Source organism: Leucoraja erinacea, chromosome 2 (assembly GCF_028641065.1).
Source record: "Leucoraja erinacea ecotype New England chromosome 2, Leri_hhj_1, whole genome shotgun sequence".
NCBI lineage: Eukaryota > Metazoa > Chordata > Chondrichthyes > Rajiformes > Rajidae > Leucoraja > Leucoraja erinaceus.
Window position 1 is genome coordinate 37,422,688 of NC_073378.1, and position 118,252 is coordinate 37,540,939.

Below are 118,252 nucleotides of genomic sequence, written 5' to 3' on the forward strand. Positions count from 1 at the left end.
AGTGTACAGTTCGTCGATGGGGGGGAAGGTTGCAGCCAATAACCTTCTCGGGTGATCGAACGATGCGCTGCAGCCTCCGGATGTCGTGCTTGGTGGCTGAGCCAAGCCAGACCATGATGGAGAAGGTGAGGACAGACTCTATGATGGCAGTATAAAACTGATTGTGTTTTCTCAGCTGCCGCAGGAAGTACATCCTCTGTTATGCCTTTTTGACAATGTAGTCAAAGGTGGCCCCCCATTTAAACTCCCTAGAGATGATGGTTCCAAGGAACATAAATGACTCCACACATGTGACTGTGTTGTTGTTGATGGTGAGTGAGGAGAGGGGGAGCTCTTCTAACGTCTACAATCAATTCCATCGTCTTAAGAGTGTTGAGCTCCAGGTTGTTGCGATGGCACGAGGATACCACCTGTGTCACTTCCTGTCTGTAGGCAGATTCCTCCCCATCCTGGATTAGTCCAATCAGGGTTGTGTCACCCACAAACTTGAGAAGCTTGACAGAGGAGTCTGTGGAGGTGCAGTCGTAGGTGTAGTGCACCATTTCTCAACCGGGGTTCCGAGAGAAATAGTGATAAATAGGCTAATCTTATGCAAATGCATTTGTGTCATTTTTTGTGTTTAATTTCACATTCGTAATTTTATTATTCACCTACGGCATACTTAGCGATGTCTATTTAGCATATTTAGCGACATCATATTTAGCGACGTCTATACGGCACCAGTGTGAAACTGCCTTTAGTGGTCAGTGGACAGGAGCTGTAAGTGACGGATTTGTGTATCAACAAATGACTCACAAACGCATGCACGGTCTCCATCGGTCCTGTCTGTGCTTCCTGACGTGCAGGTACAGTTCCTCATTCACCCACGTTATTTAGTAATTTTTACCCATCATTTGGGGATGTTATATGAATTTTTTAAATTTAAGTATGTTTATGTTTATTTTTGTTAGTTTATCAAAAGTTTGTTTTTCTCTCTCTGTCTCCCCCCCCCCCCCCCCCGCAAGGTTAGTTCTGTTTGCCTTTATTTGCTTCCGTTTTGAACAAGCAGTTTGATTTGTTTTTTTTGCGTTGTCAATAAACTTGAGAAAAACAATTTTTTTTTTTTTTGCTTAAACCAGTTATCAGAAAAATATATTATTTTTGCCTTATGAAAGAGAAAGAAAGAGATTAACAAAGATATATAATAATTTTTATGTAGGTGGCTCCATGAGACATGAACATTATTTCAAAGGTTCCGCAAGGGTAAAAAAGGTTGAGAGACGCTGGTTTAGAGAGAGTAAAGGAGAGAGGAGAGTAAACAGCCTTGTTTACCTCAGGCAGTCTTGTGGTGCTCGTGTTTTGTTTCACTGTACAGAAGCCATTAATAATTTTGAACAAATATAGACACAAAATGCTGGAATAACTTAGCGGGACCGGCAGTATCTCTGGAGAGAAGGAATGGGTGGCATTTCGGATCGAGACCCTTCTTCTGACGTCTCGACCCGAAACGTCCCTATTCCTTCTCTCCATCTGTCTGCGCTGTATATTGATTTTAGATAAAACGCTAACATATACTGCTATGATTTTTGGCCATCTTACTCACAGTCCTCCACTGAGCAGGATTTTTCCCATCGATGAAAAATAAAAAGTTCTGAGTGTTTAAAAAAACCTTGAGTCCTCTCGCCTGTCAATCACCGATGAAGGTAATGCCCCTTCCGGGGGGGGGAGGGGGGAGGCAGGACTATAAAACCCCGGACGCCTGAACATAACTCAGTCACTCTGCAAGGTCGTGAGGGAGAGGCCACAACTCTCATTCTAGGCTGTGAATCAACTGAACTGTGAGTCTGCAATGTACTTGCAATAAATGATTGGTTAGCCCTTAATGAAAATGAAATGTTGTTTGGCCTGCCCTGTGCTTGAAAATGCAATGAGCTGTTTGGCTTGGTCTGCCCTTTGCTTGAAACTGCAATGGTAATGGAAATGAAATGAAAATGCAATCAGCTGTTTGGCTTGGCCTTCCCTGTGCTTGAAATTGCAATGGCAATGGAAATGAAAATGCAATGAGCTGTTTGGCTTGGCCTGCCCTGTGCTTGAAACGGCAATGCAAATGAAATGAAAATGTAATGAGCTTTTTGGCCTGCCCTGTGCTTGAAACTGCAATGGAAATGTAATGAAAATGCAATGAGCTGTTTGGCCTGCTCTGTGCTCGAAATTGAAATTAAATTAAATGAGTTGTTTGGCCTGCATGAAACCACTAATTTCAGCCCACAAGGCCCCTATTCGCCGAGAAACCAGTCCCTTTTGCCCAAAATGCCCGTATTAGCCCAGGAGTAGCATCCTGGCCTGTGCCCGTCCCGGAAAAGTTAAAAAAAAGTGCTTTCAGTGAATTTCACTATTTTTTAAGAGCCCTTTCAGCCCATCGGGCCTGGACTACCCCAGGAGGAGTCCCTTCGGCCCATCAGTAAGTATTCCCCCTGCAAGTATTAAACCTCACCCCAGTATTTTTCTCTCTCCCATCATTGGCTCCCTGTGAGATCCAGGCCAGGATAGACTTTCCTCCTTCATTGCTGTGATCTGCAGAAAAATATGAAAAATGTCTAAAATTGATTCTCCACCGTCTCCCCCTTCCCTCTCACAAAGTCCCTCACCTGTTTTGGGCAGAATTTCTGGCAGTTTCTGAGCTGCCAGCCCACCAGGCCTGAGTGACTGAGCTACCAGCCCACCAGGCCTGAGTAATTGAGCTGCCAGCCCACCAGGCCTGGGTGACTGAGCTGCCAGCCCACCAGGCCTGAGTGACTGAGCTGCCAGCCTACCAGGCCTGAGTGACTGAGCTGCCAGCCCACCAGGCCTGAGTGACTGAGCTGCCAGCCCAAGAATCCATTTGGCCCACAATGTCCATACTAGCCCTCTGGAAACTAGTCCCTTTGGCCCATAACACCCATATTAGCACTCCAGAAAGCCTCCACTGTCCACCAATATTGGAATTGGTGGAGAGGTGGAATATTGCGTTGGGGGACCAGCCCTCCCGTGTGAACATGGGACCCAACGGGTCCCACTTACTCTAGTATGACAATAAAACACTCTTGACTCTTGAACCAACGCTGTGTTCCCTCAATCGCATTGGCAGAGGTACAGTATCAGCGATCAGGCACAGATACAGAAATAGCTTTAAAGATATATTGTGGCGGTACCTGGTGGCTAGCCAGGGGTAGCGAACCCTCGGCTCAGGAGGGAGGAGTTGAGCATCTCAGAGTGGGAGGCGTTGGGTCATGGGGCCCGACCTGGGTATTTAAAGTCAGGTCACGGGGTTGGAGTTGGAGGCAGCACAGTGCAGTAATAAACACCATTATGTTCACACAACTCGTTTTCGACTCATTCTTGGCTGGTCTCCTGGAGTCCCCGCTACACTGATGACCCCGACGACCAGGAGTGTAATCCTGGACAAAGTTCGCGCAAAAATGTACAGCGCTCACCCCTCCACGAGGTCGAGCTCAACGCAGTAGTTCTGAAGCTGCCTACCTTTGGACCTCGTAGCTGGGGGTTTGGTTTCGTCAGGTGGAATCCCAGTTCCATGTCCACGGCGTAACGGTCAACGAGACTCGGTACCATTACGTGTTAGGGGCTCTCGACCTAGAAAAAGCCAGTCGGGTCATGCCGTACCTCGATAAACAGCCGGCGGGGGGTAGGTATGCAGGCCTCAAGGAGCTGCTGCTCCGGTTCTATGGGCCCGGAGTGGATGGATGAGCTACCATGGGTGCTGTTGGAGATTCGGACTGCCCCTCGGCATGGCATTGCCCCTTTCCATGTGCCACCGGCTCTGGCGGACTGCCCTTACATTTTTTTGTGCCGCGGCGCCCACCGGTTGCCCTTGCAATGACAATTAAATTGACTCTTGACTCTTGACTCTCTTGCAACGGCCCTATGAAGGTCCCTTTCGGGTGCTGCGGCACAAGACAGCAACATTTATACTGGACACGGTGGGGCCGGCAAGAGACTGTGTCCGTGGCGCACTTTAAGCCAGCTTGATAAATCCGTGGTGCAGCTTAAGCCATGTGGATAAATGTGAGGTTATCCACTTTGGTGGCAAAAACAGGAAAGCAGACTATTATCTAAATGGTGGCCGACTAGGAAAAGGGGAGATGCAGCGAGACCTGGGTGTCATGGTACACCAGTCATTGAAAGTAGGCATGCAGGTGCAGCAGGCAGTGAAGAAAGCGAATGGTATGTTAGCTTTCATAGCAAAAGGATTTGAGTATAGGAGCAGGGAGGTTCTACTGCAGTTGTACAGGGTATTGGTGAGACCACACCTGGAGTATTGCGTACAGTTTTGGTCTCCAAATCTGAGGAAGGACATTATTGCCATAGAGGGAGTGCAGAGAAGGTTCACCAGACTGATTCCTGGGATGTCAGGATTGTCTTATGAAGAAAGACTGGATATACTTGGTTTATACTCTCTAGAATTTAGGAGATTGAGAGGGGATCTTATAGAAACGTACAAAATTCTTAAGGGGTTGGACAGGCTAGATGCAGGAAGATTGCTCCCGATGTTGGGGAAGTGCAGGACAAGGGGTCAAAGCTTAAGGATAAGGGGGAAATCCTTTAAAACCGAGATGAGAAGAACTTTTTTCACACAGAGAGTGGTGAATCTCTGGAACTCTCTGCCACAGAGGGTAGTCGAGGCCAGTTCATTGGCTATATTTAAGAGGGAGTTAGATGTGGCCCTTGTGGCTAAGGGGATCAGGGGGTATGGAGAGAAGGCAGGTACGGGATACTGAGTTGGATGATCAGCCATGATCATATTGAATGGCGGTGCAGGCTCGAAGGGCCGAATGGCCTGCTCCTGCACCTAATTTCTATGTTTCTATGTTTTGAGCGAGCCGGTTCTGGTCGCCCAGCATCATCGTCGCGGACGCCCGCCGTCGCGGGTTCCTGTATGTTTTTCCGGGCGGGTCGAGGACTCTGTTCGGGCGGACGTGTTTACGCGGTCAGGCCGCCTTATTCGGCGTCCCGTCCGTTTCAGTGCCTCCGGTTTTGGGGGTGGGGGGGGGGTCATGTGGCGGTACCTGGTGACTAGCCACAGGTAACAAACCCTCAGTTCAGGAGGGAGGAGTTGGGTCATGGGGTCTGACCTGGGTATTTAAGGTCGGGTCACACCCGGTCACGGGGTAGGAGCTGGAAGCAGTGCAGTAATATACACCATTACGTTCACACAACTCGTTTTCGCCTCATTCTTGGCTGGTTTCCTGGAGTCCCCGCTCCAATATAATACTTACTTACTTTTTATTACAGACTCAAGGTCCAGATAAAAGAGAAGACATTACATAGAATAAATTGAATACAAAAGCACTGTAAATTGTTTTTGTTTTAGTTTATTTTTATTTGTTCCGAACAAGTAAAGACATAAATAGGAATAAATAACAACAACAAAATCGAAGTAGTCAAACAATTGGACATTCCAGGCAATATTTGCAAAGCAATGAAAAGCATAAAGCAAAATTTAAATGTCCAACACTTTTTCTTTACAAGCTCGAAAAGGAGTGAGAAGAAGAATAACTTATTTAATCTCACCCCTTCTCCCTAAACCCTTCTTCCATATTTAATAATTAATTAATAATAATAATACCCTAGACAATTTTTAGAGATGCATACGGACATATATATACATACAACTGATATACACATACAAGTAATATGTATGAAGTAACAAAAAAACATAAATAAATAATAAATAAAATAATAAATAAACATTAACCCCTGTTTGTCAACCATCCCCTTCATCCCTGTACCTTGTGAAAACAAGGTTTTTGTAAGTCATTTTGAACTGGTTCATATTTGGACATTGCTTTAACTCCACATTCAAACTGTTCCACAATCCTACTCCACAGACCGAAATACAAAAGGATTTTCTGGTCGTGCGGACTCTTTGTACCTTAAAATTAAATATTCTTCTTAAATTATAACCCCCCACTCGCTCATTGAATATTTGTTGTATATTTCCAGGTAAGTTTTTAAATTACTTACTATAATGTAAAGTTTATGATTAGCAAGTTTGCAGATGACACTAAAGTGGGTGGGTGGTGTTTGTAGGAAGCGATGACGGTTGTTGCAGGATCTTGTTGTCACCACCAAAGATACTCCTCTATAATCTTTGGTCACCACCCTCTGGTCCCGACTCCGCCTCGGCCTCGGCATCTGCTGCTGTCGCCCAGCTGAGGGAAGATGCTGCGGCGCGGTTGCCCGACTCTGCGAGCGGCTGCCCGGCTCCAGCCCGCGGCCCCGGCCCCGGCCTACTCGAGCCTGGCCGTGGCGGGGTCGCCGTTGCTGCGCTCCCGGGCCTATGTGGGCGGCCGCTGGGTGGAGGCGGAGGGCGCAGCGCGGTTCGCGGTGCAGGAACCGGCCAGCGGGCAGATGCTCGCCCGGGTGGCCGACTGCGGCCCCGAGGATGCCAGGGCGGCCGTGAGGGCGGCGCATCAGGGCCTTCCCGCCTGGAGGGCGGCCACCGGCAAGGTTAGAGAATCCCCCCTCTCCCCCGGGGGCAATGTGGGGGGTAGGGTGGGGATAGGGCGAGAAGGGTAGGGGCAGGGCAGCCACCAGCAAGGAATGAGGGGTCTGGTGAGGGTAGATGGGCCGAACTGCAGCCGGGCCCTGGGGGTAGGGTGTATGGGGGGTGGAGGGAAGTAGGGGTGAGGGTGGAAGGGGAAGGGGGGGTGAGGTCATAGGGATGGGTGGGCGGGGTATGGGGGGGATCAGGCAAGAGGTGTGGGGCAGGTGGTGGTTGGGGTAGAATAGGGTGGGGGGGGCCAGGGGATAGGAAAGGGTAGGGAGGCGGGAAGGGTAAGGGGCAAGGGGCAAGGAGCTAGGGAAGAGTGCGGGTGGGATGGAGGGTAGGGCAGGCTAGGGGCATAGGGGTTGGGGGCGAGGGGTTAAAGGGGCTGCGGGGGGGAGATTGGGGGGGACGCACGGCGGGCTGAGTCCGAGGAAGTGGACACGGCAGAGGTCTAGGCTAGGGACGGGGATGAGAAGGAGCTGCGAGGAGGCGTTTGGGCAGGAGGAGGACTAGGGGTCGGAGGGGTTTGAGTGCCTTGGGATCAGGTGATCCTGGGGGGAGTGGGCTTTCAGGATGTCTAGGGATGGTGGTTCAGGGTATCTGGAGGGAGGAGGAGCGGGGTCTGGTGGAGGGTGCTCTAGGGTTGTGGGTCTCATGTGGTGTCTCGGTGCCAAGAAGAGCTCTTGGTATTCCAGGGGAAGAGAAGGATCTCTGGGTCAGATGGAGGAGGGTTTAGGAGCTGTCGTCTCAGGTAACAACTCGGTTTGGGGTGCGGAGTGTCTCAGTGCCAAGGGGTGATCATTCTGGGTATCTTGGTGTCAGGGTCTAGAGGTCTTGGGATCAGATGGAAGGCGTTCTCAGGATCAGGGAGTACTGGTTGAGTCAGGGTTGTGGGGAGTGCTGGTTTTGTCAGGATGGCGGGGTTGCTTGTTATGTTAGGGGGAGGTGCTGGTGCGTGGGGTTGGGGAAGTGCTGGATGGTTTGGGATTTGGGTTCAGGATCAGTTTCAGTTTATTTTATTGTCACGTGTCCAGAGTGAAAAGCTTTTGTTGTGCGCTGTCTGCTTGGGGTCGGTGAGTTCTGTGTGTCCTGAGGGTTCTGGATGTGATCGACGGGTTTCTGGATGTCTCAGGGTCAGGAAGTTTAGTTTAGTTTAGAGATACAGTGCGGAAACAGGCCCTTCGGCCTACTCACACTAAGGACAATTCACACCTACACCAAGCTAATTAACCTACAAACCTGTACGTCTTTGGAGTGTGGGAGGTAACGGCATATCTCAGAGAACCCCCATGCGGTCACAGTGAGATCGTACAAACTCCATATAGACATAACCGTAATCGGGATCGTACCGGGGTCTCTGGCGCTGCAAGCGCTGTAAGGCAGCAACTCTACCGCTGCACCACTGTGTCACGCACAAACCCGGGACCATCTATCAGGCTCTGTATTTATTATCTTATCATTTTATTGAGTTGTATCCATCGTAAATTCCATTTCAAACTAATCACAAACCATTTGTGTTATAAGGTAAAGTGAAATTTCAAGGCCGAAGATAGACACAAAATGCTGGAGTAACGCAGCAGGTCAGGCAGCATCTCTGGAGTAAAAGCTGAACCCTTCTTCAAAAGGGGTATGAAGAAGGGTTCCGACCCGAAACATTACTTATTCTCTCCAGAGATGCTGCCTGACCCGCTGAGTTACTCCAGCATTTTGTGTCCATCTCTGGTATCATGCGGAGAGAAGGGACGTGAATTATGAGGCCAGAGGATCAGGTAGAAGGAGGAAGTGGAAAGGGGGCAGGTTTGTGGGAGAAATGGGTGTACATCCAGGTGGGGCACAAGGAAAGGAAATCTGTTTCCCCTTCCACTTACATTTAAACCTACACCTCCAGATTCTGGGAATGGTTCTACCCAGCTGTTATCAGGCAACTGAATCATCCTAACAACTAGAGAGCAGTCCTGAACTACGATCTACCTGATTGGTGACCCTTAGACCACCTTTGATCGGACATTACTGGCTTTACCTTGCACTAAAGGTTATTGCCGTATCATGTATCAATACACTGTAAATGGCAAAATTTTAATCATGCATTGTCCTTCTGCTGACTCGTTAGCACACAACAAAAGCTTTTAACTATACCTCGGTATACTTGACAATAATCTAAACTGAAACTGTAGGAAGGAGCTGCAGTTGCTGGTTTACACCAAAGATAGACACAAATTGCTGGAGTAACTTAGCGGGTCAGACAGCATCTATGGATGGAAGGAATGGGTGATGTTTCAGGTCGAGACCCTTCTTCCGTCCTACATTTTCATTACGCGTCCATCTCCCATGAAAATAAAGAAGAACTAGAATCTCTATGGCGACATGGTTTGCATTTGCAATTCCTTGTGTCTGCAGTAGACTGTAATTTAAACTAGCCACAGGCATATAGATAGACTACAATCCTTTCCAGACAAAGGAAGGGCTTGTAATGTTAGTCCAACGAAAGGCAAACTGGTCTTTTGCCGAATTTTGAACATCGCCCGGTCTAGCGTATAAAATCATGAGAGGCGTAGATGCCCAGAGTGGGTGAATCGAGGACCAGAGGACGGGTTTAAGGTAAAGAGGAAAAGATTTAATAGGAATCTGAGGGGTAACTTTTTCACACAAAGGGTGGTGGGTGAATGGAACAAGCTGCCAGAGAGGGTAGTTGAGGCAGGGACTATCCCAACATTTAAGAAACAGACAGGTACATGGACAAGGTTTGGAGGGATGTGGACCAAATGCGGGCATGGGACTAGTGTAGCTGGCATGGGCAAGTTGGGCTGAAAACCTGTTTCCACACTGTATCACTCTATAACTCTACTGACTTCAAGCAGTTGCGAAGTCGCTCATCCAACTGCCCTGACTAACTCTGTGCACTCCTCACCACTGGAGTTGCACTCTTCAGTCACTGCCTGTGTTGGCCAGTTGTCCGCCTTAGCAGACCATCAACTCTTTGGTTGTTCCAAAATGATTACATTTCATAGATAGAATTGACCACAGGATTATACCATGTTTATTTTCCCTAAAGTCAAGTCTGTACTCATTTCAGTTAATTTGTTTTTTTAAATCTTTGTTTTCAGGAGCGAAGCAATCTATTAAGAAAATGGTACGACTTAATGATAAAAAACAAAGACGAGCTTGCAAAATTAATTACTGCAGAAAATGTGAGTAACCAAAAATGAATTATATTATAATACGCTCCTCGGAGTTTGATTCCTTAGGAGTTATATTAAAAAGTAGTGAATATTAAATACTTCTGTGACTAAAATAAAAGCATTCAAATGCTAAAACAAAAGCACCCCAGGTCTTTTATACAGCAAGTCATATTTGAATAATGGTACGGTATCAGAGGAAGAAAATGTCCAGGATTGGCCACTTGTGCTATACTGTTTTGAATAGTTCCATTATTCAAAGTTTATTGTGATAGAGCGAAGACATTTTACGTCATCAATAATCCTGGGTTTTTAAACTATTTTATCTGAAAATGGTTTTAGAGTTGTATGGCACAGAAACAGGCTCTTGGGTTCACTGAGCCTGTGCCAAACCTCATGCCTATCAATAGACAAGTTTATCAATACTAATTCCACTTGCCCACGTTAATTCCATATCACTACACCCTTGGTCAAAAATGTGCCAAGATGCCTGCAAGATGTTGTTATTGCTCCTTCCTGCTCTGGCAGTACATTCCAGGTACCTATTCCAAGTGTACTCCACATTTTCCAAACCCTTTCATTTTTCTTAATCTTTTGTAGGGAACTTTTATCTAATTTCTCACAGATCTCATTTTAGATACATTCTGTAGAAACGTCCTAATCCAACTTGCTAGAGACAGCAGAAACAAATTCAATGCAATAGACCACGAAAAACTCAGCACAAATCTATTTGAAAAATATTATAGTTGCTGTTTGTGAGTCATTTTAACTTTCAAGCACGCTGCCTTTCTATGTTATTATTTCCCTACTGTGTGTACAAATATCTGTTGCTGTTCAGTGTTCAATTTATTGTATTGGTATAGACAACAGGTGCAGGAGTAGGCCATTCGGCCCTTCAAGCCAGCATCGCCATTCACTGTGATCATGGCTGATCATCCGCAATCAGTACCCCATTCCTGCCTTCTCCCCATACCCCTTGACTCCACTATCTTTAAGAGCTCTATCTAACTCTCTCTTGAAAGCATCCAAAGAATCGGCCTCCACTGCCTTCTGAGGCAGATAAATCCACAGATTCACAACTCTCTGGGTGAAAAAGTTTTTCCTCATCTCTATTCTAAATGGCCTACCCCTTAGTCTTAAACTGTGGCCCCTGGTTCTGGACTCCCCCAACATCGGGAACATGTTTCCTGCCTCCAGTGTGTCCAATCCCTTAATAATCTTATATGTTTTAATAAGATACCCTCTCATCCTTCTAAATTCCAGTGTATACAAGCCCAGTCGCTCCATTCTTTCAACATATGACAGTCCCGCCATCCCGGCAATTAACCTCATGAACCTACGCTGCACACCGTCAAAAGCAAGAATGTCCTTCCTCAAATTTGGAGACCAAAACTGCACACAATACTCCAGGTGTGGTCTCACCAGGGCCCTGTACAACTGCAGAAGAACCCCTTTGCTCCTATACTCTACTCCTCTTGTTATGAAGGCTTTCTTCACTGCCTGCTGTATCTGCATGCTTACTTTCAGTGACTGATGTACAAGGACACCCAGATCTCGTTGTACATCCCCTTTTCCTGACATAATCTAATTGGAATTGAATTTAGGATTTATTCTTTTGTAAAATGGTGCAGTTGAATACGACCATTGTTTAAAAATGTGAATAAGGAAGAGTGGATTGACTTTGTGTGTTTTTAAAAGGAATGGATATATTAGCATTGTATTTGGATAAGAAATAAAACAATTTAACCAAAAAATAACACATTTTGTTCTTGATTGTGTGGTGACCTCGGTTTCTGTCCATAGATAACATGCGTTACATCTGTGCGTTATCTCCATGATGAATGAGTGATTGTCATTATGCCCGAGTCCACGCCGACCAGCAATCACGCACACTTATCCATCCTACACACACTAGGGACAATATTACAATTATACCAAGCCAATAAACCTACAAACCTGTACATCTTTGGAGTGTGGGAGGAGGCCGGAGATCCCGGGGAAAACCCACACATGTCACGGGGAGAACGTAGAAACTCCGTACAGGCTGCACTTGTAGTTAGGATCGAGCCTGGGTCTCTGGCACGGTAGGCAGCAACTCTACCCCTGTGCTGCCGTGCCGCCCCTACTAGACATAAGTCTTTAAGATATACAGCGTTTAGCATAATGTACAGAGCTTTACATATATCAAAACTTAAAGGTAGATCGTTAAATTCAGTAGTGATTAATAAAATTGAAATAAGCAAAGACAATTTGCCTTCCTCTTTCAACGTGCATTATGTGTTAGGAAGGTGAATATTTGCACTCCTATCACTAAACAGGCTGGGTTAATTCAGTGTTTTGGGATTGATTTTGAATTGAACATGGAGTTTTGAAGAATATTCTGAAATTATAATAAGATTAGAAACATTTTGTTTCATATATTTTTGAAAATTACTAAAACATAAATAAAACTGCATTAGCACCAGATGCATTTGAGAAAAATGTCAAATCTTTGTTCATAGAAACATGGAAAATAGATGCAGGAGTAGGCCATTTGGCCCTTCAAGCCAGTACTGCCATTCAATATAATCATGGCTGATCATCCAAAATCAGTACCCCGCTCCTGCTTTCTCCCCATATCCCTTAATCCTGTGAGCTTGAAGAGCTATATCTAACTCCCTCTTGAAAACAACCAGTGAATTGGCATCCACTGCCTTCAGTGGCAGAGAATTCCACAGATTCACAACTCTCTGGGTGAAAGGGTTTTTCCTCATCTCAGTCCTAAATGGCCTACTACTTATTCTTAAACTATGACCCTTGGTTCTGGACTCCCCCAACATCGGGAAAATTTTTCCTGCATCTAGCCTTTCCAATCGCTTAAGAATTGTATTTGTTTCTATCAGATTCCCTCTCATCCTTCTAAATTCCAGTGTATATAAGCCTAGTCAATCCATTCTTTCATCATATGTCAATCCCGCCATCCCGGGAATTAACCTGGTGAACCTGCAGTATATAATTCTATGACTGTGTGCTAGATTAAGTTTGCAAGATGTAAATGCTCAGCATTTGTCATGCTCAGATGAGGTCACACTTGGATTGACGTTTTAAAGTTTAATTATTATTAACTGAACCCATGCTCAGTTAATGTTTTATTTGATCATGGAGCGGTGCAGATTTGAATTGGTGAGGATCAATTTGTAGCCTAAAAATACAGAAAAAGGCATAGCTCTTTGATGTTGATTAAAGAGATGCTTGTACCTTCAGTCCACAAAGTGTAGCATTTACAAGTCAAATGTACATTTGGTTAGACCTCCATAATTGGATTCACCTTCTCTACCAGAATTCTACAGCAGCAATTGGTCCATCCTGGGTATACATTGGGAAATACATATGTTTCAGAAACTAGAAAACTGTAAATCTCAAAAGAGATTCTGAACTAATACAACTACCAAAAGAACTTCATTAATGATGTCTGCCTTGAGACGTGCCAGCCTGGTTCAAAGAGGGAGGGAAGGGTGGAAAGAAGGGAGGGCAGGTAAAGTTAGTAATGTCAAAATGCCAGCAGACTAATTGGCATCCACTTCATGGAGTGTCTGCTCCAGACTGCAGGAATACGTGCTGAGGGACGCACTGACACTTGGTGCAGCCATAACCAAGGCTCTGTGGGGGATGACCACTGTCTAGGGTCATCCCGCTGCTGGAGACTGGGGGGCCAGGGTGTGGTGGAAAACTAAGGAAGAGATATCACCCCAGGGGACCACATGAGTGGCAAGGGTGCCGGATATAATAATAGTTTTTGGGAACACTACCAAATATAATGCAAACAAATGTAGCTATAGCCGTGGAGAATGTCAGAGGAACTTTGCACAGTTCTTTTTGTGCATAGTTTTTTTTATCCTGAATAAAGTTTTATTTTGGTTTTTTTAATGTAGTGTCAGCAGGAAACAGTGTGAAATTAATCCCTCCTGGCAGTCAACTCTTTTTCCCTCATGGAATTAAAGTCTACATTTCAAGTCCAAATAATTTAGAATGCAAAACCCAAATTACTTACCGTCAATAAAATTATGTTGTATTTGCACAAAGATATTGATTTACATCATTTGTAGAATATATTGTCTTAAGTTTTATGTATATATATGTCTGTATGCATCTCTAAAAATTGTCTAGGGTATTATTATTATTAATAATTAATTAATTATTAAATATGGAAGAAGGGTTTAGGGAGAAGGGGTGAGATTAAATAAGTTATTCTTCTTCTCACTCCTTTTCGAGCTTGTAAAGAAAAAGTGTTGGACATTTAAATTTTGCTTTATGCTTTTCATTGCTTTGCAAATATTGCCTGGAATGTCCAATTGTTTGACTACTTCGATTTTGTTGTTGTCATTTATTCCTATTTATGTCTTTACTTGTTCGGAACAAATAAATAAATAAATAAATAAATATTGACGTGTCATTCTTAATATTATACATTTAGAGTAGTGTATCTTCAATTTCATTCTTATTGATTTGATGTTAACATAAGAGCCCTGGAACAGCTTATAATGGTGCTTGGCAACTGAACTCATAACCTGACAATGTTTCAAACCAATCTAATCACCACACTGCCTCAGCATACGTGGCATTCGGACCTGCAAATGTCCTGAAATATGAACGCCAATGCTTTTATTTTATTTACATCTCTTCAGTAGTAACACTAACTCTTAGTAAATAATCCAATTCAGGGGAAACCACTCAAGGAAGCCTTGGGCGAAACACTATATGCTGCGTCGTTCTTGGAATGGTTTTCAGAAGAAGCTCGTAGGGTTTATGGTGACGTTGTTCCTACATCTTCGCCAAACCGTAGGATCCTGATCCTGAAACAACCCATCGGAGTAGCGTCTATTATAACTCCCGTAAGTAGCATTTTAGGAGTGATGTAGGAGGACTTTACGTGCTTGCATTTCATAATCTGCAGATTTAGAATAAGCATGTTGTAAGAGGTCGCAGTGAGTATTCTGTAAACGTGTTAATCCCCAATCCATTTATGATTCTGAAATGTGCAACGATCAAGAGGCAAGATGACTTGTTCCAAACCACTGGTCCGGTGATCAGTCAATAGACAAACATTAACAAATAACTTGTATGATAGGAAGTTTAGCACAAAATTATGTGATTTCCCCAAGTGCTTATTTGATACACGGGTAAATATCTCCCTACTGACTGAAAAGGTCTCGTACAAAGGTAACTTTAAAACTTTTTCCCGTAAATAGTAGTGGTTAAGGCTGTCTTTATTTTTGTCTTTAGCATGATGGGGTGTAACAAGTCACATCCTTTTATGCTAACATCTGTTGTGAAATTACAGATACTTCAGCTCACTTCAATGGTCCAATAGATATTTATTGTTGCATATGCAATTAAACATTACACAGTGATTGATGCCAGCCATGTTTAGCGCCATTTTATCGAGTTCAAAGTCCGGATTCCCGCGTGATCATTCCACCGGAGGGGCTCCCGATCCCCTCCTTTGCTCAAGACCGGCTCAGACCACAAACTGTCATCTCTCTCTCTCTCTCTCTCTCTTCTCCTCACCTGCCATCTTTGCTTCCCGGGAGGCAACCTCCTGCAGCCTACCTTAACCCACCAACTGGCCCTTTCTCTCCAAGCCTGACATCCCAAGCCACTCCATGCATTCCACTTCCAACGAGTCTCCAAACGAGTTTGGCCGCCCGGCAAAGCCTCTTTGCTGGTTTCGGCTGACGGACAAAATTCCTCCAGCTGCCTTCGGCCTTTTGACGAAGCCTCCGGCAGTTCTGCGACAAATGAATTCCGGGTAGGTTTGGCTGTCCGCCGAGCCTTCGAGGCCTTATATATAAACCGGCTTAGGACAATTTGAAGAGTCCAGTGTTCATTCTTGGAGCTATCATCACATGTCATCACATGTTATGTAAGTAACAAACCTACAAACATAGGAGCAAGCCCTTTGGCCCACAGAGTCTATGCTGATCACGATACCGAAATAAATTAACTTCATCTGCCTATACATAATCCATCCCCTCCATTCCCAGCACATCCAAGTGCCTATCTTAAAAGACTTAAACACACTAGTGTGTCAGACTTAACCACCTCTGACAGTGCATTACAGGCACCCACCACCTGTGTGTAAAAACAAAAATATTGTCCCACACATCTTTAAACTTTGTCCTTCTCACCTTAAATTCATGCCCCCTAGTTTTTGACAATTCCACCCTGGGTAAGGCTCTGACGGTCTACCCACTCATAATTGTATGTACTTCTATCAGGTCACCCGTCAGCCTCCAGTGTTCCAGAGAAAGAGATCCAAGTTTGCCCAACCTCTTCTTTTAGTTAATACCTGATAATCCTGGCAGCATTCAAGAAATGTCACAAATGAATCGAAGATTATGCTGTGTTAGCACAGTGCTTGTAATTTGTATGTCCAACAGTCTAAGGTACATCTCTGTGCGAATGTAATCTTTAACCTGTAATCTCTCCAAAGCTGTTCTACCATGTTGTTTTCTTCACAGTGGAATTTTCCCAGTGCCATGCTGACCAGAAAGGCTGGGGCTGCCTTAGCTGTAGGCTGCACGGTGGTGGTGAAACCTGCTGAAGATACTCCCCTATCTGCATTGGCACTGGCAGAGGTGAGCTGTAGAAATGAAAGAAAGCTCCGAGAAACAAAATTACACTCGTACATAGGCTTGTTTGTATGTCGTGGAAGATAAGTAACAATACACCTTTCAGCTAATCTCCCTTCCACAAAATATCTTCCAATTGCTTGTCTTCTGGGAAAAAATTCTGGGAAACACAAAACAGCTACGACCAATTGAATAGTTCTCTATTTTTTTTATCAAAAAATGTATTCAGTTATTAAAAATAATATTTACAATACAATAAAACAAAACAGAACACACCACCATAATACAAAACAAATAAATATACTAAATAAACTACTATACAACTATGTTACAATGCTTGTCATGGATGCATTCGACCCCCCTCGGTGCCCGCGGTCCAGAATAGTTCTCTCTTGGGTGGGGACAGGGGTGGGGGTTAGGTTTGGTTTAGGAAACAGGCCCTTCAGCCCAGCGAGTCCATACCGACCAGCGATCCCTGTTAAACTAGCCCACACTATACACTAGGGACAATTTACAACTTTTACCAAAGCCAATTAACCTACAAACCTGTACATCTTTGGAATGTGAGAGGAAGCCAGAGCACCCGGACAAAACCCACGTGGTCAAGGGGAGTCCATACAAACTGTACGGACAGCACCCGTAGTCAGGATCGAACCCGGGTCTCTGACGCTGTATGGCAGCAATTCTACCACTACACCACCCTGCCACCCTCTACAATTTGCCGACTTAGTTAAAATATCTAGGCTCCATCACTATGTTGTAGAATAATGGACTCATGCTTTCTATATCAGTTTGTTTACTATGTTCAGCTGGCATCTACCACGTGCCCTGTTGGAAAATTGTGAAGGGTACACTGTCCCTTACTCTCAATTTCTCTGCCACATCTGCTCCCAAGATGATGCTTTCCATTCTAGGACAGCTGAGATGTCCTCTTTCTTTAGTAAAAGTGGTTTCCCTTCTGCTGTCATAGACGCATCCTTAGCCCGTGTCCTCTGTGTTCCGTAGTTCTGATCTCGCTCCCCTTTCCCCAGACTGAACAAGGGTAGAGTTCCCCTGGTCCTTACAAATCCAATACATTATTCTCTGGCATTTCAACGTGATCTCACCACCAGTCAGATCTTCCCATCCCCACCACTTCCCACCCAAGACGCCCCCTCCCCAGGTACTTTCCCCTGTAACCGCAGGAAATATAACGTATAGCAGGGTGACCAAAACTGAACACAATAATGCAAACGCAGCCTCACCTACATCTTGTACACTGGATGTGGGAGGAAACCAAAGCACGCAGAGGAAACTCACGCAGGGAAACTCGCAGGGAGAACATGCATACTCCACACAGGCAGTGCCTGAGGTCAGGATCGAATCAGGATCTCTGGTCCTGTGGGGCAACAGCTCTACCAGTTACGCCACTGTACTGCCTTCTCTGGAATCTTACTGAAGCTTTGTAGAAAACAGTTATTGTTGTGTATATATATACACTCTTGTATAAATGAGGGTGCATATCCTCACTTGGTAACGCTATACTGTTCAATAAAACTGTCATTGATCATAAATAAGCTTCCTCATGCTGGCTCTTTGGGCTTCCTCCTCCTTACTATTTTGTAGTTAAATGCAAGTATATTTGCATTTGTATTTATACAAAAAAAATCAAAGTGTGCACTTAATAAAATTGTGAATAAAATTTACATCCAAATCTTTGTTCGGAGGAGAAAATAAAACTTAGATGTGTCACCTAGTGTAAATGAGTGACTTATGAGATATTCAAGCAACATAGCTTTTGTTTTATTTTGTACGAAGTATTAACAACTTTTTTGTTAAATGTTAATGCAGTGTGTTAAAGATAACTGTCTTGCAGCTTGCAGATCAGGCTGGGATTCCTGCAGGGGTTTTCAATGTAATTCCCTCCTCCAAGTCCAACACACCTGCTGTAGGAGAAGTGCTTTGTACCGATCCTCTTGTTGCTGCCATCTCTTTTACTGGGTCTACAACAACTGGAAAGGTGAGTGCTTTGGTGCCTTATGGTCGAGGGACTTCTTCTGATGTATCTTCTTATGTTGACGGATCAATAAAATGTTATACAGCCTGGGAGTTTTTTGAGGAAAGTTGGAAATGGTCAGTTGTATTCCCATGTGAACCGTACCACGGTTTTTGTAAGAGCGTTGGAACTTGTTTCAAAAATACCCAATTAAAACACTGCAGTTTTTCAATATTTAAGAAGGAACTGCAGATGGTGGAACAATCGAAGGTAGACAAAAATGCTGTAGAAACTCAGCGGGTGAGGCAGCATCTATGGAGCGAAGGAATGGGTGACGAGAACGGTCTCGACCCGAAACGTCACCCATTCCTTTGCTCCATAGATGCTGCCTCACCCACTGAGCTTCTCCAGCATTTTTGTCTACCTGCAGTTTTTCAATAAGCTTTTGAACAACATATAAACACACATAATGGATGAATGACATTTCCAGAGGACATTGGTTTAAGGTGAAGGAGGAAAGATTTAATAGGAACCTGAGGAGTAGCTTTTTCACACAAATGGTGTTAGGTGTATGGAACGAGCTGCCAGAGGAAGTCATTGAGGCAGGTACAATCGCAACTTTTAAGACACATTTAGACTGGTGCATGGATAGGACAGGTTTAGAGTGATGCGGACCAATTGTTGGCAGGTGGGACTAGTGTAGATGGGACATGTTGGCCGCTGTGCGCGACATTGGGCCAAAGGACCTGTTTCCAATCTGTAAGACTCTGACTGAACACTGCACTTGTTTTACACCAGTGAAATTAGAGTAGGAAACAGGACATTTGTAGCAATTCATTGGCCTGATCAATATAATGCACCAATCATATGTTACTGTTTTAAAGTAACATAGCTTTATTGGTGATTGTAGTATTGGATATTGATGAGGCGGGTTATGTTCAGCAGATGGGTGGACAAAGGGCTGGGAGATAAGGTTAGAAGATGCGGAAAATGTGAAGCCAGATGAAGGGAAATAGGTTCAAGGAGGTAGGGGAGGAGAAAGAGTTGGATAGTGGAATAAATTGATGCACATCCAGGTGGGGCACACAAAAAACGGGAGGAGAAAAGGGGGAGGGTTGTTGGTAGGTTACCTAAAACTGGAAAAATTCAGTGTTCATACCATTGGGCTGTAACCTAAAATTGGAGAGTTCCAAATGAAATTTTCAGCTTGCGTAGCTTACAACACAATGAATTCAAACATTGGATTCTCCAATTTTAGGGTTTGCAGTTGGGTAGCTTATGAGGTCATAAGGTCATAAGTGATAGGAGTAGAACAAGGCTGCCATTCAATCATGGCTGATCTTTCTCTCCTAACCCTATTATAACCATATAACAACCATATAACAATTACAGCACGGAAACAGGCCATCTCGGCCCTACAAGTCCGTGCCGAACAAATTTTTTTTTCCCTCCCACCTGCCTGCACTCATACCATAACCCTCCATTCCCTTCTCATCCATATGCCTATCCAATTTATTTTTAAATGATACCAATGAACCTGCCTCCACCACTTCCACTGGAAGCTCATTCCACACCGCTACCACTCTCTGAGTAAAGAAGTTCCCCCTCATATTACCCCTAAACCCCTAAACGCCCTAATACGCCCTATTCTCCTGCCTTCTCCCCATAACCTCTGACACCCATACTAATCAAGAATCTATCTATCTCTGACTTTAAAATATCCACTGACGGCTTCCACAGCCTTTTGTAGCAAATAATTCCACAGATTCACCACCCTCTGACTAAAGAAATTTCTCCTCGTCTCCTTCCTAAAAGACCATCCTTTGATTCTGAGGCTATGACTATGAACCAAGCCTTTCACTATTCTGGATGTTTCAATGCGGTTCCCCCCTCATTCTTCTAAACTCCAGTGAGTAGAGGCCCATTGCCGACAAACGCTCATCATAGGTTAACCTACTCATTCCTGGGATCATTCTTGTTAACCTCTGGACCCTCCCAAGGGCAGCGCCCAGAATTGCTCACAATATTCCAAATGCGGCCTTACCAGCACCTTAAAGAGCCTCAGCATTACATCCCTGTTTTTAGATTACACCCCCCTCAACAGTATCTACCTATCATTTGCATGGTTTTGTGTGTCCCCCCCTCCCCCACTGCAAAAATAAAATCAGTGTGATGAAGGGTCACAACCCATAACTTCACCTATCCTTATTCTCCACAGTTGCTGTCTGATCTGCCGAGTTACTTCAGCACTTTGTGTCTTTTTCTGGGGGTGAAAAGGTTCTGAGTTGACCCACCTATGTCTCTCTTAATTTTATACACTTCTTTATCGGGTCTCTCCTCGGCAGCTGATGGTCCGGAAGAAACAATTTAAGTTTGTCCTCTCCTTATCATTAATACGCCCTAATCCTGGCATAGTTTGGGTAAATTTATGTGGCATCCTCTCCAAAGCCTCCACATTCTCCCTGTAATGGGGCTACCAGAACAGTGCACTGTCCTCCAAATGCAAACTAACCAAAGTCCTACAAACCTGCACTGTGATGTCCTAACTCTTGCACTCGGCCTACTCAACCTCTCCCTATAGCTCAAATCTTCTAGTCCTGGCAACATCATTCCTTGCAGCGTAGGAGGATGAGGAGTAATCTTACAGGGGTGCATAAGATTTTGAGAGGAATAGATCGCGTAGATGCACAGTGTCTTGCCCAGAGTAGGTGAATCAAGGACCAGAGGACATAGGTTTACGGTGAAGCGGAAAAGAATAAGGATCTGAGGGGTATCTTTTTCACACAAAGGGTGGTGTGTGTGTGTGTGTGTGTGTGTGTGTGGGGAACAAGCTGCCAGAAGAGGTAGTTGAGGCTGGGACTATCCCAACATTTAAGAAACAGTTAAACAGATATATGGATAGGACAGGTTTGGAGGGATACGGACCAAATGTGGGCAGGTGGGACTAAGCCAGTGTGGGCAAGTAGGGCCGAAAGGCCTGTTTCCACACTGTATCATTCTATGATTCAAAAGTGGTAGAAAACTCAGAACCAGTATTTTGGAAAGATTATGCTTGAGCAATTTTGCATCCAGTTCTGGAAGATAATTTCTTCCTACAGGTGACAGAATAGATCCAAAATCAAATAAAAAATTGAATATGTGAATTTTGGTTAATAATGACCAACTCGGGCTCTGTGACAGATCTTTGACACGTTATCATTGAACCTTTCAGATCCTGCTCCGCCATGCCTGTGACACTGTGAAGAAAGCTTCTATGGAGCTGGGAGGGCTGGCTCCCTTCATTGTTTTTGACAGTGCTGACTTGGATCAAGCTGTAGTTGGTGCCATGGCTTCCAAGTTCCGAAACTCTGGACAGGTGAGCAACGGGATGTAAAGCACAGAAACCTGGCATTAACGCTGGAAGGAGTGAACCAGCCACAAACCACTCTGCAGCCTGCATTGTCCAGCATCTCCTACCCCATTTGTTAATGTCTGCCGTTCCCACGTTGAGCCTCAGTTACCTCAGAAACCATGGAGGGTGGATTTAATGGCGACAGCTGCAACGGGCCTTCAGCTGGGACTTTGAAATGGTGCAAAACCTGGCGACTCGTGCATATGGACTCAGTGAGCTGTTTCTATGCATTCATAACTTAATCGGGGATTTAACTTATGTATCTCAATAACCTCAATAATAAGGACGGCACATTGGCGCAACGGTAGAGATGCTTCCTTACTGCACAAGAGACCCGGGTTCGATCCTGACAAATTGTGGTGTCTGTACGGAATTTGTACATTCCCCCCGTGACCTGCCCGGGTTTTGTCTGGGACGTACAGGTTTGTAGGTTAATTGGCTTGGTAAAATTGTAAATTATCCCCAGTGTGTGGAATAGTGTTCGTATGGTCGCTGCGGACTCAGTGGGCCAAAGGGCCTATTTCCGCGCTTTATCTCTAAACTAAACTAAATCTTACTGATCTGTGTGCAAAAAATAATAATTTCACTGTACCTTGGTATAAGCGATAATAAAGAACCATTAAACCATTGGAAGTAAAGCATTTTTTAAATCTAAGATGCATTTTAAGGTAAAGCTATATAAACAAATGCAAGAAATAGGACTGAGGACTAATAAATTTCAATGAAGTGGGGAAAAAACAGCCTTTATGGAAAATAGACTGATGCATCTGTGTTGTAAATGTGATAAGATTTAGACTGTCTGGCAGTCACCCCTTGTTTTTAATTGCCAGAACATAATATCAGAATCAAATACACAGGACAAGATGTTAAGTCCCTTGTGCCAATAGGTGGGGAGCATTTCACGACATTCGTTGATTGTTGAGAGTGGTAGACGCTCAACATCGGTGGGGGGCGGGGGGGTGATACGTATATCTTGGCCTGTGTAACCTTCAGGATAGTTGGGCACAGGACACATCATCAGTAGTGTACCCTTGCATCACTGGGTGTTTCGGCCTTTTAACACTATACACCCTCCACAAGGGCGGCCCGCTGCAGGATGATCAGCCCTCAGCGCGTGTCCCGTGTCAAACCATCCCAAAGATTCACCCTGACGTACTTGGGGCCCAGCATGGGTCTTTCCGCTTGAGCCAAATCCACCGGCTGCTTATTTCAGCCGCCTCTGAGAGTGATCTTAATAAATAATGAGCACTGAAAATGTAGAAACTGAACTGCAGCTGCTGGTTTATATTAAAACATGACCCAAAATATTGGAGAAGTCTGAGGCAGGGTCCCGACCCCAAACATCACCTATCTATGTCCTCCAAGGATGCTGCCTGAACAGATGAGTTATTCCAGCACTTTGTGCCATTTTTTTGTAAGCCAGCATCTGCAGTTCCTTTTTTCTACACAACTTCCATGGCCTTGCCCTCGCCAACGGCTATTTGTAATGAGCATTGAACCACTTCAGTTGGAGCCACGCAGGTCATGGGGAGAATGTACAAATTCTGTACAGACACCATGCGTAGTCAGGATCGAACGCAGGTCTCTGATGCAGTAAGGAAGCAACTCTACCACTGCGCCAATGTGCAGCCCTTATTATTAAGATTATTGCCATACATCAGTACAATCCCAGATTAAGTTATGAATCCGTAAAAAAAGTTCACTAAGTCCATATGCAGGAGTCCCCAGGTTTTTCACCATTTTCAAAGTCTCAGCTAACTGAGGTTTTGTTTATTTTTTTTTTTCAATAACTTGTCTAGTCTACTTTAGCATCATTCATTGCTGTCTGACATCTGATATGCGCAATGTGTTCATCAAGTATTTATGTTTTGCTGTTTTCAAATCCCGAATGTAGACTTGTGTGTGTGCAAATCGGTTCCTAGTGCAGGAGGGAATCCACGATGCTTTTGTGGAGAAGTTGGTGAAGGCAATGCACAGTGAGTTGCGTGTTGGAAGCGGATTTGATGAACAGACCACACAGGGACCTCTAATCAATGAAAGAGCAGTGGAAAAGGTAACTCATAACATGCTTTCAAATAAGGCGTCATTCATAACATGCTTTCAAATGGAAAAAAAATGTAAAGCTTCTCAATCTCTGAAAAATTGGCAAAATACTTATGATTTATTATTTTAACGGAAACTCCGATCAAAAATGAGCAACTAAGGTACCATTCCTAAATTAAGCAACAACAAATTGTGTATTAAATTGCATTTAATATAATAAAATGCCTGCTGATAGTTCAGGAGAACATGTTAAAATGTGGTTTGGTCTAGAGTCAGAGAAGCAGGAGGAACACAGATAGCCAAATGTTTGGTTAAATGCATTGCTTGAAAGAAGTATCAGAAAATAGGAGTTTACAATCGGGAAAGGTAAAGCATTTTAGTGACCAAGGAAGGGGTGTAAAGGGAATCCAGCATTAATCTCTAAGGAACTTCTTATCGAGTCTACACCACTAGATTAGAAATTGTTCAGTCAGAGCAGGGGAAACTGAACGCTCTTTCCCTGACTCCTCTAAGGAACTGAAACCCATCATCTACCTCTTTACACCCATCCCCAACCCCACAATGTTGAGCAGGAAATAAACAAAACTATAGTTGTGAAATACAAATCTAAGAGTCATAGAGCTGTGAGAAGTGACAATAGCAAAAAAAAACAAGACCATGGCGAAAGTTAAATGATTCAACATTTTAAATTTGCTTAATGGGCCTGTCCCACTGTAAGAACTAATTCAAGAGGTCTCCAAAGTTTCCCCTGATCCCAACTCGGAGAATTACGGTAATAGCCGCTCGTAGGTACTCGGGGCTCTCGTGGACATTTTTCAACATGTTGAAAAATCTTCATGGGTCTTCACGAGCTTACCATAAACCATTTTTCACACAGAGAGTGGTGAATCTCTGGAACTCTCGGCCACAGAAGGCAGTTGAGGCCAGTTCATTAGCCATATTTAAAAGGGAGTTAGATGTGGCCCTTGTGGCTAAAGGGATCAGGGGGTATGGAGAGAAGGCAGGTACAGGATACTGAGTTGGATGAACAGCCATGATCATATTGAATGGCGGTGCAGGCTCGAAGGGCCGAATGGCCTACTCCTGCACCTATTTTCTATGTTTCTATGTTACTGCGTTTCCTGAGTACCTGCCGTTAGTGTTACGAGCCGCTAAGAGACGTCCCGAACTCCGACGTACCCGCTACGTACATTTTACGTGCTTACCACAAGTTTTTTTTTTAAACTCGGGAGAGCTCTTGAATTACCCCGTACAGTGGGACAGGCCCTTAAGCCTCTATCTTACTACTCTTGTTTCAGGTGGAGCATCAGATAAGTGATGCAGTGTCTCGTGGTGCCTGCATCGTGACAGGGGGAAAGAGACATCATCTTGGAGCGTCTTTCTTTGAACCAACTCTCCTTTCTAAAGTCACCACAGACATGCTTTGCACACAGGAGGAAACATTTGGACCATTAGCACCTGTTCTCAAGTAAGAAAATATTAATATTTCTATTAAATATTACTATTACTATTCAGATATTTTTCCTTCAAATCTAATGAAAATTGAAACCTTTCAAAATATTCATTACATGACCTTTTAGGTCAAGACCTTCTGAAGAAGTGTCCCGACCCATACTGCTGCCTATCTGTCTTCCCGACATGCTACCTAACCCTGCTGAGTTACTCCAGCACTTTGTAACTGTAGATAGACACAAAATGTTGGAGTAACTCAGCTGGTCAGGCAGCATTTGATGAGACAAGGAGTAGGTGACATTTCAGGTCAAGACCCCAAAATGTCACCGGGGACAGTTGGGTCGGAGAGCCACGTCTGGCCCCGCCTCACCCGTCCCGACATAGTACAGCCTATGGAATGCAGCAGCAGCTGTCCGACCTTCGGACCTTCGCTTACCGCCGACATCACCACCACCCCTCCTTCTCATGGCTGACCATCGGTTCATGAGTTGGATGGGGTGCCGGACTTTGCACACGACGTCGCGCTCAATGTCTGGCACCCGGGTCAAAAATCCTCAGCTGGCCCGCTGGCCGGGCTTTGTGTGCAGTCCACACCCGGGCCAGCTCATCACTCGCCCAGCCACGGTGGAGTCGGTCAACGAATTACTGTCGGGAATTTTTCCCTTATTTTGACCTTTAGAACCCTTATTTGCGAGTTTGGCAACCCTAAACAGACCATACCCTAGAAACAAATGGGAAGATTAGCCTAAGACTCAATCATCTTGAATTATAGACTGGTGGTTTTTTCTTGGCTTGCCTTAGCCTCCATTTTTTTTAATTCTCCTCAGTGTGTGACTGAGCTTCAGCAAGATGCCATTAGGTGGCACTCGCGTCTTAAAATATGACAACAGTGCTACATAAAGTGAAGTTGGAGTTGCCTGGAAATTCATTCTCAATTCAATTCTATACCAAATGAAGACTCTAGAAACTCAGCCCGTCTCGTTTACAGATTCTAAATTAATTTAGCAAGTTTCAAAATTGGGATTGAAATAAATTAATGTGATTGGAGCAGAATTAGGCCGTTCGTCCCATCAAAATAACACTGCCATTCAAAAATGTTTGATCTATCTTTCCTGCTTAACCTCAGACGCCTGCCTTCTCCCCATAACCCCTGACACCCGTACTAATGAAATGTGCTTACAAAAATAAAATAATTTGACGATTATGAGGGGAGAAAGGAGGAAAATAGGACTATTGTCAGTAAATGTTTCATAGAGTCACCACAGGTAGGTTAAAAGGCCACTTTCTGAGTTGTGGAAATTATTAAAGTTGTAAATCTAAACTCTAACATGTTCACTTTATACATCTTTCTGATGCCTTTTGAATTAAGGCAATACGTCTGAAGAAAGGTCTCGACCGGAAATGTCACCCATTCCTTCTCTCCAGAGTTGCTCCCCATCCCGCTTAGTTACTCCAGCTTTTTGTGTCTATGCATGGTATCTTCATGGGATTAAACTACTTGAAGTAATATTGTAAAAATAAATTCATTACTGGTACAAAATATCTGTACACTTGGAAATTTAGAATATCTTTTTTTTCAACTACACAATACAAAATTAGTAACTCAATAAATCAAGTTAACAGTAACCAGGTGAATTCTGTGCAGTTCTGGTTTCCCTGCTATGTGCATGATGTCATTAAACTGAAAAGGATGCAGCAAAGATTTGCCAGGACTTGAATGATAAGGAGAGGCTGGATATACTGAGATGTTTTTTTTTTCCCTGGAGCAGAGGACACTGCCAGGTGCCCTTATAGAGTTATGCAAAATTGTGCTATACATATATAAATGACTTGGACATAAATGCAGATGAGTTGGTTAATACATTTGCAGACGACACTAAGATTGCTATAATTGCAGACTGAGAAAGGCCGTAAAAGTGTACATTTTGTGTGATGTATTTACAATGATGTATTTACAATGTGTTTGTTTAAGCAGTAAAGAACAGTGTCTATAATGTAGTTGAAATCACTTTAACGATTAGTGATTTTTTTTAAATTCCTGGGATTGCTCCATTATCTACGCGTTTTCCTCCTTGTCTGAAGAAGGGTCTCGACTCGAAACGTCCCCCATTCCTCCTATCCAGAGATGCTGCCTGTCCCGCTGAGTTACTCCAGCTTTTCGTGTCTATCTTCGGTTTAAACCAGTATCTGTAGTTCCTTCCTACTCATAAGTGAACCAACTTGGTATCAAAATCATAATCAGACACATTCTCCCTGAAAATGTGAGAGAAACAGATTACAAGATTATAAATAAAGAGTGGGCAAGTGTAACTAGTTTCTTAACTCTCAAAACACCACAGGACAAATAGCTCCCTATTAAGACCCTGTAAATTTTCAACTGCAGGTTTCGAACTGAGGAAGAAGCCATTGCCATCGCGAATGCTGCTAATGTTGGTCTGGCTGGTGAGTACATTCACTAAGGTCTGATATTCACTTTAATTAAAAACCATGCAAAAAAACAATGAAAACTAATAAAATTTAAAACCAAGAGAAAAAGCTGCATACTTACAATTCCAACAATAAAATGTTTGCCAATTGTGAGGAGTAGATCGGGTAGACACACAGAATCTCTTGCCCAGAGTCGGGAAATCGAGAAGGTGAGAGGAGCGAAAGATGTAATAGGAACCTGAGGGGTGGCTTTTTCCACAAAGGGTGGTGGGTGTATGGAACGAGCTGCCAGAGGAGGTAATTGAGGCAGGTACTATCGCAACATTTAAGCAACATTTAGACAGGTACATGGAAAGGACAGGTTTGGAGGGTTATGGGCCAAATGCAGGCAGGAGGGACTATCATAATCATGATCAGACACATTCTCCCTGAAAATGTGAGTAGAGCAGATTCTTTTACAGGATTATAGGGAAAGAGTGGGCAAGTATAACTAGTTGAGTCTGAAGAAGAGTTTCGACCCGAAACGTTGCCTATTTCCTTCGCTCCATAGATGCTGCTGCACCCGCTGAATTTCTCCAGCATTTTTGTGTACCTTTGATTTTCCAGCATCTGCAGTTCCTTCTTAAACACAAGTGCAACTAGTTTCTTTGTTCTCAAAACACCACATGACAAATGGCTAGTATAGATGGGACATGTTGACAAATTGGGCTGAAGGGTCTATTTCCATGCTGTGAGACTCTATGATTCTAATTACCAGCATGTTTAGTAGATCTGATGGGTTAACTGGTTTTGATTTGTATGACTGAAATCCTGAGCTAAAAGCAGTGACAGTGTAGGATTTAATAGAAATTAGTTTCTCAAACATTTTTTTTCTCGCTGCTTTTCAAAGATTTTCATTGTTCTGCTTGTCTTCCAGGTTATTTTTACTCTGGGGACATTGCTCAGATTTGGAGAGTGGCTGAACAGCTGGAAGTTGGCATAGTCGGTATTAATGAAGGGCTGTTGTCCACCCCTGAGGCACCATTTGGTGGAGTTAAACAATCTGGACTTGGGAGAGAAGGCTCCAAATATGGGGTTGATGATTTCTTGGAAATCAAGTATGTGTGTTTTGGTGGTTTATAAAGTTAAGCATTTGGAGAAATGTGGACGCCGTGTCAATCAGTTAATTTACTGAAACCTTACTACAGAAAATCCATCCATTGTCCATAACACACTAGATTTATCAAACATGGCACTTTAGATTTTTAGATCATGTGGATGATTTGTGGGGAACACTTTTGCATCTTAAATGTTTGTAATGTTTGAGTCGTTTAGTAACACTACTGTAATTTATAATAATTGGTTAAATTAGCCATTAACTATTTGTATTGTTTAAGACCCAGTTCTGACATCTGTTCACTTTTACAAAAAAATGTGCAATGTGCTATAATGCTTCTTATTTGTTCATTGAATTCAAAATTCTTAGCTGCCAAATAGCTAAATGTTTTAAAAGAATGGTCATTGTTACTTTATTTTTAAGTTGAATTAACTGCAAATTAACTTCCTTATGAAAGCTCTAGTCACTGACCTTATTAAATTATGGTTGTATTTAAAACATTGAAGGGATTTTTGTCATTTGGCTGTACTGTTTTAATATTTAATGTAAATAGCGTACTTTGTGCAAACATAAATCTGATTTTAGAACAGTAACTTTCTAGGGACATGATGAACGCTGGAATGCAGATCTCACGGTCTAAAAAGGTGGCCTACTACTGGATTAAACAGGAGAGTAAAGGATAAAGAAACACCACTTTCTTGGCTGTGTTTGTTTCAGCAACTCGATGTATTGTGTATGGCCATGATTTGGCAATAGGTGCTTTGTATTGATTTTGAGTTATTCCACAAATTGATGACTTTGCAATGGAAAAACTCTTAAGAGCTAGATTCACAGTTCAACTCTTCTGTGATATCAATCTTTCCTTAAAGTGGCAAACGTTAAAGGGTCTGAAGAAGGGTCTCGACCGAAAACGTCACCTCTTCCTTTTCTCCAGAAATGACCCGTTGCGTTACTCCAGCATGTTGTGTCCATTGGAATAGTTATGTATGTAGTCCTTCCAAAGTAGCAGAAAAATATTACCATGACACACGAGTTAAGTCTGAAGAACTTGTCAATTTATTCGCAGCTGTTTGTGCAGAAGCAAAAACAGGTCAGGTTTGAGACCAACATGTTAATATTCACTGTAAATGACATTATTTTCTTCATCACATTACATTGAGGGTGGACATTTTTGTTCTGGAATCCTTTAATTGATGCTTACTACCATTGATCCAGGCTATCTGCTGGAAATGAAGGACATTTTAAGCATGTTGTGCTAAATTTACCAATGCTATGTTTGGGATGGAACAGCACAGCACAGGAGGAACAGGCCTTTCAGCCCACAATGTCTGTGTCAAACATGATGCCAACGTTCAACTAATCTCCTCTGCCTCCATGTGATGTATACTTCTCCATTCTCTGTATATCACTATGCCTATCCAAAAGCCTCAAGTACCACTATCATTTCTGCCTCTGCTCCAGGCATCCATCCTACATTACAAAAAATGTGCCCAACACATCTCCTTCAAACTTTGCCCCTCTCACCTTAGAGCTATACAAACTAATCTTTGACCTATCCATCCTGGGGAAAAAAGCTCTGACTTTCTACTGGAAGATAGAGTGATCAATAATGGCAATTATATTCACCTTGTCTGCAAATTCATTTTGTACTTGCTTATTATTCTACCCAAATCATCAAGGTAACTAATTTCAGTAAATCATTTGGCCTGCCTTCTTTACACTTGCAATTCCAGGCATTGGAGAAAATTTAGACCAAGCAAACAAATATAATTAATGCAAAGCCCATCCATATTCTTTCATGTAGTAAATGCCAGCAGAAAATAAAATTATACAATAATACATAGAATACTAACAAGGAAATAAAGGCTTCAGCGAAAGTATTGTAATGGTCATAGAGACAAGGGGAAACGCCCAAATCTGCTAAGAGTATATGTGCCTTCCCAAATGTCTCTCTCAAGTGCAATTAGTAAGTTTCTGTTTCATATATCTGCCTGCTGAGAGTTGCAAGCAGAAACACAAAATGGAAAATGCAGAAAATTGGAGGCAGGCATTTGTCAGCAATCATATAAACCAGTCAATATGCTTCAAAATTTATTATTGTACACTTTTTCTACATTTTATTTAATGATCCAATGACACTCTTTGAAGAGCGGAGAGTTCCGGTGTCTTCTCCAATATTTGCATCCCATCTCATTTTGAAAAGATATTAAATCTCATTGTTCTACCCAGATGACAACCCAGTCCCTCTAGTTTATAAGATGCATAAAGTATTAAAATTGCCCAGTTGTTAAATATGACAGGAAAGCAGTGTGGTTCTTCCTGGAAGGGCACACTGTGCCTAAACCTTTCATTGCATTTGGAATAGTAACTCATTGGGGAAAATTGTTTTAAACTTGGGGGAATTTGAGTTTGGGGCTGAGGGGGAAAAATAGATCAAAATGACAGAGCAGACTCGATTGACTGAATGGCCTAATTAGTTTATATAGATACAGCGAGGAACCAGGCCCATCAGCTCACCAAGTCTGCACAGAGTTCGCACCAACCAGCAATCCCCGCACATTAATACCATCCTACACACACTGGGGGCAATTTTACATTATACCAATCTACAAGACAGCACCCGTAGTCTGGATCGAACCCGGGTCTGGAACTGTGAGCACTATAAGGCAACAACTCTACCCTTGCCCCACCATGCCGCCCTTCAGTTCCTAATTCAGCTCCTATTTCTAAAGGAATTAAAAGCACCTCCAGCCTCAAATTTAACAATTAATTAAAGGATGTTTCCATTTGCACCACTAATTCTTCGTGAAAATTTGACTTTTCGCTTCTGATCTGTATTGGGTCAAGTCTGTCCAAAACTGCGTTTGGCCTGTTCTTTATCAAATGGAATTTTCGCTTTTAGGTTTTGGAACACAGCTTATTGTGCACGAGAGCCAACACTTCCTGTACATTTTACCAAAAGCGCCAATGGCACTCTTTAGCAGCAAAGAATTAGGTGATTCTCCTGCATCCCATCTCATTTTGAAAAGATAAAATGTAAATTAACCCAGTGCCACTCTATAAGATCATCATATTAAAATACCTTGCAAATATTTCTGTTCAAACTCACTTTATATATTGCTAAAATGTGTCCATTATCAAATTGGATTTCTGTGTAAATCGTACAAGCATTTTTTTGCTGAAGATAGACACAAAATGCTGGAGTAACTCAGCGGGTCAGGCAGCATCTCTGGATAGACGGAATGGGTGACATTTTGGCTTGAGACCCTCGATCCGAAACATCACCAATTCTTTCTCTCCACAGATGCTCCCACTGACCCGCTGAGTTACTCCAGCATTTTGTGTCTATCTTTGGTTTAAACCAGCATCTGTAGTTCCTTCCTATTGCATCCTTTTTTTTGCAGCTGTTTCTTACTTCGCATGTGCACACACTGCATTAACAAAAGATAGACACAATATGCCAGGGAAACTCAGCCGGTCAGGAAGCATCTCTGGAGAAAAGGAATAGCTGATGTTTCGCGTCGAGACCTGGTCCCCTTTCCTGCCTCTTAGTCCGATGAAGGGTCTCAACCCGAAACGTCAGCTATTCCTTTTCTCCAGTGATGCTGCCTGTCCCGCAGAGTTACTCCAGCATTTGGTGTCTATCTTCGATGTAAACCAGCATCTGCAGTTCATTCTCACACAGAATAAATAGAAGCTGCTTGGATCAAATCAACAGGAAGCTAAAATAATAGACCTGTCATGGGGCTTTAGCTGGCAAGCCCTTCTCTGCAAGGATGGCTTCAGCAAGGAAGCACAATCTTTCCTTCAGACCTTTTCTTAGCCTCCAGGAGTACACCACGATTCTGCAATTTGAACAATGCTTGGTTTAAATGTCTTTGGAATCCTTCACGAGATTTTTTTTTTTGCAAAGCTCTTTTTTGCTTCGCATGCATAAAACTTTCACAAAAGATAGAGTCCTCTGCCAGAGAACAAAGTCATCTGTTTTTGGGCATCTCTAATTGAAAAGGACTAGCTTTTTTCAGTGAGACATGGTCATACCTTTCCTGCTTTTAGTCCGTTCTCCTTCCGAAACGATGGTCTCTCTTTTCTCCAGTGTGTCCTGATCACTTACTCAAACTCTTTGATTCATCTTCCATTAGACTCGAATCTGTGTTCTGTGCTTCTGTGCTTTCACAAATAGAGCAGAAAGCTAAAATAAGACCTGTCAATAGGCATTAGCTGGCAGCTCATTTTTACGAGGATGGTGCAAACAGGACCAAACACATCTATCTCTCCTTTTCTTATACATAACTCCTTTCCCACGCGGGGCAATGCGAACAACAGGAAACTGTCAAGACCTCATGAGACACATTTTAAACACATGAAAGCTCAGCTCATAAAACTTTGAAATCCAGGACAAGGGGTCACAAAGTTAAGGATAAGGGGGAAATCCTTGAAAACTCCATTTTTCAGTGAGCCATTCATACCAGCTTTGTAGTTCTCCTTCTCGAGTGGTGAATCTCTGGAACTCTCTGCCACAGAGGGTAGTTGAGGCCAGATCATTGGCTCGAATTTAAGAGGGAGTTCTGTGTGTGGCCCTTGTGGCCAAAGGGAGCAAAGTCAGGCATTGTAGCTCATAGAGAGGTGCGGCAGGTACTGGATACTGAGTTGGATGATCAGACATGATCATAATAAATGGCGGTGCAGGCTCGAAGGGCCGAATGACCTCTCCTGCACCTAATTTCTATGTTTCTATGAAATGTTGTCGTAGGGAGGTCACCGTTGTATTGCAGTAGCTAATTTGCATTGTTCTGCAGAAAATGTGACAGCCAGCAATATAATAATCGGTTGCGCAGCAGTAGAGTTGCCGCCTTACAGCGCCGGAGACCGGGGTTTGATCTTGATGACGGGCCCTGACAGTATGGAATTTGTATGTTCTCCCCGTGACCACTTGTCTTTTCCCTGGGCATTCCGTTTCCTTACACACTCCAAAGATATACAGGTTTGTAGGTTAATTGGCTTTAGTAAAAATTGTAAATTGTCCCTAGCGTGTAGGATAATGCTAGTGTATGGGGACCGCTGGTCGGTGTGGACTCGGTGGGCCAAAGGGCCTGTTTCTACACTCTCTCTAAACTAAACCAAAACTAATAATAATTTTACGGTTTTTAGTAATATTAGTTGTAATAATATAGGCTGACGTAGGCCTGGGTTTAATTTTTTATCCAACAGACAATTTCGCAGCCAGTGCATCTATCATAGCATTGAAGCGTCATTCTAAATGACATGCTCCAGTCTCTTGAATGAGGCTTCGAGTTACATTGAACCACTGCTGATACTTCAAGGCTGCCATATAGCAAGTGGCAAACAAACTGAACGTCAATGGTCAGAGCATTTTATCAGGATGCATCACAGCTTGGGTTGGGAACAGTTCCATCCAAGACAGCAAGAAAGTACAGCGAACTGTGGATGCAACCCAGACCATCACACAAACCAACCTCCCTCCTATTGAAGATAGAAACGAAAAGCTGGAGTAACTCAGAGGGACAGGCAGCATTTCTGGAGAGAAGGAATGGGTGACGTTTCGGGTCGAGACCTTTCTTCAGACTGGTTAGGGATAAGGGAAATGAGAGATATAGATGGTGATGTGGGGAGATCAAGAACAATGAATGAAAGATATGCAAAACAGTAACGATGATAAAGGAAACAGGCCATTGTTAGCTGTTTGTACGGTGAAAATGAGAAGCTTGTGCGACTTGGGTGGGGAGGGCTAGAGAGAGGAAATGCCTGAAGTGAGAGAAATCAATATTCATACCACTGGGCTTCTGTTGACTCCATTTATACTTCACGTTGCCTCGACAAAGCCAGCAGCATAATCAAGGATGAGTTGCACCCTGGCCACTCCCTATTCTCCCCTCTCCCATCAGGCAAAAGATATAGAAGTGTGAAAACGTACACCTCCAGATTCAGGGACTGTTTCTTCCCAGTTATCAGGAAACTGAATCAACTTACCATGACCAGAGAGCAGTGCTGAGCTACTATCTCCCCGATTGGTGACCCTCAGACTATCATTGATCGGACTTTGCTGGCTTTACCATGCACTAAACGTTATTCCCTTATCATGTATCTATACATTGTAAATAGCTCGATTGTAATCATGTATTGTCTTTCCGGCTGACTGTATAGCACACAACAAAACCATTTCATTGTACCTCGGTACACATGACAATAAACTAAACTGTAACTGTTTATTGTCATGTGTACCAGGTGCAGTAAAATACGTTTTTGCACACAGATCAGCAAGACTATCCCAGTACATAAGCACAGGATCCCGGTCAGCACAAAATGTACAGAAAAGCCCACCGAGTCCATATGCATGAGGCACCATTTGAACATCCTCGTGAGTACATGCATGTGTCCATGTGCAGGAAGAGACTGCAGATGCTGGTTTAAACCGAAGATAAGACACAAAAAGCTGGAGTGACTGCGGGACAGGCAGCATCTCTGGAAAGAAGGAATGGGTGACGTTTCTGGTCGAGACCCTTCTTCAGACTGATTAGCGACAAGGGAAACGAGTGATATAAATGATGATGTAGAGTAGAGAGAAAAAGAACAATGAATGAAAGATATGCAAAAATGTAACGATGATAAAGGAAACAGGCCATTGTTATCCTTCTCTCCTCCACCCAAGTCACACCAGCCTCTCATTTTCACCCAACAAACAGCTAACAATGGTCTGTTTCCTTTATCATTGGTACTATTTTGCATATCTCTCATTCATTGTTCTTTATCTCTCTACATCATCGTCTATATTTCTCGGTTCCCTTTCCCCCAACTAGTCTGAAGAAGGGTCTCGACCCAAAACGTTACCCATTCCTTCTCTCCAGAGATGCTGCCTGTCACGCTGAGTTACTCCAGTATTTTGTGTCCTCCACCAACAAAGCATAAATTGTGTTATAGTTACTGGATCCCACTTCCACATTGTTCTTATTAATTAATTTTTAAAAGATAACTACCAATAATCACTCATATCATCTGTAAACCTCTTTGCATCTGTACATTAAACCACTAACCATATTTAGGCCTCAATGCCACTCTTTCTTGATCATCCATATCGTCCAAGATGGTGTATTTGGTTTTCTTCCTTACTTTCGTCCTCTTTCTGTTTAAAAACAACAATTCAAGTTCAGTTTATGTCCAGGAGGACTTGGACGCTACAAAAACGCGTTAGTGGCTTCTGTACGATTTCTACCAAAAGATATGCAAATTATTTAGACGCAAGGAATTGCAGATGCTGGTTTACAACAACAACAACAAAAACGCAGAGTGCTGGAGTAACTCAGCAGGTCAGGCAACAGGAGAACATGGATGGGTGACTTTTGGGGTCAGGATCCCTTAGACTGATTGTGGTGGGGGGGGGGGGGGGGGGGTAGTTGGCAAGAAAGCTGGAAGAGAAGAGCGGCAGGACAAAGCTTGGTAAATGATAGGTGGATGCAGAGGGTTTTGATAGTAGTTGGACAAAGGTCAGAAATGAAAAGACTAAAGGTGTGAGATAAGGATAGAAGAGGTACAAGTAGGTCAAAGGGGAGAAATGGGTTCGAGTCCAAGTGGGACTCGAGGGGGGGGTGTCGCTTGTAGATTAGTTACCTGAAATGGAGTTAAAATGATTGGAAACTGGGAGATTCCGCAGGCCTTGGCAGACCAAGCGCGTGTTCAACTAAACAGTTGCCTAGTTTACACTTATTCTCGCCAATCTATAGGAGGCCACATCGTGAACACCAAATGCAGTCGAGGAGGTGCACATGAACCTCCGTCTCACCTGGAAGGACTGTTGGGAGTCCCTGGGTGGATGGGTGGAAGGCAATAGGGGAAAGTACCAGAGGAGGGGTTGGTTTGGGTGGGAAGAGACGAGTTAAGCAAGGAGTTGCAGATAAAGCGGTCTCCGTGGAAGGCAGAAATGGGTGGGGATGGGAAGATGTGATTGGATGTGGCAGAACAATACAATACGGTTTTATTCGTCACATTGCACATATAGTGCAAGTGAAATGAATTTGTCGGCAGAGGTACAATGAAAAAGAACACACAAACACAATAAAAATTTAACACAAACATCCACCACAGCATTCATCACTATGGTGGAAGGCACAAAATTTGGCCAGTCCTCCTCCATTTTCCCCCGTTGTCGGGACCTCAACCCTCCGCAGCCATCGCTGCGGGCGTCCAGATGGTAAAAGGACAAGGTAAAAGTCAAGGTAAGTCCAGAATCGGCTCTTCCCCACCGGAGACCGCGGCTTCAGGCTGGTGCAGGCCGGCGGTCGAAGATTTAAAGTTTGCGCCGCAGCCAGAAGCACCGCAGACTGTAGGCCCGACAGATGTTGGAGAATGGGATGTTGGATACGGAGGCTGGTGGGGTGAGAGCCAAGGGACAGGGGAACTCTATTCTTGTTCCATCTGGGGGGGGGAACGGAGAACAGAACTAGGGGACTCAGAGGAGACGCAGGTAAGGGATCTACTTATGACACAGGTGGTATGTACGTTTACTAAAGAAACAATAGATATCGGATGTTTTAGACTGGAAACCCTCATCTGGGAGCAGATACGCCAGAGACAGAAGAATTGAGAGTAGGTGCTAGCGTCTTAGCAAGAGGCAGGGTAGGAGGTGTAGTCCAGGTGGGACTCAGATCAAGAAAGGGGTGTGGAGATGTGTATTTACTCATACCTCTTGCAACAACAATTACAGATCCAGCAAATTCCTCCAATTATGACGATTGCTAGAAACACTGACAGAATCACGTATAAAATGTTCCACTCTGTGAACAAAATAACAAGGTTTACAACAGCATTTGAATTATACATGTGACAATAAGCTAAACTAAACATATTCAGACGACACCACTCCTAACAATGCAGCCCCATTATTACTGCACTAGTGTGTTAGCTGAGATTCATCCTCAAATCTCTGGCTGCACGGTGGCACAGCACTAGAGTTGCTGCTTTACAGCGCTTGCAGCGCCAGAGACCCGGTTCAATCCAGACAACGGGTGTTGTCTGTACGGAGATTGTACGTGACCTGCGGGGGTTTTCTCCGAGATCTTCAGTTTCCTCCACACTCCAAAGATGTACACGTTTGTAGGTTAATTGGCTTGGTATAAATGTAAATTGTCTCTAGTGTGTGTAGGATAGTGTTAATGTGCATGGATCGCTGGTCGGTGCTGGCCTGATGGGCTGAAGGGCCTGTTTCCGCACTGTATTTCTACACTAAACTAAACTCTGGTGCTGCACGTGAACCTACATCTTACTGTTCAGAGACCACCTCGTCTCGAGAATAAATGATGCTCCTCCAATTCTGTAGTGACTGATGAATGAGCATAGTGTGGAGTTCACAGATGGGACACATGCTTGAGAAGACAAAGGTGGCTAGTATTTACGGAGGTGGACTTCTTTACATTGGTTTTATATGTCTCTTGGTGAATGGATTCAAGATTCACTCCAATTTAAATCAAGGGGGCTGAAGCTATTTACAGCAATGTTACCTCCAGCTGTAACTTGACAGTGCATTTACCCGATCATTTCCAATCTAGCCTTAGCTCAGCTTAATTTTAGGCTGCAGAGAATGACGCTAAAAAAGGAAAGTGTTTATGCTAGCCGCATGAGCTCACAGGGAAGATGTTTAGTTTTATTACTGTTGCTAGAACAAGATGTGTGAACCAGCCCATCAGAACAATGGCCAGCCAGTGAGGATGAAAATCTACAACCCGTGTTCAGAAGCCAAAATCGAATACGTTATCTCGCTGGCTCATCATAGAAACACAGAGACATAGGTGCAGGAGTAGCCTTCGAGCCAGCACCGCCATTCAATATGATCATGGCTATCATCCAGAATCAGTACCCCGTTCCTGCTTTCTCCCCATACACCTTGATTCCGTTAGCCCTAAGAGCTGTATCTAACTCTCTTGAATAAATCACACTGACATTATTCCATGCAACACGTTCCGAGCACAAAATTACTCACCGCAGTTGCTTTCTCCCTCATACAAGTAATGCCATAACGGATTCTCCGTCCAGAACGGGTAGCAGGCACAGCGTTTGGTGAATGGATCACAGTGCCCATGGCCTGAGCACTGCAGGAAGCAGACTGTAAAGACAGCACATAGCAAATTTATTGTCCCGTGGTACAGTGAGAAGCTTTAGACGTGGTGGACAATAACACTGGGCCAACTATCATCAAGTGTGATTTCAGAAATTTATGCTGAAAAATTCACCAGGGTACCCAACACAAGCAGCTTAGCAATGTGCCACAACTGCCTTGGGCCCCAGGAGGGAGCGAGTGCAAGATAACCAGGGATATAGAGAATCAACTTGGAAATGGGCTTCCTGGCCCAACTTGTCCACGCTGACCAACATGCCCCATCTACACAAGTCCCACCTGCCCACATCTGGCCAGTAACCCTCTAAACCTATCTATCCATGTACCTGTCCAAATGTCTCTTAAACGTTATGATAGTACCTGCCTGCCTTGTACATATGGTTGCATTGTACAGACTGGCCAAGTGCCTCCTGATCTCTATCTCCAGGACAAGGGGTCACAGCTTAAGGATAAGGGGGAAATCCTTTAAAACCGAGATGAGAAGATCTTTTTTCACACAGAGAGTGGTGAATCTCTGGAACTCTCTGCCACAGAGGGTAGTTGAGGCCAGTTCATTGGCTATATTTAAGAGGGCGTTAGATGTGGCCCTTGTGGCTAAGGGGATCAGAGGGTATGGAGAGAAGGCAGGTACGGGATACTGAGTTGGATGATCAGCCATGATCATATTGAATGGCGGTGCAGGCTCGAAGGGCCGAATGGCCTACTCCTGCACCTAATTTCTATGTTTCTATCAGCAAAGCCTTGTAAAAGTGCCATCAGGCCAGGTCTCTGAACAACACTAGTTATTGTGCTATCTGATTTCAATTTTTATTTCTTGCTATATCACAATTTATAACTATAAACCAACCTGTGGATACGCACCATCCATTTTGGAAATGTATGTAATACAGAACAAATGCATTTGTACAGGCCACAAAATATTTAAAGTATGCAGGTATAATGAATACTTTAAAAAGGAGACTGAGTTATAGCATTATTTTAATATAATGATTGGAATTCATAAGTCTTTGCGATGGAAATTTGGTACAATCTCAGCCAAGAGCACCGGTTCAATGCCTTCATTGGCAGGAGGGCAGGGTTATAATAATTTACACATTTTTTACAAAGCAGCATTTCAACAATGAGTTTAACCATCGGAATGCACCATTAAAAAATCTTAACCCAAACTTATGTACGGACACAAAATGCTGGAGCAACTCAGCGGGTCAGGCAGCATCTCCGGAGAATGGGTGACGTTTCAGCTCAGAACCCTACTTCAGTCTGAAAGTAGAGGGGACAGGGGGCATGTCCTATGTATGGGCATATGCAGGCTCACATGCATTCAGACATTCCAATACTTATACTTAAAAACCCCACAAGATCATCAGGAAAATCCTCATCAAGGGCATATCTTGGTACAATCTGCGTTTATTAAAGCAAACTGCCAAGAACATGGCAATGACATTCCTCAGGAATTGTGCAAACTCTCCCTATCACTACATTCTCTGCCACAGAAGGCAGTGGAGACTAATTGATTGGATGTTTCCAAGAGCAGAGTTAGATTTAGCTCTTAGGGCTAACGGAATCAAGGGAATCCAGGACAAGGGGTCATAGCTTAAGGATAGAGGGGAAATCCTTCAGAACCGAGATGAGAAGAACATTTTTCACGCAGAGAGTGGTGAATCTCTGGAACTCTCTGCCACAGAGGGTAGTTGAAGCCAGTTCATTGGTTATATTTAAGAGGGAGTTATATGTGGCCCTTGTGGCTAGAGGGATCAGGGGGTATGGAGAGAAGGCAGGTACAGGATACTGAGTTGGATGATCAGCCATGATCATATTGAATGGCGGTGCAGGCTCGAAGGGCCGAATGGCCTACGCCTGCACCTATTTTCTATGTTTCTATATGGGCGGGGGGGGAAAGCAGGAATGGGGTACTGATTCTGGATGATCAGCCATGATGAAATTGAATGGCGGTGCTGGTTCGAAGGGCCGAATGGCCTACTCTTGCACCCATTTTCCATGTTTCTAATATAAATTTGTTGGTGATTTGTACAAGACTTTGGACAAATCAACACCCAAGCAAAACAACTTATTGACATTGTAACTCACCAACTGTATCTATTCTCAATGCCTTAAAAAGCAGGAAGTCCACCTTCTCCCTCATGAGTCGTTTCTGCAAACTCCCGACAACATCCGCCCCTTTATGTACACTGTCTGGCCACCTGCCCTGCACGTAGAAAGTTAACACTGTGCTGCAGGACAGAAGATACAAAAACCATCATTAAACAGTGGATAGACACAAAAAGCTTGAGTAACAGTGCAACAGGCAGCATCTCTGGAGAAGGAATGGGTGACGTTTCGGGTTGAGAAAGTCATGGGAAAGGGAAACAAGAGATATAGGCGATGTTGCGCATCCCTCCCCCAACCAAGTCATATCAGCTTCTCTTTCTCACCCAACAAACAGCTAACAATAGCCTGTTTCCATTATCATCGTGGACTGAAAGGCCTGTTCCTGTGCTGCCCTGTTCTATGCAGACTCAATGGGCCGAATGGCTTAATGTTGCTCCAATGTCTTATGTTGCGCCGTGTCAATGTCTAAGTCACCTGTGGCAATTTTCTCTGCAGAGCAGGATCAATGGATGATCTATCCAACCCATTAATGGGTTGTCATTGGGAAAGAGACGGACCTCTCATACCACAATGACATAATCATAGAGCAATATAGCGTAGAAACAGGCCCTTCAGCCCAACTTGCCCGCATCGGCCAACATCTCAACTACACTAGTCCCACCTACCCGCATTTGATCCATATCCCTCCAAACCTGTCTAATCCATGAGTTCCTCTGTACTCTTACCACTGGGGCCCTCCATCATTTGTGAAAAGTGTTTCACTTTGGCATTGTCTGCATTTTGGCTGACAGCTGCATTAATCATAAATCAACCTGGGATTAGACTTCCATCCATAAACTGCTGGTATCTCCAATACAGAAAATCAGGTGCAAATATAAAAAGGCAAGACTGGCCCAACTGCGGTGCCAAATACAAAGCTTATGGGTTATAGAGAATAAAACACTATCATTGCTTGCAGCAAATCATAATCTCTCTGCTTCATTTTGAAACAAAAATGCATTCAATAATCCAAAAAAAAAGACCAGCTGACAACCCACACTGCCTCAGAAAGGGAATGCCCACACTCTGGAACTGAAGAATGAAAATTCCACCAAGTAATCATAGAAACATAGAAAATAGGTGCAGGAGTAGGCCATTCGGCCCTTCGAGCCTGCACTGCCATTCAATATGATCATGGCTGATCATCCAACTCAGTATCCTGTACCAGCCTTCTCTCCATACCCCCTCCCTGATCCCTTTAGCCACAACGGCCACATCTAACTCCCTCTTAAACATAGCCAATTAACTGGCCTCAACTACCTTCTGTGGCAGAGAATTCCAGAGATTCGCCACTCTATGTGTGAAAAATGATTTCCTCATCTCAGTCCTAAAAGATTTCCCCCTTATCCTTAAACTGTGACCCCTTGTTCTGTAATCGCTCGAGATGTTTTCAGAAACTTTCAGTCAACTGTGGCAGGTGGGACTAAGGGAAAAAAGTTGTTCGGCACGGACTTGTAGGGCCGAGATGGCCTGTTTCCGTGCTGTAATTGTTATATAGTTATATGGTTAACTCCCAAAGGCTTGGTTCACCGACCTGGAATCAGAATGCGCCTGAATCTTCTGGACTTTGATATCTTCATCTCGGACGCCCAGTATCACGGCCAGTTGCTGCACAAGGGTTTCCTTCTGTTGCTCAGTCAGTCTGCTCACCTCGACATGGAGAACCAACTCCACCAAGTCATCCTTCCTAGAATCTACAAATCAGACACCAGGTTTAGCTTCCATACAAAAGAACTAGAGGTCAAAATGTAGAGACACAAGGAACTGCATATGCTGAAACCTTGAGCAAAACACAAATCACTGGAGGTGCTCAGCGGGTCAGGCAGCATCTGGGGAGGGAATGGACAGGCGATGGTTTGTTTCGGGGCGGGACCCTTCTGACTGACCCGCTGAATTCCTCCAGCACTTTGTGTTTTGTTCAACAGGTCAAAATGTGTTGTTCACCACAAAACATTACAGTTTATTTAGACTTTAGAGATACAGCATGGAAACAGGCCCTTCGGCCCTGCCAATCAGTGATCACCCCCGTACACTAACACTCGTCCTACACACTAAGGACAATTTACAATTTTAACAAAGCTAATTAATGTACAATCCTGTACGCCTTTGGAGTGTTGGAGGAAACCGGAACACCCGGATTTAGAATTAATTCAAATTAACAGAATTAAGTATTCTTTAAACTTATCTATAGAATATATTCACTCTTCAACCCTACTTTTCTCAGCAACATTTCAGAAATTTGTTCAAATCAAATTCAACCTCATATTATTCAGTATTTTTGACGAATTACCAATATTTCCCACTTGCCAAAGACCGTTCTCAGGATATGAACACATTCGTAAACTAACACCGCCTCAGTCGGCCCACCCAAAGAGCGATACGATAGAACTTTATTTATCCCAGGAGGGAAATTGATCTGCCAACAGTCATTCAGATTCACTGCTCATGAGTCCATTTGCAGACAATCTTTGGCTCGACTTGACAAGGAATTAAGGTGAATTTGCAAATTCCTTTCTGCATTGAATCTTTTAAATTTGGAAGTATGACCTATACATTTAATAAATAGGTGGGAATACAATGGCAAATTTACAAATTTAACATGAACATTCATCACAGCGTCCTCCACATCCCTCACTGTAATGGAAGGCAATAAAGTCTTATCTTCTTTTCTCCTTTTTCTCCCACGGTCGGGGCAGTCGAACCATCCGCAGTCGGGGCGATTGAAGCTCCCGTCGCCGATGATCGAAGCTCCCATGATCGGGGCGGTTGAAGCTCCTGCGGCTTGGAGCTCCCGAAGCCAGTCCCTAGCCAGGGGCAGCGAGCTCCATGATGTTAAAGTCCGCAGGCTCTCGCGGTTGGAGCTTCCGAGGTCGATCCCTTGCAAAGGGACCGCCAGCTCGGAGATGTTAAATCCGCAGGCGCCCGTGGTTGGAGCGCCCAAGGTCAATCCCCAGCAAGAGGCCGCCAGCTCCACGATACATAGATACATAGACAAGGTCTCACATAAGAGATTAGTATACAAACTTAAAGCACACGGTATTGGGGGTTCAGTATTAATGTGGATAGATAACTGGCTGGCAAACAGGAAGCAAAGAGTAGGAGTAAACGGGTCCTTTTCACAATGGCAGGCAGTGACTAGTGGGGTACCACAAGGCTCAGTGCTGGGACCCCAGCTATTTACAATATATATTAATGATCTGGATGAGGGAATTGAAGGCAACATCTCCAAGTTTGCGGATGACACTAAGCTGGGGGGCAGTGTTAGCTGTGAGGAGGATGCTAGGAGACTGCAAGGTGACTTCGATATGCTGGGTGAGTGGGCAAATGTTTGGCAGATGCAGTATAATGTGGATAAATGTGAGGTTATCCACTTTGGTGGCAAAAACAGGAAAGCAGACTATTATCTAAATGGTGGCCGATTAGGAAAAGGGGAGATGCAACGAAACCTGGGTGTCATGGTACAACAGTCATTGAAAGTAGGCATGCAGGTGCAGCAGGCAGTGAAGAAAGCGAATGGTAGGTTAGCTTTCATAGCAAAAGGATTTGAGTATAGGAGCAGGGAGGTTCTACTGCAGTTGGAAAATGGCGGCGCACCTGAATGCAGCGGCTTTGCTCTCCCCCGTGTGGGTGTTGTTGTTTTTGTCTGTTTTGTCCGTCTGTCTGTGGACCTGCGATTCGACATACAACCGGCAGGACCTTCTAAGGATTGGGACATTGTGTAGCAAACTAGAGTCCGTAAGAAGCTCCCACAACATCTATATCCCGCCAGAAATCACCCGCCCAACGTAGTCCGAGTGGATCACCATACCGAACGGACGGTGCGGGAGGCGGCGCAGACGGAGGCGGCAGAAGCGCGGTTGTCGAGCCGGCATTCACGCTAGGCTAAAGGAAGCTCCTTACAGACCGGCGCTACCCAACATTTTTTTGACAAACGCCCGATCACTCAGCAACAAGATGGACGAGCTGGAGCTGATCAATGAAGAAAATACAACTGTGCAAACCTGCTCGATCATGGTGGTAACCGAGACCTGGCTTCACGCTGGGATCCCGGACAAGGACATCAGTCTGGTAGGTCGCACAGCACACCAGACCGACAGGAGCAGTGACTCCGGTAAGAGCAGAGGAGGGGGGCTATGTATTTACTCCTATGACAAATGGTGCACAAATGTAAACGTTGTCGAGAGACATTGTTCACCAGACATGGAGTTTATCACATTGAAATGTCGACCCTTCCATCTGCCGCGGGAGTTCACAGCTGTCGTTATTCTGGCTGTTTATATTCCACCAAACGCTAACGTCAAGCTAGCACTGAACACCCTGCTAGCATCAATCAACAAACTACAGACTGCGCACCCTGATGGGATTTTCATCGTGGCTGGAGACTTCAATCAGGCTAATCTAAAAACTGTCCTCCCTAAATTCCACCAGCATGTCACGTGTCCGACGAGTGGTCAAAATACACTGGATCACGTGTACAGCAACATTAGGGATGGATACAAAGCCTCCTCTCTCCCTCACCTCGGCCAGTCTGACCATGTATCACTCTTTCTCACCCCGGCATACAGACCTCTCATTATGAGAACCAAGCCCAGTGTGAGAAACAAAAAGACTTGGCCCCAGGGCGCTACCGCCCAACTTCAGGACTGTTTTGAACGCACCCAGTGGGACCTGTTTGCAAACCAGGACATACAAGAATACACATCCACAGTCATGTTCTATATACAGAACTGTATCAACAACGTCACTGTCGACAGGGAGGTCAGGTGCTATCCAAACAACAAACCATGGATGACCAGTGATGTCAGGAAGCTGCTGAGGGAATGCAACTCAGCCTTTAGATCTGGCAATGATGAACTGTACAGCACCGCCAGATCTAAACTAAAGAGAGCCATTAAAGAGGCAAAGACAGCCTATGGAAGAAGGTTAGAGGGGTATTTTAACGAGAGGGACCCTCGACGTGTCTGGCAGGGCATTCAGCAACTTACCAACTACAAGGGCAAGGGGGGGGCCGACCATCAGCAGTAGTAACAACTCGCTAGCTGAGGAGCTGAACCACTTTTTCGCCCGTTTTGAGCTGAATGAGGCGGAGCCTGCACCTGCAGCCGCACCCAGCACTGACGACGTGGCACTCACTGTGAGTACGGAGGACGTCAGAAGAGCACTCCGCAGGGTCAACCCCAGGAAGGCTGCTGGCCCAGATGGCATCCCAGGGAGAGTATTGCGGGACTGTGCAGACCAGTTAGTGGAGGTTTTTAGCGACATCTTTAACCTCTCTCTGTCAACGTGCATTGTTCCTAAATGCTTCAAGACTGCTACCATCGTGCCTGTATCCAAAAAAAACATCTATTACCAGCTTGAATGACTATAGACGGGTTACTCACACTTCAACGGTGATGAAGTGTTTTGAACGGCTGGTCCTGGCCCACATTAAGTCCTCACTCCCATCCACCCTGGATCAGCATCAGTTTGCATAAAGAGCTGTGTTCAAGAAGGAACTGCAGATGCTGGAAGATAGAAGGCACACAAAAATGCTGGAGAAACTCAGTGGGTGCAGCAACATCTATGGAGCGAAGGAAATAGGCGACGTTTCTGGCCGAAACACTTCTTCAGCATTTTTGTGTACCTTGTATATAGAGCTAATAGGTCAACGGAGGATGCCATCAACATAGCTCTACATTCTGCACTGACACATCTGGAGCGCCATGGCTCATATGTGAGGATGTTATTTGTAGATTTTAGTTCTGCATTTAATACCATCATCCCCAGCAGAATGGTGGACAAACTGTCTGATCTGGGTGTTAATGCGAACACATGCAGAAGGATTAAGGGCTTCCTAACAGACCGCCCACAGACTGTCAGGATGGGGTCCAATTACTCCCCAGTCCTGACGCTCAGCACAGGAGCGCCACAAGGTTGTGTGCTGAGTCCCATCTTGTATACAATATACACTTGTGACTGTACACCAACACACAGTACAAACAGGGTCATCAAGTTTGCAGACGACACGACTGTGGTGGGACTGATAAACAACAACGACGAGTCTGCTTACAGAGATGAAGTCCAAAAACTGACTGTCTGGTGTACCAAAAACAACCTGGTACTCAACCCATCAAAGACAAAAGAACTGGTCGTTGACTTCAGGAGGAAGAGGAGAGAGGGACCTGCTCCTTTATACATCAAAGGAGACATGGTGGAGAGAGTCACTGGCTTTAAGTTCTTGGGCATAAACATCTCCCAGGACCTCAAATGGCAAATGAACACCGTCACTCTCGTGAAGAAGTCACAGCAGCGGCTGTATTTCCTGAGGTCTCTGCGGAGAGCAAACGTCTCACAGCCGCTGCTGCTGTCCTTCTACCGATGCGCCGTGGAAAGTATCCTCTCCTATGGCATCCGGGTGTGGTTTGCTAACTGCACTCTGGCTGAGAGGAGGGTGCTGCAGAAAGTTATAAAAACTGCACAGAGCATTACAAACGCTCAACTCCTTGGATGATATATATAGGGACCGATGCTTGCGCCGGGCCACAAACATCAAGCAGGACACATCCCACCCTGCCAACCACCTTTTTACTCTGCTAGCCTCTGGGAGGCGATTCAGGTCTCTGAAGGCTCGCACCAGTAGACTAAAAAATAGTTTCTACCCATGTGCGATAAAATAACTTAATTCCAACAGAGAACTGGGGAAGCAAAATGTAATTCCAAGAAATGCAACATTCTTTTAAAATTCTTTTTAAATACTTATTTATTATTTTTACTAATAAGTGTACATATGTGTCAATGGTTGTCGTGTTTGGATTTTTTAACCGGAGGAGATGTAATGGAATTTCGTTGCACAGTATTGTGCAATGACAATAAACGTATACATTCATTCATTGTACAGGGTCTTGGTGAGACCACACCTGGAGTATTGCGTACAGTTTTGGTCTCCAAATCTGAGGAAGGACATTATTGCCATAGAGGGAGTGCAGAGAAGGTTCACCAGACTGATTCCTGGGATGTCAGGACATTCATATGAAGAAAGACTGGATAGACTCGGCTTGTACTCGCTAGAATTTAGGAGATTGAGGGGGGATCTTGTAGAAACTTACAAAATTCTTAAGGGGTTGGACAGGCTAGATGCAGGAAGATTGTTCCCGATGTTGGGGAAGTCCAGGACAAGGGGTCACACCTTAAGGATAAGGGGGAAATACCTTTAAGACCGAGATGAGAAAAACATTTTTCACACAGAGAGTGGTGAATCTCTGGAACTCTCTGCCACAGAAGGTAGTTGAGGCCAGTTCATTGGCTATATTTAAGAGGGAGTTAGATGTGGCCCTTGTGGCTAAAGGGATCAGGGAGTATGGAGAGAAGGCAGGTACAGGATACTGAGTTGGATGATCAGACATGATCATATTGAATGGCGGTGCAGGCTCAAAGGGCTGAATGGCCTACTCCTGCACCTATTTTCTATGTGTCCATGTAAAAGAGAAAGGGACGAGACAGACTGTTGGTGAGGCGGCCATTGTACGGCGCCACCCACATGGAAATAGATCACCTTAGTAGGAGAACACTCAGAGATTTACTATAATTTTTAAATGTATATTTTCTAATGGCAGCAGGTCTACAAAGTTTATTATAAATGTCCCGGTTTTCATGTTACAGACAAATTTATGTCATTTTTTTGTCTAAAACCCCATAACTTTGGCCAGCACGGTGGTGTGGTAATAGAGTTGCTGCTTACAGCGCCAGAGTCCTGGGTTCGATCCTGACTACAGGTGCTGTCTGTATGGAGTTTGTACGTTCTCCCCGTGACCACATGTGATTTCCCTGAGTGCTCCGATTTCCTCCCACACTTCAAAGACATACAGGGTTGTAGGTTAATTGGGTTCGGTAAAGATTATAAATTGGCTCTAGTGGAGGATAGTGCTAGTGTGCAGATTTTGCTGGTCAGCGCAGAATTGGTGGGCTGAAGGGCCTGTTTCCGCAATGTATTTCTAATCTAAACTAAACTTAATTTCCTTGCAAAGCATTTAATAGGCGTCACTGGATAGTGGCATGAGAGAAGACAGATTAACTACTGTGGTTTAGGGCTTAGATGCCATGTACAAGTTACTATCTAGAGGATATATTTTTTGTTTAGATTAGAGATACAGCACGGAAACAGGCCCTTTGACCCACCGAATCTGCGCCGCCCCGCACATTAACACTATCCTACGCACACTTGGGACAAATTACAATTATACCAAGCCAATTAACCTACAAACATGTATTTCTTTGTAGTGTGGGAGGAAACCGGACCACTGGAGAAACCCACGCAGGTCACGGGGAGAACTTACAAACTCTGTACAGTCGAGTACCCTTGGTCAGGATTGAACCCGGGTCTCTGACGCTGTAAGGCAGCAACTCTACCGCTGTGTTTCACGCTGTGTTCCACAATGTTTAGGTGGAATTTGAGAAATAGCCCACAGAAACTCGGCCGCATCTTACCAGGCCTCACTTTAACGAGGATGCTGTCTGTATCCGACTTGCCCTTTGCATCAGTGACTGTCAGGTGAAAAATGTACTTCCCTTCCACGAGATTAGCCAACTGCAGCATTGCATCATGGTCTGAACCATGCAATACTTCCTGCAACAGAGGGACATTGTCATTTGTCACCGTTAACTTTTTAAAGCAACGCAAAAATATCTGCCGAGAAGCCTTACCCAGATAAGACAAATCAAAACTACAACTTCACTTCAACAAGGGTGCTCTCTGTATCCGACTTGCCCTTGTGATGTGTGGAAAAGGTACACATCCAGCTTCAGGGACAGTTTCTTCCCAACTACTATCAGCAACATTAGAAACAATCCCATTATCTATTCCTTTCTCATGTGACCAGGTTGACTGACGATACAAAACAATGAACTGGTCCAGAAACTTTACATTTTTCAGGCTCCTGTACCTTATTCTTGATGGCAATGGTGAAATGAGTGTGTGGCCAGGATGGTGTGGGTCTTCGATGATGTTGGCTGCCTTTTGAGGCAGCGACTACGATAGATCCCTTCGACAGTGGGGAGGTCAAAGCCGGTGACGGACTGGGCAGTGGTCACAACGTTTTGTAGTCTTTTCCGCTCCTGGACGTTCAAGTTGCCGAACCAGGCCATGATGCAACCAGTCAGAATGTTCTCTACCGTGCACCTGTAGAAGTTTGGGAGAATCCTATTCGACATGCCAAATCGCCGTAATCTTCTCAGGAAGTAGAGTTGCTGATATACCTTCTTTATAATTGCATCGGTGTGCTGGGTCCAGGAAGGATCTTCGGAAATATGCATGCCCAGGAATTTGAAGTTTGAATTTGAGCAGCAGGACAGGCATCGTCTCTGGATAGAAGGAATGGGTGACGTTTTGGGTCAAGACTTTTCTTCAAACTCAGAACTTCAGACTTCATATTCCTTTTGCAGACTTCAGTCTGAAGAAAGGTCTCGACCCAAAACGTCACCCATCTCTTCTATGCAGAGGTTCTGCCTGTCAATAGACAATATAGACAATAGACAATAGGTGCAGGAGTAGGCCATTCGGTCCTTCGAGCCAGCACTGCCATTCAATGTGATCATAGCTGATCATCCCCAATCAGTACCCCGTTCCTGCCATCACCCCATATCCCCTGTCCCATTGAGTTACTCCAGCATTTTGTGTCTATAAACTATGTAAAGAATAAATTAGTTATACAGCAGCTGAAGTAGTGTAGGTTTTGTACTCACACCTGCAGCCGGGCTCTGGCCATCTCTGGTCCAAAGGTAGGATACAATGGCTTGGTCGTCAGTAGATCTGGAGCCATCAAGAGAGATGGAATTGTTGGGCAATGACAGAACATGGTTACCTCCGGCATTGGCCACGGGACAACCGTTGACTTCTTAAAAACAAAGTCAACATTCAGTTTATTATTGAGTGGGATATTATTTGACAGCAGAGTCAATCATTTCTAGTTTTAATAATCCGGAGCCTTTGATAAGAAAGCCGATTTAAGATGTCTCTTTACAAATACCATAATACACAGTTGTTCTACGTCTATTCTTTTTTGATTCAAAATACTATTCCAAAGACGATTCCATTAGATCAATTTCCCTCCTGGGATAAATACATTTAGAAACATAGAAACATAGAACATAGGTGCAGGAGTAGGCCATTCGGCCCTTCGAGCCTGCTCCGCCATTCAATATGATCATGGCTGATCATCCAACTCCGTATCCTGAACCTGCCTTCTCTCCATACCCCCTGATCCCTTTAGCCACAAGGGCCATATCTAACTCCCTCTTAAATATAGCCAATGAACTGGCCTCAACTATCTTCTGTGGCAGAGAGTTCCAGAGATTCACCACTCTCTGTGTGAAAAATGTTTTCCTCATCTCGGTTCTAAAAGATTTCCCTCTTATCCTTAAACTGTGACCCCTTGTTATGGACTTCCCCAACATCGGGAACAATCTTCCTGCATCTAGCCTGTCTAACCCCTTAAGAATTTTGTAAGTTTCTATAAGATCCCCCCTCAATCTTCTAATTTCTAGCGAGTACAAGCCGAGTCTATCCAGTCTTTCTTCATATGAAAGTCCTGACATCCCAGGAATCAGTCTGGTGAACCTTCTCTGTACTCCCTCTATGGCAAGAATGTCTTTCCTCAGATTAGGAGACCAAAACTGTACACAATGCTCCAGGTGTGGTCTCACCAAGACCCTGTACAACTGCAGTAGAACCTCCCTCCTCTTATACTCAAATTCTATTGCTATTTCTATCTTATCGTATTCCAAAGATGTACAGGTTTGTAGGCTAATTGGGTTTGGTAAAATTATAAATTATCCCTAGTGTGTAGAATAAAGCTAATGCATGGAGATCGCTGGTCAGCGTGGATTTAGTGGGCCAAAGAGCCTGTTTCCACGCTACATCTCTAAATTAGTCCCAGGAATCCTGATCCCAGGAATTAGTAAGTTAACCTAAGATGAGCGTTTGTCGTCACTGGGCCTGTACTCACTGGAGTTTAGATAAATTAGAGGGGACCTCATTGAAACATAGAGTAGTGAAAGGCTTGGATAGAGCAGACGTGGAGAGGATATTTCCACTCGTGGGAGAGTCTAGGACTAGAGGTCATGGCCTCAGAATTAAAGGACGTTCTTTTAGGAAAGAGATGAGGAGAAATTTCTTTGGTCAGAGGATGGTGAATCTGTGGCCACAGATGACTGTGGAGGCCAAGTCAATGGATATTTTTAAGGCAGAGATGGATGGATTCTTGATTAGTACAGGTGTCAGAGGTTATGGGGAGAAGGCAGGAGAATGGGATAAGGAGAGAGAGATAGATCAGCCATGATTAAATGGTGGTGTAGACTTGATGGGCCGAATTTCTTAATTCTACTCCTATCACTTATGACTAAACTATTGACTAAACCTTATGACTAAACTATTAATCGCTGTAAATTCGCCCGTTACAAGCCGAAGAATCAAACAATAAAAAGGGTACGTTAGCTTAGCGCAATAAATGAATGAAAGCTTGCCAAGTTACAAAATAATGTGGGCACTGACCTTCTTTGACAGTGATTGCCAGCATCTTTGAGCTGTTCAGACCCTGTTGGTCAGTGACTGTCAGTCTCAGCTGATAGACTCCAATCTGAAGTCCCAAAACTGTGGCAACAGCCTTGTCCTTGCCTTCAATTTTCACATTGGAACCACTGGGAAAAAGAGAGCTTGCATTGATAAGGCACCTATCACAGCCTCAAAGTAATGCAATGACCACTTATACTGACATGAAGACACAAATGCAAATTTTGATATTTTTGTGATGAGGAAACCCAATATATGCACAGTGAAAAAGATCAAAAAACAAAACTGCAGATGCAAGAAATCCAGAAAAAAAAAGCTGATTTCTTTTGAGGTTTATTTTTAAGCTAATTATTGTCAAGTGTACCTAGATACAGTTAAACGCTTTGTTTTGCATGTTATTCAATGAAATCAGATAATACTGTACATAAATACAATCAAGACAAACTCAAGCACAATTTGAAGAGCGAATGGAAAGATACAGAATGCAGAATATAGTTCTCAGCATTGTGGCGCATCAGTTCAGTTTAGTTTATTGTCACGTGTACCGAGGTACAGTGAAGCTTTTTGTTGCTTGCTAACCAGTCAGCAGAAAAACAATACATGATTACAATCAATCCATTCATGGTATAGGTTCATGATAAGGGACTAACGTTTAGAGCAAGATAAAGCCAGCAAAGTCCAGTTAAGGATAGTCCGAGGGACATCAAAGAGTTAGTTTAGTAGTTCAGCGCTGCTCTCTGGTTGTGGTATGATGACTCAGTTGCCTGAATCTGGTGGTCCAGAGACAAAGCCCAACGTCCACAATGAGGTTGAAGAGAATCAGACAGTACCCTGGCTCATGGAAGGATCATTGCGAAGCCTGATAATAGAGTGGTAGAAGCTGACGGTGCATTAAGTTGGAAACATTCAGCAGGACAGGCAAAGAGAAACAAAGTTCACACATGAAAGGATGCCAGAACTAAAAGTTTAACCACTCATCTTTCTATGGATGAGGCCTGACCAGCTGAGTGTTTACAGCATTTTAAATATAAAACAAAGACAATTACAGTACAGCCACAGACCCTTCAGCCCACAATATCTGTGCTGAACATAATGCCAAGCTATGCTAAATCTCCTCGGCCTGCACGTAGAAACATAGAAACATAGGTGCAGGAGTAGGCCATTCAGCCCTTCGAGCCTGCACCGCCATTCAATATGATCATGGCTGATCATCCAACTCAGTATCTTGTACCTGCCTTCTCTCCATACCCCCTGACCCCTTTAGCCACAAGGGCCACATCTAACTCCCTCTTAAATATAGCCAATGAACTGGCCTCAACTACCTTCTGTGCCAGAGAATTCCAGAGATTCACCACCCTCTGTGTGTAATTTTTTTTCTCATCTCGGTCCTAAAAGATTTCCCCCTTATCCTTAAACTGTGACCCCTTGTTCTGGACTTCCCCAACATCGGGAACAATCTTCCTGCATCTAGCCTGTCCAACCCCTTAACACGTGATCCATGTGCCTCTCTAAATCTTTCTTAAGTGCCACTACTTTATCTGTCTCCGCCACAACCCAGCACGTTCTAGGCATCCGCCATTCTCTCTGTAAAAAAAAAAATTGTCTCCCTTATCTCCTTTAAACTTTGCCTTTTTCATCTCTAACTAACCCCCCCCCCCAGATTTCCTGCCCTGCATCTGCAGTTATGGTCTTTTGATCTTTTCACTTGCTGTGCATGTAATGACTTTCCCCATCACAAAAATAACTACATTTGCATTGCCTTTATTTTATATGTACAGACGGCACCTACAAACAGCAATGAGGTAATGCCTCCTTTCAATGTCTTGGGCTGACAGTTAAATACTGGCCATGGAGGCGTGAGACCACACACCACTTCCATTTACAAAAGACAATTTACTTTCCAAAAGGAGGGCTGAACTGATCACTTGGATTTTCAGATTCAGATTCAGATTCAGATTCAATTTTAATTGTCATTGTCAGTGTACAGTACAGAGACAACGAAATGCATTTAGCATCTCCCTGGAAGGGCGACATAGCAAATGATTTGAATAAATAATAATAAGTGTCCGGGGGGGTGTGGTGATTGACAGTCACCAAGGTACGTTGTTGAGTAGAGTGACAGCCGCTGGGAAGAAGCTGTTCCTCGACCTGCTGGTTCGGCAACGGAGAGACCTGTAGCGCCTCCCGGATGGTAGGAGGGTAAACAGTCCATGGTTGGGGTGAGAGCAGTCCTTGGCGATGCTGAGCGCCCTCCGCAGACAGCGCTTGCTTTGGACAGACTCAATGGAGGGGAGCGAGGAACCGGTGATGCGTTGGGCAATTTTCACCACCCTCTGCAATGCCTTCCGGTCGGAGACAGAGCAGTTGCCATACCATACTGTGATGCAGTTGGTAAGGATGCTCTCGATGGTGCAGCGGTAGAAGTTCACCAGGATCTGAGGAGACAGATGGACCTTCTTCAGTCTCCTCAGGAAGAAGAGACGCTGATGAGCCTTCTTGATCAGAGTAGAGGTATTGTGGGCGGCGCGACTCACGTCACAGCGGCCTCTGTAGTCCGTCTGTCTTTTTGTTATTTTTTGTCCCGTTTTAATGTTATTTTTTTGATGGGGTATGTGTGTGTGTGTGTGTGTGTGTGTGTGTGTGTGTGTGTGTGTGTGTTCGTGTGTGGGGGGGCGGGGGTGAAACTTTTAAATTTTTTCCCCTGCACGGAGAACCCGACCTTTCCCTGTCGGGTCTCCGTTGTCGTTGGGGCTGCACCGTGGAGCGGCCTCCAGCAGGAACGTCCTGGGGCTCCAGTCATGGAGCTGCGGACCTACTCACCATCACGGAGCTGGCCGAGTCCAGAGCGGGAGGAGCGGTGGTGGCGCGCTGCTGCGACCCGACCCTCGGAGATTCGGAGGCTCCAACGGCAGGTCTGGTGGACAGTGACACCAGGAGCCCGCGGGTCCCTGCTGGGAGACCGCTTTTCGGGGCTTCCGCAACGGCGACTTCTCCCGCCCGAGTAGCGGGGTCGAGGATGACCTGGCGCGGGGCCTTACATCATCGCCCAGCGTGGCTTCAACGGCTGCGGGACTTTGCCAGCGCCCGCCCGGGGCTCCAACAACAAGACCCGGAGCGCGGCCTTGCATCACCCGGCGCGGCGTAAATGGCCGCGGGACAATTGTTACTTTGACTCTGACATCGGGGGGAGAGGGAAGTTCAGGGGAGAGATACTTTTTTTTGCCTTCCATCACAGCGAGGTGGAGATGCGCTGTGATGGATGTCTGTGTAAATTGTGTTGTGTCTTGGGTCTTTTTTTCTTGTATGTATGACTGCAGAAACAACATTTCACTTGAGCCTCTATGAGGTTCAAGTGACAAATAAATTGTATTGTATTGTATTGTATTGTATTGTGGGTCCAAGAGAGGTCATCGGAGATGTTGACTCCCAGGAACCTGAAGCTAGAAACACGTTCCACCTCCGTCCCGTTAATGTGGATGGGGGTGTGCGTGCCGCCTCTGGAGTTCCTGAAGTCTACAATGAGCTCCTTGGTCTTCTTGGAGTTAAGGGCCAGGTTGTTGTCAGCGCACCATGCTGCTAAGTGCTGGACCTCCTCCCTGTAGGCCAGCTCATCGTTGTTGCTGATGAGGCCAATCACCGTTGTATCATCTGCATACTTGATGATGGTGTTAGTACCATGTACAGGTGTGCAGTCATAGGTGAAGAGGGAGTAGAGGAGGGGGCTCAGCACACAGCCCTGTGGAACGCCGGTGTTCAGGGTGAGGGTTGAAGAGGTGTGCTTGTCTAACCTCACAGACTGGGGTCTGTTGGTTGGAAAGTCCAGTATCCAGTTGCAGAGGGAGGGGTTCGATGCCCAGGTTACCGAGTTTGGTGATCAGTTGTGATGGTATAATGGTGTTGAATGCTGAGCTTCAGCATTCATTTCGTTGTCTCAAAGTGAGGCAACGACAATAAAATTTGAATACAAGAATACAAGAATACAAGCTGTAATCGATTTTGTACCCAATGTAGCAAATGTGACTTAGCCAGGAATTTGTAGGATAGAGGCAAGAATTTATTTTAATTTAAAAATATGTTGATTGTATGTACAAATTAAAATTGCAGCCATGGCATGCATGCACGGCCAAAGCAATAATGAGTGTTAAATGATGTCCTTAGCAGTGGTTAGATTGCGTCACACTTAGGGAAACTAGGAGCAAATAAAATGCACAATTTAAAGACACAAAGTGCTGAAGAAGGGCCCTGACCCGAAACGTTTTCCTAAAGATGATGCCTGACCCGCTGAGTTACGACAGCTCTTTGCAAATCAGCATCTGCAGTTCCGTGTTTCTCCAAAATGCACAACTTGTTAGTTCCAGACAACAGTTACCTTATCAGTTCCCAATGATACGATGCAATACCCTGGTCATCAGTACTCCCCTCTCCATTCAGAGTGGTGCTTTCAACCGGACTTATTAATTCCTTGTCCGGACCCACAATTGCCACAGGGGGACGGTTGGCCTCTGTGGAACAAAATACAGCAAAGCAATAATACTGCATTTACGACCAGACCATTGTCGAAATGGAAGCAAAGATCTTAAATAGAAACATAGAAGGATAGAAGAAATGTAGAAACAAGGAACTGCAAATGCTGGTTTCTACCAAAGATAAGACAAAAAATGCTGGAGTAACTCAGTGGGTCAGGCAGCATCTCTGAAGACAAAGGCTAGAAAAAGGTGAAGGGTTGCGACCCAAAACTTTACCCAGTGTTTTTCTCCTGAGATGTTGCCTGACCCGCTGAGTTACTCCAGCACTATGTGTCCATCTTAAATATTGAAAGCAGCTTCCACAACACATGCAGGTATTCAGTATGTAGAAATTTTGTTGGGGATTCCTAAATGGTAGATGAACATCAGCAGATCTGTGACAATTTCTACAAGGCTACGTAAAAGAAAAAGTTTACAATTTTGTCCAAGGGCAACACTGTCACGGTGCCGCAGCAGTAGAGTTGCTGCCTTACAGCACTTGCAGCACTAGATACCCAGGTTCGATCCAGACTACGGGTGCTGTCTGTGCGGAGATTGTACGTTCTTCCCGTAACCGCGTGGGTTTTCTCCGAGATCTTTGGTTTCCTCCCACACTCCAAAGACGTCCAGGTTTGTAGGCTAATTGGCTTGGTGTATGCATAAATTGTCCCTAGTGTGTGTAGGAGAGTGTTAATATGCAGGAATCACTGGTCGGTGCGGACTCGGTTGGCCGAAGAGCTTGTTTCTGCGCTGTGTCTTTAAACTAAACTAAATAGTGACAAACTTCACAAGGAGGTCAGAAATCATTCTCTTCAGCATCTAAATCAGCAGCTGCACCAGCAACCAACTTGAACATAATGTCTGACAATATGGCATCTTTGCAGATTACATTTGTGTTAAAGGTGCACCCATTTCTGTTTATGAACATCACCTGCAAGGTGAATTGTATTGTATTGTATTGTATTCAAATTTATTGTCATTGTCTCAATTTGAGACAACAAAATTAATTTCCCTAACAGGCAGTATCATAAAAAAAAAAAGATAATAATAATAAATAAATAATAAAACATATTAAAAATAAAATTGAAATTGAATTTTTTTTAAAAAAGCACAAACACAGAAAGTCCACGACACAACATAACATAAATGGCACCAAGGTGAGGATGGCACCATAGTCCAGCCAGCCTCCCCTCCGTGTTCATCCGCGGTCGGGGCCTTCCGAGCACCCGCAGTAGCCGCCCTGGGTGGCCCGATGTTCAGGCCCTCACGCCGGACTGGTGGAACGCCGACGCCGAACCCAGACGGTGAGCATCCTCCTCCTCAGCGGCCCATGAATGAGACATCCAATAAGCTTACCACACACAAAATGCACCAAGAAGCACTGTCAGCAGCACAACAGGGGCACAGCAGGTAGAGTTGCTACCTTACAGCGGCAGAGACCCGGGTTCGATCCTGGCTATGGGTGATGTCTGTATGGAGTTTGCACATTCTCCCCGTGACCACGTGGGTTTTCTCCGGGTGCTCCGGTTTCCTCCCACACATGAAGGTTTGTATGCTTCACTAAAATTGTAAATTGTCTCAAGTGTCTACGACAGTGCTGGTGTACAGGGTGATCGCTGGTCGGCGCAGACTCGGTGGGCCGAAGGACCTGTTACCGCGCTGTATCTCTAAAGTCTAAAGTAAACAGGATGAGAATCCAGCGTCCATGAATTAAAGTGTTCAGAGGTCTTGGAGTGAAGAAAATGTTTGGTTATCACCACTAATCCTTCAGCAGTTTCCTGCAGCAAATATTACCAGGGTTAGGTGAAGAATGGCCATGGCTCTGTTCTGAACATGCTGAACCTAGTGGGAGAGTCTAGGACCAAAGGACATAACCTCAGAATTAAAGGATGTTCCTTTAAGAAGGCGATGAGAAAGAATTTATTCAGTCAGCGGGTGGTAAATCTGTGGAATTCATTGCCACAGAAGGTTGTGGAGGCCATCAATGGATATTTGTAAGGCAGAAATAGGTAGATTCTTGATTAATGCGTATGTTAGGGGTTATGCAGGAGAATGGGGTTAGGAAGGAGAGATAGGTCAGCCATGATTGAATGGCAGAGTAGACTTGATGGGCCGATTGGCCTAATCTACTCCTATTCCTGATGACTTAACCGCACAAAGTGCTGGAGGAACTCAGCAAGTCAGGCAGCATCTGTGGAGGGATTGGATATGCAATGCTTTGGGTCAGAACCCTTCTCTAGACTTATTACAGGTTGTTTTCTCAACCAATTACTCTCCTGATCTCTGGGGCTTAGTTGAGTTTAGTTTAGAGATACGCACCGACCAGTACACTAACACTATCCTACACACACACGGGATCATTTACACTTATATCAAGGCCTGTACATCTCTGGAGTGTGGGAGGAAACTGAAACTCTCGGTCACAGGGAGAACGTATAAAACACTGTACAGACAGTACCCGTGGTTAGGATCGATCATGGGTCTCTGGCGCTGTGAGGCAGTCGTTCTATCGCTGCGCCACCGTGCCGCCCTTTAGCCGTGCCGGCCTTCAGCGGGCCTTCATTTCCTAGCGTGGGACATGCTTTCACTGGGAACTCACCAGGCTGCACTAGGACAGTGACCTCAGCTGAGGACCGCTGCCCAGAAGAGTCGGTGACAGTCAGCTGAAATGTGTAATCGCCCTCCTGCATCGCAGACAACTGTAGGCAAGGACTCTGCATGCCCTGGGAAAAATAGAATTGCGATACATAAATAACAAGCTAATCCAGCTCCATTGAATGTGATGTTAAAATTAAAAGCAATGGATGCAAGAATTTAAAACTAATGATACACATAAACACAACTTTAGTTAATGCTGCCTTAAACATTATAGAAAGGACACTATAAAACCATGACAAGTTTAGTTTAGTTTAGAGATAAAGCGTGGAAACAGGCCATTCGGCCCACCAAATCCGCACCAACCAGCGATCCCTGCACATTAACACTCCTACACACACTAGAGCATATGAAGAAAGACTGGATAGACTGGTCTTGTACTCGCTAGAATTTAGAAGATTGAGGGGGGGATCTTATAGAAACTTATATAAGGGGTTGGACAGGCTAGATGCAGGAAGATTGTTCCCGATGTTGGGGAAGTCCAGAACAAGGGGTCACAGTTTAAGGATAAGGGGGAAGTCTTTTAGGACCGAGATGAGAAAATCATTTTTTACACAGAGAGTGGTGAATCTGTGCAATTCTCTGCCACAGAAGGCAGTTGAGGCCAGTTCATTGGCTATATTTAAGAGGGAGTTAGATGTGGCCCTTGTGGCTAAAGGGTCAGGGGGTATGGAGAGGGCAGGTACAGGATACTGAGTTGGATGATCAGCCATGATCATATTGAATGGCAGTGCAGGCTCGAAGGGCCGAATGGCCTACTCCTGCACCTATTTTCTATGTTTCTATGTTTAGAGACAAAAAAAATTATGCACACACCAAGCCAATTAACCTACAGTGCCCTCCATAATGTTTGGGACAAAGACCCATAGTTTATTTTATTTGCTTCTATACTCCACAATTTGAGATTTGTAATAGAAAATATCACATGTGGTTAAAGTGCACATTATCAGATTTTCATAAAGGCCATTTTTAAACATTTTGGTTAAACCATGTAGAAATTACCGCAATGTTTATACATAGTCCACCCATTTCAGGACACCATAATGTTTGGGACACAGAAATGTCATGTAAATGAAAGTAGTCATGTTTAGTATTTTGTTGCATATCATTGCATGCAATGACAGCGTGGACATCACCAGTTGCAGGGTGTCTTCTCTGGTGATGCTCTGCCAAGCCTGTATTGCAGCCGTCTTTAGCTTATTCTTGATTTGGGGGCTAGTCCCCTTCAGTTTTCTTTTCAGCATATAAAGGGCATGCTCAGTTGGGTTCAGTTCGGGTGATTGAATTCGCCACTCAATTACTGACCATTTTTTAGCTTTGAAAAACTCCTTTGTTGCTTCAGCAGTATGTTTGGTATCATTGTCTTGCTGTAGAATGAACCGCAGGCCAATGAGTTTTGAGTCATTTCTTTGAATTTGAGCAGATAGGATGTGTCTATACAGTTCAGAATTCATTATGCTACTACCATCAGCAGTTGTATCATCAATTACGATAAGTGAGCCAGTACCTTCAGCAGCCTTACTTGCCCAGGCCATAACATCCCCACCACCCAGCAAATTTGCAGATGACACATAGCTGGGTGGCAGTGTGAACTGTGAGGAGGATGCTATGAGAATGCAGCGTGACTTGTTGGGTGAGTGGGCAGATGCATGGCAGATGCAATTTAATGTGGATAAATGTGAGGTTATCCACTTTGGTAGCAAAAACAGGAAGACAGATTACTATCTAAATGGTGTCAAGTTGGGAAAAGGGGAAGTACAACGGGATCTGGGGGTCCTTGTTCATCAGTCAATTAAAGTAAGCATGCAGGTACAGCAATCAGTGAAGAAAGCGAATGGCATGTTGGCCTTTATAACAAGAGGAGTTGAGTATAGGAGCAAAGAGGTCCTTCTGCAGTTGTATAGGGCCCTAGTGAGACCACACCTGGAGTATTGTGTGCAGTTTTGGTCCCCTAATTTGAGGAAGGACATTCTTGCTATTGAGGGAGTGCAGCGTAGATTTACAAGATTAATCCCAGGATGGCGGGACTGTCAAATGCTGAGAGAATGGAGCAGTTGGGCTTGTACACTCTGGGGTTTAGAAGGATGAGAGGAGATCTCATTGAAACATATAAGATTATCAAGGGTTTGGACACGCTAGAGGCAGGAAAAGATGTTGGGGGAGTCCAGAACCAGGGGCCATTTAGAATGGAGACGAGGAAACACTTTTTCTCAGTGAGTTGTGAGTCTATGGAATTCTCAGCCTCAGGTAGAGGCCAGTTCTCTGGATACTTTCAAGAGAGAGCTAGATAGGGCTCTTAAAGATAGGGGATATGGGGAGAAGGCAGGAACGAGGTACTGATTGGGGATGATCAGCCATGATCACATTGAATGGTGGTGCTGGCTCAAAGGGCCGAATGGCCTACTCCTGCACCTATTGTCTATTGTCACCATGTTTCACAGATGAGGTGCTATGCTTTGGATCTTGGGCAGTTCCATCTCTCCTCCTTACTTTGCTCTTTCACTCTGATATAAGTTAATCTTCATCTCATCTGTCCACAAGACCTTTTTCCAGAACTGTGGTTGCTCCTTTAAGTACTTATTGGCAAACTGTAACCTGGTCATCCTATTTTTGCAGCTAACTTGTGGTTTGCATCTTGCAGTGTAGCCTCTGTATTTATGTTCACAAAGTCTTCTGCGGACAGTGGTCATTGACAAATCCACACCTGACTCCTGAAGAGTGTTTCTGATCTGTTTGGGAATGTTTCTTTATTATAGAGAGAATTCTTCTGTCATCAGCTGTGGAGATCTTCCTTGGTCTACCAGTCCCTTCGCGATTTGTAAGCTCACCAGTGTTCTCTTTCTTCTTAATGATGTTCCAAACAGTTGATTTTGGTAAGCCTAAGGTTTGGCTGATGTCTCTAACAGTTTTATTATTGTTTCTCCTGCTTATTGGCTGATGAATAAGGACCCCCCAGATCCCGTTATACTCCTTTTCCCAACTTGACACCATTTAGATAATAATCTGCCTTCCTGTTTTTGCGACCAAAGTGGATAACCTCACATTTATGAATGAATGAATAAGTTTATTGGCCAAGTAATCACATACAAGGAACTTGCCTTGGTGTTCTGCCCGCAAATGACAACGACATTCAGTGCCATCCACATTAAACTGCATCTGCCCACTCACCCAACCTGTCCAAGTCACCCTGCATTCTCATGGCATCCTCCTCACAGTTCACACTGCCACCCAGCTTTGTGTCATCTGCAAATTTACTAATGTAATCCCTTCATCAGAACCATTAATATATATTGTAAATTGCTGCAGTCCCAGCACCTAGCCTTGCGGTACCCCACTAGTCACTGCCTGCCATTCTAAAAGAGACCCATTAATCCCTACTCTTCGTTTCCTGTCTGCAAACCAATTTTCTACCCATGTCAGCACTCTACCCCCAATACCATGTGCCCTCATTTTGCCCACTAATCTCAATGTGGGACCTTATCAAATGCTTTCTGAAAGTCCAGGTACACTACATCCACTGGCTCTCCCTTGTCCATTTTCCTAGTTACATCCTCATAAGATTCCAGAAGATTAGTCAAGCATGATTTCCCCTTCGTAAATCCATGCGGACTCGGACCGATCCTGTTACTGCTATCCAAATGTGCCGCTATTTCATTTTTTATGATTGACTCCAGCATCTTTCATCTTTTGTGATTGACTCCGGCATCTCCAGTTTCAGTTGCGTGGGAGAAACAGCTGGGAAGAAACTATCCATGAATCTGGAGGTGTGAGTTTTCACACCTATACCATTTGCCCATTGGGTTTGGGAGCAAGGCTGGTGGGTTTGATTGAGCAGGTCCCATCCACTTAAATGGCATTTCCCCAGCACAGATCAGGCTACACTACATAAAGATCAGTTGGACTGACCTGCATCACCACGACCTTGCTCTTGCTGTCCGCACTGAGTGACCACTCATAGTTTACAATCATGTGGTCGTCTCTGCTCTGGTTTCCGTTCAGCGTGATGTTATTACGTGGCAGGGTTACCACTTGATTCGGCCCTGCATCGGCAACGGGCGGATCATCGACCCGTTTGGTGACAATGACTCTGGCAGTGGTCGAGTTCTCTACCCCATCCGAGTCGAGCACTGTGAGCCTGGAAAACAAGGTTTAGTTTTAATTTAGTTTGGAGATACAGCACAGAAACGGGCCCTTCGGCCCACCGAGCCCCTGTCGACTAGCGATCACCTGCACTACCCTGCGCACAAGTAGCAATTTACAATCTTTATCCAAAGCCAATTAACCTACAAAGCTGTGCATCTTTGTAGTGTGGGAGGAAACCCATGCGGTCATGGAGGGGGAAGGCATAAACTCCATACAGACAGCACCTGCAGTCAGCATTGAAGTGGATCTCTGGTGCTGTAAGGCAGCAACACTACCGCAGTGTCACTGTGCTGTTAGCTGACATTGCAACTCCATCTGGATGTTAGATTTGTTGTTTGCCTTCAAGAGATATTGAGCCATTCTCTTGAAATGTGATTGAAGAGATATTTCTGGAGGAATTCTGCAGGGCACACCAATAGATCACATCCTTTTGTATTGCATGTCAATGCTTTGACCTTAAATGTTTGGAACACAATTATGGATACTACAGATTTGGGGCAGCACAGAGGCACAGCGGTAGAGTTGCTGCATCAAGGGCCTGTCCCATTTTGTGATTTTATCAGAGACTGTGAACGTCAACGACTGACGCCCTAAAAACCGTCGTTGTACGACACTCCGCGTCACCGCCATGTCAAGCTACGTCACTCTGCGTCACCTGCCTTCACAACACAAGAAGGTTACACAGAAGTATAATAGTCACATTGGAAATGAACTTATTTACAATAAATCTAAGGACCAATAACTTTTTAATGGATAAGTTGCCGTTTTATATACCCACGTCACCGGCCGTCACCCGCAGGACAAAATACGTCAGCGTGTGACAGGATGCACGACATGATAAGACACCCAGATTCACCACCATCTGACAAAATAAATTCCTCCTCATCTCCTTCCTAAAGGAATGTCCTTTAATTCTGAGGCTATGACCTCTGGTCCTAGACACTCCCACAAGTGGAAACACCTTCTCCACATCCACTCTATCCAAATCTTTCACTGTTTCAATGAGGTATCCCCTCATTCTTCTACACTCCAGTGAGTACAGGCCCAGTGCTGACAAATACTCATCATGTGTTAACTTGCACATTCCTGGGATAATTCTTGTAAACCACCTCTGGACCCTCACCAGAGCCAGCACATCTTTCCTCAGATATTGTTCCCAACATTGCTTACAATACTCCAAATGCAGCTTGACCATTGCATTATAGAGCCTCGGGTTTAAGGTGTTAATGTGTTAGTTATGGGTGACTATCGGCAAGATGCCACGTGACCGCCATACTGTGCTATTCCTTGCCGCCTTCACTTTTTCCACACATCCCACACATGTTCTGTGTGGAAAGGAACTGCAGATACTGGTATATACTGAAGATTGACACAAAGTGTTGGAGCAACTGAGTGGGTCAGGCAGCATCTCTGGAGAAAAAAACATGGGTGACTTTTCTGGTCAGAACCCTTCTTCACAATCACAATCACAAGAATTAGCCAAGTATGTTTTGCAACATACGAGGAATTTCATTTGCCAAGTCTCTTACAGAGCCAGAGACCTGACCACGGGTGCTATCTGTATGGAGTTTGTACGTCCCCCACGTGGCTGCGTGGGTTTTCTCCGGGTGCTCCAATTGCCTCGCACACTCCAAAGACGTGCAGGTTTGTAGGTGAATTGGCTTCGGTAAAAGTGTAAATTTGTCCCGAGTGCGTTGGACTGTGTAGTGTACGGGGTAATCGCTGGTTGGCGCGGACGCAGTGGGCCAAAGGGCCCGTTTCCACGCCGTATCTCTAAAAACTAATCTCACCCATCACTGTTGTGTGATGTCCATTTCAACTGATTTGATAATAAAACAACAGAGGCAAACAGGCAAAACTAAACCAATTAGCTGGAGTCTGTCCATTTACCTAAAGGTGTAGTTACCAGGAACTAGGTTAGACAAGTATAGGACCGCCGTGTTTCCTGACGCCTTCTGTTTTCTCAGGGGACCATCAATCTCCTCCCAGCGGTAGCTCACAATCTTGTCATCATCTGTACTTCCTAAAGAAAAAGAGAGCAACTTCAATGGGCCATTCCATGAAACATAGAAAATAGGTGCAGGAATGGGCCATTTGGCCCTTCAAGCCAGTACCTCCATTCAATCTGATCATACAAAATCAGTACCCCGTTCCTGCTTTCTCCCCATATCCCTTAATTCCGTTAGCCCTAAGAGCTATATCGAACTCTCTCTTGAATACATCATGAAGGCAGTGGGAAAGACTTGACAATCTCCAAGAATGGTTTAGAAGGTTTACAAGTGGCAACGGGCTGGAGTTGCTTGCCGAGTTGAGTTTAATTCGTTGTATCGTGTACCAAGATACAGTGAAAAGGACTTTATTCCATGGAGCGTGGGAGAATGAGTGGTTATTTGCCCTATTACGCATTTATGGATATGCATACATTTAATTTCAACATGGGATAGTCACAAAAAGCTGGGGTCGAGACCACAAAACGTCACACATTCCTTCTCTCCAGAGATGCTGCCTATCCTGCTGAGTTTCTCCAACTTTTTGTGATTATCACCGGTTTCAACCGGCATCTGCAGTTTTTGTGTCTATCTGCAGTTCTTTCCTGAAACACTAGTTTCAACAAGGTACTTTTCAACAGTTTTGGACTATATCAGTGAACATCCTCCACTGTCGGACGGGCCTTAGCATTTCAAATTCTTGCAGGACCTTTGAGTTTCAGTTGAGTTTGAGCTTCTGTTGCGTGCTATCCAGTCACAGTGCTGCCAGCATTGGGTGAGAGTTGGGAGTGAGAAATTGCAAGAGACCAAGCCCGAGGGAGCATCACGACCGGGGAGGAGGGGGAGAAATTTCCCCTGAGCGTGAGAAATTTCTGATCAGCGTGAGGGCGTGAGAGTTTGCTTGAGGGCGTGAGTCTCACGCTCAAAGCGTGAGAGTTGGCAGCCCTGCAGTCAGCAGAAAGACAATAAATGATTACAATCGAGCCAATCACAGTGTACAGATACAAGTGTGGCACCAATGGCCATTTGAGTCCATGACCTCCAGTCACTAACTCCAGATGTCCCATCTCAGTGATAGAGATTAGTTTAGTTTAGAGATACAGCACGGAAACAGACCTTTTGGCCCACCGAGTCCGCGCCAACCAGAAATCACCCCATACACTGGCATTATCCTACACGCACAACTTACAATTTTATCGTCGCCAATTAACCTACAAACCTGTCCGTCTTTGGAGTGTGGGAGCAAACCGGAGCTCCTGGAGAAAACTCACGCAGATCACGGAGAGAATGTACAAACTCCATACAGACAGCACCCATAGTCAGGATCGAACCCAGGTCTCTGGCTCTGTAAGGCAGCAACTCTACCGCTGCGCCACCGTGCCACCCCTGTGTCAGCAAACCAAGTATAGGACTATCTAGCCAGTTATCTTGTCGTTCAGGACTGTTCAGTTTAGAGATACAGAGTGGAAACAGGCCCTTTGGCTCACCGCCTCCACACCGACCATCGATCACCCGTACACTAGTTCTACATTATCCCACGTTCCCACTAGGGGCAATTTACAGAAACCAAGTCACCAAGTCACCGGCAAACTTGCACATCTTTGGAATGTTGGAGGAAACCGGAGCAACCGGGGAAAACCCACACCATCACAGGGAGATCGTGCAAACTCCATACAGACAGCACTTGTAGGCAGGTTCCAACTGTGGGTCTCTAGTACTGTGAGGAAGTGGCTCTACCTGTGCCACAGTGCCGCCCACATTGACTGGCTTCTGCACGGCACACAACAGCGGCTGCACTTCAACACTGACTATATATGTGCATATTTTACCTATTTCTATAGGTAGCATTACTTACGGCTTCCATCGATGAATGCTGAAATTGGATGCATGTTGATTTCCTGCACTTCAGGTAAGGCGATGGCTATAGGAGACTGATTTACACGCAAGGCTGTGAGGAAAGCAACAGCAACATATCAGGGCAAATCTCACGTAGGCTGAATTGTCCACATTACCAGAAATTAAATAAAAGGATAGCGACAGAGAAGGAATGGGTGACGTTTCGGGTCCATCCGCCTGAGTTACTCCAGCATTTTCTGTTTATCTTCGGTGTAAACCAGCATCTGCAATTCCTTCCTACACATTTCATGAAATTGAACTGGAAAAGATGTACAAAAGATTTGCGAAAATGTTACCAGGTCTGGCGAGTTTGAATTACAAGAAGAGGCTGGATGGGCTGAGTCCTTGTTTTCTCTGAAGAGCAGGAGGCTGAGGGGAGACCCTGAGGTTCATCATGAGGGGGCGTATAACCATATAACAATTACAGCACGGAAACAGGCCATCTCGGCCCTTCTAGTCCGTGCTGAACACTTATTCTCCCCTAGTCCCATCTACCTGCACTCAGACCATAACCCTCCATTCCTTTCCCATCCATATACCTATCCAATTTATTTTTAAATGATAAAATCGAACCTGCCTCCACCACCTTCACTGGAAGCTCATTCCACACAGCTACCACTCTCTGAGTAAAGACGTTCCCCCTCATGTTACCCCTAAACTTCTGTCCCTTAATTCTCAAGTCATGTCCTCTTGTTTGAATCTTCCCTATTCTCAGTGGGAAAAGCTTATCCACGTCAACTCTGTCTATCCCTCTCATTATTTTAAAGACCTCTATCAAGTCCCCCCTTAACCTTCTGCACTCCAAAGAATAAAGACCTAACTTGTTCAACCTTTCTCTGTAACTTAGTTGCTGAAACCCAGGCAACACTCTAGTAAATCTCCTCTGTACTCTCTCTATTTTGTTGACATCCTTCCTATAATTAGGCGACCAAAATTGTACACCATACTCCAGAATTGGCCTCACCAATGCCATGTACAATTTTAACATTAGATCCTAACTTCTATACTCAATGCTCTGATTTATAAAGGCCAGCACATCAAAAGCTTTCTTTACCACCCTGTCTGCATGAGATTCCACCTTCAGGGAACTGTGCACAGTTATTCCTAGATCCCTCTGTTCAACTGCATTCCTCAATTCACTACCATTTACCATGTACGTCCTATTTTGATTTGTCCTGCCAAGATGTAGCACCTCACACTTATCAACATTAAACTCCATCTGCCATCTTTCAGCCCACTCTTCCAAATGGCCTAAATCTCTCTGTAGACTTTGAAAATTTACTTCATTATCCACAACACCACCTATCTTAGTATCATCTGCATACTTACTAATCCAATTTACCACACCATCATCCAGATCCTTGATGTACATGACAAACAACAGTGGACCCAACACAGATCCCTGTGGCACCCCACTAGTCACTGGCCTCCAACCTGACAAACAGCCATCCACCATTACTCTCTGGCATCTCCCATTCAGCCACTGTTGAATCCATCTTGCCACTCCATCATTAATACCCAACAATTGAACCTTCTTAACCAACCTTCCATGAGGAACCTTGTCAAAGGCCTTACTGAAGTCCATAAATACAACATCCACTGCTGTACCCTCATCAATTTCCCGAGTAACCGCTTCAAAAAATTCAAGAAGATTAGTCAAACATGACCTTCCAGGCACAAATCCATGTTGACTGTTCCTAATCAGACCCTGTTTATCCAGATGCTCATATATATTATCTCTAAGTATCCTTTCCATTAATTTGCCCACCACTGACGTCAAACTAACAGGTCTATAATTGCTAGGTTTACTCTTAGAACCCTTTTTAAACAATGGAACAACATGCGCAGTACGCCAATCCTCCGGCACTATTCCCGTTTCTAATGACATTTGAAATATTTCTGTCATAGCCCCTGCTATTTCTACACTAACTTCCCTCAATGTCCTAGGGAATTTCCTGTCCGGACCTGGAGACTTATCCACTTATATATTTTTCAAACGTGTCAGTACTTCCTCTTCTTTGAATCTCATAGTTTCCATAGCTACTCTACTCGTTTCCCTTACCTCACATAATTCAATATCCTTCTCCTTGGTGAATACCAAAGAAAAGAAATTGTTCAATATCTCCCCCATCTCTTTTGGCTCTGCAGATAGCTGTCCACTCTGACTCTCTAATGGACCAATTTTATCCCTCGTTATCCTTTTGCTATTAATATAGCTGTAGAAACCCTTTGGATTTACTTTCACCTTACTTGCCAAAGCAACCTCATATTTTCTTTTAGCTTTTCTAATTTCTTTAAGATTCTTTTTAAATTCTTTATACTACTCAAGCACCTCATTTACTCCATGCTGCCTATAATTATTGTAGATCACTCTCTTTTTCCGAACCGTGTCCAATTTCCCTTGAAAACCATGGCTCTTTCCAATTTTTACTATTTCCTTACACACGAACAGGGACATAAAGATTCTGTACTCTTAAAATTTCCCCTTTGAATGTCCTCCATTTCTCTTTCCACATCCTTCCCATAAAACAAAATGTCCCAATTCACTCCTTTTAAATCCTTTCGCATCTCCTCAAAGTTATGCAAGGTGAAGTGCCACTGTCTTTTTCCTAAAATAAAGGAGACTAAAACTTGAGGGCATAGAGGTTTAAGATGAGAGAGGCAAGATCTAGAAGAGTCCTAAGGAGCATCTTTCTTGCACAGAGAGTGGTGCAGATGTCGAATGAGCTGCCAGACGAAGTGGTAGAGATAGAGGTGGGTACAATGACAACATTTAAAAGACAGTTAGACACGGTGGCACAGCGGTAGAGTTGCTGCCTTAGAGCACTTGTGACGGAGACCCGGGTTCGATCCCGATAATGTGTGCTGTCTGTATGGAGTTTGTACGTTCTCCCCGTGACTGCGTGGGTTTTCTCCAAGAACTTCAGTTTCCTCCCACACTGCAAAGACGTGCAGGTATGTAGGTTAATAGAAACGTAGAAAATAGGTGCAGGAGTGGGCCATTCGGCCCTTCGAGCCTGCACCGCTATTCAATATGATCATGGCTGATCATCCAACTCAGTATCCTGTTCCTGCCTTCTCTCCATACCCCCTGATCCCTTTAGCCACAAGGGCCACATCTAACTCCCTCTTAAATATAGCCAATGAACTGGCCTCAACTACCTTCTGTGGCAGAGAATTCCAGAGATTCACCACTCTCTGTGTAAAAAATGTTTTCCTCATCTCGGTTCTAAAAGATTTCCCTCTTATCCTTAAACTGTGACCCCTTGTTCTGGACTTCCCCAACATCGGGAACAATCTTCCTGCATCTAGCCTGTCCAACCCCTTAAGAATTTTGTAAGTTTCTATAAGATCCCCCCTCAATCTTCTAAATTTTAGCGAGTACAAGCCGAGTCTATCCAGTCTTTCTTCATATGAAAGTCCTGACACCCCAGGAATCAGTCTGGTGAACCTTCTCTGTACTCCCTCTATGGTAGAATGTCCTTCCTCAGATTTGGAGACCAAAACTGTACACAATACTCCAGGTGTGGTCTCACCAATACCCTGTACAACTGCAGTAGAACCTCCCTGCTCCTATACTCAAATCCTTTTGCTATGAATGCTAACATACCATTTGCTTTCTTCACTGCCTGCTGCACCTGCATGCCTACTTTCAATGACTGGTGTAACATGACACCCAGGTCTCGTTGCATCTCCCCTTTTCCTAATCAGCTTGGTGTAAGTGTAAATTGTCCCTGATGTGTGTAGGATAGCGTTAATGTGTGGGGATCGCTGGTCGGTGCGGTCTCGGTGGGCCGAAGGGCCTGTTTCTACGCTGTATCGGTAAACAAAAAAAAAACAGGTACACGGATGGGAAAGGTTTGGAGGGATATGGGCTGGTCACAGCCAAGTGGGATTGGCTCAGTTAGGCAACTTGGTCAACATGGACGAGTTGGGCCGAAGGGCCAGTTTCCATGCGGTGTCGCCCTCAGACTCCATAACTATGAGAAACATAAGAAAGTGTTCTGCTTGTTTATATTAATTTGAAGTGTGTGCAAATTATCTTTGCACGAGAAGAATAAATAATTATATTCCACGGTGAAGAAACAAAGACTGGAAAATGGGTTCAATCGGCTACATTAAATTTAGTTTAGTTTAGAGATACCGCGCAGAAACAGGCCCTTCAGTCCAACGAGTCAGCACCGAACAGCGATCCCCGCACATTAACACTATCCTACACAGACTAGGGACAATTTACACTTATACCAAGCCAATTAGCCCACAAAACTGCACGTCTTTGGAGTGTGGGAGGAAAACGAATGTCTCAGAGAAAACCCACATGGTCATGAGGAGAACATTCAAACTCCGTACAGACAAGCAATCGTGGTCGGGATTGAACTATGGGTCTCCGGCGCTGCAAGCGCTGTAAGGCAGCAACTCTACCGCTGTGCCACCGTGCTGCCAAATGGAGGTCATTTGGTCAAACTGGAAAGGGCCCGAGTAAACAGTTCCTCATCTGGTGCGGTCTGAGATTCTTCGTTCATTACCAGGCTTCACAGTGACGTTGACAAGAGTTTCTCCATAAGCACCGTCTCCCGACACAGACACTCTGAAGATGTACAGGCCATCTGACAACTGGAAATTAAACAGAATTGCACAAAATCTTACTACAAGGAAACAGGTAAATGAGGCCCCACAGGAATTTATGCTCCTTAAGAAACTCCACTCATCTTAATTCATATTTGATTCCAAGATGGCGTCCAACCTCAGGTGACTTTTTGCATGCTAGCCACAGAACCAATCTGCAATCGCATATTACAATCGCTCCATTATTGATTAGTACAGGTGTCAGAGGTTATGGGGAAAAGGCAGGAGAATGGGGTTAGGATGGAGAGATAGATCAGCCATGATTGAATGACGGAGTGGACTTGATGGGCCAAATGGCCTAATTCTACACCTATTCCTTATGGCCTCCACACTTTTAAATCTACCCTGTGAATGGCTCTATTGTAATCATGTGTTGTCTTACTGCTGACTGGTTAGCACACAACAAAAGCTTTTCAGTGTACCTCAGTACACTAAACTAATGTCGGAGGTCCCTTCAATTTCTCTCTTTTCAACATATTTATTGAGTTTCCACATAAATGTACCAATTCTAACTGATTTTTAAAAAAAGGCAAAAGAGCTGGAATAACTCAGCAGGTCAGGCAGCACCTCTGTAGAACGTGGACTTGTAATGTTTTAGTTCAGGACCCTTCTTCAGTTTGAAAGGTCCATGTTGTCCAGAGATGCCGTCTAATCTGCTGAGTTACTCTAGCATTTTGTGTCTTTCTGCAGTTCCTTGTGTATCCATCTAACTGGAGATGATCTGATAAAGGTGTGTAAAGTCACAAGAGGAATAGATCAGGTAGAAGCACCAAGTCTCTTGCCCAGACCTAGAACCAAAGGACATAGGATTAAGGTGAAGAGGGAAAGATTTAATAACGTTTTTCACATAAAAGGTGGTGGGTGTATGGAACAAGATGCCAGCGGAGGAAGTTGAGACATGGACAATTGCAATGCTTAAAAAACGTTTAGACAGGTACATGGATAGGACAGGTTTCGAGGGATATGGGCCAAATGCAGGCAGGCGAGACTAATGTAGATGGGACATGTTGGTCATAAGATCATAAGGAACAGGAGTAGAATTAGGTCATTCGGCTCATCAAGTCTCTCTGCCATTCATCCCTCTGATCTATCTCTCCCTCCTAACCCCATTTTCTTGCCTTAACCTCTGGACCTGGTGACGTGGGCAAGTTGGGCTGAAGAGCCTATTTCCATGCTGTATGACTCTATAATTGCATTTTATGCTAATTTCAATTATTGTTTCAATATCTACCTTTTAATTAAGTTTTTGGCAGATGTATATTTGCAATCTGAAGAAATTCGAATGGATTAAAATTGACTATTAGACTCCTTAACAGTTCTATACAGAACATTGGAGTACTGTGTTCTGTTCTGACCACCCCATTACAGGAAGGATGTGGAGGCTTTGGAGAGGGTGCAGAGGAGGTTTCACATCCTGCCTGGATTCGAGGATATTAGCTATAACAAGTGGTTGGACAAACTCAGAATATTGGAATTGGAGGGAGACCTGATAGAAGTATAGAGAATTATGAGAGGCATTGATGGGGTAGACAGTCAAAACCTTTTCCCCCGGAGGTAAATGTCAAAAACGAGAGTGCATAGCTTCAAGGTGAGAGCTACAATTTCCTGGTGCCTGGAGGAAGCTCTCAGGGTTGGTTGTGCAGGTAAATACAACAGAAGGGTCTCAACACGAAACGTCACCCATTCCTTTTCTCCAGAGATTCTGTCTGAGCCGCTGAGTTACTCCAGCATTTTGTATCTATCTTTGGAGGCATTTAAGAAGTTTTTAGATACGCACATGGATTTGGAGGAAACCTAGGGCGGAACGGTGGCGCAGCGGTGGTGTTGCTGTCTTACAGTGCTCACAGCACCAGCGACCCGGGTTCGATCCTGACTATAGGTTCTGTCTGTAAGGAGTTTGTATGTTCTCCCCATGGGTCTTCTCTGAGATCCACCCACACTCCAAAGACGTACAGGTTTGTAGACTAATTGGCTTGGTATAACTGTAAATCTGTCCTTGGTGTGTGTAGAATAGTGTCAGTGTGCAGGGATCGCTAGTCGGTGCGGACTCGGTGGGCCGAAGGGCCCGTTTCCACACTGTATCTCTAAAATACACAAAAAAGAATATGGATCACATGCAAGTAAAGAAGTTTAATTTAACGGCATGAACATTGTAGCCTGAAAGGCATGTTCTACTGCTGTACTGTCTAATGATGGAATGAGGAAGGCTTCTAGCAGCATCAAACTTTTTCCAAGTGATTTTCTATGTAAAATTGAAATTCATAACTTTCTACTTTTAGATTGTGTTGCTGATTAAAATGTCTCAGGATGCAATAATTATGCAAGTATGTCCGCTCCTTTTACATCCAGCAAGGACAAGCAGAACTTAGACCTCACACCTCACGGCCACTGGGAACAAAACACAAGTGAAACCATTGCCATTTCTCTGCACGGCGTTCTCTTTACACCTCGAAAAGGCCAGCAGCATAATCAAGGACGAGTCTTACCCCGGTCATTCCCTCTTCTCCCCTCTCCCATCAGGCAAGAGGTACAGAGGTGTGAAAACGCACACCTCCAGATTCTGGAACAGTTTCATCCCAGCCATTATCAGGCATCCGAATCATTCTATCAACAATTCAAGTGTGGTCCTGATCTATTGTTTAACTCATTAATGACCCTCGGACTATCTTTAATCATACTTTACTGGGCTTTATCTTGCACTAACCGCTGTTCCCTTTATCATGTATCTGTGTGGATCTCTTGATTGTAATCATGTGTTGTCTTTCTGCCGACTGGTTATCACGCAACAAAAGCTTTCCACTGAACCTTGGTACACATGACAATCAGTTAAACTAAACTACAATGAACCAGGGATAAGTAGTGAGTTGGACTGTCAGGGTAAACATAGGATCTAATCACAAGAATGACCTGCCGAGCCCCACAGCCTTCCAAAATAGACAGAATGTAGAAATAAAGAACTGCAGATACTGGTTTATACCAAAGATAGATACAGAGTGCTGGGATTAACTCAGCAGGTTCGACAGCAACTCTGGAGGAAAGGGATAGGTGACTTTTCATGTTAGGACCCTTCTTCAGACTGAGAGTAGAGGGTGGGAGGGTTTAATAGTAAGATTAAATGAGAATTTACCAGTTTGAAGTTTGACCTTTATTTTATGAGGAGTAACGTTGAGGGATTACATGAAGACCCCGTCCAGTACACATGCGTGTCAATCTTCAATAGTAATAGTAATAGGGGATTCAATTGTAAGGGGAATAGATAGGCGTTTCTGCGGCCGCAAAAGAGACTCCAGGATGGTATGTTGCCTCCCTGGTGCAAGGGTCAGGGATGTCACTGAACGGCTGCAGAACATTCTGGAGGGGGAGGGTGAACAGCCAGTTGTCGTGGTGCATATTGGCACCATCGATATAGGTAAAAAAAGGGATGAGGTCCTACAGGATGAATTTAGGGAGCTAGGAGATAAGCTTAAAAGTAGGACCTCAAAGGTAATAATCTCTGGATTACTACCAGTACCACGGGCCAGTCAGAGCAGAAATAGGAGGATATTGCAGATGAATACGTGGCTTGAAAAATGGTGCAAGGGGGAGGGATTCAAATTTTTAGGGCATTGGAACCAGTTCTGGGAGAGGTGGGACCAGTACAAACAGGACGGTCTGCACCTGGGCTGGAATGGAACCAATGTCCTTGGGGGAGTGTTTGCTAGGGCTGTCGGGGAGGATTTAAACTAATGTGGCAGGGGGATGGGTACAAGAGCAGAGAGGCAGGGGGGTGTAAAATGAAGGTAGAAGCAATAGGTAGCAAGGTGAAAAGTAAAAGTGGTAGGCAGACAAAACCAGGGCAAAAATCAAAAAGGGCCACTTTTCAACATAATTGTATAAGGGGTAAGAGCGTTGTAAAAACAAGCCTGAAGGCTTTGTGTCTCAATGCAAGGAGTATTTGTAATAAGGTGGATGAGTTGAACGTGCAGATAGCCATTAATGATTATGATATAGTTGGGATCACGGAGACATGGCTCCAGGGTGACCAAGGCTGGGAGCTGAACATCCAGGGATATTCAATATTCAGGAGGGATAGAGAGAAAGGAAAAGGAGGTGGGGTAGCGTTGCTGGTTAGAGAGGAGATTAACGCAATGGAAAGGAAGGACATTAGTTTGGAGGATGTGGAATCGGTATGGGTAGAGCTGCGAAACAATAAGGGGCAGAAAACGCTGGTGGGTGTTGTGTACAGGCCACCTAACAGTAGTAGTGAAGTTGGAGATGGTATCAAACAGGAAATTAGAAATGCTTGCGACAAAGGCAAAGCAGTTATAATGGGTGACTTCAATCTACATATAGATTGGGTGAATCAAACTGGCAGGGGTGCTGAGGAAGAGGATTTCTTGGAATGTATGCGGGATAGTTATCTAAATCAACATGTAGAGGAACCAACTAGAGAGCTGGCTATTTTAGACTGGGTATTGAGTAATGAGGAAGGGTTAGTTAGTAGTTTTGTTGTGCGTGGTCCCTTGGGCAAGAGTGACCATAATATGGTTGAGTTCTTCATTAGGATGGAGAGTGACATTGTTAATTCAGAAACAATGGTTTTGAACTTAATGAAAGGTAACTTTGAGGGTATGAGACGTGAATTGGCCAAGATTGACTGGCAATTCATTCTAAAAGGGTTGACGGTGGATATGCAATGGAAGGCATTTAAAGACTGCATGGATGAACTACAAAAATTGTTCATCCCAGTTTGGCAAAAGAATAAATCAGGGAAGGTAGTGCATTCATGGATAACAAGGGAAATCAGGGATAGTATCAAAGCAAATGATGATGCGTACAAACTAGCCAGAAAAAGCAGCATACCGGAGGACTGGGAGAAATTCAGAGACCAGCAGAGGAGGACGAAGGGCTTAATTAGGAAAGGAAAAATGGATTATGAAAGAAAACTGGCAGGGAACATAAAAACTGACTGCAAAAGTTTTTATAGATATGTGAAAAGAAAGAGATTAGTTAAAACAAATGTAGGTCCCTTGCAGTCAGAAACAGGTGAGTTGATCATGGGGAACCAGGATATGGTGGACCAATTGAATAACTACTTTGGTTCTGTCTTCACTAAGGAAGACATAAATGATCTGCCGGAAATTGCAGGGGCCCGCGGGTCAAAGGAGGTGGAGGAATTGAGTGAAATCCAGGTTAGTCGGGAAGTGGTGTTGGGTAAATTGAATGGATTAAAGGCCGATAAATCCCCAGGGCCAGATAGGCTGCATCCCAGAGTACTTAAGGAAGTAGCTCCAGAAATAGTGGATGAATTAGTAATAATCTTTCAAAATTCTTTAGATTCTGGAGTAGTTTGGCGGGTAGCAAACGTAACCCCACTTTTTAAGAAGGGAGGGAGAGAGAAAACGGGGAATTACAGACCAGTTAGCCTAACATCGGTAGTGGGGAAACTGCTAGAGTCAGTTATTAAAGATGGGATAGCAGCACATTTGGAAAGTGGTGAAATCATTGGACAAAGTCAGCATGGATTTACGAAAGGTAAATCATGTCTGACGAATCTTATATAATTTTTCGAGGATGTAACTAGTAGCGTGGATAGGGGAGAACCAGTGGATGTGGTGTATCTGGACTTCCAGAAGGCTTTCGACAAGGTCCCACATAAGAGATTAGTATACAAACTTAAAGCACATGGCATTGGGGGTTCAGTATTGATGTGGATAGAGAACTGGCTGGCAAACAGGAAGCAAAGAGTAAGAGTAAACGGGTCCTTTTCACAATGGCAGGCAGTGACTAGTGGGGTACCGCAAGGCTCAGTACTGGGACCCCAGCTATTTACAATATATATTAATGATCTGGATGAGGGAATTGAAGGCAATATCTCCAAGTTTGCGGATGACACTAAGCTGGGGGGCAGTGTTAGGTGTGAGGAGGATGCTAGGAGACTGCAAGGTGACTTGGATAGGCTGGGTGAGTGGGCAAATGTTTGGCAGATGCAGTTTAATGTGGATAAATGTGAGGTTATCCATTTTGGTGGCAAAAACGTGAAAGCAGACTATTATCTAAATGGTGGCCGATTGGGAAAGGGGGAGATGCAGCGAGACCTGGGTGTCATGGTACACCAGTCATTGAAGGTAGGCATGCAGGTGCAGCAGGCAGTAAAGAAAGCGAATGGTATGTTGGCTTTCATAGCAAGAGGATTTGAGTATAGGAGCAGGGAGGTTCTACTGCAGTTGTACAGGGTCTTGGTGAGATCACACCTGGAGTATTGCGTGCAGTTTTGGTCTCCAAATCTGAGGAAGGACATTATTGCCATAGAGGGAGTGCAGAGAAGGTTCACCAGACTGATTCCTGGGATGTCAGGACTGTCTTATGAAGAAAGACTGGATAGACTTGGTTTATACTCTCTAGAATTTAGGAGATTGAGAGGGGATCTTATAGAAACTTACAAAATACTTAAGGGGTTGGACAGGCTAGATGCAGGAAGATTGTTCCCGATGTTGGGGAGGTCCAGGACAAGGGGTCACAGCTTAAGGATAAGGGGGAAATCCTTTAAAACCGAGATGAGGAGAACTTTTTTCACACAGAGAGTGGTGAATCTCTGGAACTCTCTGCCACAGAGGGTAGTTGAGGCCAGTTCATTGGCTATATTTAAGAGGGAGTTAGATGTGGCCCTTGTGGCCGGGGGGATCAGAGGGTATGGAGAGAAGGCAGGTACGGGATACTGAGTTGGATGATCAGCCATGATCATATTAAATGGCGGTGCAGGCTCGAAGGGCCGAATGGCCTACTCCTGCACCTAATTTCTATGTTTCTATGTTTCAAAGCAGCGGTGGGAAATCACAGAAAACAGTTGTTGAAATGAACATAGTAAGATAAGAGAACCATAATACCTGTTGAACTTTATGATAGAGGGCTGGGAGCGGAGGGCACGTAATCCCTCAACGTTACTCCACATAAAATAAAGATCAAACTTCAAACTGGTAAGTTCTCGTTTAATCTTACTATTTTACTTCGGAGTCACGTGAGTGACTACGTGAAGATTTTAAAGCTCTGTGATTTCATGCCGTGGAACCAAGTCCAGGCGTCATACACTGCATCAGTAGGCCAATGATGAGTGAGCATTAAGAATGCATTCAGACATGACATATAGACATGTTGATGCTATTAATGAATAATAGTGACAATAGTAACCTCCCTCAACCTGGAGGAAGTATGAACCATACCCAACATAGAGTTGGCAAATTCCCCTGATCTGGCAATACATTTATTCTGAATATTTGGACAGATCAATAGTTTGACCATCCTGCAACCGCTAGGATGTGGTCCATCCCTGCTGCTTAGATAGAGCAGTCCTGGTGGAGTGAGACTCAATGTCAATGTCCACTCCTGTATATGCCAGACCCATATAACCATCTGGAGAAGGTTCGTAGTGATTCCTTCTAACAAGATTTTATGTAACTAATAATATTGCTGTCAGTCTATAAAGCTCTTAGGAACCTTGACATACTGGTGTAAATGCGTGTTCACACGCAACCCAAGGTCCATGGGATATGCAACTCTAGTTTGGTCTTATGTCCCTGTCTAATCTGCTTGATTAATCATAAACAAAACATGTTATTATAGCCCGCAGATATGATCATCCTATCCAGTGTTGCAATGACTGGACCCATAGCGCTGTACTCAGTGCCATGGCGTAATCACTAGTACGTGAGTATGACCATGGGCAGGGATGTTGCTGGTGCCCATCGGTGAAGTGACGTAGTACAATGTTAACAACCCATATCTCTGCGTCCCTAAACCTGGGAGGTTTTAAGCTGACGATATCTTTATTCTCTGGATATCAGAGGGTGAGACTGGACAGAGTGGTTTATGTACTCATCAGCCAAATGATCAGGAGGTACTTAAGGCATAGTAATGGAATAGTAACTTAATGTTATAATCCCATAAAACTGAATTTTAATGAGTCAGTTATCCGTGCCGTGTTAAACGTAGGGAAACAATGCTTCCCATCTCCTATGCAGGTTGCTGCTATTTGGTGCTATCCCTGCAATCTGTAGTGAGCACCCTTAACGCTTATGGTTTGACAACCCAAGCCACAGAAACGATCTCTCAGAGTCTGTGAGTCTATGATTGATTATATCATGCAGAGGATGGTTTCAACATCACAACTGAACCAGCATCTTTTTATCCGGGATTAACCATGTAAGGTTTTATGGTCATTCTTCGCCTCAGCAGGAGCCATAGGTGTATAACCCAGGCAGGCACTATGAAAACCCGGAAGCGGGAATCTTGCTGAATTTTGCAAACCCGTCTATTGAGGCCAAATGGAGGAAGACATAAAAGAACATTCCTTCCTAGTGTAGCAAGAATGCACCCTTCGCCACTGTATGCCTCGTTCACTGTTGATTGGAACTGGATGCAAGCAACTCAATAGTTAGTGTTCTATCAATCCACATTGTCATTAAATACTTTGTGATCACACATTCATTCTGTGTTGTCATTGATTTTGCATGATAATACACTAGTGCTAAATGTGGTTTGGTAAAACTATCACCGGATACTTTGATTTGATTGTACCTTTGTAATTAACATATCCCACCACCAAAGTGTATCACCTTGGACTTGTGCATGCCTTATATGCATAACCACACACCCTTTAATGCCCAGAATGCACCTGGTGTCCATTGGCAGGTGATACCAGTACTGAACACTTGATAACTCATGCTAATCCCATCTGCCTCCGTAACTAGAGATGGTATTAGTAAATTACCCATCTTTGGGCAATAGCATCAGTTTGGAAATGACTGAAGATTTACGGATAAGAGGTTTTAGTGGAGCAAAGCTGTCCATCATAGTGACTTTGATTGTTTCAGCTAAAAATAGCAGAGGTCTAATTTTTATCTCAGAGCTGATCCCAGACCAATAAATGGATGATTGTATCCCAACATTCAATAGTTTCAGTTGGTATCAACTTAATTTAAATTTAACTGGATAGGTGAGAACCAATTCCTCAAATATAGCTATGTGGCTGATAAGGCTAATTTAGTGAAATACAGTATGTTCAATATCATCCAGATTGGCCATGCTACTTATTTGTTAGCTCTGTGCAGTCGAAGCACTGATAGTAGTGATTTGGTAAATAATCTGGAAACTGGAGTTAGCCCATTTTATAACGCTGCTGAGTGTATCATTGCCTCATCCAGTTAAATTTCAAATATCTTCAACCCTGTGAGCGGAAATGATCACATGGAAGTTATTCAGAAAAGTCTATGCTGCACATGCGGGTTGAGGCTGTTGACAATGATCAGTCCACATACCATGTGTGCATGATTTTACATCTGCTCCTGGAGGTAGAGGAGCTCGCGTACGATGTTGGCGCATCTTCCAACGAAGGCCGTTCTGGGCTGTGGCCTAAAAAAGACCTTTGTCCTGGTTGTACGGCCTTCAAGCTTTCACCAGCTTCAGTTCATCGTGGTTTGCTGGTGGGTGCATAGGGGTGCTGCCGTCGAAGATGTGAGGTCTTGCGTGATGATGTGGCCTTCCTGAACCCAACGGCCACTCGTTGAGCTCCTGCTGCTGGTAGTGTTGTTCCTGCACCCCCTGCACACTCGTGGTTTCTTCAGCCAAACCCCTTTCTTCAGAGTCAGCCCAGAAGTGGCTCCTAATGCACCCCTCTGTCAAGGGAGTTGCATTATGCAGCCCTCAATAAGGTGCTGCTATGGGCGTCCCAGGACCCCCTGGTGACTAGGCTCCATATACCAGAGCATGTCACATTGGAGCTTCTGATCCATCAACCGCTCCATGCGGGATATGCGATCACAGTTGCTCCCGCCGGCGTCCATTCCTGTAACATATTCTCACAAAATAGCACACAACGACCTTCGAGTAAGGAATTTACCTGCATGTCCTTTTTAAACCTTCTGCTGCGGGGCAACACTCCTCCCGAGCCTGGTCTCGTGGTCGTGGTTTGTTACAGGTGGGGTTCCTCTGTGGTCCTTGTAGAAACACTCCATTGCGGGTTATTTTTCCCCCGCAGCTTTTCTCTCCGTGGTCCCTTATAACAGGGCTTCTCCACGGTGTTCTCCAGCTGGGGCCTTTTTCCCCCCCCCCCCCCCCCCCCCCCCCGGGTATCCCCGCAGTAACTGCAGCCGTATATCCCCGCGGTCCCTATCAAAGGGATAGCCGAGATTTACAAAGTCGGGGGGAGGGGGGGGGGGGGTATACTTACTGCTGTCTCCCCCTCGCATCCCAGTCTACGGAGCGGGTTCTCGGTCGCTCCCCATATTCCACGGTGTCCGAAGCCGCTGTCCCGGGCACCAATATGAATCAGCTGGCACCACTGCCAACAGCTCAAAGGTGAATCCACCGCCGTCCGCTCCCCGTTTCCCGCGGTCTCCGGAGTGGCTATGCAGGTGCCCCCTGCACCAATATGAAGCCACTGGCTCCACAGCCAGCGGCTCGAAGGCGAATCCGCCGCCGTCCGCTCCCCGCGATCTCCGGTGCGACCGCGGTCTCTGGAGCGGCTATGCAGGTGCCCCCCCCGGCACCAATATGAAGCCGCTGGCTCCACAGCCAGCGGCTCGAAGGCGAATCCTCGCCTTCTGCTCCCCGCGTCCCGCGGTCTCCCGAGCGGGTTTTCCACCATATGAAGCCGCTGGTTTGCTTCCAGCGGCTCAATGGTGAATATACCGCCGCTCGCTACCCGCATTCTGCGGTTCCGAGCGCCTAGGTCCGTAGGCGGGATTCCCCGAGACCGGGGTTCCCTGAAGTTCGAGACTGGGGTTTCCCCTCCATCCCGACTTAGCCCCGGACTTTAAGCAGGACCTCTAAGTGGAGGTTCCTGCAAGAAGATTTTAAAAACCTGAAAGTATTTTAAAATTTACCTCAGGTCTGTTGCTGGCAGGAGAAACACTTCACCCTGCCAGTCGTCACGCAATGCGATAGACGATATGACATGCATGCGTACTGGACGGGGTCTTCACGTAGTCACTCACGTGACTCCAAAGTAAAATAGCTGAAGGTGAGAAAACACCAGGACCAATCAGGTCAACTTGAAACGTCACCTATCCTTTTGCAATTAGATCCTGTGTTTACCCCGACTGTCCAACACGCTACTTATCCCTGGTTCAATTAAGTTTAGTTTAATTTATTGTGACGTGTACCAAGGTACAGTGGAAAGCTTTTGTTAACCAGTCTGCAGAAAGACAATGCATGATTACAATTGAGAGATCCACATATCAGTTGAATGGCTATTGATGCAAAAACTGTGCTTTAATATTCAACTGTCCATTTTGCAAAATAGACACACATGTACGATACAAAATGTCGGCTAACGACTCCTTTCAAATTGATGCCAGCAACAATACATCTGAGAAAATCATTAAATAACCTGCCAGTCTATCGCAGATTTATCAATAACACGAGCAAGATCTAAAAAAAGCAGGAGTCAAGGAAAAAAGCTGTCGAAAACCTGAAAGTCAAACTCTAAGAAGTGTCTGTAATTTAGTTTAGAAATACAGCATGGAAACATGCCCGTCGGCCCACCGGGTCCGCGCTGACCAGTTATCCCACCCACACTAACACTATCCTACCTACAAGGGGCAATGCAAGCCAATTAACCTACAAACCTGTGCATCTTTGGAGTGTGGGAGGAAGCAAAAGCACCCGGAGAAAACCCACACAGGTCATGGGGAGAAGGTACAAACTCCATACATACAGCACCCATAGTCAGGATCTAACCTGGGTCTCTACCGCTGCGCCACCGTGCCGCACGCCCCTAACTGGCAGTGTATCATAAACCGAGAAACAGATAGCACTTTAAACCAGAGATTTTTAGAAACAGCAATGGCTGCACATACTCACGAACATTTCTCATATTTATAGCTTGATTCTTACGTTGTACTTGAATTATATTTTCTCACCTTACCTGAGATAGCTTCAGTGTCTGAGAATCTTGTCCTTCCATTAGACCTTCAAAGTCCACAGGATTGCTCACTAAATTCCACTTATAGCTGTAAGGTGAATCTGAAGAGAAAAAGTAAACGTCAGCATATGTGAATAAAGCAATCAAGGCAAGGCAAATGGGCTTCTCAAAAGCCAGACTCAAAATACAAATGCTTTCTGCCTTTAGTTTAGTTTAGTTTATTGTCATGTGTACCGAGGTACAATGAAAAGCTTTTGTTGCGTGCTAACCATTCAGCGGTGAGATAATGGATGACTTGAAATTCAGGAGTCGTTTTTAAATACTAGGAGAGTTGCCGGAAGATTGGAGGGTGGGAAATGTTGTGCCTCTGGAGGGAAAATGCTGGGATCTATAGGCTGGTGAGCTTAACATCTGTAGTCAGAAGGTTACTAGAGTATTCTGTGGGATAGGTTATACAGGCATTCGGGTGGACAAGGTCTGATTAGAGATAGTCAGCATGGTCATGTATGTAGGAGGCCGTGTCTCACAAATCTGATTGAGTTTTTTGTGACCAAAAAGGTCGATCAATCAGTTTTATTCGTCACATTGCACATAAAGTGCAAGTGAAATGAATTTGCCAGCAGCGGTACAATGAAACAGAACACACAAAAACACACTGAAAATGTAACACAAACATCCACCACAGCATTCATCACTGTGGTGGAGGGCACAAAATTTGGCCAGTCCTCCTCCATTTTCCCCCGTGGTCGGGACCTCAACCCTCCGCAGCTGTCGCTGCGGGCGTCCAGATGTGGAGACAAGGTAAAAAGTCCAGGTAAGTCCTGAAACGGTGCCTCCCCCACTGGAGATCGTGGCTTCAAGTTGGTGTAGGCCGCAGGCCGGCGGTTGGAGATTTAAAGTTCGCGCCCCAGCCAGAAGCACCGCAGACGGTAGGTCCGGCAGTCGAAGCCCCTCCTGAGGTCCCCGGCGAGGGACCCCGCTCCTGATGGTAAGTCCACGCCGCGCCCGCGGTAGAAGTTGGCCGCGGGCCGGCATTCGGAGCTTCTTCTTCCCCAGGGTCCCCCAAGAGGGATCCCAGGCTGCGGACGCCGCACCAGCTGGAGCTCTGCAGACCGCGGCTTCAGGCTTCAGGCTGCCGCGGGCCAGCGAAACGGAGCGCTCCCCTCCGGCGAGCCCCGGCGAGGGCACGCCCGCTCCACGCCGAGAGTCCTGCTGAAGCCCCGGGCACGTCTCCGGGAAAGGCCGCACCGTTCCATACTGTTAGGCCACGTGGGTGGCGACATGGAAAAGGTCACCTTGCCGTGGAGGCGACCGAAGCGGTTTCCTCCTTACCCCCCCCAACACCACCCCCACACAAGACACACAAAGAAACATTGAAACCATACATTAAAACATACTAAAAAAACAAAAAAAGTAGAAAAAAAACGGACACGCTGCTGACAGGGCTGCCGGCTTGCAGCGCCCCCAACTTTTGGCCTTAGGGCAGAGCTGTAGATGCTGTGTTGATGGGGTTCAGCAAAGCATTCGACAAGGTTCCGCATGGTAGGCTGCCCTGGAAGGCTATGCCCCTGTCCCACTTAGGAAACCTGAATGGAAACCTCTGGAAACTTTGCGCCCCACCCAAGGTTTCCGTGCGGTTCCCGGAGGTTTTTGTCAGTCTCCCTAATGGTCGAAAGTGGTTTCCGCTTCTTCTATGTACCGGCGATTATTTCAAAAAATTCGAAACCGGCCGCGACTAAAAATAGGTTGCCGTTTTAAAAATAGGTAATTTTTTAGTTGAAGCCGGTTGTGATGCTAGTTGAAGGTGGTTGCCGGAGGTTGCAAGTAGCGCAAGGTAAAACCTTTTTTTCACCCAGTTTTATTCCACCAGGGAGGTCTTACCTCCAGGAACCGCACGGGTGGGGCGCAAAGTCTCCAGAGGTTTCCGTTCAGGTTTCCTAAGTGGGACAGGGGCATAGATCGCATGGGATCCAAGGAGAGATAGCTGAATGGATAGCAAATTGGCTTCATGGAAGGAATCAAAGGGTGATGGTGGAAGGTTGCTTCTCGGACTGGAGGTCTGTGACTAGTGGTGTGCCTCAGAATTGGGTGCTGGGCCCGTTACTGTTTGTCACCTACATCAATGATTTGGATGAGAACATACAAGGCATGATTAGCAAGTTTGCTGATGATACAAAAGTTAGCCTTTTTGCAGATAGTGAAGGTAATTGTGAAAAATTGCAGCAGGATCTTGATCAATTGATCAGGTGGGCTGAGGAATGCTTGATGGAATTTAAGAGTACACAAGTTATAGGAATAGAATTAGGTTATTCGGCCCATCAAGTCTACTCCGCCATTCAATCATGGCTGATCTCTGCATCCTAATCACATTTTCCTGCCTTCTCCCCATAACACCTGTTCTAATCAAGCATCTGTCTATCTCTGCCTAAAAAATATCCACTGATTTGACCTCCACAGCCCTCTGTGGCAATGAGTTCCACAGATTAACTACCCTCTGACTAAAGAAGTTCCTCCTCACCTCCTTTCTAAAAGAGCGCCCTTTAATTCTGAGGCTATGACCTCTGGTTCTAGACTCTCCCACCAGTGGAAGGCATCCTTTCCACATCCGCTCTATCTGATGCCTTTCATTATTCTGTACGTTTCAATGAGGTCCCCCCCCCTCAACCTTCTACTCTCCAGCGAGTAGAGGCCCAATGCTGTCAAATGCTCATCATATGCTGACCCACTTATTCCTGGAATCATTCTTGTAAACCTCCTCTGGACCCTCTCCAGAGCCAGCACATCCTTCCTCAGATAGGGGTTCCAAATTTGCTTACAGTACTCCAAATGTGCCTGACCAACGCCTTATAGAGCCTCAGCATGACATCTCTGTTTTTGTATTCCAGTCCTCTTGTTATAAATGCTAGCTAGCATTGAATTTGCGTTCCTTACTACCGATTCGACTTGCAAATTAACTTTTTGGGAATCCTGCACCAGCACTCCCAAAACCCTTTGCACCTCCAAATTCTGGATCCTCTCTCCATTTAGAAAATAATCTACACCTTTATTCGTATTACCATAATTTATTACCAAATTATTACCAGGTGTTGCATTTTGGGAAGTCTAACATGGGCAGGACCTACACAGTGAATGGTAGGGCTCTGGGGAGCGTTGCGGAGCAGCGGGATCTAGGAGTGCAGGTGCATAGTTCCTTGAAGGTGAATTCACAGGTAGATCGGATGATGAAAAAAGCTTTTGGCACATTGGCTTTGATCAGTCAGAGTGTTGTATAGAGGTCATATTGCAGTTGTATAAGACGTTGTTGGTTAAGCCACATTTAGAGAATTGTGATTCAGTTCTGGGCACCATGTTATAGGAAAGATGTTGTCAAGCTGGAAAGGGTACAGAGAAGATTTACAAAGATGTTGCCAGGACTAGAATGTTTGAGCTATAGGGAGAGGTTGAGTAAGCTGGCTCTCTATTACATGAGCGCAAGAGGATGACAGGTGATCTAATAGAGGTGTATAAAATCATGGTAGGAATAGATTAGGTAGATTGGGTAGATGCACAGAGTTTCTTGCCTAGAGTAGTTGAATCGAGGACCAGAGGACATATGTTTAAGGTGAAGGGAAAAAGATATAATCGGAATCTGAGGGGTAACATTTTCGCACAAAGGGTAGTGGGTGTATGGAACAAGCTGCCAGGGGAGGTCGTTGAGGCTGGGACTATCCCAATGTTAAAAAAACAGTCAGACAGGTACATGGAGGGCAGTGTTAGCTGTGTGGAGGATGCTAGGAGGCTGCAAGGTGACTTGGATAGGCTGGGTGAGTGGGCAAATGCATGGTAGATGCAGTATAATGTGGATAAATGTGAGGTTATCCACTTGGTGGCAAAAACAGGAAAGTAGACTATTATCTGAATGGTGGCCGATTAGGAAAGGGGGAGATGCAACGAGACCTGGGTGTCATGGTACACCAGTCATTAAAAGTAGGCATGCAGGTGCAGCAGGCAGTGAAGAAGGCGAATGGTATGTTAGCATTCATTGCAAAAGGATTTGGGTATAGGAGCAGGGAGGTTCTACTGCAGTTGTACAAGGTCTTGGTGAGACCACACCTGGAGTATTGCGTACAGTTTTGGTCGCCTAATCTGAGGAAGGACATTCTTGCCATAGAGGGAGTACAGAGAAGGTTCACCAGACTGATTCCTGGGATGTCAGGACTTTCATATGAAGAAAGACTGGATAGACTCGGTTTGTACTCGCTAGAATTTAGAAGATTGAGGGGGGATCTTATAGAAACTTACAAAATTCTTAAGGGGTTGGACAGGCTAGATGCAGGAAGATTGTTCCCGATGTTGGGGAAGTCCAGAACAAGGGGTCACAGTTTAAGGATAAGGGGGAAATCTTTTAGGGCCGAGATGAGGAAAACATTTTTCACACAGAGAGTGGTGAATCTCTGGAATTCTCTGCCACAGAAGGTAGTTGAGGCCAGTTCATTGGCTATATTTAAGAGGGAGTTAGATGTGGCCCTTGTGGCTAAAGGGATCAGGGGGTATGGAGAGAAGGCAGGTACAGGATACCGAGTTGGATGATCAGCCATGATCATAATGAATGGTGGTGCAGGCTTGAAGGGCCGAATGGCCTACTCCTGCACCTATTTTCTATGGATAGGACAGGTTTTGGAGGGATGTGGACCAAACGCGGGCAAGTGGGACATGGGTCGCTGGGACATGTTGGACGTGGGCGGGATTCCACACTATCACTCGATGACTCTACGAGTACAATGGAGCCATTCACAGTGTACATGATAAGCGAATTACGTTTAGTGCATACCTTGGGTTTGCAAAACAAGGAATCTCTGTGACTTGTCACACGCAACAATAAAGTATCATTCATTCATTCATTAACTTGCCCTGGAGAAGGTGCCGTGGAGTCGCGGCAGGCAGAACATCTGCGTCACAGCACCAGAGAGCCGGGTTCAATTCTGACCTCGGGTTGATTGATACTTCATTATCATATGTGAAATGTCATGGTGAAATTCTTTGTTTTGCATACCATACACCAATTCCGCAAAGAATCCGGTCCCTCTTTGTGTTGTGCTGTCTGTGTGCAGTTTTGACGGTCTCCCTGTGACTATGTGGGTTTCCTCCGGGTGCTCCGGTTTCCTCCCACATCCCAAAAACATGCGGTCTATAGGTGAATTGTGCTCCGTATAATTGTCCCCGATTATCAGGGAGTGGATGAGAAAGGGGGATAACAGAGAGCTGGTGCAAACGGATGATTCAGATTCAGATTCAGATTCAGATTCAATTTTAATTGTCATTGTCAGTGTACAGTACAGAGACAACGAAATGCATTTAGCATCTCCCTTGAAGAGCGACATAGCAAACGATTTGAATAAAAAATACTCGATGGTGGGCCGAAGGGCCCGTTACCATGCTGTATCTCTACACTAAATTAAAAAGATTTATAAACGAGACATATGCATAAGCCATCAGATACGAAATACAGAAGAAATGTCATCCATCCCTTGTATACCGTCTAATCTTGTTCTAAAGCCAAGCCTCACCTGCAGTTGGAGCGGGGACTACAAAGGTAGTCAGATCCACAGAATCTTTGGGCCGAGTGACTACAATGTTTGTTCCAGCTGATACAACCAGTTCCTTAACTATGAGGTAAAGGAGGAAAAAAAAGTTTTAAACATTTTTAACAAAAAAAACATTAAAAGTGACATCAACTTTTAAAACGTTTGCTTAATAGCCTTACCTATCTACGAAAACATCTTTGAACCAGTAGTTAATACATTTTGCAGAAAGTTATTTCTCCAATTAATTGCATTTAGCCAAATCTAAACACAGAAGATAATCTGAACACAACAAATTAGGACTTGAATGTATACATTGTTTCATACGACTTCAATCTGTACTTTATGGCCTTTTAATACTTTTGACCTAATTTTAAAAATGTAGCAGGCAACATGCGAGCAGAAACAGTGGACGTGTTTTAGAAACATAGAAACATAGAAAATAGATGCAGGAATAGGCCATTCGGCCCTTTGAGCCTGCACCACCATTCAATATGATCATGGCTGATCGTCCAACTCAGTATCCTGTACCTGCCTTCTCTCCATACCCCTGATCCCTTTAGCCACAAGGGCCACATCTAACTCCCTCTTAAATATAGCCAATGAACTGGCCTCCACTACTTTCTGTGGCAGAGAATTCCACAGATTCGCCACTCTCTGTGTGATATGCAGTTATATGCACTCACAGAGTCATACAGCATGGAAAAAAACCTTTCGGCCCAAACGTTGTTTACAGAATAAATGGGCCTTTGGAAGAACTCCACTGATCTTTAAAATGAGATGAAAAGCTTCATAGGAAGAGCTGCTTGTAATGGGCAGTGGCATTACTCAGAGCTGCTGACTCAATTTCTGTGACCTGGGTTCAACTAACCCTTCCTCATTACTCAATACCCAGTCTAGAATAGCCTGCTCTCTCGTTGGTCCCTCTACATGTTGGTTTAGAAAACTATCCCACATACATTCCAAGAAATCCTCTTCCTCAGCACCCCTGCCAATTTGATTCACCCAATCTATATGTAGATTGAAGTCACCCATTATAATTGTTTTACCTTTGTTGCGCACATTTCTAATTTCCTGTTTGATGCCATCCCCAACTTCACTACTACTGTTAGGTGGCCTGTACACAACTCCCACTAACGTTTTCTGCCCCTTAGTGTTTCGCAGCTCTACCCATATCGATTCCACATCCTCCAAGCTAATGTCCTTCCTTTCTATTGCGTTAATCTTATCTCTAACCAGCAACGCTACCCCACCTCCTTTTCCTGTCTGTCTATCCCTCCTGAATATTGAATATCCCTGAATGTTCAGCTCCCAGCCTTGGTCACCCTGGAGCTATGTCTCCGTGATCCCAACTATATCATATTCATTAATAACTATCTGCAGGTTCAACTCATCCACCTTATTACGAATACTCCTTGCATTGAGACACAAAGCCTTCAGGCTTGTTTTTACAACACTCTTACCCCTTATACAATTATGTAGAAAAGTGGCCCTTTTTGATTTTTGCCCTGGATTTGTCTGCCTGCCACTTTTACTTTTCACCTTGCTACCTATTACTTCTACCCTCATTTTACACCCCCCTGCCTCTCTGCTCTTGTACCCATCCCCCTGCCACATTAGTTCAAATCCTCCCCGACAGCACTAGCAAACACTCCCCCAAGGACATTGGTTCCATTCCAGCCCAGGTGCAGACCGTCCTGTTTGTACTGGTCCCACCTCCCCCAGAACTGGTTCCAATGCCCTATGATTTTCCAACTCCAGTGGTAATTAAACTTTTTTTTCACTCCTAGTTTTCTTCATATATTTTTAGGATATTCAAAAAGTTGAATAAAATAAACACTTATGTTACCTAATGTTTTTGGATCATGTGGCAAAATAAATTATATATAAAATTATACACAGGGGAGAATAAGACAAAAATTACCAAAAAAAACATAAGAGTATTTAGTCAAGGGTGAATTAAATTTTGTGATAAAGACTCATGGATGACACTGAAATAGTTTAAGAAGCACTGCTCTAGCCAATAAAGGCCAATGTGGCAAAAGCTTTTTTGACCACCCAATACGAAACGACACGACAGAATCCCAGGAGGGGAATTGATTTGCCGACTGTCATAAAACACAAAATACATGAAAGATGAAATTAAAGTGACGAGTGGAAAGGATTGGGGATGTGCAAAGATTTGGGGGCGGGGGGGGGGGCTGGAAGGGCTGTCAGAGTCAGTCTACCCCATGACAGAAGGGGAGGAGTTGTACAGTTTGATAGCCACAGGGAAGAAGGATCTCCTGTGGCATTCTGTCCTGCATTTTGGTGGAACCAGCTTGTTGCTGACAGTACTCCTCAGGTTGACCAGTTCGCCATGGAGGGAGGGAGCTGGATTGTCCAGGATGCTCCGCAGTTTGAGGAACATTGTCCCCTCCAAGACAGCGACCTGTGACGCCAACTTGCTGACAGGTATTTACCTTTTCTGGATTCTACAACCTTTGCAAATGAATGAAAGTTTAATTTGTGTTGAACAGAGGGCAATATCAGCTCCGTATCATGTTAACACCTTTCGCTTCCGGCTGAATTAGGAAAACACTGTGGTACCTGGTTGCTGGGTAAATGCAGACACTGTTGTGACTTCAGTGCCCGCCGACTGTGAAGCCAGTGGATTCTCCGATACGGGAGTTACATCCGGGACACCTGCTCCTGACCTCTCCTGGTGTGTGGCTGCAAAGCTGGTGTTTTCCGAAACAGCTGTCCCAGAGAGTGGTTTGGGAAGTGATGAATTTGAAGGAAAGACATCTTCCTGGTAAAGAGAAAGAAACGTGCAAATTACTTATTGCACGTCAGAAGGTCATAGGAGTAGAATTAGGCTATTCAGCCCATTGAGTCAACTCCGCCATTCAATCATGGCTGAACTGTCTCTCCCTCCTCACCCCATTCTCCTGCCTTCTCCCCATAAACACCTGTACTAATCAAAAATCTATCCATCTCTGCCTTAAAAAGAAATCCACTGACTTGGCCTCCACAGATTCACCACCCTCTGACTAAAGAAATGTCTCTCCTCCTTCCTAAAAGTACGTCCTTTAATGCATTCATTGTAAAGAACGTTGAAACAAGGAACTGCATGTGCTGGCTTGCAAAATAAACACTTTCTTTACAGGGGAGAGGTGGGATCAGCTGGAGGGGAGGGGCAGGATAAAGCCTATCTTTCTATTCCTTTAGTTTTAGTTTTTTTAGTCTGAGAGATACGGCGCGGAAACAAGCCCTTCGGCCCACCGCGTCCACACCGACCAGCGATCCCCACGCGCTATCCTGCACACTCTAGGGACAATGTACACTTATATCAAGCTCATTAACCTACACACACGTATGTCTTTGGGGTGTGGGAGGAAACCGAAGATCTCGGAGAGAACGTACAAACTCCGTGCAGACAGCGCCCGTAGACGGGATCGAACCCGGGTTTCCGCCGTGCCACCCATTCCTCTCATGATCCAATGCACCTTCTATAGGATCACCCCTCATACTCCTGCACTCCAAGGAATAAGCTCCAAGCCAGCTCACCCTCTCATAGAAACATAGAAACCTAGAAAATAGGTGCAGGAGGAGGCCATTCGGCCCTTTGAGCTCAGGCCCTCGAGTCCTGGCCATATTTAATTACAAGCTTGTGAGATTTTATTTTTCCTTTCCATCTCCACTTTGCTGGGTAAAGAACAGCAGGGGGGGATGGGAGGAATGTCATGTTTGGCCCACGGCCATCTCAACCTTCTCTTTCCCTCTGATCATCAATCATGCCTGCCTCTGGCACATGTGGGTGAGACTAGGACCCAGGTTACCTGTGGGCCTTTCTGCAGCAACTGGTGTGCACCAGAGCCAGAAGGGCTGAGAACAAATACCCATGAGAGGACTTTTAAACAACAACTCATTATAACAGTAACTCAGTGGGGTCAGGCAGCAGCATCTCTGAACATCATGGATTGGTGACATTTTGGGGTAGAGTCCCTTCTTCAGTCTCAGCGAGGACTCCTTCCCTTAGAAAAAGGCCGGGAGGCGGAGGCGAGGGAAGAAGAGCTCGACATCATGGCAAACCCAGAACCTGTCGAGGTGTGGGCAGAGGGGTTTACAGTGAGGCCTCTGATGAGGACAGACCGTTCTGTATCAAAACAGCACGGTGGCACAGCGGTTGAGTTGCTGTCTTACAGCGCCAGAGACCCGCGTTCGATACTGACTACGGGTGCTGTCTGTACGGAGTTAGTACGTTCTCCTCAAGACCTGCATGGGTTTTCACCGAGATCTTCGGTTTCCTCCCACACTCCAAAGACGTTATTTGGCTTGGTGTAAGTATAAAATTGTCACTAGCGTGCGTTGGTGTGTGGGGATCGCTGGCCGGTACGGACTCGGTGGGCCGAAGGGCCTGTTACTGCGCTGTATCTCTAAACTAAACGGAGGAGGGTGTAAACTTTACAGGAGTGAGAGCTGGGGCAGAGGGAATCTTGGGCGAGGTACTCTGGGGGAGATGATGGAGGCTGAGAAGGAGGGGGGAGGGGGGCATTGAACAATGATGAGTTTTGAAAGCCTACCTCTTGGGTGCCAGCATCAGTTTCATTTGAATCGTGCTGAAGACCTTCTTTACCCGCAGTCTCCAAAGGGACAAGTGCCATAAGATCACTTGCGTCTTTTGTCCCATCAGGCCACTCTTCCTGCTCAGGTCCATTGGCTGGGAAGTCCACACCTGATGAGATCCCGCTGTGAATTCCAACCTCCTCTCTTTCATCACTGACTCCTCCAGCCTTGGCTGGAGAAACATCAAGATCATAGTTGGGGTCCCACACCAGCCAGTCTTGTGAACCATGTTCCTGATCCTTACTGGAACCCTGCAAGCTTCCGTCATTAATGGATATTTTCTGGTCATCTCCTTTGGCGCCTGCCACTGTCGAATCATCGAGACTCGGATCTGGTGCAAAGAGATCTTCCAGCTTACTGTCCCTCCCAGTTGAGGCAGATCCACCTAGTTGGCCCATGGGATAGCCCCTGCCTCTATAAAAGGCTTCCTGCACACTCGACCTCAGAGTAGTTGACCTCCGCACAAAGGTCAAGTGAGATTCCATGGCGCTGGTGTTCTTTGGTTCACACTCTTCCGCACGCTGGCAGCTCAAAATGTAACAACGACCCTGGAACATCCACGCCAAGTCACAGTCAGGAAAGTCACAACAAGCCGATGTGCATTCGGACATAGAATCCGCCAGAGGAACTCGTAGGATTTTGCTCGTCTTCATGTTTGGGGAAACTATTGCATCCGAATACCGAGCTGTTTCACTGCAATAATCGCAGAGAGTCCCTGTGAAAATATCATAAGCCACAGATTAAATTATTTTAATTTAGTTTAGCTTGGAGATTCAGTGCGGAAACAGGCCCTTCGACTCAGTGGGTCCCTGCTGACCAGCGATCCCCGCACAGTAGCACTATCCTACACATACTAGGGACAATTTATAGTTTTACCAAAGACAATTAACCCACAAACCGGTGTGTCTTTGGAGTGTGGGAGGAAACCGGTGCACCCGGGGGAAACCCATGCGGTCACAGGGAGAATGTACAAACTCCGGACGAGCAGGACAAGTAGTCAGGATTGAACCCGGGTCTCTGGCGCTGTAAGGCAGCAGCTCTACCGCTGCAACACTGTGCCAGATATCAGCCAGAGAACAGGAAATCAAAATGCTGCTCAGGGATTCAAGTTAAGGAATTGCAATGAAATACAAAACAATATTGAACACTTTTAAGGCTAACGTGTATAAAATAACAAAATCCATGCGCCCTGGGTATATCACAGGGTATATCACAGTGGGTCAGAGTCATAGAGTGATACAATGTGGAAACAGGCCCTTCGGCCCAACATGCCCCCACCGGCCAACATGTCCGAGCTACACTAGTACCACCTGCCTGCGCTTGGTCCATATCCCCCCAAACTTGTCCTAAATATAGAAACATAGAAATATAGAAATTAGGTGCAGTAGGCCATTCGGCCCTTCGAGCCTGCACCGCCATTCAATATGATCATGGTTGATCATCCAACTCAGTATCCCGTACCTGCCTTCTCTCCATACCCTCTGATCCCCTTAGCCACAAGGGCCACATCTAACTCCCTCTTAAATATAGCCAATGAACTGGCCTCAACTACCCTCTGTGGCAGAGAGTTCCAGAGATTCACCACTCTCTGTGTGAAAAAAAGTTCTTCTCATCTCGGTTTTAAAGGATTTCCCCCTTATCCTTAAGCTGTGACCCCTTGTCCTGGACTTCCCTAACATCGGGAACAATCTTCCTGCATCTAGCCTGTCCAACCCCTTAAGAATTTTGTAAGTTTCTATAAGATCCCCTCTCAATCTTCTAAATTCTAGAGAGTATAAACCAAGTCTATCCAGTCTTTCTTCATAAGACAGTCCTGACATCCCAGGAATCAGTCTGGTGAACCGTCTCTGCACTTCCTCTATGGCAATAATGTCCTTCCTCAGATTTGGAGACCAAAACTGTACGCAATACTCCAGGTGTGGTCTCACCAAGACCCTGTACAACTGCAGTAGAACCTCCCTGCTCCTATACTCAAATCCTTTTGCAATGAAAGCTAACATACCATTCGCTTTCTTTACTGCCTGCTGCACCTGCATGCCTACCTTCAATGACTGGTGTACCATGACACCCAGGTCTCGCTGCATCTCCCCCTTTCCCAATCGGCCACCATTTAGATAATAGTCTGCTTTCCCCCGTTTTTGCCACCAAAATGGATCTCACATTTATCCACATTATACTGCATCTGCCAAACGTTTGCCCACTCACCCAGCCTATCCAAGTCACCTTGCAGTCTCCTAGCATCCTCCTCACAGCTAACACTGCCCCCCAGCTTAGTGTCATCCGCAAACTTGGAGATATTCCCTTCAATTCCCTCATCCAGATCATTAATATATATTGTAAATAGCTGGGGTCCCAGCACTGAGCCTTGCGGTACCCCACTAGTCACTGCCTGCCATTGTGAAAAGGACCCGTTTACTCCTACTCTTTGCTTCCTGTTTGCCAGCCAGTTCTCTATCCACATCAATACTGAACCCCCAATGCCTTGTGCTTTAAGTTTGTATACTAATCTCTTATGTGGGACCTTGTCGAAAGCCTTCTGGAAGTCCAGATACACCACATCCACTGGTTCTCCCCTATCCACGCTACTAGTTACATCCTCGAAAAATTCTATAAGATTCGTCAGACATGATTTACCTTTCTTAAATCCATGCTGACTTTGTCCAATGATTTCACCACTTTCCAAATGTGCTGCTATCCCATCTTTAATAACTGACTCTAGCAGTTTCCCCACTACCGATGTTAGACTAACTGGTCTGTGATTCCCCATTTTCTCTCTCCCTCCCTTCTTAAAAAGTGGGGTTACGTTTGCTACCCGCCAATCTTCAGGAACTACTCCAGAATCTAAAGAGTTTTTAAAGATTATTACTAATGCATCCACTATTTCTGGAGCTACTTCCTTAAGTACTCTGGGATGCAGCCTATCTGGCCCTGGGGATTTATCGGCCTTTAATCCATTCAATTTACCCAACACCACTTCCCGGCTAAGCTGGATTTCACTCAATTCCTCCAACTCCTTTGACCCGCGGTCCCCTGCTATTTCCGGCAAATTATTTATGTCTTATTTATGTACCTGTCTAACGGTTTCTTAAACGTTGGGAGAGTCCCAGCCTCAACTGCCTTCTCTGACAGTTTGTTCCATACACCCACCACCCTTTGTGTGAAAATGTTACCCCTCAGATTCCTATTAAATCTTTTCCCCTTCACCTTGAACCTATGTCCTCTGGTCCTCGATTCCCCCATTCTGGGCAAGAGATTCAGTGCATCTAATTTACAAATTTTGCAATTGTGCACAAAGGTACATTTACATCTTGCATATCATCCCAAACTACTGGGCATCCGTGAAGCATCTTTTGAGTTGAGGGAATGTAGGCAGTTGGTACAGTCCCATGAGATAGTTTTCCAGCTATACAGTTTTAACAATGTTAGTTGAGGAACAACAAATTATTGGCCAGGATATACTGCTTTGCAAAGGACCAGGATTTTTTTTTTTGCAAATGCCCAATAATTCAGACAATTCCTCTGAACATTTCCATCTAACATTTTGATTAAAAGGGTTGTGAATCTTTGGAATTCTCCAATATATTATGTACTCAGCTGAGCCAGATGGCTTTTTTTTTTAGTAATAATGGGATACAAGGATAAGTACCCGAGCTCATGGAAGGACCGTTCAGAAACCTGATAACCGAGGAGAAGATGATGTCCACGACTCCCGTAGTACCACCCAGTGATTTAAGCGGCCTGGTGCCGCAGCGGTAGAGTTGCTGCCTTGCAGCACTAGAGATCCCGGTTCGATCCTGACCAAGGGTGCTTGTCTGTACAGAGTTTGTATGTTCTCCCTGTGACCGTGTGGGTTTCCTCTAACATTCCAAGGACATAAGGACGTCCAACCTACGGCGGTGCAGGCTCGAAGGGCCGAATGGCCTACTCCTGCACCTATTTTCTATGTTTCTATGTAAAGGGTTTGTAGGTTAATTTGGGTTCAGTAATTGTAAATTGTTCCTCGTGTGTAGGTTAGTGTTAGAGTAAGGGGTGATCGCCGGATGGTGTCGGTAAGGAGCCGTTTCCACTCCGTATGTTTTAATCAAAAAATCCCAACATGTTCAAATCATGTTTTGGCTCATTTAGCCCAGCACCAGATATCAGCTAGAGAACAGGAAATCAAAATGTTGCCATTGGATTCAAGTTAAGGAATTGCAATGAAATACACAAGAGGGGTTTTAAGCACAAGTTGCATTATCCAGCCACTAAAATTAAAACAAATTGGCATTAACTGGACCAGATTGTAAAGGAAATGCAATTATGTTTTTCACAGTGCATGCACTTCTACAGCTATCTCTACCCAGATGGCAAAGTACAGATCTGATTTCCACATTAGAGCCTTCACCAGCACAGTGAGAATTTTGCAAGTGGTGAGAACAACACATTGTGCCTGTTTCAGCTACTGGGACAGCTATGAAATTAAATTTCGCTTTTGAGCAAAAGGTTGATTATCAAGTAGATTTCAAGTGAGGTCACTCCCTGTAAAAACAGTGAAGAGATTACTAATGGAAACCAAACTGCAGGTGCATAGTTGAGATCATACTTTTCTTAGACAACAATGGACCCACCAGGCACCGCTCTGTCTGTGGCCATTCAAGGCTGGCCCAAACTGGTCCTGCTGTTTTCTTGCCTCCAGAATCCAGATATTCACCTCCCTTCTCCAACTTTCAGTCTAAAGTAGGGACCCGACCTGAAATGTCACCCACACCTTTTTCCCCTGACCAGCTGAGATACTCCGCCACTTTGTGTCCATTAGAATAGTTGTATATATATGTGGTCATGTATGTATGTATCTTTGGTTTATATTAAAGTTGATTATAAAGCCAATTCTAGACAAACCTTATTAAAGAGCGTTTACTCCCAGTGTTTGTTCAGCTGATAGGCCAATAGGGAAATTGAATCATAATCATAAACATAATACTTTATTAGCCAAGTACGTTTTGCAACATACGAGGAATTTTGTTTGCTATAAAGTCATACCAATAAAAAGCAACAGAACACACAAAATACATTTTAACATAAACATCCACTACAGTGACTCCTCCACATTCCTTACATAACAATGGAAGGAAATGCCGTGCCTTTGAATGACTTGGCCTAAGGGGAGCATATACAGGGAGAAGAGAATGGGGCCAAGGATGGAACCTTGTGGAACCCTTGACTTGAAGTAGACTTGATGAGCTGAAATAGCCTACCTCTGCTCCTACGACATGTGAGCTTATGCTTATGGTTGGATAACAGGGGATCAGAAATGTTGGTGCAATAGCCTGTTGTCAGGAAATAACTCTTTGAAGTTCAGGTGGTATAAATCAGTGTTTCGTTGTTAGTCTTAATAGAAAGGGTGGCTACACATATGCTTTGTTTGAAAGAAAAATACAGAACTTGGCCTTTGCTACATTAATAGTGGACAAAACAGTGTGCAGAGCAGATAATGTATCATTAAATTGGCCTTAGCAACTTCCTGTGTACGAGGCTTATAAGAGGATTTGTTTTTTTTTATTCTGGGCTTATGGTAGTGTATCGGTTTTACTAAAGGACCAGCCAATCAGAAACCTGCACTAAATTATCCAACATTTGAATTTAGTTTTCAAAATAAATAGCCTCAATTTGTATAAAGGTAGCCAACGCAGTAAGATTTTTTTTTTTTAAAAGAATTCTAGTTTGCTGAGGATAGACACAAAATGCTGGAGTAACTCAACAGGTCAGGCAGCATCTCTGGAGAGAAGGAATAGGCGATGTTTTGGGACGTGGGCGGCTCTGTGGCACAACGGTAGAGTTGCTGCCTTACAGTGCCAGACACCCACATTCGATCCTGACTACGGGTGCTGTCTGTACAGAGTTTGTACATTTGCCCCATGACCTAAGTGGGTTTTCTCCAGGTGCTCGTGTGTGTGTGTGTCTGTGTGTGTGTGTGTGTCTGTGTCTGTGTCTGTGTCTGTGTCTGTGTCTGTGTCTGTGTTAGTGTAGGTCTGTGGGGATCGCTGGTCAGGGTTGGCCTGTTTCCATGCTGTATCTCTAAACTAAAAAAACATAGATGCTGCCTGACCCACTGAGTTACTCCAGCATTTTGTATCCATCTTCAGTGTAAACCAGCATCTGCAGTTTCTTCCTACACTTATAGTTTTCCATTCCTTTCAAATCCTTCCATCCAGAGATGCTGAGTCCCATTGTGTCTATCTAGTTTTCTAATGTCCTTTCAGAAAGGAAAATTGACAACATTACATGATTTGCACATTGCATCATTTTTTTAAATATCAATTATTTTAAATTGCTCTCTGAAGTCACAAGAGCAATTCTCACAGATGTATCACAAACATCTCGAGGGAGAGCAAATACAGGCAGTAAACTCCAGTCTTGTCAGCAATATCCACAAATCATGATAAATGAGAAATAAAAAAATATATCCAGTTTTATCGATATTTTTCACCATTCTCTATCCTCCATTCTACTGTAAAGGATTTTCAAAGCTTCCTGTAACTTTATAATAGTTGCAATCCTATATCAAACCTAATCAAGAGATCAAAAATAGACACAAAACACTGGAGTAACTCAGTGGGACAGGCAACATCTCTGGAGAGAAGGAATGGGTGACGTTTCAGGTTGAGACCCTTATTCAGACTTCTACTGACTATTTCAATCTGAAGAAGGGTTCTGACCCAAAGCGTCAAGGGCCTGTCCCATGAGCATGCGACCTGCATGCGGCAAGCGCAACCAAACCGGAAGCTGGGGCCGCGTGGAGGTCGAGTGATCCCCATACAGGGCCTGTCCCATGGGCATGCGACCTGCATGCGGCGAGCGCGTTTTTCAGAGCCCCGCGCGATGTCGGGACCAGCTCCGCACAACTCCATACGGCTCCGGCGATCGAAGTGGGACCGGCCCCGTGAGGCCGTACGGCTCAAGCGACCACGTTAGGTCGCGCTTGCCGCATGGAGTCGCATGCTCGTGGGACAGGCCCTTCACCTATTCTTTTCCTCCAGAGATGCGAGGGGAAATAGAAGAGAAATGGGGGCCTTCGGGGAAGGGAGATGAGTGTACAAAGGAGGGGAATGGTGCGGGGGGAGGGGGCAGGCTGGGAGACGGTGAGAGAAATGTTTAAATTTCACTCCTCTCCTCTCCTTATCTGACATGCTTTTGTCTCCTTTCCACCTCTAACCTTTGTCACCTCCAGCAGCTGCTGTTTTTGGTACCTCTCATTATCTCAATCATTATCCTGCAGGCAGCTGCACAGTAAAATGCACAAAGGTGCTGGGTTCAATTCCCCCTTGTGTGCTACATTAACAACATCGCCATGGTAACACCAGCAATGCAGAGTCAGCAGCAGCATCCTTGGGTGAGAAATAGGGAAAAACAACGAGGGTTGTTTTCCCTGCTATTATGTCCGATTCACCGTTGTCAAACACAGGGAAACATCGACAGATGTATTTAAAGAAATAACCTCCAAGTGATTCTACGGCAATAAAGACAATTCTTTATCCAGATAATCAAGGCAAAAAAAACAAACCAGCCCATGCTTCAATGACATACCTGTCATGATGCACAGTAACACAGCGTTGAGGAAAATCCACACGTGAATCATTTCTCAGGCAAGAAAAACATGCACAAGTGTAATTTTTTCTTCTTCTTTCCTTGTCCTCCCTTCAGTTGCAAATTCAGAGGCACTAGAACAGAGACCTATTGATTAGTCTTCATTGATTATATCAGTTTGATACTTCATACTTGATTAACTTAATTTATGCAATGCTGCTAGAGTGTCTTGCATGCAATTAAGATACCAATAATTGGCTGAAGCATGATGCCATTATGTAGAAGATTAGAAGTGATATTTTTTAATATTTTTCCCTCAGAATCAGACCGTTTTTTAGTTTGGTTTATTTTTGAGATACAGCGCGAAAACAGGCCGTTCAGCCCACCAAGTCTGCACCGACCAGCGATCCCCGCACACTAACACTAACACTATCCTACACACACCAGAGACAATTTACATTTATACCCAGCCAAGTAACCTAGAATCCCATCATTCTGAAGAAGGGTTTTGGCCCGAAACGTTGCCTATTTCCTTCGCTCCATAGATGCTGCCTCGCCCCCTGAGTTTCTCCAGTATTTTGTCTACCTTCGATTTTCCAGCATCTGCAGTTCCTTCTTAAACAACCTTACCAAACGCTGCAAGCCGGCGCCCTGTCAGCAGCGTGTCCGTTTTTTGCTACTTTTTTTTGTTTTTTTAGTATGTTTTAAAGTATGTTTTTAATATTGTTTTTAATAAGAAACGGCATTTCGTTTGGACCTCAAGGGGTCCAAATGACAATTAAATTGAATCTTGAATCTTAATGTTCCTCTGTGCGTTTTGTGTGGGGGGTGTGGTGGGGGGGGGTGAGGGGGAAACCGCTTCGGTCGCCTCCTCCGCAGAGAGGAGACTTTTTCCAGGTCGCCTCCCCTGTGGCCTAATAACACGGAGCGGCGCTGCCTTTCCCGGAGATGCGCCCGGGGCTTCAGCGGCGGGCGCAGCGCAGACTTTCGGCATGGAGCGGGTGAGCCCGCGCTGTGCCTTTTCCCTGGTGGTAAAAGCGGTAAGTCCAGGATCGGCTTGCGGCTTCAGCGGTGTAGGCCGCAGGCGCAGAAGACTTTTCGCGGCATGGCACCGCAAACTGCAGGGCCGGCGGTGAAGCCCCCTCCAGGGGTCCCCGCCGATGGTGGCCACCGCGCATGAGGGGCCGCAGAGCTTCTACCCCCGAGTTGAGATCGGGCTGTAGACGCCGCGCCATCTGGACCTGTGCAGACCGCGGCTTTCAGCAGCCTGAAGGCCAGCGGAGCTCTCCCCCCCTGCACCACAGCGCGCGGGCTCACCCGCTCCATGCCGAAAGTCTGCGCGGCGCCTGCCGCTGACAGCCCGGGCGCATCTCAAACTTTCGGGGAGCGGGTGAGCGGGCTGAGTAGTAGGGGAGAGCTTTTCGCTGGCCCGTGGCAGCCAGCAGCCTGAAGCTGCGGTCTGCACAGGTCCAGATGGCGCGGCGTCTACAGCCCGGGATCTCACTTTGGGTACTCGGGGAGTAGAAGCTTCCACCGCCGGCCTGCGGCCAACTTCTACCGCATGCGCGGTGGCGACTTACCATCGGCCTGGACCCCTGGAGGGGAGCTTCAACCGCCGGCCCTGCAGTTTGCGGTGCTTCTGGCTGCGGCGCGAACTTTAAGTCTTCGACCGCTGGCCTGCGGCCTACACCAGCCTGAAGCCGCGGTCTCTGGTTGGGAAGAGCTGATCCTGGACTTACCTTGGCTTTTACCTTGTCCTTTTACCATCTGCCCGCAGCGATGGCGTCACGATGGTAAAAGGAGGTCATTGAGGTCCTGACCACGGGGGAAAATGGAGGAGGACTGGCCAAATTCTGCGCCTTCTACCGCAGTGATTAATGCTGTGGTGGATGTTTGTGTTAAATTTTTATTGTGTTTGTGTGTTCTTTATCATTGTACCGCTGCTGACAAATTCATTTCACTTGCACTTTATGTGCAACGTGACGAATAAAACTGATTGATTGATTGATTGTCTTTGGAGAGTGGGAGGAAACCGAAGATCTTGGAGAAATCCCACGCAGGTCACGGGGAGAACGTACAAACTCCTTACAGACCCATAGTCTTGATCGAACCCGGGTCTCTGGTGCTGTGAGGCAGCAACTCTACCACTGTGCCACCATGCCACCCTTTATTTGTTTTATTTGACAGGTGGCACTGCTTTCAATTAGTTACCTATTAGCCCTGACTTTCAACTCTTGTTTGTATATTTGTTTCCAGCATTTTTTAATTTCAGATTTCCAGCATCTGCAGTTTTATTGTAGTTTATTTATATTCCATTTACTATTTAGACAATATCTTAATTATTAACCAAGCTAACACATTCAGCTAACAGTTAGCATCAACATATAATACTTTTAGATAGGCTTGTGAATAAGTTGGGAATGGAGAGATATGGGAAATATGCAGACGGAAGGGATTTAGTTTAAGTAGACACTTTGTTCAGCAGAGACATTGGGAGCTGAAAGGTCTACTCTTGTGCTGAACTGTTCTATATTCTAAGACTTGTTAAACACCACCACAACTAGAAAGTTGGGTGGGAGTATTTCAAATTAGTGTAAATAAAATCATGAGAGGAATAGATTGGGTAGATGCACAGAGTATCCTGTCCCGAATAGGGGAAATCAAGCACCGGAGGATATAGGTTTAAGGTTAGAGGGGAAAGATTTAATAAGAACCTGAGGAATAACTTTTTCATGCAAAGGTGGGAGGTGTATGGAATGAGCTGCCAGAGGAGGTAGTTGCGGCAGGTACTATCGCAACGTTTAAGAAACATTTAGAGAGGTACATGGATAGGACAGGTTTGGAGGGATATGGACCAAGCGCTGGCACGAGGGACTAGTGTAGATGGGATGTTTGCCGGTGTGGGCAAGTTAGGCTGAAGGGCCTGTTTTCATGTTGTAAGACCCTATGACTCGATATGGTCCAATTCTGGATCATTGGATACCAACTGGACCAATGGATGTATGGACATTGGGGAAGGAGATGATCAAGCTTGATTCCTGCCATGTAAATATCCCCATTAACACACACATGGTTACCATTAGAATGTAATAGCAAGGAGGGGGAAAATCAATACTTGTTTAACTATATCACAGCAGCTACCATCGCTTTCAAGAGAGGACAAGATAGAAAAGGGATTTCATTCACCGACCAAATCAAGTCATGCATCATTCCTTTCACAAATAAATAATAACGTTTTGCTTAGAATTTCAAACAACCCCCTAATAGAAGTGAGCGGACATTCATTACCAGTGTCCCGCCTCACCGCGACAATAAAAACATTCTGTAATGATAGCCTCGCTAATCCCACTGACAATGTCCTAAACTGTTCGATCAATCTGGTGGAAGGGTGGAGCCCACAATGGCCCATTGTTGGCTGGGGAGTTGGTGATAAAGGGAGACAAGGATGCGAACAGTTGAACTAGCAGTACGCCTGGGGGGAAGAGGGAGGGAATGCAGGGGTTACTTGACATTACAGAAATCAACGTTCATACCGCTGGATAGACACAAAAAGCTGGAGAAACTCAGCAGGACAGGCAGCATCTCTGGAGAGAAGGAATGGGTGACGTTTCAGGTCGAGACCCTTCTTCATACCGCTAGGTTGTAAGCTGCCCAAGCGAAATACGAGGTGTTGTTCCTCCAAATTACTGTGTGGCCTCACTCTTGCCCCCCTCCCCCTTATCACTTTAACCGCAGTGGGAGAGGCCACCAACTCGGAGCTTTATTGATTTTTTTAATTTAAAATAAATCTGCACTTTGTTCGTACTGATAATTGAATTGCGCACTCATTCCGGTGCAGTTACGCCAGCATTTCGTGTCTATCTTTGGTATAAACCAGCACCTGCAGTTCCAGTCTGAAGAAGGCTCTCTCTCCCCCTGAAAAGCCACCCATCCCTTCTCTCCAGAGATGCTGCCTGACCCCCTGAGTCACTCCAGCTTTGTGTGTCCATCATCAGTGTAAACCATGCATCTGCAGTTCCTTCCTTCCCATTCCTTCTCTCCAGAGATGCTGCCTGACCCGCTGAGTTACTCCAGCTTTGTGTGTCCATCTTCGGTTTAAACCACGCATCTGCAGTTCCTTCCTCACACACCATTCCGTCTGCAGTTTTTGTTCCTTGTTGTGACACAGAAGCAGGCTGCTTCCTTACCTGGGCAATCCCGTGATGGTTCTTCAGCAAGGCAAGGTTGGGGCAGGGAACCGGGTTCATCCGCTTGGCTGCCTTTACGGAACCCCGACCCGGTCCCGGCAGAGGCAGCGAGTCACTGGAGCTCTCCTCCTCGGTCCCACATGCGATGTGGTGCCGTGAGCTCATTGCATGCTAATCCTCAGCCCATCCCCAGCCGACGCTCACATCTGCCGCCTCATTGTAAGGGGGGAAATACTCCCCAAGTATCTCACCGCCGGGATTAAAAAGGTCACCCCTAATACAATTATCAATGGCCAAAATTCTACAACACTTAACCCTCTCTACTCTTACTTTAAAGAGAAATCGCCCAGGCAGCGTTTGCAAGAGTCAGCATTAAGGCCTCTCCCTCTTAACAATACAACCAGGGTTGCAGACAAAAGACTTCAGACGCCTTTATCACTCGGTGCTACTTTTCAGCTAAGATTCAGCGGTCTAAAGGGAATGTTGGCTATTTGTACAACTTGGCAGCACCATGTACAGTAATATAGTTAACTGAAAATGTATTCGCCTGTACAATCAAACCAAAATCAAACAACAGGGAGGCAAGTCTTTAATATGCCAGAACTCATTTAAAAAATCCACTTTAAAAAACAGAAAATGCCGGAATAACTCGCCAGATCAGGCGGGACTTGTTGGAAGAGAAAGGGGCAGTGTTTAGGGTCTCCGACCCTTTGTCGGAAATGAGAAAGGAAGAGATGCAAGTTTGCTTTGTGGCAGAGAAGGGGGGGAGAGGGGATTGATGTGCAGAACAAAGAGAAAACAAGAAACTGCAGATGCTGACATCTTGAGCAAAACACAAAGTGTTGGAGGAACTCAGTGGGTCAGCCAGATGGGTTAGGGAATGGACAGACAACGTTGGTTAACTTTTGTCAATAGCGTTTCTCAACGATTATTGACTTTGGAAGGGGAAAGCATAGGATCCACAAAGGATAGGATCTTGTCTTCATCTATAGGGTGATTTCACGAAAGGTCACTGGAGCGTAGATCCGCACCCACGTGACCGAAAATCTCAAGTGGAGGACATGCTATACATCCGGTACATGTTAGTGAATGGGAAAAACACGCACTTTCACACCCGTTAAAAACATCGAAAACGGCCAGTTTTTGAGCTGCAATTTACTGTGCCAGTCGGGGGGGGGCACAGCGACCTAAATTTACAGTCCAAAAAAAAGATAGAAACTAAGGTAAATTCAAGAGGGAGCTGAAGGTGCAAATCCAGCGGAAATGCTTATCGGACATTTGCCGTGGAGATTTAAAGATCCAAAATATCGGGAATTATCGCGTTTGCTCGCTGCATTTCATCAGAAGTAAGGCATTATTGACTTTTTTATCTTTATTGATGAAATGCAGCGAGCAAACGCGATAATTCCCGATATTTTGGACCTTTAAATCTCCACGGCAAATGTCCGCTGGTCATTTCCGCTGGATTGGCACCTTCAGCTCCCTCTTTAATTTACCTTAGTTTCTACCTTTTTTTTGGACTAAAAATCTAGGTAGCTGTGCCTCACGGTCACCCCGACTGGCACAGTAAATTGCAGCTCAAAAACTGTCCGTTTTCGATGTTTTTAACGGGTGTGAAAGTGCGTGTTTTCCCATTCACTAACATGTACCGGATGTATAGCATGTCCTCTACTTGAGATTTTCGGTCACGTGGGTGCGGATCTACGCTCCAGTGACCTTTCGTGAAATCACCCTATAGGAGGGTTGCACGTAAGGTCATTGGGTCAAAAGACGTGATGCATGGAGCAGCTCGATCCATGTGGAGGACATGGCAGCTTACGGCATACACTGTTAATGCACGAAAACGCGTACTTTCTTACCTGTTAAAAACCGCCAAAATGGTCAGTTTTTGTGCTGTAAATAATTGTGGAAATCGGGGTAACAATGAGAGACATTTATCCTACTTCAGAATTCCAAAAGTGAGGAAAAATTATGGTAGAGAGAAACGACAGCTGAAGGGACAACAACAGCTAAAGTGGTTGGCGAACATTGGCCGTGCAGATATCAAGATTGAAATTATTGTGAATTATCGAGTTTGCTCACTGCATTTCAAAGTTGCAATCGAGTAACACTCAGTCCTTCCAGCAAGTTTTTAGCTCAACAGGAGAGGGAGGATGCAATTGGCATTTTTTTTAAGTCCTCGAAGCAAGAGAAAGGGGAGGCAGTGCTGGGGATACACCACTGCATAGCTGGGGGCCATGGGTGAGTGCTAGAGTAGGGGAGAATGGGTGAGTGGTGGAATATTGCGTTGGGGAACGGGTGGCGTTGGGGGACCAGGCCTCCAGTGAGGCTATGGGTGAGTGGTGGAATATTGGGGGGGACCAGGCCTCCCGTGTGTCAGGGACCCAACTGGTCCCAGTTAGTCTCGTATTTATTACTAAAACTCTCATCTTGTGTGTGAGTTTGCGTGTTTGTTTGCGTGCTTTTCAAGACCTGAACTATGCCAAAACTGTAGATTGGTGACTTCACACTAACAAATTGCAATGCTTATCAGTAGAAGCTCCGCCCACCATACAGCTTATATTGTCAGAACTCAGCTCCTGTTAGTTGAATAGCTGCTACGCCTGTTATAACAACATGCTGAAGTGTACTGGAAGTGCAGAACTTTTTTTTTCCACTTAAATTTGTATTGATTTTTAAGAGATATTTTCAAAACAGTGCAACACCATCACCATAAATAAAACAATGTAAGAAAAACAGCAATCAAAATAAAAAGATTAGTAGAAGGGGGGGAAAAAAAAGTAAATAAATTTTAAAAATTGGAATAAAATCATGTGGTTCACTTACCAAATTAAAAAAAGTAAAACCATTACGTTGATTAGTTATCTGGAAATAATTCAACATTCATACAAACTATATAGCATCAAGTTCTATATAACGCAATCTTCCCATATCTAGCTCGGCATTTATCTAATTGGTGTCATGGCTCAAATAAACAGTCCAATTTTCCCCAGATCTTCTCAAATGAATTCTCCTTGACTCTCAAGGAATATGTCAATTTCTCCATATGAAAGATGTCTCGCACAATTTCTAACCACTGCTCCTGTTTTGGACTTTTTTCATTAAACCACTGCCTGGTAATGGCCTTCTTACTTGCTGCAAGCAAAAGGTTAATCAAATATGTATCTTCTATTTTTACACTATCTTTAATACGCCCCAGATACATCACAGGGCAGGTATTTGGGATTTTATAACCCAAGATATTATTTACAGCTGCATTAACATTTTCCAAGTATGGCCTTATCTTTACACAGTTCCAGAGAATATGCGAGTGGTCTGCCTCCGTACTCCCACACAGCCTCCAACAGTGTTGTTGGACAGCAAGTTGGCTGCTTTTTGTTTTGGGTGTTATAAAAAAGCGAGATAGATTCTTCCAGCAAAATTCTCTCCATACTAGTGAGCTTGTGGATGAACATTGTGTTTCACACATTTGATACCATTCTTCTTCTGTTATTTGAATCTTTAATTCTGCTTCCCATTTTGTTTTTATGTAGAGCGTTGATTCTCCCCCGCTTTCCACCAGAGCTTGGTAGAAAGCAGAGATGACCCGAGACCCCTTCTGTTTGTATGCATCCACAATCACCTTGATCACATTATTTGAAGTTTCATCTAGTTCTGGCCTTATCTCTTTTATAAAGTAGTCTCTTAATTGCAAGTATCTAAAAAAATCTTTGTTTTCGAGACCATACTTTGACTTTAAATCTTGGAAGCTCATAAACTCGCCATTTTCTGAAACTGTATACATTGCCGTTATGCCTTTTTGTGCCCATTCTTTGAATTTTGAATCATACACCCCTGGCTTAAACTTTGAGTCATATGCGAACCACTTCAATGCGTGAACCCCTCTTTTTAATTTGTATTTTTCCACTATAACATTCCATATTTCTAACGTAAATGCTACTATTGGATCCATAGCATGTCTCAAAGCCCCTCTCAGATATTTGTCTCCCACCAAAATCTGGGTCTGGTAACCCTGTATCTCCCTTTCCATTTCTTTCCATCGAGATTCATAATCAGGTCTACACCAACAAGCCAGAGGTCTGAGTTGAGCTGCATTAAAGTATTTCTTCAGATTTGGTAAAGCCATTCCACCCTTGCTTTTCGGCAGTTGAAGTGTTGTTAATTTTATTGTTGGTTTTTGGCTATTCCAAATGAATCTAGAGATCATTTTATCCCAGGCTATGAATTTATCTCGGGGAACATTTATTGGGAGAGATTGGAATAGATATAGTACTTTAGGTAGGATATTCATTTTTACCGTTTGTATTCTGGCACTGAAGTCTAGAGGAAGGGTCGACCACCTCTCAACATCCTTTTTGATGTTTTCTTCAATTTTGTTATAATTAGTTTCAAACAAGTTGGAAAGTGTTTTGGTTATAGTTACACCAAGATACTGCATCGTTTTAGAGTTCCATTTCAGATTATATGCATCTCTGATTTGTTGGGATGGAGAATAATTGAATGAAAGAATTTGTGTTTTTGTTATATTCAATTTATACCCTGAGTAGTTCCATATGTTTCAAATAGGTTAATTAGATTTGGGAGACATATATCTGGTCGTTCAAGAAAAATAATGATATCATCAGCGAAAAGACCAATTATATGTTCTTTCCCCCCTATTTTGACCCCCTGCAGGTCTTCTCGCTGCCTTATTGCTTGTGCTAAGGGTTCGATATACAAAACAAAGAGAGTAGGAGAAAGACAGCATCCTTGCTTTGTGCCCCTCTCCAACTGGATCCTTTTTGATATGCTTCCATTTACCTTAATCCTAGCTGTAGGCTCCTAATATATTGTTTTAATACACTGAATTGCATCTTCATTGAAACCAAATCTCCTCAGTACTTCATATAAGAATACCCAACTAACACTATCAAAGGCTTTTTCTGCATCTAAACTGACCAGGACCATATTTGTATCCTTTTTTTGAGCATTATCCACAATGTGGAGGGATCTTCTAATATTATCCTGTGTTTGACGCCCCCGAATAAATCCAGTTTGGTCTTCATTAATCAGATCTGGTACAAAAGTCTCGAGTCTTTTGCAAATGATTGAGGTAAATAGTTTGTAGTCTACATTTAAAATTGAGATTGGCCTGAAATTTTTACATTGCTCTTTGTCTTTGCCTTCCTTGGGTAAAATGGTAATAATTGCTTCCTTCCATGATGGGGAGCCCTGCCCTCTTTAAGGGTCCAGTTAAAGCAAGACAGGAGCAGAGGTGTTAGCTCTTTCTTAAAGGCCTTGTACCATTCTGGTGGAAACCCATTGTTGCCTGGTGATTTACTAGCCTTGAGTCTACTGATTGTGACGTAATGGTATTATTTTGTGTCTCACCAATGGATGGCAGATCAAGTGAGTTAAGAAAACTTCTCATTGTCCTTTCGTCAGCTGATGGTGGTTTAGAATAGAGTTTCTTATAGTAGTCTTCAAATATTCTTTCTATCTCATCTGGCTCATGTGATAATTGATTGGTTTTAGGATCTTTTATTTTATGAATTGTATTAGAGGCCTGCTGTTTACGCAGGCGTCTGGCCAGGAGTCTAGTTGCTTTTGGACCTGCTTCATAATAGGTCTGCTTTACGAATCTTGCCCTTTTTTCCATATCTCCCCTGAGGATCTCATCTATCACCCCCCTTTTTTCTTTAATCTGGTTTAGCACCAACTGATCCTGTATGTTTTTATGTTTTTTCTCCAATTCTTTCAGTTTTTCTACTTTATGTTCATACATAGAAACATAGAAACATAGAAATTAGGTGCAGGAGTAGGCCATTCGGCCCTTCGAGCCTGCACCGCCATTCAATATGATCATGGCTCATCATCCAACTCAGTATCCCGTACCTGCCTTCTCTCCATACCCCCTGATCCCCTTAGCCACAAGGGCCACATCTAACTCCCTCTTAAATATAGCCAATGAGCTGGCCTCAACTACCCTCTGTGGCAGAGAGCTCCAGAGATTCACCACTCTCTGTGTGAAAAAAGTTCTTCTCATCTCGGTTTTAAAGGATTTCCCCCTTATCCTTAAGCTGTGACCCCTTGTCCTGGACTTCCCCAACATCGGGAACAATCTTCCTGCATCTAGCCTGTCCAACCCCTTAAGAATTTTGTAAGTTTCAATAAGATCCCCCTCTCAATCTTCTAAATTCTAGAGAGTATAAACCAAGTCTATCCAGTCTTTCTTCATAAGACAGTCCTGACATCCCAGGAATCAGTCTGGTGAACCGTCTCTGCACTCCCTCTATGGCAATAATGTCCTTCCTCAGATTTGGAGACCAAAACTGTACGCAATACTCCAGGTGTGGTCTCACCAAGACCCTGTACAACTGCAGTAGAACCTCCCTGCTCCTATACTCCCTGCTCCTATACGTAGCTAGCTGGGCCTTTTTTTGTGATGATGTCAGGGCGATCAGCTTTCCACGTATAACTGCCTTCATAGCATCCCACAGTATTACAGGATCCACATCCCCATTATCATTCTCTTCTATGTACCTTTTTATCTCTTCCCTTATTTGTTCCACATTTGCCTTATTATTCAAAATGCCCACATTGAGCCTCCAAACAGTATTTCTTTTTCTACTATTCAGGTGTACTGTCAAGCTGATCGCACTGTGATCAGATACATCTGCCACCCCGATTTTACACTCTGTAATCCTGTGACTTTCACCCGTATTCATTAAAAAGTAGTCAATCCTGGAATAGACTGAGTGAGGTACTGAATAGTGTGTGTAGTCCCTTTCTAAAGGGTGAAGTTCTCTCCAAACATCAATTAGGTCCATTTCCTGTACTGATGTGTTAATAAACTTGGTCAGATGCATCTTGGTTTTTTTTAGGCTTGTTGTATCCAAATTATGATTCATGACCACATTGAAGTCCCCTCCACATATCAAAATACCTTCAGTCTCGAAAGCAATAATGTCAAACAGAGTTTTGAAAAAACATTTGGTACTCTCTGGGGGGGCAAATACATTGATCAGTGTCACGACTTTGTTTTCCAACTTTCCTTTAACTAATACATACCTTCCCTCTTTGTCCCTGACTTCTTTATGGCATTCAAATTGGACTCCATTTGTAATAAGGATAGCCACTACCCTTTTTGGCTAGCTTTATAGGAACTATAAAATGCATTTCTAAAGCCAAAGCGTTTTAGTTTCTCATGTTCTTGTTGAGGCAGGTGAGTATCTTGTAAAAATAGTACCTGGGCCTTTTCTTTTTTCAGTTTAGCCAGGACCTTGCTCCTTTTAACTGGATTATTCATCCCATTTACATTGAGTGACACCAATTTGATAATATTACGTGACATTTAATTTACCTACTCCTGTCTTGCATTCATAAATCTCCAGATAACTTGAAACTGTGCAGGTCTGAACATCTGGACAACTTGTGCCAAATAAAAAAAATAAAATAAAAGAAAAAACAGTTGACTTCCAAGTAAGGGTGATTCCTTTCCACCCTGAGTCCCCGTTGGCAGGTATAGGGGAAAGCCTCCTCCCAGAGGGCCCCTCACTAGAGGTGAAACACTCCATTTCACGCATCCTAGTATCGTCCAACGTCATCCGACAGCACTTATTTTTTAGTCCAAAAGAATTTGTGACACAATAAAAGCTAGTTGGATGGGGTCTGCTCAGACTCCTGTAGTCACTCTCTTGCTGTCTCACTCTCATCTTCGCTCCTCTTTCCAACTCTCTGCCATGTCAAAGCCTGGAGAAGACGCTCCATCTCTGGGTCCGCCAGCTCCTCAGCGCTGTAATCAGGTGTCTCCACGGAGTAGCCTCTCCTCCTCAGCTCCTGCGCTGCGTCTTGTGCACTATGATATGTGCATGTTCCTGAGTCCCAGTGAATACGCATCTTGTCCAGCGGGGTCTGGAAGCGGACACCTCTCTCCTTCAGGGCCCTCTTTATTCCCTTATATGCCTTGCGCTTCTGGACAACCTCCGTTGCATAGTCGTGGTCAAATGATAGACGTCGCCCGTCAATCATTATCTTCTTTCCCCAGGCCTTTTTCAATACCATTTCTTTGGTATTAAACTCCAGGAAATTTACCACTATAGACCTAGGTGGTGAATTACCTTCCGGTTTGCGAGCCAAAGCTCTGTGCGCGCGCTGGATCCGTACGTTGGTGTCCGTTGTTATTTCGAGTTCAGTTTTTAAAAGTTGCTCCACGAATTCAGACATGGATTTGCCTTCTTTCTCTTCAGGTACACCGTACACCGTAGATGCAAATGTTATTGAATCTGAATCTGAATCTAGAGATGCGAATGTTATTTCGTCTAGACCATCCTTCCAAATCAGTCAGTTTTTCTTGCATGGCTTTCTGTTTTTTCATAGATTTAAACAGCACATTTTTCACAGCCATGTTAATTGTCTCAGCCTCTTCAATTCGTGCTTCAGCTTTGTTTAGTCTAGTTTCATGGGCGTGGATTTGTTTGGAGTTTGCAGAAAGTTTATGATAAATTTCTTGCTTCAGTACTCTGAGTTCGGTTTTCATGTCTTCTTTGATTTCTTCTTTAAATTTATGCAAGTCCACTTTATATTCAGTCCTGAAGTCATGTATTTCCTTACTGATATTGTGTAGCATTGAGCGCACGGTTTCTGCCGAGTCATCTTTTGAGCTTTGAGCTTTGTCCATCTCCGGTGAATTCTTTCTTTCTCGTCCGTCACGTTTCTTTTGACTCCCCCACTCATTCCAAAACAAAAAACTGGAAGTGAACTTTAATGAACAATGTTGTATCATGTTGTGCGAATCACTGACACATTTATATGGTGTCAAGAAGTGGTTTCCTACTATGGGAGTATAGAAATCAGTCATTGTAGCTTTATATTTTTTGTATCCTTAGTATTTGTATTACTTGAGTTACTTTTAACTTTTATCCTTTGTATTTTAAATTTTTGTAACTCTGCGTGTTTCTGTAAGCCTGTGTTTGTTGCTGTTTGTTTTTGTAAGGCCTTGTGGAAGCGTTTGGGTTCTTTTCTCGCGGCTTGTTCTGCAATTAGTGTAAATCATGGTGACTGGTGGTGGCCGTTATATGACCTTTGTAACTCTGTAAACATACTATAGGGGGGTTGCATGTAAGGTCACTGGGTCGTAGGGCTCGACGCACGGAGCCGCTAAATCCAACTGGAAGACACCCGTCACTTCCGGTAAATGTTATTAATACAAGAAATGCGTACTTTGCTACCTGTTAAAAAACGCCAAAATGTTGAATTTTTGTGCTGAAAGAAATTGTGGGTCGGGGTAAACATATAGAAACATAGAAATTAGGTGCAGGAGTAGGCCATTCGGCCCTTCGAGCCTGCACCGCCATTCAATATGATCATGGCTGATCATCCAACTCAGTATCCCGTACCTGCCTTCTCTCCATACCCCCTGATCCCCTTAGCCACAAGGGCCACATCTAACTCCCTCTTAAATATAGCCAATGAACTGGCCTCAACTACCCTCTGTTGCAGAGAGTTCCAGAGATTCACCACTCTCTGTGTGAAAAAAGTTCTTCTCATCTCGGTTTTAAAGGATGGTGTCCAACCCCTTAAGAATTTTGTAAGTTTCTATAAGATCCCCTCTCAATCTCCTAAATTCTAGAGAGTATAAACCAAGTCTATCCAGTCTTTCTTCATAAGACAGTCCTGACATCCCAGGAATCAGTCTGGTGAACCGTCTCTGCACTCCCTCTATGGCAATAATGTCCTTCCTCAGATTTGGAGACCAAAACTGTACGCAATACTCCAGGTGTGGTCTCACCAAGACCCTGTACAACTGCAGTAGAACCTCCCTGCTCCTATACTCAAATCCTTTTGCAGTGAAAGCTAACATACCATTCACTTTCTTTACTGCCTGCTGCACCTGCATGCCTACCTTCAATGACTGGTGTACCATGACACCCAGGTCTCGCTGCATCTCCCCCTTTCCCAATCAGCCACCATTTAGATAATAGTCTGCTTTCCCGTTTTTGCCACCAAAATGGATAACCTCACATTTATCCACATTATACTGCATCTGCCAAACATTTGCCCACTCACCCAGCCTATCCAAGTCACCTTGCAGTCTCCTAGCATCCTCCTCACAGCTAACACTGCCCCCCAGCTTAGTGTCATCTGCAAACTTGGAGATATTGCCTTCAATTCCCTCATCCAGATCATTAATATATATTGTAAATAGCTGGGGTCCCAGCACTGAGCCTTGCGGTACCCCACTGGTCACTGCCTGCCATTGTGAAAAGGACCCGTTTACTCCTACTCTTTGCTTCCTGTTTGCCAGCCAGTTCTCTATCCACATCAATACTGAACCCCAATGCCTTGTGCTTTACGTTTGTATACTAATCTCTTATGTGGGACTTTGTCGAAAGCCTTCTGCAAGTCCAGATACACCACATCCACTGGTTCTCCCCTATCCACGCTACTAGTTACATCCTCGAAAAATTCTATAAGATTCGTCAGACATGATTTACCTTTCGTAAATCCATGCTGACTTTGTCCAATGATTTCACCACTTTCCAAATGTGCTGCTATCCCATCTTTAATAACTGACTCTAGCAGTTTCCCCACTACCGATGTTAGACTAAATGGTCTGTAATTCCCCATTTTCTCTCTCCCTCCCTTCTTAAAAAGTGGGATTACATTTGCTACCCACCAATCTTCAGGAACTACTCCAGAATCTAAAGAGTTTTGAAAGATTATTACTAATGCATCCACTATTTCTGGAGCTACTTTCTTAAGTACTCTGGGATGCAGCCTATCTGGCCCTGGGGATTTATCGGCCTTTAATCCATTCAATTTACCCAACACCACTTCCCGGCTAACCTGGATTTCACTCAATTCCTCCAACTCCTTTGACCTGCGGGTCCCCTGCTATTTCTGGCAAATTATTTATGTCTTCCTTAGTGAAGACGGAACCAAAGTAGTTATTCAATTGGTCTTCCATATCCTTGTTCCCCATCATCAACTCACCTGTTTCTGACTGCAAGGGACCTACATTTGTTTTAACTAATCTCTTTCTTTTCACATATCTATAAAAACTTTTGCAGTCAGTTTTTATGTTCCCTGCCAGTTTTCTTTCATAATCTATTTTCCCTTTCCTAATTAAGCCCTTTGTCCTCCTCTGCTGGTCTTTAAATTTCTCCCAGTCCTCCGGTATGCTGCTTTTTCTGGCTAATTTGTACGCATCATCCTTCACTTTGATACTATCCCTGATTTCCCTTGTTATCCATGGATGTACTACCTTCCCTGATTTATTCTTTTGCCAAACTGGTATGAACAATTTTTGTAGTTCATCCATGCAGCCTTTAAATGTCTTCCATTGCATATCCACCGTCAACCCTTTTAGAATGAATTGCCAGTCAATCTTGGCCAATTCACGTCTCATACCCTCAAAGTTACCTTTCTTTAAGTTCAGAACCACTGAATTAACAATGTCACTCTCCATCCTAATGAAGAACTCAACCATATTATGGTCACTCTTGCCCAAGGGGGCACGCACAACAAGATTGCTAACTAACCCTTCCTCATTACTCAATACCCAGTCTAAAATAGCCTGCTCTCTCGTTGGTTCCTCTACATGTTGATTTAGATAACTATCCCGCATACATTCCAAGAAATCCTCTTCCTCAGCACCCCTGCCAATTTGATTCACCCAATCTATATGTAGATTGAAGTTACCCATTATAACTGTTTTGCCTTTGTCGCACGCATTTCTAATTTCCTGTTTGATACCATCTCCAACTTCACTACTACTGTTAGGTGGCCTGTACACAACACCCACCAGCGTTTTCTGTCCCTTAGTGTTTCGCAGCTCTACCCATACCGATTCCTCATCCTCCAAACTAATGTCCTTCCTTTCCATTGCATTAATCCCCTCTCTAATCAGTAACGCTACCCCACCTCCTTTTCCTTTCTGTCTATCCCTCCTGAATATTGAATATCCCTGGATGTTCAGCTCCCAGCCTTGGTCACCCTGGAGCCATGTCTCCGTGATCCTAACTATATCATAGTCATTAATAGCTATCTGCACATTCAACTCATCCACCTTATTACGAATGCTCCTTGCATTGAGACACAAAGCCTTCAGGCTTGTTTTTACAACAC

At 44.6% G+C, this 118,252-nt stretch overlaps 2 protein-coding genes across 2 annotated transcripts; one reads left to right on the forward strand and one right to left on the reverse strand.

Annotated features, from left to right (window-relative positions):
- The first annotated feature begins 6,106 nt into the window (after positions 1–6,106).
- aldh5a1 (aldehyde dehydrogenase 5 family, member A1 (succinate-semialdehyde dehydrogenase)) lies at positions 6,107–29,390 on the forward strand. The gene is made up of 10 exons (XM_055654904.1): positions 6,107–6,486; positions 9,631–9,714; positions 14,403–14,573; positions 16,203–16,319; positions 18,169–18,312; positions 21,500–21,643; positions 23,574–23,732; positions 25,021–25,190; positions 27,558–27,616; positions 28,518–29,390. The coding sequence occupies exons 1-10, from the start codon at positions 6,199–6,201 to the stop codon at positions 28,721–28,723; spliced, it is 1,542 nt and encodes a 513-aa protein (XP_055510879.1). The 5' UTR covers positions 6,107–6,198; the 3' UTR covers positions 28,724–29,390.
- A 6,305-nt stretch (positions 29,391–35,695) lies between these two features.
- Positions 35,696–107,123, reverse strand: kiaa0319 (KIAA0319 ortholog). Its single transcript, XM_055654915.1, has 20 exons — positions 106,145–107,123; positions 101,958–102,091; positions 94,352–95,109; positions 92,376–92,577; positions 89,772–89,870; positions 84,229–84,326; positions 72,227–72,314; positions 67,660–67,752; positions 65,707–65,839; positions 63,580–63,808; positions 59,618–59,741; positions 56,883–57,015; positions 52,496–52,641; positions 50,689–50,840; positions 49,435–49,573; positions 42,506–42,665; positions 40,912–41,054; positions 38,689–38,811; positions 37,396–37,486; positions 35,696–35,838 (listed from the first exon to the last, which is right to left on the reverse strand). The coding sequence occupies exons 2-20, from the start codon at positions 102,007–102,009 to the stop codon at positions 35,745–35,747; spliced, it is 3,057 nt and encodes a 1,018-aa protein (XP_055510890.1). The 5' UTR covers positions 102,010–102,091; positions 106,145–107,123; the 3' UTR covers positions 35,696–35,744.
- Positions 107,124–118,252: the final 11,129 nt, after the last annotated feature.

Coding starts and splice junctions, on each gene's coding strand:
- aldh5a1 (XM_055654904.1), top strand. CDS start 6,199: ATGCTGCGGCGCGGTTGCCCGACTCTGCGAGCGGCTGCCCGGCTCCAG. Junction 16,320..18,168: donor CTGCATTGGCACTGGCAGAG/GTGAGCTGTAGA, acceptor ACTGTCTTGCAG/CTTGCAGATCAGGCTGGGAT. Junction 21,644..23,573: donor AGTTCCGAAACTCTGGACAG/GTGAGCAACGGG, acceptor TCCCGAATGTAG/ACTTGTGTGTGTGCAAATCG.
- kiaa0319 (XM_055654915.1), bottom strand. CDS start 102,009: ATGATTCACGTGTGGATTTTCCTCAACGCTGTGTTACTGTGCATCATG. Junction 67,753..72,226: donor CAACGTCACTGTGAAGCCTG/GTAATGAACGAA, acceptor CTTTCCTCACAG/CCTTGCGTGTAAATCAGTCT. Junction 65,840..67,659: donor AGCATTCATCGATGGAAGCC/GTAAGTAATGCT, acceptor CTTTTTCTTTAG/GAAGTACAGATGATGACAAG.